This window comes from Jaculus jaculus, chromosome 5, assembly GCF_020740685.1.
Source record: "Jaculus jaculus isolate mJacJac1 chromosome 5, mJacJac1.mat.Y.cur, whole genome shotgun sequence".
In the NCBI taxonomy this organism is placed as follows: Eukaryota; Metazoa; Chordata; class Mammalia; order Rodentia; family Dipodidae; genus Jaculus; species Jaculus jaculus.
In genome coordinates this window covers 28,136,262-28,280,440 of record NC_059106.1, presented here as the reverse complement: position 1 = coordinate 28,280,440, position 144,179 = coordinate 28,136,262, and the positions used below count along the sequence as shown (strand labels likewise).

At 37.5% G+C, this 144,179-nt stretch overlaps 1 long non-coding RNA gene, 1 other non-coding gene and 1 pseudogene across 3 annotated transcripts; 1 reads left to right on the top strand and 2 right to left on the bottom strand.

Annotated features, from left to right (window-relative positions):
* Positions 1-35,459: 35,459 nt before the first annotated feature.
* On the bottom strand, positions 35,460-56,464 carry LOC123460646 (annotated as a pseudogene).
* Positions 56,465-60,049: 3,585 nt separating this feature from the next.
* LOC123460896 lies at positions 60,050-102,230 on the bottom strand. Of its 2 annotated transcripts, none has more exons than XR_006637271.1 (3): positions 102,056-102,230; positions 70,473-70,596; positions 60,050-60,677 (listed from the first exon to the last, which is right to left on the bottom strand). It is a non-coding gene; the product is annotated as an uncharacterized LOC123460896 (long non-coding RNA). The 2 variants fall into 2 exon arrangements; XR_006637272.1 differs by lacking the exon at positions 60,050-60,677 and adding an exon at positions 66,724-66,824.
* A 29,730-nt stretch (positions 102,231-131,960) lies between these two features.
* LOC123461190 lies at positions 131,961-132,062 on the top strand. Its single transcript, XR_006637498.1, has one exon. It is a non-coding gene; the product is annotated as a U6 spliceosomal RNA (small nuclear RNA).
* Positions 132,063-144,179: the final 12,117 nt, after the last annotated feature.

Below are 144,179 nucleotides of genomic sequence, written 5' to 3'. Positions count from 1 at the left end.
TTCTACTATCTGAGGAACATGCAGCCTGTGTTAGTCACAACAAAGCCATGGGGGGTAGGCCATAAATGGATCAACTTGGGTCACTTATTACATATACATGGCAGATCACTTAACAATCCAAACAAGATTCCATTGATAAAGTCCCATATTTTCTAATAACACATTGGCCACCGTCTTGCTGCAAGGATTTTCCTATCGTTTGATGCACTGGCTTGACAAACACAAACCTAATCCATCCTTTCTGCTTTTCCTGAGAGAAGACATGTCAAGAACCTGGGCAGACTAAAGGGACATACAAAAGAATTTGGAGAGCTGGAGAGATGGGTCAGCAGTTAAAGTGCTTGCCTGCAAGACGTAAGGACCCAGATTCAATTCCTCAGTACCCATGTAAAGCCTAATGCACAAAGTAGCACATGCATCCAGAGTTTGTTTACAGTGGCCAGAGGCCCTGGTATGCCCACTCTCTCACTCTCTCTTAACTTAATTAATCAATTAATTAATTAGATATATATATTTTTAAAGCATTATAAGAAAAATTCAGTTATTTTTGGTTTTTGGATTTCCATAGATGAATACTAGTTTCTATTTTTTTCATATCTTCTCAATACTTTGTATACATTATTCTTCAATTTCTATAACTGACCTACAATGCACACTTATATTTTCCCATGTAAATATTGTGGAATATGAGTTTAACTGGTTTATGCAGTATGGCTGACATGATGGAGTTAGTATTGTAACACATGCATTTTTAAAAAAAATATTAATCAATAATTTTTTATCACAGAGAGAGAATAAAAGATGATAGCTAGATTTACAGATAGATGATAGAAAGATTCTAGAGAATGGGTACACCAGGACTCTTGCCACTGGAAACAAACTCTATACACATGTGCCATTTTGTGCATCTGGCTTTATTTAAATGGGTACTGGGAAATGGAACCTGGGCCAGTAGGGTATGCAAGTAGGCACCTTTAGCTACTGAGGAATCTCTCCAGCTCACAACATTTCTTTATGGTTGCAAAATCCTTGTCTACTGTAGAGCACCAATGAGGAATTTTAAGAAAATATCTATTCCCCATAGAAAGTAGCATTTCTGCCGGGCGTGGTGGCACACGCCTTTAATCCCAGCACTCAGGAGGCAGAGGTAGGAGGATTGCTGTGAGTTCTAGGCCACCCTGAGACTACATAGTGAATTCCAGGTAGCCTGAGCTAGAGTGAGACCCTATCTTGAACCCCCCCCCCCAAAAAAAAAGTAGCATTCCTTACATCCTTATATTCTCTGTGGTTCACGAGATAATTGATGAGCTGGTTTCAAAAGTTCCCACACCCTTTATTTTTCACTCATTGCTGACATCACAGCTGAGACAACTAGTCATCCATTGCCATGAAATACAGAAGATTGCTTCTTTTTAGATCTTTTAACTATGCTTATAGACCTTCAATTTCATATACAACACAGATTTTAAAAAATAGGACTAATCATTATTTGCAAAAATGAATAGCCCCATTTTTAAGAGTACCATTATAAATGATAGAGCAGAATTGGCTAGGGAATGGGCTGTAATTTGCATGTAATAAAATAAGTAATTGACTTATTTTTTTTGAAAGAAAAAAATAATGTCTATCTCTATGAAAATTCTGCAAGGTGGAGTTTTCTTTAAGTTTCTTTGTAGTCACATGTTTCCCAGGCCTGCTTTCCCAGAACCAGTAACTCTGCTCTTGTTATATTAAATCGAGTCCTTTTCGGTTCTCTCTCTCAGTCAAGAACAAAGAATGATGTGCTGACACTTTGTCAACACTATCCTTACTTTGCAGTTGTTCAGGGCCTTGCCTCTGCATTAATAACCAAGACTATCTGAGCAGGATTGAGAGAGCAGCAGTGTGTCTGATGCATCCAAACAGTAACTAACTGGCATCTATAGAATGTCCACCATCTAAGCTTTGAAACCTGCCCACGAAAAGATCAGTGCAGATGAATCAACAGGATAGATCAGAAGAACTACCTGTGGTAATGTTTTCAGTACTGTTATTTGGGAGTTTTCAATGTTTATTGTTAGATACCATGTAGTCCAATCTAGTCAGAAAATCACAAACCTTATACCTTCCTGTTCTGAGTGGAGGGATTGTAGGTGGGTGCAGGCCTTATGGAATCTTCAATATATCCAAAAATCTCATGGTTTGAAGGCTTGTTACCCAATGTACAAGTACTCTGAATAGGGCATGGGAGAGGTGACTGGATCACAAAAGCATTGCTCTCATAAATGGATTGATCAGTTAATGAACTTGAATTCAATGCGGTATTGGGAGATAGTGCAAACTTTCCAAGTGGAGCTCAGTTAGTCAAAGTAGGTCACTGGCAACTTGTTGTTAATGAGTGCACTTGTCAATTGCCTCTTCCTTTCTCTTTGTACTTTTTGGCCATGTGGACTTGTTCCATTACATAACCCCAGCTGTAGGGTCTCAACTTAGACTCAAAGCCATGAGACAAGGTGATTATAAGATACAACCTGTGAAACTACCAGACAATACAAATCTTTCTTTGGGGGTGTTTATCACAGACACTCTGTCAGGGAGATTGAAAGGTGATTAACAAAAGTACCAACCCCAAACCACAGACTTTATATTTGTAAGGAAGGATCATTGAACTTTTCCCCCAAGGTCTACTGGTGCTGTTAAAGCTACGTATAAGTAGATGCTACTGTGATGGAGAGCAGTACATTCAGAGGACTTGGGTCTTCCGATGTGAAACCTTATTGACTAAAGGGAAATATTAAATTTCCCTGTAAATGCTAAAAGAAAAAGATTATAAAATTTTTATTAAGGAACCTTTGAAGATTGTCTAACAAATTGACCTATTTCTAAATAAATGTTTACAGGAAACAAAGGACACCTCTGTAAGACACATGCTGCCCTTGAAAATAATAGAATAAGCACTACTTGCATATACCTGCTTTACACATATGCTTTGGAATCTTGCATGGATAGATCTTTTTAAACCTTTTTCATTAAGAATTTCATGCATAAACATATTGCACTTTTTCAGTCTAAAACTTCTTTATTGTCAACAGTGTTATATACTGTGAAAGTAGTTACCCAATATATCATAAGCATACTTAGAATTCCAACAGAGACTTATGTTGAAAATTTACTTTCTGCAACTATCAACATGCTAAAGTCAGGCTTATATATTTGCCAATGACAATGGATTGTATTTTTTGCTTACCTGTCTCTGATTACCACTTAGGGAGAACAGTTTTCAATGGTTATGGCCATTTAGATTACCTTTTAGCCAACAGATTTTAATTAATTTACTATTTTATTTATTAAAGAGTGACAACAAGAGAATAAGTGCTCCAGGGCATCACACCACTGCAAAGAAACTCCAGACACATACATCACTTTGTGTATCTGGCTGTGTATGGATACCAGGGAATTGAACCCAGACTGGCAGCCTTTGTAAATAAGTATCTTTAGCCACAGAGCCATCTCCACAGCCTGAACACATTTTTATAGCCTTTTAACCATGTATTTTCCCTATTCACTTATAAAAATATTAAAATGTTAACAGCAGTCAACTTTTATTATATACATTGCAAATATCTTTCTTTCTATGTGGTTTTTCTTTAGTCTATTCACAAGTATTTTTGAACAGCATTGTGTCAAAGAATGTTTAAAACCCATTGAATTATTTTCTTTTTCCCTTCCTTACTCCCTCCCTCCCTCCCTCCCTCCCTCCCTCCCTTCCTTCCTTCCCTCCTTCCTTCCTTTCTTTTTTTCTTTTTCTGAAGTACTGTGTCACTCTAGCCTAGGCTGACCTGGATTTCACTATGTAGTCTCAGGGTGGCCTTGAACTCATAGCAATCTTCCTAACTCTGCCTCTTGTGTGCTGGGATTAAAGTATGCACCACCACACCTGGAAATTATTTTCTTTAGATATATGCATCTTATGTATTTTGCTTAATGAATACATCTAATTTCTACAGTAGAAATGGTTAATTTTTTACATATTTAAAAGGCTAAAATGATTTCTAATGTAGATATTTTACCTACCTAGAATTGAATTTTCATGATAGTGTGGGATAGAAATCTGACTTTAGATTTTATATGTTTACAACCAATTCATTAATTTTAATTTTAATTAAAACTTATTAATTTTAATAAATATCTGACCTATATTGCTATGTCAGTAGTATATCAAATCAATCCATGTGGATCAGTCTGAGCAGAGAGTGTTGAACTTTCTATTCCTACAATCCCTGCCCATTACCTCCCTGTGACACTATCATTATGTCTTAAAACCTATGAATTCTAAAGAAGTCCTAATGTCTCACCAAGCATGCGCTTCTGTCCTCTCATTCTTTCCCCCGGTGGAATTTTCACAATAACCTTTCAATTACTTTTACTTTTGGGTTGTGTGTGTGTCTGTGTGTGTACACATGCAGGGATGTACACGCCATGTTGGTGCACATATGGAAATCAGAAAGTAACTTTAGATGTTGCTTTTTACCTTCTACCTTGTGTAAGGCAGATTCTCTTGTCCACCACCACTCTCTCTAGGCCATCTGGCCTCTGAGCTGCTAGGATCATCTCCTTTCTCTTTCTTCCATATCACTGCAGGTGTGCCAGCATTACAGATGCTAGCTACACACAGCATCCAGCTGTTTACATGGGCATTCAGAATATGAACTTAGGTACTCATGCCACCTGGCCAGCCTGTTCTCCACTGAGCCATCTCTTCAGCCCTTTTGGCAATTGTTGACAATTTTTATTTTCATTCTTTATGTGCCAAATAATTTAGGTATCAAATATTATCTTGTTGCACAAATGAATTTATTTTTTTAATTATTCCCCCACTGACAGATTTTTTTGGTTGCTTCCAGTTTTGGGAAATTTTGATTAAGCCTATATAAAAATTTGTGTGCAAGTTTTGTGTACATAAATTTTAACTCTTTAGCAAATCCAAGGAGCATAGTTATTGAATAATTTCTACAAAAAATTGTCAGATTTCCTTCCTAATAACTATAAATTTTGCATTTCCATATGAAGTAACTTTCTGTTGCTCATATCCTAGCCAGCATGGGAAGGGTTGTTGCTTCTAGACGAGTCTGTTCTAATAGTCATGGGTGCTCTCTCTATTCAATAATGACAGGATGATTGTAGACCATCTTTCCTTTCAATTTTTTTTCACATTTGTCTGTCTGTTTAGAGACATATCTGTTCAGGTCTTTAGTCCATTTTGTTTTTAGGATGTTATTTTTCTAATTCTTCTCTTAAAAATAATTTACTGATGTATTATAAATTATCGTCCTTTTTAGATAATTTTTTTTGCAAATGTTTTCCCCAACCTTCAGCAATTCTTACATACATAGTTGTTCCAGCCTTTGGTTTTGGCATCCTGCATAGTGAATACAGGAGTGAGCTCCCTTGTCTTACTGTGTTGCTCCCCACCGCTCCACATAGCATATGCTCGCATGCATAGTAGGTGATCTCAGTGGGCCCTTCAGGCTGAGAGCAGATTGAGTTGGGAATTGGAAATTTGATGGCAGCCTGATGTTTTGAGCTTACTGCAGGTGGCTAACTTCTGTTGAAATTGTCTTATCAGTTTCTAGAATCTACTGGGGGATACAAGTAAGATCACCAGAAGGCAGAGTAGAGGCTATGTGCTGGGAATGAGAAAGGGGGCAGAAGGAAGCACGGTAGAGTCAGTGATCGCAACAGATGGTCACAGGACCTTCCTGCGCACCCCAGTGAAAACCTGACCCAAAGGGAAAGGCAGCAAAGAGGACGGACCCACGAGGAAGGTAGAGACCTCAGCCCCTCTATCCAGTTCCTGCCACCCATGAAACGCCTGCACAAGTCCAAGGGAAGAGCCAGTGCTTTTAACAGGAATGGTCATGAAGACCCCTGAGATGACAGAGTGAATTCCAGGTCAGCCTGGACCAGAGTGAGACCCTACCTTGAAAAAAAAAAAAAAAATCAAAACAAAACAACAACAACAACAAAAGGCTCTGAGCCACATGCGTGACACCCCTCTTGACCCCTTCCTGCTCTAGGAGCTCATTTGTTCTTTGTCTCCCCTCACACTTCCCATTACGACTATGAAGGGGGCTTATTTTCTGTGTGAGCGCTGCCCTGCTTTGTTGTGCATGTTTTCTAGCTTGCTTTCCTCCTGTGTGAGACCCCCAGAGGTTTTCCTGGTGATATACCTTACTTTCATGAGGGAGATTTTCCCAGCCAGCCTGAGAAGGTGGGGATTTCTCTGGTCTTGGGCTTTCCTCCTTAACTCTCCCTAAAAATAAATGTTATAATTCAGAATGTGCATTTCTCTGAGTCCACATATTTAATTATTTGATATCTTGAGCAAGAAACTGAGATTGGGGTTCACTAGCCTGGGATCTCTTGCATTTTTATCTAATCCCTCCCAGAACTCCAGCCCTGCCTCAATGCTTCACACATTTCTCCAGTGGCAAGAAACTTTCAACCAAGCCAGCATATTATAAAGGGAGAAAAATCCTGCAACATGACCAGAAAAGAAAGTGATTTCCCATTTCCTGGGAAAGTCCAGTAATGACTCATTATTTGTGAAACTATCATAGTGATCAGGAAGTGAACGAAAAAAAAAAATTAGGCTAGGCAAATAATGGGAGAGCATATTATTACAGAAACCTCAGTCATGATCAAAGCCAGAAAAGTCTTCTTCTTATGAAATATCACTAAAGCAAAAAAAGATGTTCTGATAGCATCTATTACTGTTTTTTATAAAAAATTATAAAAAATAACAATAACGTATATGCAAGGCATCATGTCTATTACCAGACTGTGCCTTTGGCTACCTGAGTAAGATCAGTTATGGCTTTGAATCTCAGTGTCTATTTCTACAATTTGGAAACATGAAGAGGTTAGAGTTATTGCCATTGTCAAAATACTATTTGTATTGTAACCTAGGAAGGTGACATATGGCCATGCAACATATATTCACCAGGTGGTTGGTAAAGGTCCAGGGTGGGAGATAAGGGATTAGAGACAACATCTTTGACTCACTATGTGCAAGACTGTGACTTCAACTTCACAAAATTAAAATGAATCTTGCCAAATTCTGTTAAGTTAATAGCACTCTGTTCATTCAGTGCAGAGGGTATTGCTGAAATATATGGTTCTGTTAGAATTTGACTTACTGTCATGTGAAGCAGAAGAAAACTACTAGAATAAAAGAAGAAAATAGGGACATTTTGAAGTGACAGAATGAGAACAATTAACTCAAATTGTGGAAGACTTCACTCTACACAAGAATGGCTCATTCTACATTCTGATACTGCTTTGATGTATTATTACTGAAAGTCAACCAAGAACTGAATACTGGTCCCTAGTTTCCCACAATGTCTGCTTTATCCCCAGTGTTTGTTTCTGAAATAAATAAGGCTTCCACTTTTGCTTTGACCATGCTGTGGACATCTCTCATTTGTCACAGAACAGAAACAGAAAGACCTATTTACTGTCATCTTACTGCCTAGGAAAAAACTACCATTAATTTGGGCACCATGTTCATTTATCTATACACTAGTTGCTCTTGTTTGGAGATTCAATTTTAATTCTTAAAAAGAAAATTATATATGATTATCAAGATAACAAAGACATCACTCAAAGCTATAGAATATATTAGTGTCCAGTTATTTCCATTACATGATGTACATTAACATAAAGTGTACTCTATAATTTAATGGAAAGATTACATTCTCTTTAATGTGAAGTGAAATTTAGACACCAATAGCAACTATAGCTCCTTTTTGAAAAAAAATAATTAGCTTCTTTATGTTTTATGGACTATAAAAGTGCTCACAGAGCATTCATTCTGATAAATTATATAGCATAGCTATTTATTTAAAAGGTTCCCAAAATGTCTGTTTAAAAGAGATCTATGATAAGAAAAGTACCACAAAAATACATTTGGAAATGACACTTATCAGCATTAAATCACAGAATTATTGTTTGATTCTATAATTTCAAATTGGAAGGCTTATGGGATAATATAGACCAAAGAAATGACAGTGTCATAGGCAAGAAGACATAAATGGCCAGCAGATCATGTAGAGACAACCTTTCTGTATCAACCAAACAGACCCATCCTCTTTATTCATATAAAGACACAAAGATGGTGGTGGTCTGGGATTCAAAAACCCTATCCCTGTCTCACACCAGTGAAGTAATACAACTTTGTAAAATGGTACCAGGGATAACATATGCACATGCAGTATGGTCCTTCTAAGACAAAGTATGTCACTTTCTGGTTTTGTCCTACAAGTAACCTTAGATTATATTTACTTTACACATTCACTAAACTTACACTCTCACTTAATTTGACAAATGATATATCCAGCATATTCCACAAATTTGTTATTTAAGCTATCCAGATCTTTTTAAATCTAGAATGCTGGATATATTGTTTATACATATTAATGTCTCATATGTGCCTTCCTAGAATTGTTTTGAAGACATCATGGTATTAAAGCAAAGTATTAAGTTCAAGAAATACCCATCAGTGGCTGGACAGGTGTCTCATCAGTTAAAGACACTTGCTTGCAATTCTTGAGGGCCTGGGTTTGATTACCCAGTACCCATGTAAAGCCAGTGTGGCATCTGTATCTGGAAATTGTTTGCAGTGGTAGGAGAGCCTGCTATGCACATTTTCTAACTCTCCTTTCAAATAAATAATAATAAATAATAACATCATAATAAGCAATATCAATCAAAGCAAGGAGATTGATAGATTACTCAATTAGTAAAGAGTTTACCATGAAAAAATAGGAAGCTGAGTTCAAATCTTCAGTCTCCACATCAAAGCTAGGTACAGAGGTTAATACCTATAATTGCAGTACTTGAGGTCAAAGCAGGGGAATCCCTGAGACTTAAGGGACAGTTAACCTGGCCAAAGTTGTGAGTTCTAGGTTCAGTAAGAATTCATCTTATAAAATGAGGTGGAAAATAATTCAAGAAAATACCCAGTATCATCATTTTTCCATTTAAACTACATGTATACATGCAAAACCCATACCCACATACATATTAACATGCACATACAAATTTATACACACCACTTGTACAAATTTGAAAAAATACATCAATCAAATCAATATCTAAGCATACCATGGATAGCTGTTCTGAATGGATGAGATTAAAGACAAATATTGTATATATTTCTTACTAAAACAGCCACAAATGGGGCTTCCCATCATTAATCACTGATCCAGCAGATCCATTTATCCTTTAATTATTTATTTTGAATTTTCCTTTTCACATCCCTCCAATACTTAGACTTCAGTCCCCCCAATTGAACTATTTCTGACTTCAGTTGTTTTTCTGTAAGGATTCCTAGTAAAGAGTCAATTGCAATTGCCACCATTTAGAAAAATTAGTCATATAACAATGTTTACATTGTTCCAGGAGGTTCATTGTTTCCTCCTAAGTTTACTGTACTCCATGCCTGACTTTCTTTAAGGCCTTTAAGGAAAACAATTATCTTTGACCCATTTTCTTGTTTTTCCAATTCTATGCCAGAGCCTCTTTCAGATACATTGACCAACACTTTACCAACACCAATTTTTACTGGAAAAGTAAACTTAAGAGTTTGGGACACCAAGTGAAAGACAGAAAAAGACAAACATTATACAGAAAATCACATATTTCTATAGCATAGAGAGCCAAAGATTTTTCTATAGAGGGGCCACATTGGACTTCAAGGAAGAGACAGCTGGGCTGGAACTATGTCAAGCAGCTCTTCAGCGCTCGATTCCTCGTGATCCTGAAATGGCATGCTTGCCGTCTCTGGCAAGCTACCATGCCCAGCTTTCTCTGTTACTTTTAATCTCCAAAGACATTGTCATTTGGATTCTAATGAAAAGAATTATGTAGAAAGGGTTCTCAAATATTGTTCATTCGGTGTTGAGGAAGCTCCTGCATCAGATTGGAAAAATTTAGGAAGCCATGCTCTCACAGATGCCAAGTTCTCTCAGCAGAGAAAGTGCTGTGATTAGTGGAGTGTAGACAATTATAAAGTCTACTGTTAAATCGAAACACATTCCAATCATTCCAGCATGCCAGTCATAATGGACAACATATTCCCTGAGGAGGAACGTTCTCAGAAAACAATATTGAATCAAATCATCAAAATTCAAAGACATGTTGGGAAAGCAGGATGTTCCATCAGCCTGGTGCATTGTGGGTAGTAGCATGTACATTAATGGGACAGCTGTCAAGTATGTTAATATAGGCTTCAATTGCTGAAACACATGTGATTCGTTAAGTGCTTTGCCTGAGCAGTGAAATATAAAAATAAAGCCACTATACCTTCTGAATTAATAGAGCATTTGGTCTATGTTGATGAATCAGATAAGCAGATTAAAGCAGCCATGACTGAATTCATATACTCCAGGTCTGCTGAGAACTGGCCTCCTCCCATGTCATCCTCCCAGTTGAAGATCTCTATGAAAACCCCACTCTTAAGTCTTGGAAAGAGCACAGCATATGAAAATTCATCACTGTTAAGCCCCGAATATAAACCAGTATGTGTAACTGGCATCACTCATATTACTTTTAAGTTCCAAATATGAGATTTCCCTTTCCTAAACTATTCAGAAATAATCTCATCTGAAAAGCCATCTTCAGTATTTTCTTTGAAGCATGTGGCTAGAAACACAGAAGCTGGGATGTGTACATGAGAACAGAGTGATGGAAGAGATAACCCACTTTCACTTTGGCTTCTAGCATATTGTCTAAGGGCTGGCAGAGGTGAAGGTTTATAGGCTTATTCAGGCAACTGTGTCAGAGTGGCCAGCTTAAGCAAGTCCAATGGTCACAGGAACTCAATTCATTCAGCTTCAGTGACAGGGAATCAGAGATGCCATGACAAATTAGTTAATTAATTAATCCAAAGCCAATTTTTACCAGTACAGACACTCTTGATTTGGAGAGGTGAAGAAAAATCTCTGGGGTTAGCGATTTCCAGGAAGAGAAAAAAGAACATTACTTTTACTGAAAAATTACATTTTATTCATGTTTAGCTTTTCAAGGTCTGTTATCTATTTCCAAGGTCCATTCAATCCAGCACCAAAAAGGACAATATGTGTGAAGTGTGAATATAAAAGTGAACACTTGAGTTTTACCCCTTGTGATTTCTCCTTTGACGACAACTATAAACCTACTTGGAAAATGCAATAGTGAGTCTGAGGAGAGCATGCAATTTGGGAGCATTATGTTGCATCTTTCCATATGCTTCTTGAATATCTATAAGGGATATTTTCCCCAGGTAATTTGTTCAAAGATCACATCTTGAACCTAGAGGTTGAAAAAGACCCTGAGAGATGGTATGGAATGAAGAAACCATTCTTCCTAGTGGAAGAACATGGGGAATTCCCAGGGTGACAACTGGGCAAGCTTTTCCAAAATATTTGCTTTTAATTATTGAAAGTTGGATTTGCATCTTCCCTATGGATTCAAAGATAAGAAAGCTCCCAAAAAATAAATATGATTCTTTCTATATAGTTTTCAATAAATAAACCCACATCTGAAGGCCATCACCATACCATCAGCAAAGTTGCTCAGATGTTGGATAGCAACTTGGGCTAACTGCTTTATCCTTGGCAATATATAGTACACAGACCTAGGAATTAGGAGATGCATCAAGATAAAACTGTTTCCAGAGAGATATCTTTACAGAAAGTAGAATATATAGCACAGGCACATGATTCAGCTTTATTTTAGAAGTTTTAGAATTCTTTACGATATATATGCAAGCAACTTATGTTATAGCTACACATGGTTCGTAATTATTTTATATAGGCTTAATATTACCTGATCTGAAATTGTTCAGCTGTCTTTTCATAAAACTCACTTATTATATTTTGTTTATATGTATGTGTATAACAGAGTACTTATAATTTTAATCATTCTAGTTTATAATTCAGTGTTAAATTGTGTAGCTATCACAGTTATTTGTACTTAAAACTGTGTCATTGGCTCAGCAGAAATTGTTATATCAAAAAACAACCCTGTTTTCCTTTGTTCTGATCTTTATTAGCTATTTCTATTTGTCTGTATTAGATGTCTCATGTAAGTGGGATCAATATAATACTTGTCCTTGAATGTCTGGTGTTTTTCAATTCACATAATGGTTTCACTTTATCTATGTTGTACTATACATCAAGACACCATTCGTTTTTATGACCAAATAAAATTAATTGGATTCTATCTATACTATTTAATTCATTAATTTATAACTACATTTTGCAATGTAACATATGCTACTATAAATATTTCTACAAAACATTGTAAGCTCTTTATTTCTATTTCACTTCCCTTAGATTTATAGACAAAAATAGGATTTCTGGATTATATAATAGTTACATTTCTATTATTTTTTGCTTTGCTTTTATTTATTTATCTGAGAGAGAGAGACAGACAGACAGAAGAGACAGACAGAGAGAGGGAAAGAGAGAATGGGCATGCCAGGGCCTGCGGCCACTGCAAATGAACTCCAGATGCATGTGCCCCTTGTGCATCTGGTTTACGTGGGTCCTGGGGAGTTGAAACAAGGTTCTTTTGTTTTTTAGGCAAACACCTTAATTGGTAAGCCATCTTTCCAGCCCATTTCTATTTTTTTTTAACTTGGAGTCTGCTGCTTCCTATGATTATAACTAACTTATACTCCCAAACAATATAAATGGTTACCATTTCTTGACAATTTAATGACCCTGTTAACTGTTGTCTTTTTGATTATAGCCATCTCACCAGGTGTGAGGGGATATTTCAAGGTGGCTTTGGTTTGTATTTTTCTAAGGGAGGTGATATTAAGTACCTCTCTTTAGCACGTTGCCCTTGTTTATTTTTAGAGATGTTTATTGAGATATTTTGCCTCCTCTTGAGTTGGGTTGCATTATTTGATTTTTGTTTATTGAACTAGAGTATTTCCATATGCATTTTGGTTATTAACTGATATATCATACTGTTTTCCATCCTGTAAAGGACATTTTAAAGTTTACTCTCTTTGTTGTACATGAGACATTAAGTTAGTTATGCAATCCCACTTGTTTAGTTTTGCATAAAGCTTCACTATCTGATCTTTAATACATTTTTTAAATTTTTATTTATTTATTTATTTGAGAGTGACAGACACACAGAGAAAGACAGGTAGAGGGAGAGAGAGAGAATGGGCGCGCCAGGGCTTCCAGCCTCTGCAAACGAACTCCAGACGAATGCGCCCCCTTGTGCATCTGGCTAACGTGGGACCTGGGGAACCGAGCCTTGAACCGGGGTCCTTAGGCTTCACAGGCAAGCGCTTAACCACTACATCATCTCTCCAGCCCGATCTTTAATACATTTTAAGTTGATACACACATATTTATGTATATATGTAGACACATATAAATAGATAGATAAATGTCTTATAGATCTAATGACTAACTCAAAATCAAGAATTAAAATTACAATTTACTGGAAGCTTAGTAAATTAGTAGAATGAGTAGAAAAATGACCATAAATCAGAAAATGGCATCTATAATAAATCAAGAAAAAATGATATGATATACCAAGGCATGAAAGGGTAAACTAGTGATATAAAATTAAAATAATAGAAAAATAGAGAATGAAAATAAACATGTGTAAATGGTTGAACAATTTTCTATAATATATATCAAACTTGAATCTATTATGTAGTCTCAGGGTGGCCTTAAACTCACTGCAGTCCTCCTACCTCTGCCTCCCAAGTGCTGGGATTAATGTAGGAGGAACATTCCATGATATAGGAATGGGGAAAGGCTGCCTGAACAAATCCCACTAGCACAGGATCTTAAACAATCACTCAACCAAGGAAATCACATGAAGCTGAAAAGTTTCTTCACAGACAAACAATCGATAAGCAAAGCCATTAGATTACCCACAGAATAGGAGAAAATATTTGATGAATAGACAACTGACAGAGGCCTAATCTCTAGAATGTACAAAGAACTCAAAAACCTAAACAATAAAAAGTCAAACAACCCACTCACAAAATGGGGCAAAGGACTGGACAAGCAGTTCTCAGAGTAAGAAATACAAATGGCAAATACACACTTAAGAAAATGCTCATCATCCCTAATCATCAGGGAAATTCAAATTAAAACAACTATGAGATTCCACCTGGCGAGAATGTGAAGAAATAGGAACCCTTATCCACTGTTGGTGGGAATGTAAGATTGTACAACCACTTTGGAAAGCAATATGGAGACTCCTAAAAAACCTGACTATAGAATTACCAAAAGCTCCACGCCTTATTCCAGAGGTATTTGCTCAACCATGCTTATAGCTGCTCAATTCATAATAACTAAGAGCTGGAATCAACCCAGATGTCCATCATTAGACAAATGGATAACTAAGATGTGGTATATCTACACTATGGAATTCTACACAGCTGTAATGAAAAACAACACAATGAAATTAGAAGAACAATGGTGGAACCTGGAACAGATCATTCTCAGTGAAATCACTTAATCACAGAAAGATAATCACTGCATAGTCTCACTCATCAACAGCTCTTAACCTGGATCTATCCAAGATGCCAACATACTTAGCCAGCATCTTGAATACTGGACAAGAGGGTGGGTAGGGAGGGAGGAGAGGGTAAGAAAGGGAATGGGGGATACAGATCTGGACCCAAATGGCAATGGCACCATAAAATTCTACATCCAAAAACAGATCAAATGGTTGAACCTTCACCAGGCCCTTAGAGGGAACACTTGAGTCATAAGGCCCTGGAGAGGGTACAAAGAAAATTGACCTTAATCTTCTCCTGTTTCTGTAAGGAAATGAGTGGAACTTTTGGTAATTCTATAGTCAGCTTTTTTAGGAGTCTCCATATTGCTTTCCAAAGTGGTTGTACTTTTTTAATAATAAGGACTTCATATCTAGTGAAGGTTGACATTGTACTACAGATTCTTCTTATTGGCATTAAACGCATGTCCCACCATACTTAGGTCTTTGGCATATTGTAGCTATGCAGTGTGTGTTTACAGCTTCAGTTAAGCAAATGCTTGGTTTTGGAAAGGTGCAAGTAAATAGCTTTTGTATTACAAGTTATAATAATCTGTTAGGCAAGCAGTGTTATTCTGTCTATGTTCAGTCCTGCATACCTGGAGTAAAGAGTGTACTTTTAAAACACTTCTTTAATGTTTTAACAGAAATTCCCATTTTGTATTCATTTGGTAGTGCTCATCATACAATATTTCAAATAAAAAATTATCATAACCACACATTTAGTCCCAGCACTCATAAGTCTGAGGTTGGAGGATCACAGTGAGATCCAGGCAAACCTGAAACTATAGTGAAGTTTAGGTCAGCTTGTGATAGAACAAGACCCAACATTTAAAAAACAAAAGCAAAATAATAATAATAATAATAATGATGATGAATTAAAACTTGAAATGCTAGACTTAAACTTTGTACTTTGTGAATTAGAACATATGACAAATATTCTTTTAAAAGTTATATATACATAAAAAGGAAAAGATCATTGCCTTAATTGTGAGAGAATAGAAAATCATTTTACTTAGACACAATTCCCAGTATTTACTGATGGATACAGAAGTAGCAAAAACATCTTTTTATAGATGGCTTGAATGGGAAAAAAAAAATCTTTGGACCTTTGTTACTGCCTTAGGGAGGTGATTTGAAATGCCCAGAGACAGTTTGGATTTCACAACACTAATATAATTTTGTTTCCTGGCTCTAAAGTACTTTGAGTCACTTGACCTTGTCCCCTGGCTCCCATCTCTGTATTGACAGACAGCTAATATGTCAATCATTGCTTTTGTCCCTAGAGGCCCAGAAATGAAGGGCAGTTTCACCTTAAATCCTCTCAGATTTTGTAAGGAAGACTATGGAATACTAGTCTAAGGTGTTTAAGAATGCTTACTGAAAGATGCATATTATGCCAGGGATGTTCTCTTAGTTTGGAAGGTTGACAAGGCTGTGGAACTGACTCAGTGCAAGCATTTCAACTCTCAAGTAAAACAGATTCATATCAATAGACATATTTTTTCAAAAATAAGCAAAAAAATCAACATTCTATGTCAGGCTTTGTTCTCATTGTTGTTCATATAGTGATTATTTTAATCTTAATAATAATTTTGTGAGACGGACACAATTCATTTTCAACAATAAGTGATAGTATAGCTAAGACAATTGCATTGAAGAGCCTGAATTCCATTAAATGGACTTCACAAATGAGGTCATGAATCCAATTCTGCACTCTAATACCACTGAGTAGCAAAAACTTTATGTATGACCATCCCTTTTTCATTCAAAGTGAATCAAGTCACAGGAAATCTCAGACCTGTATGTTTTCTAAAGTCAGTCAGAAAAGTTAGATGGGTGGAGGCGCCACTGTGAACTAGAAAGAATCTGCCTGGGGGATGCCATCTTTCTTTCCTAGCTTAGGCTTGGCGCATAAACTGTTCCTAGTTAACCCAGAGCTTGGTAGTTTTTGACGTTAAAATGAAATATAATGCTACATTTTTTAAAAAACTGAATTTTATATGTTGTTAGTCAGGAAAAATTTAGATGTTCATCATTATGCACTTATGGTAATCAAGTTTAGTAAGGTACATTGACTATTTCACAATGCCAGCAAATACACCAGGAAACTTTTATTTCGTAACTAAATTGATAAATGGAGATATTAAATGATGCCACCCAAACTGAAGAGAAAAAAAAAATATATATAGTACTCTGATCCTACAAATTACCATTCTGCTTTAGAGACAGATCTTAATGTAATGATGGTAACCTTTACTGCTAATACATTATCTAAAATTGCATCATTCTGCAATTTATAAAAATAAAGAAAAAAATTTAACTCTTATCCATCCTGAGGTCACCTTTTATGTTTGTCTAAGTTTCTATTTAGGCCTGAGACTCTTCATAAATTACTTATATCTACAGAGTCAGGTGATATGTCCATAGTGACATTTCTAAAAAGAAAAAGATGTTCTTGAACAAAGTCAATTTCAACTCATATGCATGAAAGTCCATTCTCTCTCTCTTTCTTTGTGTGTGTGTGTGTGTGTGTGTGTGTATTGAAGCTTATGTCAAAAATCCTACTGAATTGGATACCATTGGAATGACTTTGGACAAATGGAAGTTCATAACACACATATATAACTCAACATGGCATATAAATAACTTGGTGTGGGGATATATGTCTGTAATATCAGGACTCAAGATGCTGAGGCAAGCAGATTGTGAGTGCTAGGTCATCTTGGGTTATAAAGTAAAACAAAAAGAGAAAGAAGAGTAGGAGAGAAGGAGAGAAGATTGAAAAAGATTAAAGTGCTTTAATAGTCAAGTAAAAGGAAGAAATAAATGAGATACAAATAGAAAAAAAAGGAAGCCAGAACATCCTTATTTGAAGATCATGGATTCTTAGCTTAAAATCACTGAAGATTCCACAAAACACAATTAGGAATGATTACCAATTCAGCAAAGCTACAGGGTAGAAACTCAGTATGTAAAACTAATATATTTTCTATATATTAGCAATGAACTTGCTGTAAAAGAATTCTGGAAGGTCATGCTTCTCTCAATAACTTTAAACATCAAATTAAATGCTTAGGAATAAACCCAACCCAAGAGGTAAAAAGTCTTTACAAAGAAAAATATGAAACATTGAAGAAAGAAGTTGAAGACTAGATTAGAAGATAGAAAAATGATATTATTAAAATATTCATACTATACAAAGCAATGTGCATATTCTGTGCCATCTCCAAGAAAATGCCGATGGTATTATAATATTTTTACATAATTAAAAAAAACCCTAAACTTTATATGGAAGAACAAAACAGTCTGAATAGCTGAAACAAACTTAAGTCAAAAGAGTAGTGCTACATTAAAAAGAGACATTTATCATACCAATAACTGTGGGCTTACTACACAATACATGACCCATGTACCTCAACAAGGAGGGTCCAATTGGGAGAGGGTAGATCACAGATGAGCCTAATAATGGTACCAAACTGACTGTATATGTTGAATACAAAACTAATAAAAAATACTAATATGTATATATATATATTTCAGAGCCACAGAGTTTATTTCAGAACAATATGCTAGAATCAGACATATTTATTAATAGAATAGAAGTTTAAATGTATAGAACTTTTATTAGTTTTCCTGCTTCTGCATACTATGCTTTTTGCCATCAGATTTTGATTTCCTGTTGACTCTTGATGTTCGTAGGATCTGGTATATTAATTCTTTCACATTTGCTGCTAACACTCTCTTTCTCTTTATCTATCTATTTATCATCTATCTATCATATTCTCTCCACTTCTCTCCTTCTCCTCTTCTTTCCTTCATCTACACTAATATTTTAATGTCATAGGAATTCACCAATCTTTTGGATTTATTTATCTTGTTAGTGAACCACTTTTGATATCATCAAAATACCTTAACTTTTATTATTCATTAAATTGCTTCTATTCATTTCTTCTATTTAGTATCCATGTCCCTATTTTGATTCCTGTGATCTACCTTACAATTTTTAAAGCTGGAGGCTTGGGGCATTGGTATTTAACAGGCAGCATCTTTGTGGAGAAAGCAGATCAGCAGAGGCTCAGTGAGGGTGTTCCTGCATTTCGAAGTGTGTTCCCTCCCAAGTCCACCTGCCTCTGGGTGCTGTCCAACACACTCAAGTTATTCTTTATGTCTGGGCTATGCTTATAATACCTCTCAGCATAAAATGTTCTCAGTCATAACATCTTAATGTAGTGGGGGCAGGTCTGAGCGAAAAGGGGGTACCATCACATGAAGTATCCAAAGGAAACAGGTTATTATTATTAATCATAAAAACTTAATGATTAGTCACTATAACATGTAAATTTGCAAACTACTTCCTGACATTCACCAGAAAATTATTTTTTTTATTATTTTTATTTATTTGCAAGCAGAGACAGATAATGGGCACACCAGGGCCTGTAGTCACTGCAAACAGACTCCAAACACATGTACTCCTTGTGCACTGCTTAGTGGGAGCATTTTAGAATACAACTTATTTCCAGCCTGTATCTCCAGAATAGTTAAATTACAATGTAAGAATTATTTTCCAGGATGTCTTATAAAATGTACTATGAAATAATTTTGATTTTATTTGGGGTGGATGTGTGTAGTTAAGTATTTTTGATAGTGAATCATCATTTTTGATTCATGATGTTCCTCCTTAGCTCTTGGTACTGGCTATGTAATCCTATATGGCTGAACATACACCCCTTTCTGTTTATATAACATAAACTCCTCAGTATCCATATATTAATACTAAAGTCCATCAATGAGGCCTGGTAAATTGCTCAGTAGATAAAGTGTTTGTTTCTTGGCAAAAGGAGCACCTGAGTTTGATTTCCAGTACCATATAAATGCCAGGCATATTGTTGTATATCTGTAATCCCATTTATGAAGAAGCAAGATACACATATACTTAGAGATTTTTGCAATCAAGTCTAGCCTAATCAGTGAGTTTCAGGCAAATAAAAGGCCCTGCCTCAATAAAAAGATAGAATATCTAAGTATAACATCCCAGCTTGTCCTCTGGCCTTCACACATATGCACATGCATACATGCACATACATACATACACATACACAAATATCTGTGCACATAAGAACACACATGCACACCTACATTTATACACTGCTTATAAAAATTTGTGTAAATGCAGTTACCAATTACAAGTAGGATTTCACTCAAAAAAGTTGAATGCAGTATTAATCTATTATTAACAGACCTGAGCATCTATCAGAAGTCATTGTTTTGCTTTCAGAATTTTATGTGGATCTTCTGGTGTCTTACCTCCCATCAGTATATCATCTATGGTATACTTAAAGCAGTTAAATGTCTGGCACAATGTCAACAGTGAATGAAACTACATCTTGTTGAAGTACCACTGTTACCATCATTGATGATGAAAGAGAAGGAGCATTGTTTCATGCTATATAAAAATATGTATATAAAATACCTAAAAGATAGGAGTGAACTATTCATTATATCATGGATGCAAAGAAATGTTATTTTATTGAGGTCTTTGATTATGACACATCTAAAACTGTTGTTAGCCTTCTCATAAGAAAAGTGGGAAGAGGGAACAAATAAAGAAAATGCCTATCTTTGTGGCTCTCCCTACATAAACATCTCAGAACTATTCTCTTCCCCCCCCCCCTCTTTCTCTCTCTCTCTCTTTCTCCTCCCTCGCTCACTTCCTCTTTCTTTCATCTTTCTGTTTTCACCACACTAGCCTAGGAACACCAAGAATGAACTGCTGCCATTACATTGACCAAATTTTTAGCATGACTATACCTTCACATATCTTTCCAATGACCTAGATTCTAATAACAATCCATGTATGAGATAATTAATTTCTCGATTCCATGCTTTGTGTGGTCTCAGGCCTGCTTTCATAATTACATATTCTCTGCTGTCATTACACAGTATATTTATGAAAAATTCTACACCTATTTCATATTCAAAGTCTAGCAATAAATACCTTGGGAATTTTTGTACCTCTGTCTATATTTTTATGTTAAAAATCCTTTGTTCTATGATTTTAATGAATGTATAACTTTTTGTCTCCTCTGTCACTAACTTTTGAAGGAAGGCCCTGTTTTCTATATCCCCAGTGACCTAAACCAAGCTTCCACATACATTTTATGAGTGCTGAATAATTACTCCCATGATCAAATTTCTGGAACATTTTGAGTTCAGATATATTAAATATACAATGTTTTTGAAAGAAAGTAAATGATTCTCATAGTATTACTTAGAAAAATATACATGTTCACTATTAATTAATAGCACAGGTAAAGAAATAGGGTTTCTCAAGAATTAATCAAATAAACCCATTATGAAAGAAAAGTGGTTAGACTTTATTTCTTCTCCATAATAATTTGAAAGTTGCATGATATATAATTATCTAGTCTTAAACCATGCAGAATATCTGTAGCTGAACTTAAATTGAACTATTTCATCAGGCAATGTACATCTATGGCTTTTATTAATTAATGCTTTGAGGATATATGAGGGAATGAACTAGAGAATGAAATTATTTTATTAATGACACTCTATTCTCTTTAACACCTGTGCCTTCCTCTAATCTTCTAATTTATCACCCTGTCTCCAATGTAATCTGTAACTTAATTCATAACTAATGTCCTAAGGTGAGTGCCAAAGCCAAAACTAGAGTATTTGCATTTTAAATTCCAATCTTTTTCAAGTCAGATTATTAGATTATCATCCAGGAAATTTCTGTGCATAATGTTGACAAGAAGAGCTCCCTGTTAATCATGAAACATCCTCTCAAAATTCTCGAAAGACACCACCATATGGCATAGACAGGTGTGATCAAGGGCCAAGTTGAAATAACTGTGTGGAAGAATGCATATGCCTTTGTAAGATGTGATGTGTTATTTGTGAAATGACCTTATTGTCACTCTGAGTGCACCGTTGGCCCATTCAGCACCCCATATATTCTGGTTTGGGGCTATAGCATTATACCTCTCTTTCTCAGTCAATGCCCCGTGCCTACTTCCCTTAAATAGACTACCAAAAACTTTGAGTACTAATTTTATATTGCCATCACAATGGTGACTTTTTCTTCATCATTGTAAAATGGACATTATAAGCCCCATTTTATAAAAATCAATGGAGGTGAATAAACATCCCTGTTGTCAACTTTCTGGTTCTTATTACAACAGTTTGTTTCTTTGTTTTACTCAAATACTGGTACCTTTTCCACAAGAACAATGTCTCTATGTTTTGAGTTTCATCATGGGAACAGATTAAAGATTTGGATAAGCCAGAGCATTTGCATTTTACAAACCTGTGGGAAAACATATATCAGAGAATGTCTTTCACAGAAGTGAACACATTTTTGTAATATTTGTTTTTGACATTTCATATACCATATGCATCATATCATTGAATTATATGTACCTCACAGTCTCACTTTACTCCTTTAGCTTCTCATCACTTATCAGGTCTATGCCATGGAAGAGAATGGATTCTTCCTCTCCAGAAAGTTAAACATCATAGGCTCATTAGGAAGGGGAATGGCTTCCCAAGCTCCTCCCCCATCTATAACAGAATGTTGACTGGCTCTGTTATGTGCCAGTCCTATGTCATACATATATCTTGTGTGGTTTCATAAGCACAATGGCTTCATAATGTCCAGTTCCCACAGTTCTACAGAACTCATTGCCATCTTCTAGCTTTGCTGTTCTTTCCTCTCCATCTTCTAAAATGTTCCCTGAGCCCTGGAAGAGATGATGGCGACATTTCATTTAGGGCTCAGCTCTCACTAGTCACTTATTTTCATCACTATCCCAGTTATGATTCTCTGCATTGACTGCCTCTAACTGTCAAAACAAAGAAAAAAAAATCACAACGAACAACAACAAAGCAATGTAGAACTGAAATGTGACTATGAAGTAAAAATTTGGGAGACATTTTGACAATAGTATTGATTAATAATAATAGCTTATCCCCTAGGGCCTACATTCTCCCCCTTCACTAGCTTCTGCCCTTGTTCTCAGAACTAGACATATATTCTTTCCTGTGTAACAAGCCTCAACTCCAACAATGGAGCTGCTGTTTGATGCCACTACCTTTATACCACTATTGCACCTAGTGAGTCAGTATCGCAGGATTCACTACTGGCGGGTAATGATGACTTTCCTCTGCAAGCAGCTGGCACAGAACCTTCTAGCACTATGAAAACTAGTCAGCAGGAGAGACGCTTCAGCCTTAGCTCCAAAGTATAGGATATATTTAATGAAATTGTAGTCACATTTATCTAGCTACCTTACCTGTTCAGATAATAATGGGATACAGAGTTCATAGTTGTGTCCCTAAGTCTACATATGGCATTTGAAATTTATGTTTTTTCTTTATCATTTATATGGCTCTAGACCTCAGCTTACAGAATCCACCCAAACTTTTATAACCATTAACATCACTTTTTAATCTTAACACTACCTGCACAAAATTTATACCAACATCCTTGATCCTTTTTTTGTTGGTTTGTTTCCAGGTATTTGTGTGTGTGTGTGTGTGTGTGTGTGTGTGTGTGCATTTTTGTCCTACACATTTGCGTATAAGCATATTGGCACAATTGTGAGTGTAAGTGAGTATATATGTGTAGGCCAGATGTCAACATCATGTGTCTTCCTCAAAAACACTTCACTCTACTTTTTTTTTTTTTTTTTTTTTGAGACAGGGTCTGTCACTGGACATAGAACTCACTGATTCAGTTAGACTGACTAGCCAGTAATGCCCACCAGCCATCCTGGCTCTTTCTCCATAACACTAAGATTCCAGGTGTGTTTGACACTTCAGGATTTCCCCTGAAAGCTAGAGTTCTGAAATCAAGTCCTCATGCTTGCATTGGCAAGCACTTTGCCAAGTGATCTGTCTCCTTTGCATGGAGACAGATGTTGATTTCTGATCTTGTCAGTTACTAACCAGCCTGCTTCTGCCCACCATGTATTTTCTTCTTTTTTATAAGAATTTGGTGTCCAAAGATATGTTATTTACTCCTGGGATCCATGTCATAAACTCCTCCTGGATGTTTATGCAATCCAAGAAACAGAAATTCAATGGGTAAAAGCAAAGCATATCACTTATCACACTTGTAGTGATGGAGAGATAGTCAGTCAGTAAAACACTTGCTGTGCAAGCAGGAACACCTGAATTTCAATCTGCAGAACCCAGAGAAGTGTGTTACATGGTGGCAGGTGCCTGTAATCCTACTGTAAGGAGACTATCAGGTGGTTCAGTTGGGCAATTTGGCTAACTAGTCTGGCAAGATTGATTAGCTCCTTCCATTAGCTTCTGCTTCAAAAATAAGGTGGTCTAGAGAGATGGTTCAGTGGTTAAAGGCACTTGTTTGCAAAGCCTATTGGCTTGAGTTTGATTCCCCAGTATCCATGTAAAGCCAGATGCACAAAGTAGCACATATGTCTGGAGTTTATTTGAAGTGGTAGGAGTCACTGGCATGACTATTCTCTGTCTGCCTCTTTCTCTGTCTCTATCTCTCAAATAAAATATTTCAAAACATAAGGTGGAGAACCTACATGGGCCTTTGGCATCCACATTTACACACACATACACACATCTTTATAAACATACATATTCCCACAAACTTATGAACACACATATACATCCCATATACATGCAAATCATTATCATCATCATCATCATCTGAGGGATGAAATAGATGCTCCCAAAGTCACATACCTGGTAGTCAGTGAAGCTGAATGCCTCATGAGAAATTTTTATCTATGTGGTGGACAGAATTAGTTCATCTTCGCCTCTATTCTGCAGCTTAATAACCTTAGAAATCTTGAAAGAGGATATTGAAAATTTGTCGCCATAGAAAAAGGTCAGCACTTATTTTTTTGAAGATTTTATTTCATCGATATCCTGCTGGAATTCTGTCCTTTAGTTCTGCTGTTTCACCCATGTTTTCAAAGTCAGATCATAAAGCTGCATCTCACCTGCAGTAGGTGAGTAGTGTTACTTATGAAAAGCAATGTTTTCAGTATAGGGACAAAATTACAAAGTCAGACCTCAAATATTTAATTTAGTTGTTAAACACAGGCAATACTCATAGAACAGAACCAAAAACAATCACACAATGACAGAGGTATGATTTTAAGTGCCTAATAATTATCATACTTTTGAAATTCAAGAGAAGCCAGCATGAAAGCCTGATATATATATATATATATTTTTGAAGTAAGGTCTCACTCTAGCCCAGCTGACCTTGAATTCACTATGTAGTCTCAGAATGGCCTCAAACTTATGGTGCTCCTCCTTCCTCTGCCTTCTGAGTGCTGGGATGAAAGGCATGTGCCACCATGCCAGGCTATGCCCAATGGCTATCTCCTACTGGGACATATTCCACCCTTTATGCAGGAGTTATACTTCAATTGTAGAAATTTTATGTTTGTTTTTATTCCCCTTGCCAGTGTTTGGCACACTCTCCTGTTGTTATTGTCCACCTTATGTGGGCCAGGGGGTGATATCCACCCTCTACTCATGCCTTCATTTTCCCCTACCGTAATGGAGCTTCCCCTTGAGTCTGTAAACCAAATTAAACCCTTTTTTTCAAAAGTTATTCTTGGTCAGTTGATATCTGCCAGCAATGCAAACCTGACTGAAACAATATTCTTAAAGGGTAAGAACTCTTTAGAGGATCCAGTGATGTTTATTCCATTTGCATCACACAAAGGCATTCTATGGAAAGTGTGGAGAATGAACTAGAGGGAAGAGGCACTATGCGCAGAGGCCACGCAGGATCTAGTAAACATAAGAGAAAGGTGACAGAACCTGGCAGTAAATAGAAAGGAGGGCATTTGTTTGTGAAATTTTCAGAGAAAAAATCTCAGGAAGTATAAACTCAAAGGGAGAGCACAGAAGAGGCAAAAGTCAAGAAGGGAAAAATCACTGGACAAAGATGCTTATTTCAAACTGTTTCCTAGAATTTGAACCATACTTTACTAATACATTGAAAATCTAGGACTGGGGGAGGGGATCAGCAGCTAAAGACACTGGTTGCAAAGCCTGCAGACCTGGGTTCAATTCCCCAGTACACACATAAAACCAGATGCACAGCATGGCACACGTGTCTGGAAATCATTTGTAGGAGCAAGTCCCTGGGACACCCATTCTCTCTCTCTCAAATATTTTTTTAAAAAAACTATGCATTTTAAAATTATTAAAGATGATGTTAACATACAAAATTTCAAAGGATGGTTTGAATATGTGTGTGTGTGTGTGTGTGTGTGTGTGTGTGTGTGTGTGTGTGTATCATATAATAAACAACTTTAAGTAAAATTTAGTGATAATTATGAATGTTCTGAATGTCCTGAGGAGAAGGCATCAATAGGGTCACTCATGTTTGTCATAAGAACTAAAAAATTAAGTATTTCTGAAGCATTTAGTAATGGACATGTCAGCACAGAGAGTGAATTAGATAACTTTCTCCCGTAATTATGAACAAATGTGAGTGGTGATTTATTACATGGGAGATTCCCTATTATTTTCTTGCTTTGTTTTTTAAGATTCACTGTTCTGGCTCACCATGAAGTATTTTTCAGAACTACATGTTTCAAACTTTCAAATATCATAATGGTGAGGTTCACTCCATGGCCTTAGTTCAATTAAAGTAGAAAATGTTGTACAATGTCCAAATTACTGCTGTTAGCTGGGGTTGTACTGTGCCTTATGCTTCCTAATGACTGATGGAAAGAAAACTATGCCAGTTGTGTTAATTTTTGTTTTTGTATCTTATAACCACACCATTCCCCCTCTATCATACTCTTCTATAATTTGATTATTTTTATAGTACTATGATTTGATTCCTTCCTTATAATCTACTGAATTTGCTACTGGTATTTTCTTTGTAGCTATTGTAGGGACTGGCATAAAACATCTTCATACAAAAGTGTCTCTGTCCAAAGGTGAGAGTAGCTCAAATGTATGGGCACAAACAGATATAAATATGTAGAGAACAATTACATGGGCCCAGCCTATCAACTTTGTCAAACAACAGTAGTGGCTTCCCCTATAGGGGCCATGACCTTCCTGCCCATAGGATTTTGACTCCATTTTCAATTATAGGCATGAATTCTCTCCCATGGGGTGGGTTTTGTATCCAGTTTGAAAGCACTTGATTATGACTATAACAGTCATGAGACTATAGTACCTGTTGGTACCTCTTGCCTGGCTAGTTGCTTATGCAACATGAAGGGCAGATCCACATATGGGTAAGCATGTTGATGGCTTTTCTCCCTTCGTAGTCTCTATAGCACTTTGCAGTATTATGACAGCAAACCAGCAAGGATGATGCTTCCAATTCAGTTCCAGATTGATTTTTCTGTGTCTGCAACTGATGCATACTATGTCATCATCAATAGGATATTATCATCTAGTAATGGTGGGCAACCAAGAGACTTGGCCTGTATTGTTTCGAGGGGCTCAGTGGTCTTGTGAACCAGCTACTTTCTGGGAGGTGTCCACTATTAACACTTGGGTTGTCCAGTAACAATCCATAACTTCTAAAAGCAGCTCTACTTAACCACATAGGAAGGTTGTGCCCAAACTACAACCCTCTTTTTCTTTCCTTAGTTATATTTTTAAAAAGAAGTTCGTTTCCCGGAGACTTTCCTAACATTTTTAGTTTTCTTTAACACTCCATCTTTTCTATTTCACTTTTCTGATTCTCCTTTAACCTTTCCATCCTAGTATTTAAAAATATATAGGAAATGTAATCAGTGTATATCTCCATCAACTGTTGAATGGATAATAAATATGTGGCACATCTGCACAATGGAATTTTATTCAGCTGTAAAGAAAATTGAAATTAGGTAGTTTACAGGAAAATGAATGGGTCTAGAAAATTTTAGATTTACTAAGGTAAAAAAAGGGTCAGAAAGACAAATGCCCCAATATCATATGTGCATCCCACTTCTTTAGATTTGTATATGAGTTGGAGTAAGAGTCAGTAGTAAAGACTAGGAAGCTAAAAAGAGCTATTAGAGGTGTGAAAGAGTAGGGGATAATACACATGGAAGGAGAAATTTAGTTATCTTTGTGAATGAAAATGTTTGATTCTGGTGAGACTCTCATTGTAATAAAAGGAATTTTTGTTCATGTTGCTAATTTTATGACTTGTGAAATATTTCTGGTTTCATCGTGTGAGAAATACAGCGAGGTCTGCCATCATTTTGGTGTCTGGCACTACACTTTCACTGCATCCCAAAGGATGGGCTCCCTTGACATGCTGTGTTGCTTGTGCATCCTGAATGTCAGTTCAAAGTCAGAACTAAGTTCTAGATGAGTACTACGTGACTTGATGAGTGGGTCCCCTATTGATGGGCCTGCTTCCACACTGCTTTTCCAAAAGTATGGGCTGCACTCATTGAATCTGATTTTTTGTTTGATTCGATCATATAAATATTCCATCTATAAATTAAGAATACCATTCTTGAAGTGAAAACCTTTAGGCAGAGAATGCAAGCAAATATTTCACCATTTCCTTGATACTTTACAGAACACTTAAATATTATTCTGAGTGATGTTCTACTTGTTTAATTAATGAACTAATTTGGGAAGAGAGAGATTGTTAGGTTTGTGGCTATAAGGAGTAATTTCTTTTTTTCTTTATTTTTTTAGGAGTGATTTCTGTTAAGAGCCTTTAGACTAGCCCTAGAAAATGTTCAGCTAACAGTTGTTTCTTGAAGCAAAATACAAGAAATAATAGGTTAATTCCAGATATTTATGAAGCTGGGGGAATTTAGTTCAGTTCATAAAGGAGAAATAACACTTGAGTAGGATGAGATAAAATGAAAAGACTCAGATTACTAATGAAAGACAGTGAGATAGGTGTAAAGAAGAGTATTGCAATTTTAAAAGTGGCTTATGTAAAAACAAAATAAATGAATTACAAAAAAAAAAAAAAACAGCATGTAGGTCAACTCTGGTGGCATGCATCTGTAATCCTACCTAATTAGGATGCAATGCTGAGCCATGAGAATTGTGAGATTGAGGCTACCCTGAGAATAAACTAAAAAATAAGTAGAAATATCTGGAGTTGCAGCTCAGTGACAGCATATGCAAGGCCTTGGGTTCATTGTAAAAGAATGTAAACAAGTAACGTAACAACAACAAAGAAAACATCAAATCATTTTGGATCTTATTCCCAGTGTCCTGTGAATAGCATATATCTCACCCTATCAAGATCCTCATATTGAATAGGTCTTAAATAATGAACGCCTCAGGAAGCTCTTGAATCTGGTTAGTCTTTCTGACTGATCTTGTAGAGAGTATAGATACTGGAATTTAACAGGTTATATCTCACACTAAGTGAGTGCCAAAGTAAAGGAATCTTACTTTGAAGGTGTTAGAACATTATAGAAACTGATGTCTAGAGCTTGTGTTAGTCCATTCTGCAAGTACCAGAGCCTATTTCACTTCTATCCATCACACTTTCAACCATCACTTTGTTCCACTTACCTCCATGGAGATGACCTTTTCTACTCATGAAAGTTGTTCTGAGGAGATCCATTTTTTTCTAAGACCTCTGCATGACATTGGAGTAGTTCCTTTAACAAATAGCTCAGGCTTATGAAATATACTAGTCCATGAAAACAAAGGGTTTTAGAAATTTGTAGAATTTCTTTTAAAACAACACAAACTTCAATTTTTTTTTCTTATTGTTTTGTTATGACAAGGAAATGGCCAATAGGTCCTTACTGACTGTGGGTAATTCTTTGGTGCTAAAACAAATAAGAGTCTATACTTTATCTTTAAAAATATTACCAGTAGGTGAGATAGCATCCTTTTAAGACTGAATAAGTTCATGCTCTTTTTAAGAGATTATCTTTATAAAATATCTGTTTCATTATTAAATATGTCAGTTGAGAATTTTATGTAATATATTGTATAATCAGCCTTCAAGATTTCAGAGACATAAAGGTCAACAGGAATCTGTACAGTATACCTCTGTGAATGCCTTGCCAATAACGCCAGCACAAAATAACATGTATAGAAAATGTTGGGGTATCTTAAAATTAATTTTATAAAATTTTTAAATGTTATGTGAGAAAGCAAGAGAGGGAAATAGAGAGAGAGAGAGAGAGAGAGAGAATAGGCACCCCAGGGCCTCCAGCCACTGCAAGCAAACTCCAGATGATTTCGCCACATTGTGCATTTGGCTTACATGGGTCCTGGGGAATCAAACAGAGGTACTTTGGTTTGCAGGCAAATGCCTTGACTACTAAGACACCTCTCCAGCCCTTAAAATGAATATTTTAATTAAAGGGCATTTGCCTAAATTGTTATTGAAAAACATTTCTAATACTTGCATCTTATTCCTGGAACAGTTCATTTTTTTATTTCTAGTATTCACATGAAATGTACTGTAATATGAATGGATTTCATGAAAGTTGCCAGCTCTCTGATACCTGCTGTGTGCTGACAGCAGTAGATATCCAACTGCAGCATCCACTGTCAGATCCACAAATAGTCTTTGGAGATTATGTGGTTTGCTAGCATAAGGCTCTCTTTACTAGTTCTCTTCTGCTATGTCTCGGCCCTTGCAGTATTGCTCATATTAGGACAAGTTTCTTAGAAGACTTGACTTTGCTACAGTTCTATAGGGAACAACTTCTGGAAAGCATAAGGCTCAGTGTACTTGCAGAGGGAAATAGACTAAACAGCAGGAATCTTGGGGTGAGAGGAAGATCTCACCTGCCAGCTGTATCCACATCATTTCAACAGGAAAGTTTTCCTGCAGTTACTGAAAGACTATTTATATATATACATACATTGACGAAATAGGGTGACAGGCCCAAGGCTGTTCAGTTGTGAATAAGTACCTGTGTAGGTAACAGAAATGTTCTTCATGTGTTGACAAATCCTGCTGTGAATTAGAACAAATACATAACAAAACAATAAGAAATGGCTTATTTTCTTCAATATGAGTACTAGACTACCAATCTTTCATTGTTGTGAAAAACAGAAGTGATAACATTCTATGCTTGAAGGGTACAGAAGCCAATAAAACCAGATAAGCAATTTAAGTAGTTGTGCATAGGTATATGCTGAAATGACAGTTACTATCACCTAATCTCTCCTGGCCCTTATTGTATGACAAAGCTGCTTCTTAGATCCCTGTTTTCATTGCTGCCTTAGAATTCAAACTCACTCTTGTTTTGGTAAAGAAAAAAGTTAGATTTGGGGGCTGGAAAGATGGGTTAGCAGTGAAGATGCTTTACTGTGAAGCCTAAGCATCAGGTTTGATTCCCCAGAACCCATGTAAGCCAGATTCACAGATTCACATGCATCTGGGGTTTGTTTGCAGTGGCTGGAGGCCCTTGTACTCCCATCTCTCTCTCTCTCTCTCTCATTCTATCATAAATAAGTAAACTAATAAAATATTTTACTAAATATATTTTAAAGATTTCATGTGAAATTTCCACAATGCCAAGTCAGAGGACACCCTGCCTGTGTGATACAGCATGTTAGACATGCTGCATGGACCCATGGCATAGCAGAGAACAGCAGAGAATATAGATGGGTTGGAACTGCAGGACTGTGACAAGAAATGAAATAAATACACAGACTGCTTTTCTATCCCTTCAGATGATACTTTTTACAAAAAAGCTTCACATTATGAGATTCCATGTCTAATTCTCAATCCTTACCATGTTTACTCAGGTGTCAGCTTTCTTCCTCTATGACATGAATTTCACTTAGATATGGGATGTCACCTTCTCATACCTATCTTCCACGCCCTCCTACAAAGTGCAGTCTTGACCATATCCATCTGACTTTACTCTTCATACCTCCATTTATGAATTGCACCTCAAACACAGGATCAGTTCTTTATGGAGTTACTGTGGTTATCCTCTTGGGGCTGGGACAAAGCACCTGACCCAAAGAAGCTGATGTTATTTTGACTTAAATTCTCAAGAAGAAGCTTCATGATGACAGGGGAAAGCATAGTATGAAAAGAGGCTAGATATCACTTCTGCTACAGCAGATAGAAAACAGCAGCAGGAGAGTGAGCTAACAGAGTCAAGGTAGATAAAAATAAAACATAAGGTCCAACCCTAGCAACATACCTCTTCCAGCAAGACTCTATCTCTCAAGTTGCCATCAGCTAGGGACCAAGCATTTAGAACACATAAATTTATGGGAGACTAACTCAAGCCCTCTGAATTACTCTACTGATTATTACTAATGACTTCCTCAAAGTCAGCATACTGAAAAACAAACTTTTATTTCTTATCTTGGATTGGATCATTCTAACCTAACTACAATGATTGTATAAAACATTAATACTAACAGGTAAATTACATGTGCATGTTCAAACACAATATATATATTTCCCCACCAGCAAATGAGATTCATATTGACAGGCCATTTTGCAAGCACAAATTCCTAGTTTCTACATAGTATCTCACACTAAATTATTCCAATTTATCTATTTAAGTTTTGCTGATTGTCTTCCATTGTTTAAGATTCAACTTGTTTAACACATGTTGTTGTATAGATAGTTATATTTAAAGAAAAGTAAGACTTTGTTTCTATATTAAATACATTTTTACCTCTTAATGCCTAACATGTTCATATTGGTCTATGTACCTATCCCTTTCATGTGTAATATCCCCACAGGGTCAGGCCTATTTAGGCTATTAGTAAATCTTCAAAAATTAGTGAATTTATGGTTGCATTGTTTACTTTCTGTCAGTCACTTTCATGTTTCTGGGATGAACTTCCAAACCAGTCACAGTCTATGGAAGGAACAGGATTTATTGAAGCTTACAGGTCCAGAGCAAGTTCCATAATGGTAGGAGAAGCTGGCTCCCTTTCACAGGTTCATGCAGAGAGAAACAGCAAACACCTGAATATATTGGGGGAACATCCATTCAAACTAACACAAGTCCCATTTATTGTGATCAAATATCTGACAAGCAGCAACTTAAAAGAAGAATAGGTTTATTTTGGCTCATAGCATGAAGGCACAGTCCATCAGGAAGTCGTGGTGGCAGGAATGAACGTAAAGCAGCTGGTCACAATCTATCTACAGCCAGGAAGCAGAGAAAAATGGATAGAGGTGTCCAAATTTCTTTCTTTTTTTGGATCAGTCTATGATCCCCATCCCATGAAATAGCAATGCCACCCACATTTAAAGTGAGTCTTCCCTCATCAGTTAACCTAATCTATAAAAGAGCTCACAGACACACACATAGATTTGTCTCCTAGGTGTTTCTAGATCCTGTTAAGTTGGCAACATAAACCATCACAATGATTCAGCCACCTACATGCCTAAGCTACTTACTAGTATTACAAGTGAATATAAGCAGCTTATAAATCCAGCTTAGTTAGCAAGACAATCCTGATTAACAGGAGATAGGTATATACTGGGTTTTGTCTAGGAAGGAAAAGTACTTAGGAAAAAGTAAAGGAGATCTTAGCTCTGTGTGTTGAGCACCAGCCTGGAAGTAAAGAGAAACCCTGAGTCTGGGAACCATTCAGATAGAATAAACCTCAGCACCAGACTCAGATGTGTAAGGGAGGAGCAGGATTGGTTTGTGGGCCCAAGGAAAACACTGATTGAGGAAGGGCCCACTGCATGTGGGGAAGGCAAATGGAAAGTTTCGGAAGAAGCAGGATGCTAACACTGCAACTGATGCTCATAGACATCTTGAATGAAAGTGAATCAAATGCAGGCCCTAGTTTTGCCAGAGCAGGCAAGACGGTATCCATGTTCCATGGGCCAGTCCCTAGCTAAGTACCCACTAGGAAAATAGGACACCTTGTTCCTAATCTGTATCATTAGCTGAAGTATTCTTAGATATAGCTGCTGTTATAATGCTGTGATCATTTCCTCCTCTCCTTGTGTTATCAAATTTATTTTGAAGATTGAATTTTGTTGAATTTTTAAACAGTGACAACTGTGATAATCATATACTGTTGTTTTCATTCTATTTGCATATTATTATTTTGCCTTTTAACAGGTAAGATTGGTGTCTAGGATACCAACTATCTGGTTACTTTTATTTTAGTCACATGTAATATTTTAATGCAGCTTAAATTAATTCCATATCAACTAGCTTAGAGATCATTTTAAAATCAACTTCTATAAGTTATTTTTGTGCCATGAAATTAATCTTGTTTCTTTGTTGAAAAGTAAGTATTTTTTTGAGTTTCTCATACATTTTGAGATCTTCCTACCAGCTGGAGAAAACCTCTAACAATCAATCAGATTAAGGATTTTTTTCCTCTAAGATTTCTTTTTATTGCATGTGAATGCATGCTACTAATGTTACAAGTTTTATTATTATATATGTGTGCCTACTATTGTAGCTATATAACACATTTCTCTTACCTTTTCATGCCTACAGATTTAAAGTGGAATTATAAACCCTAATTACAATAATCCTGCTTCAATATTGGTCATTCAATAAACTTGCCTGATATAAAAAAATAAAGGGCTGGATAGATTGGTAAATGGTTAGGGTAGTTGCCTATGAAGCCTAAAGACTGGATTCAATTCCCCAGTTCTCATATAAAGCCAGATGCACAGGTGGCACATGCATCTAGAGTTTGTTTGCTATGGCTAGAGGCATTGGTTCACCTATTCTCTCTTTCTGTCTCTTACTATTGCTCTCTTTCTCTACTTCTTCTCTCTTAAATAAAAAATTAAATGAAAATTAAAAAATGAAAAATAAAGTTGAATGGAAGTCTTCGTATCTTCACACAGCTATGAGTTACATTCTAGCATCTTATTCTAACATGAAGTCCTCCCTAAGTATTTGGTGGAGGGCATATTTGTTGGTAATAAACTTTTTCAGCCTTTTTTTAATGTTACATTGCCTTAGGTTGTTCCTCTTCCTGTTCCAGAATCATACACAGCAAAAAGGTGCTTTTTTTGCCACCCTGGGATTTTTATTCTGTATATCATATATAAAATACACAAGGCCAGCAATTGCAGCAGCCACCAGCCTCCAACATCTGAAACAGCAAGACAATCAGAGCCATAGTTAGAGGTAAGGCACTGATATGCACACAAAATAAAACAGAATTGCACAGTTTATCCTTCACTTCTTTTCTCTTAAACCAATTCTTGACACAGAAGCTCATTGCTGAAGGATGGAAACCCTTTTCTTCACCATGCCTCAAAAGAAACATTAACCTTACCTGACAGGGTGAACAAGGTCTCTTCAATATTTAATGGTAAATAAATAAAAAAATCCTATATGATCCATAAATGTTTTGTTACATGAGGTACGATTTTTTTTTTTTTTTTTTTTTTTTTTTGCATTTTGGGTGGATTTGAAGAAGCAGGAGTTATGGCAGGGTGGGTTGCACTGCTGAGAGGTAAACAATATGGGCAGAAGAAGAAGTCTGGCTTCTCTGGGAGGAGACAATAGTGGACTCAAACTTAAAGTGAAAGGCACACACAGCAGACCGCCCCTGTGGGTGAAGATGTAGCCTGGAATAAGTGTGTTGTAGAGAGGAGAGGATATCATGGCAGAAGTGGCCACAGGACTGAGCTCTCTCTGAAGCAGTGGGGGGTGGAAGGCAGGACCAGCCATGATGCTGCACTGAGAACCACAACCTGTGACTATGGTGACATGGTGTGGGAACAAACTGTTCTCACGCAAGCCTAAGTGCCAAAATCCATGCCAAGGAATATGTAAAATTAAATGTCTCTTTTCTTTGAGAAGGAATTAGGCAAGTTTGAATCAGGCTACACTGGATCCCAGTGAGGCCCTACGAGTTGGGTCTGAGAGTCCCAGAAAGAAGTTCTGTCCGTCCTCCTGGGAGGACATGGGGCCGGCCTGAGAAATAATGGGACACTGAGTCCCACTAAGGAGTCATTGTGTATGGAGGGGAGCGGCAACGCGTAACAAGCTGGCCCCCAAAACATCTCCCTGAAGACTGAGAAACTCACAGAACTGACAATACTTTCATCCTGCTGAGTGGAGTCTGAGGAGGGCTCCCTGTGCACCTGAGCATGTAGGGCAGCAGCAGGGGTGGTGGCTGGGTAGGGGAACACAGCTGTGACATGGCCGGGGCCAGGGCGGTGGCATAGGGCGGGTAAGAGCTACCCAGGCCTTTGGGGATGCAGGTATCTGAGCAGCCGCTATCAGGGTATAATGGTGCTCATGTGATGAAATGTGCTCCTAGGGCAAGGTGGACATGGGTGGGATTTAGTGTCTCTTTAGCTCCCTTTTAGCCTTTTTTTTTTTTTTTAAGCTTTGACAAACTCCAGCTTCAAGATTTGTGTGTCAATATCAAAACAAAGACTGTTCAATGCATTTTTGCTGCTGCTGCCAAGTTGCCAAAGATCACAGAACTAACAGACTGTTTTGAGGTGAGATTGATCGGGACTCTTCATAGCCTTTGAACCTCTGAAGAAGCAAGTAGAGTTCTGAGGCTTTAATGTCCACGGGAGACTGCAGAGGAGCGGTGTCCAACTTCTTCCTCTAGGGGGCGGATGGAGCTGCTGCAGTGCGTGCCATCCAGCTTTGGAAGGCTCAGGGGGCGGGGGAGCCAGCACAGCCTCAGGCCACAGCAAGAAAGCAGACAAGGTGCTAGATGGGTAGCATGGGAGTGCCTTGAGAGGGGAAATTGTGGAATATGGCTGGGATCATATTAAATCTGGTGGATTTCAGTGGCTGGAAGGGATAGGACATGGGGGAAGATAGTTGGAAACCCAGCAAAGCTGGAGATTTTAAATGTAATACACAGATTATAGTATCAACATTGCAATGATATGTCTTTCAAAAGATTTATTTTAAATATTATTTATTTATTTTAGACATGGGAGAAAGAGATAGAATATGGCTCCACCTGTGCCTTTAGCCACTGCAAACAAAGTCCAGATGCATAGGCCTCCTTGTGCATCTGGCTTATCTGGGTACTGAGGACTCCAACCTGAGTCCTTAGGCTTTGCAAGCAAGCACCTTAATCATTGAGACATCTCTCCAGCTCCTGCAGTTATATTTCTATGTGCACTTAAGTTTGTGAACTATTGGGCATAAAAATTCTTCTAAGAGAAGATACCTAGGGCAATGTTCTATTGCTTAGAACAAAAGCAGGTCTTAGGAGAATAAGTGTCAGTGGCAGCCTTGAGTAGCTCACTTCTAAAATCTTTCAAAAGGAGAATTAACAGGCAGATAAGAAAAGTTAAGAGAAGCCTATTAGCTGAAAAGTGCCCTACACTGTAAGTAATAGGACACCTTTGCTCTCTTGTTAAATTTTGCAAAATACTCTTGACTCAATGGAAGTACAATAACCTTCAAGAACTTTTCTACTGAATTCCTCATATGCCACAATTAGTAGACATTCATTCCTTCTGTATTATTCTCTAGAATTACTCATCTTAATACAAGAAGATATACAAAGCAACTTTAACTAATGTCTGCATTTGAGGAAGCAGTTTACCCTTAAAATTGAAAATAATAATAGCATCATTCCAAAGCTCATCTTTTCCCCTTTACAATTGGCTGGTCAAGTCTCTGAATATCCTGCATTGAATATAACACATCTAGGATTCTTAATGCAAATTGATGGCCATTTACACAATAAACTCATCAATATCTGCTTCTGGAGTAGATTTCACTCATACAAAGAGAAATAACAAACTCATTTTGTGGTTGTATTAAATAAAACATTTTTAACTACTGGGAAATACCTGAGTGTTGTGACAGTGGGTACTTTAGGTGATTGTATTCCATGCTGTGGGTCTTTAATTGTGTTCTCCCTGTCACTATAAATTAGCTTTGGTAGAAAACAAAGGCTATGCTTCTGTTTTAATCATGGTGATTCCTACAGTATGAAGTACTCAATTTAAAGAACACAAAGTGCTGAACAAATTATTATACACTAAATCACTTAATTGTTGCCCCTATGCCTATGTAATTGCTAATGATGAAAGTAGGTGAAATCACTCACAGGTCATAATAGCAATTCTATCTAGAATGAAAATAAATCAGAAAATACATACAGGGCCTAGAATTAAGAAATTTCCCACTAGGTGTATTAATTATTCTCAATAAATAGCATCTCCTTGGAGCTAATTTATGTATTAAAAGAACATAGAAGGTGGAGGACCTCGGTAGAAAGCTCAATTAGAAAACTGCTTACCATGCGTGGTGGTTTGATTCAGGTGTCTCCCATACACTTAGATGGCTTGAATGCTAGGTCACCAGCTGATGGCAATTTGGGAACTGGATTCTCTCAGAGAGGATGTATTGTTGTGTGTGGGATTATGGGTGCTGTAGCCAGTTTCCCTTTGCAAGTGGTTGGCACACTATCCTGTTACTGTTATCCATCTTATGTTGGCGAGGAAGTGATGTATATCCTTTGCTCATGCCACTTTTTTACCCCCTTGTCATCATGGAGAAGCTTCCTCTCAAGTCTGTAAGCCAAAACGAACCCTTTTCTCCCACATGCTACTCTTGGTCTAGTGTTTTCTGACAGCAGTGAGAACCTGACTGCAACAGTAAGATTGGTAGTGAGAAGTGGGATCATTACTAATAGACAACTGACTGTGGCTTTGGACTTTTGGAACTACTTTTTAGGAGGAATGTGAATTAAGTTGGAATCTTATCCTACAAGACACCTTGCAGTGCTGTAAGTATAGTTTGATGGACTATTCTTGTCAGAGTTGAAATACCTGAATGCAGTAAGAACTATCGACTGTGAGGTTTGGCTGATGATGGTGAGAAAGAACTTTGTAGCAACTGGACCAAAAGCAGTTTATGTGAGAGACTTGCTATTATACCCATGTCTTGAGAACTTGTGCAGGGTTGCACTGAATAGAAATGCACTCATGTGAGCAGAGGGATATGACACAGAAAAAAAAAATCTTTGGGCTGAAACTTCTGCCTATTTAGCTGCAATTGTTTGAGATGCTACAACTATTACCATTGGGCCAGCTGACCTGGATTGGGACAACAAGATGAAGAGTGTTTTGACAGTGTCTGAATTCAGACCACATGGAGCCATTAGGATGAACTCTGGGTTATAGTAGTGATCCAATGGAGATGCCAGGACTATGGGATGGCTGCCAAGGAGAGTTGAGAGCACCAGATGAAGTTTTCTGGGATTGTGATTAGCCTAACTGGAGGGGTTGAATTGGAACACCAGAGTCTCATCACTGGCTAGAACTGACTTAGAGACATGTTATTGGTTAGAGATGTTGGACTTGAAGATACAGAGTTTGATGTTTTCCCTGTATAAATCTTGTATTGGTTGAATATTTCTTTACTATGTCCAATGGCATTGTTTGAAGTGTAGAATTTTACTCAGTCATTATGTTTTTTTTTTCTTGTTTCTGTTGTTATGACTGAGTTAAAAGACCTTGGATAATAGAGATGTTTGAACATCATTGGGATTGATAAAAACTATGGGAACATTCAAAGTCGGGCTGCAAACATTGCATTTCACATCATGGTTGGTTCAGTTTTGGGGGGCTAGGGGATGAATGTGGTGTCATCCATAAACTTATGTATTCTTAATGCTAGGTTCCCAGCTGATGGTAATTTGGGAATTCGATCCTCCTGGAGGCAGTGTATGTTTGGGGTAGACTTATGGGTATTATACCCAGCTTCCCCTTGCCAGGGTTTGGCGTATGCTCCTGTTGCTGTTTGTCTAACTGATGTGAAGTGAAATATTTATACAGTGAAAACATATAAACACTCAAAAAAAGACATTGAGGAGGACTTGAGGAAATGGAAAGACCTCCCATGCTCCTGGATAGGCAGAATTAACATTGTGAAGATGGCAATCCTACCAAAGGCAATATACAGATTTCATGTAATTACAATTAAAATCCCAACAGTGTTCTTCACAGTGATAGAAAAAATGATCTCAAATTTCATATGGAAAGGCAGAGGCCTTGCATATCCAAACATATCCTCAGCAAAAAAAAAATACCTTTGGAGGCATCACTATACCTGATCTAAAGCTATATTACAAAGCCATACTAATGAAAACAGCATGGTGCTGGAATAAAAACAGGAGTATAGACCAATGGAATAGACTTGAGGACCCAGACTTTGGGTCAAGCAATTATAGCTACTTGATACTTGACAAAGGCCCTAACAATATAGGCTGGAAAAAAGACAGCATCTTCAACAAATGGTGCTGGACAAACTGGAGAACCATATGCAAGAAATTGAAACTTGATCCACCCATTTCACCATGTACTACACTCAAGTCCAAATGGATCAAAGACCTCAACATAAGACCAGAAACTCGACTACTACTGAAAGAAAATATAGAAAGTACTTTCCATGATATAGGGATGGAAAAAGGCTTCCTGAGCAAAACCCCTGTAGCTCACGAGCTTAAACAGTCACTCTACCAATGGGATCACATGAAGCTGAAGAGTTTCTTTACAGACAAGCATACAATAAGCAAAGCCAATAGATTACCCACAGAATGGGAGAAAAAAATTGCTGGTTATCTAACTGACAGGGGCCTAATCTCTAGAATCTATAAAGAACCCAAAAATCTAAACAGTAAAAAGTCAAATATCCCACTCACAAAATGGGGCAAAGAGCTGAACAGGCAGTTCACGAGGAAGAAATGCAAATGACACCTCCCCCAGCAGGCTGCTAGAGACTTAAGTTGTAAACTTGATTTTAATTTAAAAAAAGTCCTAGAGGGCATGGAGGACATACATTTACATGTAAACCACCACAACCTCCTTTGAAAGCAATAAGTTCTCTTTTTAAATTTTTATTTATTTATTTATTTATTTATTTGCAAGCAGAGAGAAATGGAGAGAAGAAAGACAGACAGGGAGAAAAATGGGCATTCCAGGACTTCCAGCTGCTACAATTGAATTCCAGATGCATGTACCAATTGTGCATCTGGCTTTATGTCTGTACTGGGGTATCAAGCCCAGGATATTCAGTTTTGCAAGCAAATGCCTTAACCACTGAGCAATTTCTCCAGCCCAACATTTATTTCTTAAATAATACACTACTTGATATCAGAAACCCTGCTTACTCAGCAAAATAACAATAAGCACTGTTTTGAATCATATCTAGGTACTGATCCTGTATAAAATGGTTTTAAACAGTTAATGGATCTCTTGTCACCTATAGAATATATTCTGAACTAGAGTGACAAACCATGTGTCATTCCAGATGGAAGAAGACTCTTGAGTTTAATATATTTTGTTGACTCTGTTTGTCTGGGAACGTCAGTTATCATACACACACATACCAAATTTTGTTGAGTGATGTAACATTGCCTTGATAATGAAAAATCAATTGCAATATTCTCATCTTAAAACATAAGTTGGGCTGGAGAGGTGGCTTAGTGGTTAAGGAGCTTGCCTGCTAAGCCTAAGGACCCAGGATTGATTCTCCAGGTCTCACTTAAACCAGATGCACATGGAAGCACATGTGTCTGGAGTTCATTTGCAGTAGCTAGAGGCCCTGGCATTCCCATTCTCTCTCAGTCCCTCACTCTCTCTTAGTTTCGAATAAATAAATTAAAATATTTTTTTAAATGCATAAGTCAGGTAGCTTCTAGGTTCTGTGTACCACTAGATGTAATTTTGGATTAAAATGAAATATTCTAAGTCTTGTTGTGACAGGAGTAGTTTGTCAAAGCCTGGGGTTTAGCAGTCCTAATACCACAGTTGCCTTGGTATAGGGACAAAATATCTGACCAGAAGCAGCTTATGGGAGGAAAGGGTTTATTTCAGACTTACGGTTCAAAGGTGGAGTTTCATAACACTGGAACCAGCATAGGAGAACAGGTAACCAGCTCTTATCTTCATGAATCAGCAGCATGGATAGGAGCAGTCTATGTGAGCTAGCTCTGAAAGCATAATGCGCTGGACTAGTAAACGTCAAGGCCTTCAGAGACACACCCCATCCAGCAAAGCTGCACCTCTCAAATGCTCTGCCAGCTGGGGGCTAAGTAGCAAGCTTAATCATAAACAGCTGAGGTTAGTGGTACATTTTATATTCAAACCACCACACCTAATAAGCTAGGATCCCAATGCAAGAGAAGAGCAGGTTATAGGTGGTCCATACTTGGTCTTTTCATTTTCTTGATATCTTCTGAATTAAGCTCATATTTTAATTTGCCTCTACATTTGAAATTAAGGTCTGGGAAATTAGAATACCATCCTGAATATGAATCCCTTAATTGCCCATGTTTAATTGGTCATGCTTGATAGGTCAATTAAAGAGGCAAGTGAAAAGTAGAGAAGGGACATTTGTTCGATGTGGCCATACTGGTAAGACAAAGTAGCACAGTTGTTGCCATTCCATCTTCAGGGTCCTGTCATGAGGTTTAGGTTTAACTAGAAGGCAAGAGTTCTGCATAGCTAAGCAGTGTTAGTCAAAGTGTGGTCCCACGCACCATAATTGGCTGGGCTCTCTAGTCTCTCTGGGAAGGTTGTCTTCCAAATTGTCAGAGCTCTTGCTGAGAGTCAAGCTCATCCTCTGTCAGGCAACAGGCTTTAGCCTTTCCTTCCTTTATCATGATGTTTCTGGGGAAACTACAATTTCTTGCGGGTCTATTGTCTCAACAGTATGGTCCAAAGAGGGGAATATATGTGTCTCTTGTAGAATATCTTTGCTTAAATGTCTAAATAGCTTTATGTGACAAGCTATTAAGTTTACATCTGTATTATGACTGCACCGTAGCAAATGCAACCCCAGTACATGACAAAATTTTAAATTAACACTCAGAGAGAAAAATGGAAATCAACAAGGAGATAAAAGTTACCTGACTAAAAGCACATTATCTTGACAAATGGACAAGTACAAAATCCAGTAATCACAAGCATAATGGACATATTGAAGTTAACGTAAGAGCAGGAAATAGGACTTGCATAGTCTTTTCCATGTAATCCAAATGGAAGCCTTCTGATTGGTTTAATTGGAACTTAACTAGCTAAAAACAGAATAAAATAAGCATGTCCATTTATAAGTACAATTCAAAACTCTTCCTCTGACTACAAATTTATGTCTTACTTAAATGACACAAAAGTATACTGGTTTCATTATTTCATTACACAAACAGCTTCCTGGGGCAGGAATGGATGGTGCAAATTCATGTAAGCTGTTATGCTGTAAGTTCTTATCCCAAGGTATTAATAATAAATTAGAACACAAAGAATGCTCCAAGCAAGAAACTAAAATCTCAGATCATTGTGCAATGCCACTCTTCTTCCTTCCAGATCATATGATACCATAATTCCCTAATTCATAGGGAGCTCCTTTTGCCATGACCACACTTTTCTCAAGAGTCTGTATTAAGTTATCAGCTAGCATTGTTTAAAAACTTGAATATTCTTGATATGAATACCTTGGGAGTACTCAGCTTAGTATCCTGAACACACTAACTGCTGCCATTACTACTGCTACACACAGACCTGAGAGTGGATAATGTTCACATGACCCACACTGGTTTTGTCTGTTCTCATGAATTTTAGGTCTTTAGGACATTGACTTGTTAGCCAAAGAAAATTTAGAATTATAGGAAAGAGAAATGAGAAGAGATCCACAGCTAGGTCTGAAATGATCTTTTGGAATAAGTATTTGGGGGAAGCAATAGGGTATTATGTAGGTAGATGAATGTTCTATTTATAAGTGCATTTTTTAAACAGAGCTGATCTGTTGATAATAAACATGAATACATGGTTACGTGACCTAAAATTCCTAGTGAAGAAGCCACATCTGTGTGAAGCTTTCAAGGCTATTTGACTGGTTAGAATTTCAGTGATGGTTGAGAGGTTGGAATGATGCATTTATAGCCAGATTGTCTTGGGCTACCTGAGTTAAGCTCCTTTGACAGCCATTTGACATCCTCCTCTGTGACCTAACATCCTGTGATAAAAAGAAAAATATTTTCATAATATGGGAACAGAAACCCTAGTTTCCAAAAATCTGAAGGATGAAAATGTCATCAGATAGCATCTGCTGCTTATGGCACAGATTCTCCCTTGATGGTAACCCACCTACCTGATGTGTCCACCAATTAATTTGAAGAGTGGGTTTGATTTATGGCTTTATTTTGTTCTCTAACTATAAAATCTCATGAAATAATTAGCAAATTGGAACATGGAATTTGGAGTAACCTAAATCTGTGTTCCCAGGCCATGGGCAATAATATATAAATTTTTTTAATCTCTTTGAAGTAAGTGTTGTGGTTTTTCTGTTGTCAGTAAGTAGCTCTAAAAGTTTGTAGAGCTTAATTTGTGATTAACAATATGAGTTCTGGCATGAAGAATATAATTTTTAAATCACAGCTTTTCTTTATAACTTCCTCATCTGTAGGAAAAAATTCTAATAATTTTACTTGACCTGGAAATGCATGTGTTCAATAAATATTGGATATAGTTTTTTCTTGAGTGTTAATTTTTTGAGGATTTTGGGGGTTTGGTTGGAGTGCCAGTAAAGTCTTATGCAGTCCATATCTAAAAGAATGCCATCAGGAAAAACAGGACCCTGTGATTATTGTGGGTTCTGCAAAATCTTTATACCTGGAAGAGTAATGAAAGAACTTTAAGGAAATAAGAATTTGAAATCCATATCTCCACTGATGAATTCTGTGACATCTGAAATGTTGCACTTCTTCCTGGGTTAATATACAAAGGTCTGAATCACAGGGTATCAATGTAACCAGCAAATTATTGTATGCTGAGCCATAGGTATCTTTGCAATGTTTTCTTACAGTGAGATTAAATGAGATTGAAAATTACTTTCAAGTGTGGTGCCTTGGAAAATTGTAGCTCTGAAAGAACTGTCCAGCAGCCTCAGTAATTCCTTGCTATTAGTCCTCCTTCCCTACCAATATGATAGTGTAATCCTCATGGTTTCCTGCTTCTGCCATGTCTTCCCCACCATGATGAAGCATTCCCTTTGTACTCTAAGCTGAAGATAAATTCTTTCTTTGATTAATCTACTACTGGTTAGATATTTTGTCAAAGTGATAAGAAAATAACTCATAAATTTTCTTCCTGTCCCTTCTCTCCTCATTCTACAAATACTGTTGTTTATTTATCTTTCACCTAACTCTTTGTAGTATAAGACTAATTCTAAATTTGTATACTTCCTTAACATGAATTTTTCCCAGTTCCATGATGATCTTTCATTTTATAATAAATCATATATACATACATTTTATAGTTTCAGAAAAATATTAAACATGGTTTTCCTGCATACAATCTATCACAGTAATACAGTGACAGACACATAAATTTCCACGCATATTTTTTTTTTAAATCAGGATTCGGTTCTGATGAAGTCTGAAATAAATCACAAAGTAAAGCAAAATAAAAATCCATAGTTATTACTTGTCATATGTTGAATAACTAACAGACATACTAACTCAAACTAATGGTGTAAGTGGCTTGATAACCAGACCTATCCCATACACAGTTGTCAACTATATTTAAGATATCTAAGTTCTGAATTCTTTGGTAAACTTAGAATCCAAAATAACCTTTGTACCAAATAAGCATGTGGCTATATTTGATAGAAGGGTGTGGTGATTTGAACATAATATGTTCTCCATAGGCTCAGGTGTTTGAGATTAAGCCTTCTTCTTAGTCCCTAGATAGTGGATCCTTTGGGTGAAAGAGCTTGTATGTTACCATGGTGGGCTTTGGGACTTTATAGTCCAGCCAAATTGCTAGCATGAGACAGACCTAGTTTTCTCTCATGGCTCCATCCTTACTTTCAATGTGTGTTAGTTCATTGCTCTACCAAGCTTTTCTTGTCATGATGAAGCTTCTTATTAAACCAGAAGCCAAACAAAATCTTTCCTCCCATAAGTTACTTTTGGTTGGGTTTTTTGTCCTAGTAACTTGAAGGTAACTGCTACAAAGGGGGATCTAACCCTCCTATATTGCACTGCTTAAAGTAGAAATAAAAGAAAATTGTTAAAATTACCCTCCTAAAAACTCAGGGATCAAAACAATTAAAAAGTCTATGAAAGTAACTTTATTTTCCTGTTTATATTAAAAACTTGAATGAAATGGTTACCATGTGAAGTGTTCATGAGTTTCTTGCATTATTAAAACAAACAAAAGAAACAGCTTTTTCAGGCTTTTAAATGCTCTCATGAATAAACCCACTAATGATCTTTGGCACTGGGAGCCCAATTATTTCTTTTCCTTGGTGTTTTTTTTTTTTAATTTTCTTTCTTCATAAGACTATTACTCAGTAGGGAAATAAAAGGGTGTGTTTGGGAAGTAATTTTCATTAACTTGTAAGATGATTCTTGACTACAAAAGAAAACTTAAATAATTAACCCCTTGTAAGGGTAACATGGTTATTAATTTCATATTAAATTGGTGTTCAATGCAGATTTTACTACTTCTTAGCTGACAGAATGTGTACAAATTAAATAGCACATGTTAATAACTTCATTCAGCTCAAATTTGATAGAGAGGTGTATGAAATGGCTTAACATGGGGGTCATGGTAAACCCTTTGTGAGCCACTGTTTTAATCAAGGAAATGCACAGCACTAACATGAAACATGAAATTGGACCTTTATTATTGTTCTGAACAGTACTCAGCACAAAGATGCTCATAGAGTGACCTCAGTCATTACTCCATATGCTCATCTCACTGCCTTACATCGTAGTGACTTTCCTCTTTATTGAATACTCATCCTTACAATGTGTTGTCCAAATTTGGAGTGCTCTGTCCAAAGAATGCCAAAAGATATATTAAAAACACCAAGACCATGAATTCCTCAGCAATAGCTTCCAGAAAAGACCTCTGGTAGTCAATTGCTATATTTGTATCTGGACCCATATGAGATTACCAGCTTTTCATCAAGGAAGATGTTACCGTGAAAAGAAATGCTGAAATAAGAATGTGGCAGACTCTAAGGAGACATTCGTGCTTACAACTCAAGCCATACAAACATTTGAACAGCCTTTAAGCAGTATACAATTCAACTAACACACATACACACACAAGAAAAGAAAACCAGGGTGGATAGCAAGGATTCACAGTTGAAAAAAAAAAAATTAAAAAGAGAGACAAGAGGAAAAAGATGATTAATGAAGTGGAAAACCTGCATTCCTTAAACATAATTTACTGTCTCATCCATACCCTCCCTCCACCTCTTCCCAGATATCTATGGGGCTTAAGTTTTTTTGTCAACTCGATCAGATTTGGAATCCATAGGCATTCCCCTTGGTTAGGTCTCTCAGGTTGCTTTCAGGAAGGATTAACTGAAGGAGGAGGACCTTTTGCCTTAGTGAGGACTTCCTCCACAGTGGGTAGCTCTGGGGGAAGAGAATTACTTCATCTAACCTCTCTGCTGGTTCTGCTTGTGAGTGAGTGCTTCCCTTACAAATGCATCTTTCCTGTCATCTATAATTCTTTGGTATTGTGGTCAAGTTTCCTCAGCCTTTCTGTGTGGACTAAAGACCAGTGGCTGTCCAGGACACTTCAGGTCTCAGTGCTGGATTGGGACTGCTAAAACATCCAGCCACATGGACTGAGAAACTACTGAGCCCCTTGACTCTTGGGCATGCATACTGCTACTGTTGGCCTTCCATAATCTAGAGAACCCTGACTGATATACCACCAAGAATGTTCACATGAAAGCCTTTAGCTTCAACTATGCACATGAAAAGTACATCCATTAGCCCTCCAGCAAACTATTCTATATTTAATTGTGTGATCTTCATATGTATGATATTTTTCTGGAAATTCCTTTATTTTAGTTTTTCTGCCTTATTTTTACTATAATAAAATAACTCACACAAGAGTAAGAATGCTAAAGATAATATCCTCTTACTCAACAAGAAAGCTAAACTCTGAAATAAACTACATGCATATATTTATGTGGGTATAAATAAATATACACATACATATGCATGCATATATTATTGGCTCAATGAAAAATTGACATAAAATTATCTATTTGATGATAATTCCACACATTCTACAGAATCTAGATACACACCTACAAGAAAACAGTTTATAATAACAGATGTACTGAGAAGTAGCCCAAGAGGATCCATAATTAACTATTATATAAATATCATATACAATGTGCTTGCTCTTTGAGTTTATAAGACAAAGAAGTTGTCATGAAAGAATGGTTTAAATAGGTATAATCTGGAAATTTTTTGAATAATCCATGTGTTAGCTACAAGAGCAAAGATAGAGCATCCAAAAGGGCTACTGTTTGTGTAACAATAAATAAGCAAGCTTGTCGTTGAAAGAAGTAGATCTGAGAAATTAATCCTCTGGAAAAATGGAGAGTTTGGTGTAACATCTTAGATGGATTTATATGCCAAGCAATATCAACTCAAAATATGTTACCAACCTAACTATAAGAAGATAAGTCATTAAATTCTTAATATAAATCACATAAGGTAATAATCATGATCTTTGAATCTTAATTATAAGATGAAAAGCACAACTGGTAAAACAAGTAATACAAAAATTTACCTTATCAAAGTTAAACATGTAATGCATCAAAGAATCTTAGAATGTAAAAAGACTACCTATAAGATAAGAGGAATATTCACAGTTCACTGTCTTACAGAGATATAGCTAACAGAAACTACAAAGAATTCTTATAACTAAAAAATGACAAAAAATACAGACTTGTTTTTTCTAAATGGAGAAACAATTTTGTAGACATAACTCCAAAGAAAATATGGTAACATCCAAACAGCATACGTTTTCAAAGCAGCATATTAATATAAACTTATCATTAGTCATTAAGGACAAGAAAACAAATTTCATAGTGAATTATCATTCCACAATAGAGGAATATCAATTGTAAAACAAAAACAGCATGTGTTTATGAGGATGTGAAGATTTTTTGAACCATCACATATTGCTGGTGGGAATGAAAAAGTGGTTCAGCCCCTGAGGAAAGTAGTTTGGTGGTTCCTCAAAAATATAAATACAAGTTACCACATGGTAGAACATATGTACTATAATATATGTACTATAAGAATTGATGTAGACAGAGCAAGTTCTAGTATACATGTGTTTATCACAGCATAATTCACAAAAGTCAGTGGTGGAAGAGGCCTAAAGACCAATGAGGTAAATAGATGTAAAAAGTGGACAAACATAGCTTAGAATGAAAGGATAATGCAACAGTAGAAAGCCTTTAAAGGGGTGAAGCTCCAGGCTTACAACAACAAACCTCAACATAGGATATTTGTGAAAGTATGACAAAGGGTACTCATATCATGTGATTCAACCTGGAAAAATGGATGCAGAACATTCATCTGTGTAATTGTTACCAATGCATGGAAAAAGTAGGAATGAGGAATAACATTAAAATGGGTTAGCAGTTACTATTTTTGATTGCTAACAGTATTTTAGAGAAAGGCTTGTATGCTTGATACATGAAGAAGATGAATGCCTGTGATCAGAAAGATGTATAATTACAGATTTTATTATAAACTCCTGGCACACTTTACTTATAAATGAGAATTTTAGCTTGCTAATCTATTAGCATCAGTTTTGGCCATGTGGGTTTCTTTGGGCTCATGCATTATTGTTTAAAATGTCACATCCACTTTCAGGCAGACGTTTGATATTTTGTACTCTCATAACTTCCTGACATTTGAAAATCAATGAAATTTGAAGATCTGTTGTGATCAATATAACATCTCAAAGCTACTTGGTATAATAAGAACAATAGATTCTAACTGATTCTTTCCATCCCAAGAAACAAAGTAAATCATAAGGAAATATATTTGTGATTTCTAAACAAAGATTGTTAATTCAAAGCATGTATATTTTTACTCTATCTCTTGAATTATTCTACTAAAGAAGAATTAAAGGAAAAATGATGAATAAACCATTATGTCTATACTCTCAACTATTTAATTGTAAATAAATTTTACGTTCCAAAGTTAACTCAGTGTCTGCTTAACTGGTAGAGCAAATCTGAGCAGGTTCATGAGCAAGGAGAAATGTGATTACCCTTACTGGATGTCATGGGAATAATCAGGAGACATGGATTAGAGAAATCCTGTGATGATGTTATATTAAACCTCACTTCTCAGTTGACAGACCATAACTGGGGCAAAGGATATTATCTCACAGTACAGTACAGATATTATTAATTTTTTGACCAAGTAACAATAGAACTGACAAAATGCATGAAATGTGGAAAAAAAAAAGAAATTCAGAAATAGTAATGTAGATGACGTTTTATTTCCTTCACCTTTATATATGACTTTTCTGTAATGATGGCATTTCCCATTGTGTTTGTTTCATAATGGATATATATCATTTAAAAATGTTATTATCAGAGCTGGAGGGATGGTTCTGTTGGGAAAGTAGTTGTTTCATAAGCATGAGGACTTGAGTTCAGATCACTCTCACCCATGTAAATGCCAGGAGTGGTGTTTCACGCCTGTAATCCAAACCCCAGGGCAAGCTGACCATCATGGCTAGCTGAACTCGTGAGCTAGAGGTTCATGAAAAGACCCTGGCTCAAAAAATGAGGTAGAAAGCAACAAAGGAAGATACACATTGCAGACTGAAGCCTACACACACACACACACACACACACACACACACACACACACACACACACATGCTCACACACACATTAGTACTTGCACACATGCAATTTTACATATACACATGCATGCACACTCCACACATGAAACAAAGGATACAAAAAGATAAACCTTATTTTTAAAATGAATGGAATTTTTCTGTAAGATCTAAGGGAGCAAGATCGCAGAAACATGTCTTGAGATCTCAGAAATATCTGGCTAACCTTCCTCTTTCTGGAAGTTATTAGAGATAACTGTGGGCTTCAGATGCATCTGCATAATGAATGATGCAACAAGGCTGATGCCTGAGCTTCCTTAGGGCTCAGAACTCTGCAGTTCTAACTAGATTCCTGGAGGCATTTATAGACAATTTATCAAACAATGCAGAATCTGCCCTGGGAATTATGGAAGACAAATATTTTAAAACTCCTGATCACATTCTAGTATTTATATTATTATATAGACTTAAAGAAAACATATGGGTGGTACTTTAATCAGCACCCAGAGAACATTCAGTGGACCTTGATTCATGGGCTATGTTGGAGAACAGCTCTCCATCAATATGACTCAGTAGCAGCGAAGAGCAAGGGGAGAGATGATTGTGCCTGGAGGCTGGAATGTATTATATTTTCAGTAGAAAACAATTTTTGAAGTAAGAAGATGGTTTTTCTCTGAATTGTTTCATTAGAATTTGATCAGGGAGAAGAATGTTTCTATTTAACTCCAGAAAATGTAATTTTGGCTTCCACCCACACATAGAAGTTCTCTACAGGCTGTTCACAAATACAGAGAAAGCCGGTGTGAATTATATTTCCTTGTGAAGGGCTCTTCCAAATGCACGGATACCAGAAACACAACACTGTACTCCTCATGAGTATCTATCTTACAGCAACTACCCACTTGTGGCAAATTACAGCCCACTCATAACATCTGTTTGCATGCCACTTCTGATGGATCTTATCTAGTAATTTTGTTAAGAAATGCCACTTCAAAAATCTTTCTCATCCACTAATTACATAGGTTTTCCCTACTGTGGGGATGGCAGTATCATAAATGCACAGGTCCCCAGTTTACCTCTATGTGGGAGAGAGGACTTGATTGAGTCCAGTGGTCAATCCTACTGCAAGAACAATAGTCCAGCCTACTTAACATCATTATGTTTTATATTTGGAAAGTAGTTTTTCTTTTAAAGTCTGAGTGGATCTCCAGTCTAATTTTGTGTGATATCATGTATAGAACAAACTGTCAGGAGTAATATGAATAATTTTTTTTAAATAAATAACAGGACAAGTGTTCTTTAAACCATTGTCAGTAAAAGGGTATATTTCTTCCTATCCTATTAGGCAGTTCCTAATCTCTTTCTCTTGCTCCATAACTCTCCATTCTCTCTCCTGGCATTAAGATATAACAATGGGCTCAAGAAGTTGACTTCTGACTGTCTGAGAGCTTTCTCTCTCTCTCGCTCTTGTTCCCTCTCTCTCTCTCTCTTTTTCCCCTCCCCTCTCTTTCTCTCTTCTTTTAGGGAAGGATTTTCACTTTATCCCAGGCTGCTCTCAAATTCATAACAATCCTCCCACCTCAATTTCTTGAGACCTGGAATTATAGACATGAGCCACCATATCTGGTTATTAAAATCCTTTAAATCTGAACTCACAGTTATTGAATCTGACATGGAATATTAGGGCTAGGAGTCTCACTGAAATTTAAAATTTGTGGATGCCAATAGCCTCCCCATCATGGAATCCAACTACTTTGACCCTAGGAAGATCCAGTTGCCAGAGGATGACTGAGCAGTTGCTGAGTGGGGCTCAAGAAATGCCATCTTCCTTAACTCCGGCCTGCCATTCTTTCTGTTCCTCAGATTACCTGATTAAAGAGATTGAAAATAAAAAAAAAAAAAACACACATCAATAATCAAAACAAATTGACTTCCTCGTCCCTTGTATTACTCTTACTAGTCTGTTATAGTAAATAGCAATAAAGATTATCTGAGCTGAACATGGTTGCAAACTGTTATAGTTAAATTCTATGATCAGTTTGATCATATTAGTAGTCAGGTAAGAAAAAGGCCTCTAGGGTGAGCTTGTAGGTTTTCAAGAAGAATTGATGGAGGGAGGAAGGGAATAAGAACTTCCCATAAAGTGGGTAGCTCCTCTGAAAGAGGACTATATAGTATAAGGATGTTTCCAGAGAACTCAGAGCCTTTTCCTAACTGCCACACTACCTGTTGGGGTTTACCTCTACCCTGTTGCAGCTATCATTTGCAACACTGAAATCGAGGGTCTATGACATTTTCCTTAGGGTGTAACATGATGCCATCATTTTATAGTTTATTTATTTATTTGAGAGAGAGAAAGAGGGAGATTGAGAGAAAGAGAGAGAGAGAAAGTGGGCATGACAGGGCCTCCAGCCACTGAAAATAAACTCCAGATGCATGTGCCCCCTTGTGCATCTGGCTTATGTGGGTCCCAAAGAGTCAAACCAGGATCCTTTGGCTATGCAGGAAAATGCCTTAACCACTAAGCCATCTCTCCAGCCCCATGATTCCTGGCATCTTTAGCTTGGCAGCTATGTCAACTTTGCATCAGAATAATACTATAGGGTTGTCAGGCATAAGACGAGGGTGATGAAGCTATTGACACTATTGAACAAAGGACCACCAGAACCTCACCTAAAATTTGAGCATGTGTTCCCTCCTCTCCTTTCTCCAGCTACAACAGATCTTGGGGAAAGCTAGATTATAGAGGATGTAGAAGGTTAACTCGAAGAGAAACTCTAGGATGTAGCTTCCATGAGTTCTATCCAGAATATGAGACTTTATGGTGATGTGGCTGACTTTGGGTTATCCATGCTCCTCTACATAACCTTTCATCCCCTGGCTCTAAAAATAAACACATTAAACTCATCATATGCTGTTGGTACAGAACATGAAAAGACAAGCCTGGAATTTGGAAGACATTCAGTCCCCAGACAGTATTGGGCTTGGAGTTGGGCTAATAAGCCTAAGGGTATAATTCCAGAAATGCACCTCCTCCAACTCCAAGCCCAATACTTACTACTTCCATCCAGATATGTGACAGATCCCTACTGGTGCCATACTTTCCTCACCATGATGAAAATTCACCTTTAAACTATAAGCTTATAATAAACTCTTTCCTCCCATAGTCTGCTTTTGGTTGGTAGTATTGTCCTAACAATAATAAGGTAACTGGAACTTGCTTCAAGTAAGACACCCTGCACCAGTTAAGTAAAAAGAAAAATGATCAAGGAAGATTCCTCAAACCCAACTATATCTTCCATATCCACAAACGTGGATGCAAAAATATGGATGCCTTATATACATGGGTGCATATCCCATATATACAGAAATTACTATTACTGTTAACTTCTTATTGGAAGTACTCCTTGTTTTCATTTTCCTGTAAATAAGCAAATGCTTTGGGTATTGGGGAATTAATTGATCACTGGTGGAGTCTTTCTTGCTGCTCTAACTGCCTTGAGCAAAAGGACTGTCAGTGAAATGATGTTCAGGTTGACCTTTATACCCTAACAGTCATTGGCAGCACTTCGCAGACACCCTGGAAGAACTCCATGATCACTGACCCCACTCCCGACAGTGCAGCTTCATGCAGAGCTTTTTAAAACCATTTGTGCCAAATGTTTTGCTGTTACAAGATTCGGTGAACTTCAGATGACCCCTCTCTCGATATCCAGAGAGTGTTATCAATATGTTCAGATGGCAGACAGGGTACTTGATCACCAGAGAAGTGGAAGACATGTCCAGGATCACAGGTTTACCTTGAACCTAAGGCAAAGGGGAGAGAATCGTCCTTTCAAAATCATTACTGTTTCTGAAAAGAACAGAGACAAGCTATGAATGAGCGAGTAAGACCAGAGTCTCTGAATTTCACAGCTGATGTTTATAGATAGTTCATTTTGCATCAATCTCTTCTTGAGTAGAAAAAAAGAAATCAGGGACTGGTAGGGAAGTCCATTGTCCTTCCATGCATCTCTTAAATGGTGGGGCTTATGAGAATACCATTTGGCCTGATAGTAAAATATTACATTTATTCATAAACATCAAAACTAGCAAGAAGTAGTCTTTTTACATGTTGTCTGTTAGTTAGTATTCTCACTGCTGCAACAAAATACCTGATAAGAAGCAGCTTAAGGAAGGAAGTGTTTACTTGGGCATACAGCTCAAGTGGATACAGCTCATCACAGTAGGGAGGGCATGACAGCTTTCATAGGATTTAAACATTGTCCTTAGTCAAGTTCTGCCCCTGGAAGTTGGTTCCAGGGCTAAGTCAAGTTCTGCCCCTGGAAGTTGGTTCCAGGGCTAACCTCTTCCTGAGCAAGGCCCTAGCCCTAACCAACAAGCTGTCCCTCTGGTTCACCTGAGCCAGAATACAGCCCACCTCCACTGAAAGGTTATAAGTACCTTTGTAAGGGAAGGGCAGGCTCTCTGATCACTTGGCAACTTCCATCTATGGGTGAGTTTTCCCCTCTGCTGGGCCTGGGCTAGCTCGGCTCAGGCTTAGTTGGGAGTGACCCTAGCCCTTCTCAACATGGACTCCTTTGTCTTCTTCAGCTCCCCACATGGCAGGAGCTCCTGAATTTTCTCTTTTCTTTCAATGCTTCTTTCCAGGCACTCTATGTGGGATCTCTATCCATGTGGGTGCCTTTCCTTCACTCTGTACTCCCCTCAATAAATATAATAATTTAATAATTAAAAATAAAACAGCATATCAAGAGAAAGAGAAAGGACCTAGGCCAATTAAGGTTGTTGAAAGGAAATGCCAGACTTGGGAGATGGCATAGCAGTCAAAGATGTTTCCTTGTAAAGCCACACCCAAAAGTAGTATGAACATATCTGGTATCCTTTTTGCAGTTGCAAGAGGATCACATAAATGCAAATAACACATAAGTGAAAGTAAATAAATAATTAAAAATGTTGAAGGTAATACTTAACTGTTGCATAAAGAGAAATACATCTTTCAGAATGAGCTGATCAAAATAAAGAATAAAGGATAAAATTTAGAGCTCTTATGTTTGAAATTTGTTATTTCTAAACATGCTACTTATATGTAAGCATGTTTTGATTTTGGACAACTTAATAGATGATGTTACATGATGTATTATTAGAGAAGGAAAATGGATTCTGGAGTGAAGTCCCTCACCTTTGAATTTGCTATGCACCTTATGTCAGTTAAAACAACCTCTCCAAAGATGCCTCTTTTGGTTGAAGCAGGGTTGCTGAATTCTTGATATATAGACAGTGCCACCAGCCCTACCTATCATGAAGACTGATAAACCTTAATTAGATGACTTTACTGTAAGAGGCTCAGAGCTCCCATTAATGTGAGAGGGCATGGCACAAAAGAAATTGTGGTACCAAACAAGGGTGAGGATAACAACTCCAGAAGCTTAGTAGATTGCTCAATGGGTAAATTGTGTACTATATGAGCAGGAAGACATGAGGTTGGATCCCCAGCACCTAAGCAAAGTGCTAGGCATGGTGCATGTACCTGTAATCATAGTGCTGGGGAGGTAGACTTAAGGAATCCCTGGGGCTCACTGGCTGGTTCTTCTACCCAAATGGGTGGGCTCATTGTAGATAATATCCTATTTTGGACTCTGGTCTCCACATGCAAGTATGCACACACATACACATGTACACACACACATACATCATGCAACATATGCACATGCAAAAAAAAAAAAAACCTGAAAGATGGACAGCTACATATGTACAAGGTGACTCCAGAAGAGCCTCTCCAGCTTTCTGGTCCACACATTTCTGGCATTGCTCTGCTAGGCCACTGGACATTAGGGCTACAGGGAGGAGTGTTTGAGGATGTTGTTAGACATCAGTTCAAATTGTAATGTTAAAGAATTGTGAAGAAGCAAGAATTCCTGACTATCAATAATTGGGCACTTCTCCTGGTTCAAGTGATCATGTAAAGCAGGTAATGAAACAAAACCAGGAGAGTACATTCCTGGTGGGTAGTGGTTTATTAAAAATAATTTGGAGTTGGGCGTGGTGGCGCACGCCTTTAATCCCAGCACTGGGGAGGCAGAGGTAGGAGGATTGCCATGAGTTTGAGGCCACCCTGAGACTACATAGTGAATTCCAGGTCAGCCTGGACAAGAGTAAAACCCTACCTCGAAAAACCAAAAAAAAAAAAAAAAAAAAAAAAAAAAAAAAAAAAAAAAAAAAAAAGTAATTTGGGACATTGTTATAAACTGTAAACAAAAATAGTTTGAAATGCAACTTCTCTAATTCCATATAAAAAATTTATCTTCTAAAATCCACTGTTGTAGTTACCTTCATGTTGTTGATACTGGGATGAAACACTGGTAAGCTAGTTAGTAAGCCTCAAGGTCCATCACCAAGTGACGTACCTCCTCTAGGAATGCTTCTCCACTGGCTAAGGACAAAGTATTTAAATGTGGGGGACATCTCTTTTAAACCCACAACCACTTTTTTGGTGCAGAACTGCAAAAGCACATCAAGGATGGTGGGTCCTAATGTTCTCCCAGGAATCATTGCATCATTCTCCAGTCTTCATGAACATCTTTACCTTCTGATGCCCAATTTCCTTTCACTAATTTACTCCATCACTCCCACTCATAACCCATTTTATGTGAATATACATGCAGCATTCTTTATGAGTACTTTATCAGAGTATTTAATAATGTTTGATTGTAACACAAGAAGCAAAGACTTCATTCTCATATCCATGTGGCAGTCTCACATTCATATTTAATGCCTATTTATCATAAAACCTCCTACTTTTACTATGAAAAGCTTTAATTATTAATTAATATTTCAGTCGCATATATCTTGGAAAACTGAAATTCAAGAGGCCTGATGAAATGCAAGTGATTTGTTGTAAATGCTAAATTGGAACGAAGGGTCAGACAACTGCAACTCCAATCGTGAGGATTGTTAAACAAATAAATTAGGGTCAATTTATTTGTATAGAGCAAAATAATAGTAATGTTGATAGGCACAGACTTGTTTTTATTGCCTCTGCCTTAAAAATATTATGTGTTTACCTCATTATATTCAACTACCAGTTAATTTCTCTTCCTCCCTGTCAGAAGAATTATTTCAAGGACATGCCCTTCTTCTTCTCTCTCTCTCTCTTTTGTATTATTAGTTATATACAGAGTATGTATACAGCCATGTTGGTACCATCAAAGCTCATTCTCATGTGCATGAGCTTCTTCTGTTAACTAACTCCACACGTTCACTTCCAGAACTTTACCCAAACAAATCCTGTCAAGATGACCATCCTTCTATACTGTTAGGTACAGTACCTACCTCCATCCACTACATGGTCCACTTTCTCTCATCCTTATCACTGTTGAAACATGTTCTTCATGTGATTTCAGGATGCCTTTATGCTATCTTCTGATACACATCCCTCATAGTTGTCTGTCTACCTCATAGCAGTTTCTTCTTCATATGGGAACTCATGATTATCTCCTGATACATTTATACTCTTCTATCTGCATTCATTTCTTGTTGATGTTATAACTTTCAAGGCAATCTTTACATGAATTCATCCAGATTTGTATCCTGTTTCACAATTTTTTTGGTCCTCATGCCTAAATATCCACATTCCTTATTAATATAATGCCTCAGCATAGCTGAAAATGCTGTTCTGTTTTGATCCCTTCCAATTCTCTTCTTATATAGTTTTACAAGTTATTTAATGGCAATTTGATTTCATGTCAAGACAAAAGATCCCCCTCACCTTCTCCTGTTCTCCTCTTCCTTCTTCCCTCTCTTTCTCTTTCTCTCTCTCTCCCCCTCTCTTTTGTGAATTGAATCCAAGCTTTACTCATGAGTATTATACCACTAAGACACATTCCCCCTAGTCCTAGGGATCAAGCTTGACTCTGTTCTCTCACAGACTCTGGTTTCCAAACCACAGTGAACTCTATGTTTACCTTTAAAATATGTATATATTATACTGACTTCTCATGGTTCCATGCCTGTCTGTGCGGGCCAACCATTGCCCATGCCTGATGTAATGATGAATGTCAACTTTATGACATCAGTAATTAACTAACACACTAAAAGATAGGTTTGCGAGGGCATTTCCAGAAAGGATTAACTGAGAAGAGAAGAACTCTTCCCCATAATGGGGAGTCATAGCAAGTGCCAGCCCAGATAGATGAAGGCTATAGGAAGCCCAGAAATAGCAAGGAAATTCTTGCCTGCCTTTGCTCATTGCTTGTGAGTGTGTTTATCTCTGCTGCAGCTGACACCTTTTGCTGCCATTTCCATCTTCATGAGAATAGGCATTCCTTTTCACTGAAACAATATTCAGTGGAAGGTTTAGCACATAATAGGAATCAGAGAAAAATATTGGACAATTGTGAATTAATTGATATAGTTCATTATCATCATATTATTATCATTATGATGACAGAGTTACTTGTTTCAGTGTCATTCAGAAGATGCATTTGTACATCATTTGGCATTAACAAATTGCATATGACTTTTCAATATCATCACTGAGCCTAAATTTAAAGCCACAGTAAAAGATACTGGTAACAACCACCATGTAGATGTGATCTGTTTCTTTATCTCTGTTGCTATCATTAGTAGTATCTCTAATAATCATTTCTGTTGTAAACCCTCAAATTCCAATACTATATTGAAAATAATTTTAATAACCAGAAATATTGTTGAAGGTAATTTCTTTTTTAATTAAAAAAGCTTGCATGGACTTTTTATAAAATCTGCCCCTAGTCCTTTCACTCTCCTCTGTAAGAGAATGGGGTCAGATATTCTTATAATACCTTGTTCATCTTTATTTAACAAGATTATTTCTCAATAAGAAATGTTATGAAAATTTCTTAGAATTATTGGCTTCTTCTACTAGTTGTTTTCATTATTCACTTATCTCTAAAGCTTTTCTGGTGTTCCTACTTAATTCTTTCTGAAGTACTTTGGTAAATATAATATGCACCTTTCCTTATTTTGTGAATCTATAAAGATATTTGGATTATGCCAAGAAAGAAAAAGAACAAATTAGCAATCAAGCAAGCAAGGAAAACGGCAAGAAAGGAGAAAAATAAAAAGGGAGGGAGTGAAGATAACTTAAATAAAAGAAAATACAACCTGTAAAAATTATTCTTTTTAATCTTATAGTAGATTACAGGTTCAAATCAAATAAATATAGAAAAACAGAAGTTAAATTTCCCACAGTAAAACATTGGAAATATTGTTTGCCTACATAATTACAGGAATCATTTTAATTATTATAGATCTCTAATCTATTTTTGCATTTTTCTTCAATTCTGTGGCATTGATATCCAACACTGAATTTCATCTTTCTTTTGAGTTTTATCTTCAGGATCCTCTTCACGGATAGATCCTAAATTAAAAAAAAAAAAAAAAAAGCTCCTCCTCACTCAAAAAAATATCAAAATGTCTTTGTGCTACTGCATAATATCCTCAACTGTTTCTGCTTTCTAATTCCCAGTTCACCTTTTAAGACTTATATTGATACCTATCAAAATGTTCAGAAATATGGGCTGGGGAGATGGCTCAGTTGGTAAAGTACTTGCCACACAAGCATGAGGACCTGAGTTTGAATCTCCAGCACACATGTGTAGCTGGGACATGGTGGTGTGAACTTATAATCACACCACTGGGGAAACAGAGACAGGTGGCCCCCTGGAGCTTGCTGTGTACTTAGTCTAGCCAAATTATCTGGGTTCAGTGAGAGATCTTATCTCAAATATTAAGGTGTAATTAAGGATACTAAAAATCAATATCTGGACTCCACATATACCTACATAAATACATGTGCCCACACCTGCATACATGAGCATACATATGCAGGAATATAGATTAGTTATAATTATGTCTTGGCAGTTGCTCTGATTGGCCATTATCTTAACAATTTTATTACATTTTAAAATCAAAAACTAAGTTCTTAATAAGTGATTATTACAATTATTCATGAAATACCCAGGAGCAGATATAAGCTTACTGAATTTTCCAACTTACACTATGTTTTTAATATTTCATTTTAAATATATCATCAATTATTTAGTCAGCATTCATTGCCTAAGCTGAACCCATTGGAAGAGTTTGATTAACATAGAGAAGCATAGCTTTGGGAAAAACAATTCTAGGTTTATTGGCTATTGCTAGTTTTCCAAATGTTCTGTTGTGAATGAGCCAATTTCTGTTTAGATGAAACTTATTTTTTTTCCATGTAGCAGTAGAATTCATATGGTATTTACATAAGCAAGATGAATGAAGATGTGTTGGTTAGGGGGCCCTCAGGACACTTGCAGTGAGAAGAAACAATGAAAGAAATAAAGATATTCATAAGGTTTTCTTCTATGTGCTGTAATCAATAGTCTCACCAAGTAGCAGGACACACATCTGAATGGACCAGTCTTCTTTGATTTAGCACAGAGCTGATCCCCCAGGGCAGCCTCAGCTGTTCACATTCACTTTGGAGCCACAATGCTGACATGTGGAGTTTTCATTAACCATTTTGGTTTTAAATCTGAAACAAAATAGACATTTTCTAAGTATTGCTAATTAATGCTCTCTGACAAAGTCATGACAGGCCAAAGTTGGCATTTTGATTTTATCCCCCTGAAACCTCAATTATCAGTATTATCATACTGTGTTTTCCTGGCTTCTCCTTAATTGTATGTTGGGTCTGGTGGCAAATATAGTTTTCTATTTCTATGTCTTTCTATTCCAAGAAATTAATTCCAACCCTAAATCCAGGAGGAAGCAGTGTCTGAAATTTTAAGATTCAGCAAAATTTAGAGGTGAGTGACAACTTTAATTCTTTCCAATATTTCAGGATATACAACTTCACTTCTTTAACATAACAAAAAGGGGAATGAAAATGAAAATTTAGCTTCAAGAGCCGGGCATGGTGGCACACACCTTTAGTCCCAGCACTCGGGAGGCAGAGGTAGGAGGATTGTCATGAGTTTGAGGCTATTTTGAGATTACATGATTACATAGTGAATTCCAGGTCAGCTTGGACTAAAGTGAAACCCCACCTTGAGGAGGATATATATATCTACACACGTATGTATGTATGTATGTATGTATGTATGTATGTATGTATGTATATAAATATATACATGGTCTCAAATACTTTGTCTATTTAAGCCACTTACCTTACAAACTTGAATGATGATACATACAGTAAATATGAGGATCTCACAAAGTTAGTGTGTTTTTTTCTGTTGTTATGATAATGTTGACACATAATTGTATATCTTTACAGGATGAAAAGCTGTGTTTCCATTAATGTATACATCATTCATTCATCAAATAAGAATAAACCACATCCCTATGATTTTAGCTAGTTATCATGTCTTTGTAGTGAGAACTTCCAACATCCTGTCTGTCAGCTAGTGTGAGGGATATTATTCTTTGTAGTAGTATCTAGGCAGCAGAATGTCATCTCATGCAACAGAACTTCTAGCACCTCTTTAATTGCCACATTGTACTTACTGGCCCACTAATGGGTGCTTCTTATCTCATTTATCCATCACATGGCCCATGAGATCATGTACCATGTAGCTGTGCTCACAGTTTTATCTTTAGAAGTTTCCTACAAACATGTATGGTTAGAAACAATGTAATTGATGAAACTGCTGTGGTTTTCATCATCATTATTATTATGATACAAAGAACCAAAGAAAACTGATGAAAAACTTAGACAATACTTTGTGTCCCAGAGTAGAGTGCTAGCTATAGGGATACCATGAGGAAAAGAGACATATGATACCAAGGAACGTATTATCCAATAAAAGAAAATGAAAAAGTAAAAATATCTATAGTTAAAAATACATATCAGGGCTGGAGAGATGGCTTAGCAGTTAAGCGCTTGCCTGTGAAGCCTAAGGACCCCGGTTCGAGGCTCAGTTCTCCAGGTCCCACGTTAGCCAGATGCACAAGGGGGCACACGCGTCTGGAGTTCGTTTGCAGAGGCTGGAAGCCCTGGCGCGCCCATTCTCTCTCTCTCCCTCTATCTGTCTTTCTCTCTGTGTCTGTCACTCTCAAATAAATAAATAAATAATTAAAAAAAATACATATCAAATGTCAGCAGTCTATGAATCAAACCTCCAGCATCCCTTCCATTAGTTGTGTAATGGCTCTGTGCAACAGAATAAGAACAGAATTGATTGTGGCACTTCTGAGACTTAACCAAAGGACACTGTGCATATGAACTAAGATATTCTCTGCCTTCTCTATCCTTGGAAAACTTGTGCTGAAGGCAAATGTGCAGCCATTTGAGGAGATCAATTCCATTAACCAGTAATTGGGACAGAGCCACCTAGCTATCAGAATGCTCATTTTGAAATTTATTTTGAAGAGAAAAACAACTTTCATTGTCACCATATATTTAGGTATATATTTTAGCAGCGATTGTCATGATAACTAACATACGATGGTCTCAAGTCCCTCTTAATCCATGCTTCACATACATCTTTTCGCTGAACTTATTCCTGTCAGACATTTTGTTACAATGTTAAGAAAAGTACCTAAAAGATATTGAGACTCACTTATAGAATTCTCAGAAAGCTCATTCTGGTCAGCAGAACTTTAGACAGCAAGCAAGGGCATACTGAGTGTGAGGATGAGCAATGGAAAGCAAACATTTAGCAGCTGCTGAAAGGAAAGGGTTTATTCTGACACACAGTCTTGAGGGGAGGATTTGTCATGGCAGGGAAAGCTTAGTGCAGCAGAGGCTAGGCAACACATCTTGCCACAGCAGCTGGCAGGAAGCAGAAGGATTATGCTATTTCCTGTTGGCAAATGAAACAGGGCTATACCACCCCACTGTGCCCCTACAGCACACATCTTCCAGCAAGGCTACACCTCCTAAATTTCTACCAGCTGAGTGAGTACCAAGTATTCAGAATACAACAGGCTATGTAGGATGCCTCACTTTCATATTACAACACTGGCCATGACTGACTATGGGACAGAAGTGAAAAAGGTATTGGATCTCAGGATAAGGGAGTGGATGTGGGCTGTGGGATGTAGTGATGGTGCCTCACCTTGCCTGAAACAATATGAATGCAGTCAGTCCAGCCCTCTGATTGCATCTTTAGAGTGACAGTTTTCCTTTGAGTTTCTGTGACCATCACATTTAGATGTGATTGTGCTTTCTTCTGCCTTGAGATTTAAGCTCATTTCCCCTTAGAAATTAGTTGATAGCAAATGTTTTATAGAATCTTTGAATTATAGACTCAGAATTTTAGTTCTTACTTATATATATGTGGGTAGTTGTCAGAATCACACAGGGATATTTAAATTCAAAATTGTATCCTTTAGAATTTCTGATTAATCAGGTGTGCCACTGTGCCAAATAATGATCTTTCAATAGCATGAGACATTTTAATAACTTTACAATTTAGGTAACTATCAATCAAGTAAATACTATTTATTTATCAAATGAGAACAGTAAGGACTAGAGGTTAAAACAAGATTGCACTCGTGTTTGCAGGAGAATATGTAAGGGCCTCTAGACCACAGAAAGTCACGTGCCAAAGCAATGCAGTGATGGCACAGGTATGTGCATTGATTATTTTTCTCACGGTTGTGACAGAATACCCAGCACGTGCAACTTTAGAGAAGAAGGGTTTACTGTTGTCCATGGTTAGTGGGGTTACAGTCCACGGTGGCAGGGGAGCCATTGAGGTAGGAGCAAGATGAAATGGGCCACATTTCTGTATCCATAGTAAGAAAGAAATGAGACATGAATACTGGTGCTCAGCTAGTTTTCTCCTGTTCATTCAGTACGGAACCCCAGCCTGTGGAAAAGTGCCACCACATCTACTATGTCTTCTCCACTCATTTCACCTCATGTAAAAACTCCCTCAGACATCACAGGAGCACGTCGCATAAGTGGTTCTATGTCCTTGTCAGATTGACAGTCAGTATTAGGCCTCGTAGCATACATGTAAGCATGTAGGTCAGAAGGATATGATGTGTGAAGCACATATTCATCTTGTCATGTTATCTATCCTAAAGTTTAGTAAATGGAAAGAAGACCCACTTGAAACACAAAGCCAAGAGTACAATGATACAAAAGGCAACAATTTTAGTGCTAACAAGAGGTTTCCACTGTCCTTTGTCCTCTTTTAATCATTTTTTAATGTGTGTATGTGGTATATATGTATGCATGCATGTTTGTTATTATGTGGACATGTATGTGCACCTGTGCCTATGTGTGTGCATACATGTGGCATTTGGTGTCCTCCCTCCATTGATTTCAACTTATTTGTTTTGAGACAGGCTCTGACACTGAACCTTGAGTTCACCAATTCCACTTGACTAGCTGTTCAGGAAGCTCCAGACATCTCCTGTCTTTGTCTTCTCACTGCTGGAACTAAAAATGCACACTGTGCCTGGCATCCACATGGGTTCTGGTGATCTGAACTCAGGTCCTTATGCATGCTCAGCAATACTTAATTCACACATTGCTTTCTCCAGCCCTCTGATGATTTTCGGTGTTCTCTCTTCAACATGCCCGGCAACTAGAATATTGTCTGACATTTATTTGTCCTCAGCATCTAGGAGATGATTTGTCAATTTATTAAGTGAGCTCTTAATATTTGTTTAATGAATGAATAAATAGTGAAGGATTAAGGAATGAATCAAGTGTCTTTATTTTTTATTTCTTTGGAGACTAGGAGATATATTTGCCTTCCTCTTACTCTCCTCAAGTTGCTTGTGACTGCTGAAACTTCCACTGTTTTATTTGTATCTTACTGGCAATTTTTCTTCATGTTAATAAAACATAAATATAAGGCAATGATGACTTACAAAAATGGCTCTCCTTGAAATCTGAATAAAAGATGTGACTAAGTAAAAACATATATCTGGAAGCACTGATTAGTTAGCTTTAAATGCCACTTTTGAAACCTTTTTTTTTATTTATGGGGGGGGGTAGGGAGGGAGAAGGGTGTGTCAGTGTTTCCTGTCTGACTTTACATAATTATTAGGGAATCAAACCTGGACCATCAGGCTTTGCAAACAAGCACCTTTAACTGCTGAGCAATTTCTCCAGCCCCTTAAATGACTTTTTTATTTAGTTCATTTATTTTCTAAATATTTATTCCTATATATAATTCTTGTCACAGTTTTAATGTAAAGTGCTCCTCATAAGCACATGTAGTTATGATTAAGCCTCATATTCAATCTCCAGTTATTAGAGCCTTTGGGGAGGTAAAACCTTGCTGAGGGAGGTTTTAATGTTCCTTTTAATGAAAGTGATATTGTTTGCCCTCACAGACCAAGTGTTGTAAGTTTGGATAAGAGAAAATGTTAGTTTAGATAGGAAAAAAGAAAAAAAAAAAAACAACACAATCCTCATTTTCTCATGTTAATTATCACCGGCAATGGTCTTAGATTAAAAAGTTCTCTTCTTGGGCTTGTGCCTGGTACAATGCCGACATAATATACTGGAGTATTTACTACGTTATTTAAGCCTGGTGGCTGAACTCGATGTGATGGTTCATACTATTAATCCCAAACTTGTGATGGGAAGCAAAGAGATTAGAAATTCAAGAATATTTCCCTGTATATAGAGAGATCAAGGCCTCTCTAGCATACCCATCCTGTCTCATAAAGGGGAGTAGGAATTAAAATTTCTCCATTTAGTTCATTTTATAATTTTTACTTTGATTAGTTTCCTCTATTATTTTCAATATTTCTCTATTTATTTAGTGTGTGTGTTGTCTTTGTGGAGGTTATGGTGGTGGTGGTGGTGGCGGTGGTATGTATGTGTGTGTGTGTGTGTGTGTGTGTGTGTGTGTGTGTGTGTGTGTAAGCAGATGCTCGTGCCCTGTGTACACACCCTTAAGGACAGAGGATTACAACAGGTGCCCTCCTTTGTTGCATATGCATGTGCTTTCTTGAGATAGAATCTCTCTAGGAACCTGGAGCTGCTATTGTTGGTCAGAATCATTGACCAGCAAGTCTCAGAGATTCTTCTTTTCCCTATGACTGGAGTTACAGGTGTGTGCAGCCATGCTTATCTATTTACATGGCTAATGGGGATCAAACTTAGAACCTACTGTTTACATGACAAGTGGTTTTTGTATATGCTAAACCATCTCCCAGCCCCCCCTTTTATTTTTGCTTTGTTAAAATCATTTATTGATTATTTTGTTTTAAAAAGTTATACTCTTAGACCACATCACCCCATCCCAATTCTTCTGAGGGTCTTCTTCAGTGGGGGTTATTAGTATTGATTGTGGGGACAAGAGGCCTCAGTCAATCTCTTTGGGCAGCTAGGGTATGGGGGAAAGGGAACAGTGCCTCAGTCTATCCCACCCACTCTGAGGCTCTTACAATCATTCATCCCCCTCTTCAGCAATGTTCCCTGAGCCATGGCAGGCAAGAAAGGGATTTGATTTAGTATTGTTTTCTCTGTAGACTCTTGATCTTTGTTTTGATGAAGTTTAATTGATCATAGTGCCTGTTGCCATGTCCCAGGATCTGGTCTTTAAGCTAGCCATGAGAGCAATATCTGTGTCACTGCTTGCCCTGTAAAGATTTCTGGGCCTTGCCTGAGCAGATGAGGTGGAGGTGACCCATATTATGGTAGGCAGTCTGCTCTCTCTTCTTGATGTATTGCTGTATCCTGTTTTGCCTCACTATTCTCCACCATCTGTAAGATAGAACAAATTCTTCAGCCAAAAGTGAAATCAATATGAATTAAAGGGGCTAAGCGTCATTATTAGAGAGACTTATCGATGTGTGTGTCCATTCCTCTTAAGGAGCAGTGGAGTTTCTCTCTCTAGAGCCTATTGGTTTCCTGTTTAGGGAATTCTGATTGATTCCTGGAGCCAAATATGAGTTATCTGCTGGTGAGCAGGTCCCATGCCCATGCCCAATCTCTGAGTTGTTGGTTATCCAGCTCCTTATTTTTAAGACAGTATCATTTTATAACATAAAATGGCTTCTCTATCTTATATCTTCTTATCTAGGTCTTACCAATATTGGTATCATAGGCCTGAGCTTCTATGCCTGGCTGCTTCACTTTTGTTTTGATATTGAGATGGAGCCCAGCCTGTCCACAAACTTATAATGAAGCAAAGTCTAGTCTTTGATCTTCTTCTCTTTAGCACTTGAGCGACAGAGGTGCAGACCTGTGCCAACATGCTTAGCTGTAGTTTCTTGTTTCATAACTTGTCCACTAGATGAAATCATCTAAAAATTGGTTTCCAAGTTCACCAAATTATGTTTGCTTCTTCTGAGACTCCTACAGGTTTAGTGTTCACAGATAAACTTTTGATTGATGTTCATCTTTTTATTTCATTTTTTTTCATAATTCTATGGATGAAAATAGTCCTTAAGTTTGCTAGGCAAGTTTTTTTTTTTTTTTTACCACTAAATCATACCCTACCTATTCCCTTGATTTAAGCCATAAATATAGTATGAGGGAATAGTGCAGAAGAATTCTTTTTCACATGGACACCCAGTTGCTCAACTGTTTTATTTCAAGACCATCTTTTGCCTTAAATTACTTGGTTTACAAGATTGCTGTATGGGCCTGCATTCTAAAACTTAACCAGGTGTAATCTTTACCAAGGTTATTCCACTTTTTTCTTTCTTCACCCTTGAATTCCATGTATGTGTGTGTGTGTATGTGTGTTCATGTACATGTTGGTGGGTCTTGTGCATGTCTATGTATATGTCAGGCCAAAGGTCAATATGAGGTGTCTTTCTCAATTGCTCTATGCTTTATTTATTGAAACAAGATCTCGCATTGAACCTGGAACTCACTGAATTGACTAGCCTGCCACATCAGCATTCCTGAGACACCTCATCTCTGTCTTCTGAGTCCTGGGATTATCACAACTGACCAGAATTTACATGAGATCTCAGGATCTGAACTTAGGTCCTTCAGCTTGCAAAGTAAGCATTTTGTCAACAGAGTTATCACCCCAAACTCTTCATTTTCAAGCAGGATCTCCCTTTCTTGCCGAGGTTGGTTTCAGACATCCAGACTCAAATAATTTTCTCACCTGAACCTCCTGAGTAGGTGGGACTACAGGGACACACACACACACACACACACACACACACACACACACACACACAAACACCTCTTCTGTTTACTAGAAGAGAGATTTTTTTTTTCAGGTCAGTTTCATTGACAAATTCTGGTATCATCTTATTATTTGTTATGTGTTTTTACTTTTAATTTATTTTTTTTTAATATTTGAGATGAGGTCTAATACAACCCAGGCTGACCTTAATCTTACGATGTAGCTGTAGATAACTTTGATTTCTGATTATACTGCTGCCATGTCCAGTGTTCTTGAATGACAAGCATGTGCCACCTTGTCTGTTTTATGTTGTGCTAGAGATTAACCCCAATGTTTTGTACGTGCTAGGCAAACACTCTACTAATGGGAATGAATCTCAAATCCCTAACCTGTTTATTTTTGGGGGGTGTGGGTGTTGAGATACTATAGTGTCACACTCTAATCCAAACTGACTTAAAATTTACTATGTAGTCTCAGAGTGGCCTTGAATTCACAGCAATCCTCCTACCTATACTTCCTGAGTGCTGAGATTAAAGGTGTGCACTACCATGCCCAGCTCCTGTTTGTTTTTGAGCCAGGGATGCAGTATATCTTGCTTTGAATTTACTATGCAACCTCCTAAATTCTGAAATCCTAGGTTGATAGGCAGGTGCCATAATGTCTGGAATTGCAGCTCTTTCAATTAAAGCAAATTAAAATGTAATGTTGGTTAAGTAAAATGCATACAAAAAATGTTTTATGAAATAATTTTCCCATCTACTCTCCCTGATTTTTTTGAGACAAGTTGGCCTCATACTCAGGATTTTCCTGTCTTAGCCATCGGAGGGGTGAGATTGCAGATATTCACCACAACAGCTGGCTCAATGCCATGATTTTGGTTTTGTCAAAACCAAGATGTCTAGGATCTTTGGAGGTTATTTTGGAGGCAGTGTATCCTCTGATTTCATTCCTGTTTTTGTAATGTTATGCTGAACAAACATCTGTCCTGGAGTTTCTTCATCTCTAATCAATTCAACTAAACATTCCTCAGCATCAAGCAATGGTCCCTTCCTTCACAGTGTCTTTGTCTGACCACTCATGTGTCAACACTCATGGCTATCTCAGCATCTACCTTGTCTTGTCAATGACCCTCTTTGTCCTCCCACAGTATACTGTACAAATTTCTGTCACTACATTTGAAAGTATACTGACATTTTTGGTGCCAAGGCTGTTTGTTTTTCTTTTAGCATTCAACTTAATTTAGGGTAGGGGCATATATCTTTGGCAATCTCCATGTTCTTAGCATCCTCTGCAGTGCCTGGCACATGGTAGCAAACACTATCTTGAAAGAACTATACCAACTCCTTGAGACTTTCTCAAAGTGAATCTATCTTAGTCATGACCTACAAAATGCACAGGAGATGGAATTTACAAGTAAAATCACAATGTGCATTCCAAAGCTAAAGGGTATTCTGCTTAATTATGTGTTATCTTCCTGATGCTCCCATTAGTTGAACTAATTAAGAGGCATAAATAAAACAAATTAGATTCTCAACTTGAAGGGACTAGGCTTTCAGGGAGCTCGTCTTTGAAGACATGGAAAGGAAGCAAAGTGATTTCATTATTTAGGTCTGTGTTAATGCCAACCACAAACAAACAATAGCACAGAGAAAGTCATATCAGTGTCAATAGGGAATGAGCTCGTGATTCTAGAGGCATGCATTGTGGAAAGACAGTGTGATCCTGTAGTAAGGAGTGAGGGCTGTGCTGTTTCAACTCATGTAGTCTAAATGTTGATGCTTCCCTAATGTAGTCACTAATTAATCTTTCACAAGTGATGTGACCTCCTAGAGTTCCTCTTGTTTAAAATGTACCTAGAAGGCTGTGGAAATGGATCAGCAGTTAAAAGTGCTTGCTTACAATGTCTGCTGCCCTTGGTTCAGTTCTTGGCCACCATGTAAAATGTCAGGCCAGATACAAAATTTGGGGCATTCTTCTGGATTCATTTGCAGGGAAAAGAGCCCCTGTCATGTCCATTCTGTCTTTTTCTCTTTCTCTCTCTCTCTCGTTCAAATAAATAATCTTTACCAAGGGTATACACACAGTGTAACATGCAAGGTTTCAGTGGAAACTATTTGAATGTTTTGGCGATGGCAGTTGGTCATTAAGACTCCCAATAATTTCCTTTCAGTATAGAGACTTCTTGATGGGAAGAAGCAATCAATTAAGTACTGACAAACCAACACCATCATTCAGGTAAGAACACAAGGCAGAATCTTACTTACATAAGGCAACAGAAGTGCTGGTACAGAGGCATGTATGAACATCAGGCTTGGGATGCTTTACATTGTCCCGTCTCTCAGTTGGTATTTAAGTGATTACGGAGTAGGACAATAGCAGTGGAGTTATCTGAGGAACAAAGAGCATAATTGAATCACTTCTTTGATTATTGCAATTTTATTGATCTAAATTGTCATATAGGTTCTAATTAACAAGGAAATATTACTAATATAGAGCATGATGGATACTAGTATTGACTCACAAACACGTAACTGAATTGTAATCATAGTACTGTGTAAATTATCCCATGTGGCTTTAGATAAGACAGTTATGCTTTGTGCATTATTTCTTTCACTTTGTGAGTGTTCGATTAAAAGAGTTCTATGATCTTTCCTCAATATTATGTTTTCTTCTATTGAAATTACTAAGAGACATATGCTTATTGTGACATATGCTGCAAACTAAACTCATGGGGTACAAATTGTGATATATCCCTGCCTTCACTGGGCATATGAAATGAATACATATATTAATATTAGATGTAAATTAAAGGACTCAAGCTAGAATAGTTTAAATTATTATGACAAAAGATTGAAAATGAGACATTTTGTGTACCTTTGTGGATCATAAAGCAATGAACATTCACTGAAGTTACCCAAATGTTCCAGGATCCAAATCAGGGTAATATAAATGACATGTTAGTACTAAATCACATCCACACATTTTCAACCAAGTAGTAATGATAAAAACTCAAGAGATTTAGGATATCAATTGAGAAAATGGTTCAGGTGTCACAGCGAACATAAGGTTGAAGTTAGTTAACAAAGGAAGTAACATCTGGAGAAGCATTGCTGAAGAATGTGAAGAATATCAGAGAGTGTCTGCGCACACACATCAACATTTGCATGGAATGGAAGTAAGAGTATCCATGACTAACTCTTCTCATTCCTGTGACCTAATACCTAACAAGAGCAGATTAAGGAAGAAAGGGTTTGTTCTGGCTTCTAGGTACAGAGGCCAGGCCTGGGGAATATAGCAGAAGAAGACTGGGACATGAAATGCAGCCAGGAAACAGAGCAAGAGGAAAGAGAAAGTGAAGCTGGGTTATTAAACTGCAAGGCCCACCAATTTTTGCAATCAAATCCCAGTAGAGCTTGAGATGGATATATACTTAAGCATGGGCATATACATGAAAATGGTTCATAGTATATGTATGACCATTTACCTAAGGCTCAGTTTCACCATTGTTTTGATAAATTGAAGTGTTTGTTCTTGAAAATAATGAAGGTTTCCTTAATTTTAATATTTTAAATTCTTTGATTCTCAAAGACAGACAAGTTGTTTTTCCTTTACCCTGAATGTATAAGGCCAATAATGAGGTACAGACTGTCAGTGTGGTACTTGATTTCTCATGAAGTAATCTCATCAATATATTCTTGATGGAAATTTATTAGGAGCAAGGGTCAAACAGTGTGCTTATAGATGGAGATGCATTGTCAAAAGCAATCAATAAGAAAAGATAGTGGCTGTCTCCTTTCTGGCTGAGGAAACCTAATGGAAGCCTTGCATCCCATGGTCATCATATCTGAATCAGAGTCTTCTAAGGAGTCCTAAATAAACAGCTGCAAAGTCTTTTCTTCAGAGGACTGAACTTCAAAACAAAGAATAAGATTCTAAGGAGCCTTGCTTTTGTTTGTTTGTTTGTTTTCTTTCTCAAGGTAGGGTTGCACTCTGTTTCAGGTGGATCTGGAACTCCCTATGTAGTCTCAGGGTGGCCTCAGACTCATTGCGATCCTCCTACCTCTGCCTCCAAGTACTGGGATTAAAGGCATGTACCACACACCCAGCCCCGAGGAGCCATTTTGAACAATGGAGTGTACATACCCACTGTGTGTTCATGTTATATGCAAATACCATGTACTCCAAGGGCGATAGTTTATGGGTTAACGGTATTAAGCTTACAAAGCCTGTGGGCATGATTTCAAATCCTCAGTATCCACATAAACCCAGATGCACAAAGTGATTCATGTGTCTGAAGTTCATTTGCAGTGGCAAGAGACCCTGACACAACCATTTTTCCTCTCTCTCATAAATAAAGAAGTCATGGAGGCAATTTTGGAGGTGGTGGAAGCTACAATGATTTTAGCAATTACAACAACCAAACTTCACATTTTTGGACACATAAAGGGATAAAAATTTGGAAGCAGAAGCTCTGGTCTCTATGTGGGTGAGGTCAATAGTTTGCTACATCATGAAAACATGGACGTTCCAGCAGCAGCAGGAGCTGTGGCAGTGGCAGAAAGTTTAACGACTGCCAAGAAACTAGGTTTAGTGAGAGGAAAGAGGCAGAGAAGTGACAGGGAAGCTACAGGTTACAACAAATTGGTGACTCAGCCAAACACAGTGGTGGCAGGTGCTAACTTCTGCAAAGCTATGTTTTAGAGAATACTCACATGTATGAGAAAAAAAAAATCCATAAGGGCTAAAAAAAATAATAAAACAGAAAAATATATAGCAGATTATGGACAACTCAGTAAGTTGTTTGATTCAATTAAATGCAAAATTTTCCATTCCCTTAGAATCCTTTTCTCACATCATCATATGATTTTTATAATGTGTGATTGCAATGCTTAGTACATTTTCTTGGTGCATTGAATTCTCAGTAACATGAGCCCTCACTATAGCCATCTTATATTAGTTGTATTACAAGGGGAAAGATCTCTATAGGTGCACTGCAAGTAGACTACATTTCAGTTTGTGAGACTATGAAATTGTCAAATCTGAAACTTGGAATATAGTATAACATCAAACCTGTCTTGGAAAAAAGGACAGTCAAATCAATTGTTCCACACATTGAATAAAGAACTGGCAGGTTAGTATGTACCCTGATCAAAGTTAGAATTACATTATAAAATGAATCATTATGTAAATTACTCTATCAATGACTATCCATATGATATAATAAGCTATTACACATTCAATCATTGAGGTGGCTTTATGATCATGAAATTGCTAGCTTAGAATAATTAATTCCTAGACATGTAATTTGAAGATAATGAAAAATTTTCATTGATAAGTTTATATATATATATATATATATATATATATATATAGAGAGAGAGAGAGAGAGAGAGAGAGAGAGAGAGAGAGACTTATTTTTCAAGAAATGATGTGCACCCAACTAATAATTTTCCTCTAAGATGGCAGCATGATTTTTGAGTTTGAAATTTCTTCAGTTTTGATCCTATATGTTTGAGACACTTTGTAAAAATAGTTATAATTTCATATATCTTATGTTATAGGAAAAATTTTAAAAGTGAAATGTAACTATTCTGTTGTGGGAAAAGTAACCTATACATGTACTTAAATGAAAGCATTAAGAAGCAAAATATTTTGTACCATAATCTGACATTTCCATGTGTAAACCTGTGTGTGTGTGTGTGTGTGTGTGTGTGTGTGTGTGTGTGTGTTTGGTGCCATAATCAATTTTATTTTTTCCACTTTTCCTTTCCCACAATCACATGGTATGAACAATTGATCATAATATTCTTTGATAAAAGTTTCCTCAGAGTCATGACTTTTTGGGTTTTCTTTATTCTTGGACAAGTAAAAATCAGACTCAAGATTGCACACGGATAGTTCTCCCAAGATCTACATCTTGGCACACAAGAACTCAGGTTTTGTAAATGTTCACAGAATTTCACAACATTACCATTTCCATTCCAGAAGTGCTCTGTATTTTTCAGGTTGGCTCTGGTAAGAAGAAGGCAGAAACATTCTTTTATCTCAAAACTGCAGGGGGCCTGATTGCATCTGGCCTAGGGGGAAGTTAAGGGGAATAGTTCCTTCCAGAAAAACCAACTCCTACCAAATCAGAGATCCAGAGACCCAGAGGCCCCCAACACCTCATCACTGAAGCAGACAAAAAATGAACCCAACCTGGCTCAGGGAAATTTTGCGGAAGAGGGGGCAGAAAGTATGTCAGAGCCACATGTTGGGTCATGATATGCAGAGACATTTATCCTACCCATAACTGAGGGCTAACTCCACAATGCATGGCCCATATACCTCAACAAAGAGGGGCCAAGGGGAGGGGGTAAGTCATGGATGAGTCTAATAATGGTACCAAACTGACTGCATTTGCTGGATACAAAACTAATTAATAAAAATAAAAATAAAAAAAGAAAAGACCCACATGCAGATTTGCTCAGATTACCTGTTGTATTGCCATTGTAAACTGTCTGAGGAGAGGAGAAAAAGGCATTTGCCCATATGCATACCCAGTACCTAGCTTGTATCTCTTGTAAGACTTTTCTTTTTTTTCCCTCTCTTCTTTTTACTAACTTTCTCACTTTCTTTTTAGGTGTATTGATTTTGCTTTTGCAATCCTTTTGTTCATTTTTATTACTGATATTGTTTAAGATCTCATTTGCTGTTTATGGTTGCCAATTCATTAGTAGTCCAATCACTCTAATGGTATGTTGCATCAGTACCTGAATTGTCATGCATTAATTATTAAACTGCTGTCTAAAACTTCTGTCCCATCAAAACAATCTTCATCACTTCCCTTATTCTTCCACACTCACAAACATCTACTGCTGTGCATTAGGATAGAAATTACAGTCTTCACTCTTCCTTGCATGTCTTTAGCCCATATAATTATCCCCTTATCCAAACTTCACTTCCCATTTACTCCTTCTATTCCTCCCTCACTTTGCCACTCAAATCTTCTATACTTTTCTCTTAAAAACAAAACCTCTATAAACCACTCCCTAGCGAACCAATTCCATAATAATAGATTCTTTGTAGGTAAGAGAACAGAATGGTAATGCAGAAGGATATTCTATAACTGATCAAACTGAGAAGCTCAACACAGGCCATTAAAAATAATGAATGAATTAATTAATTAAAATTAAATTTTAATTTAATTTAATTTAATTACAATTTAAAAACTGGGTATGTTGGCATCTTGGGTAGATTTAGGTTAGGTGTTGTAGATGAGTGAGAGTATGCAGCAATTATCTTTCACTGAGAACTATCTGTTCCAGGTTCAACCATTTTTCTTCAAATTTCATTGTGTCATTTTTTTTCTTACTGCTGTGTAGAATTTCATTGTGTAGATATACCACATCTTTTTTATTCATTCTTATAGTGATGGAAACCTGGTTCGATTCCAGCTCTTAGCTATTACAAACTGAGCCACTATAAACATGGTTGAGCAAATCTCTCCGGACTGAGGCTTAAAGGTTTTAGGGTATATGCCCAGTAAGGGAATAACTGGGTCTGGTGGTAACTCTATAGTTAGCTGTTTTAGGAGTCTCCATATTGCTTTCCAAAGTAGTTGTACCATCTTATATTCCCACCAACAGTGGATGAGGGTTCCTATTTCTCCACATCCTTGCCAGCACTTATTTTCATTTGATTTTTTGATGCTTGTTGTTCTTACTGGGATAAGGTGGAATCTCAGTTGATTTAATTTGCATTTTACTGATGATTAGGGGTGATGAACATTTTTGTAAGCGTGTGTTTGCCATTTGAATTTTTTCCTCTGTGAACTTCCTGTCCATCTCTTTGCCCCATTTTGTGGGTGGGTTGTTTTTATTGTTTTAAGTTTTTTTCAAGATGCCAACATACCCAGCAAGCATGTCAAGGACCAGACAATAAGGTGGGTGGGGAAGGAGGGGATGTCCAGGCAGGCAGTATGGGACACAAATCTAGAGCCAAACAGCAAAGGGACCATAAAATTCTACATCCTAAATGGTAGAACAAATGGTTGAACCTTCATCAGGTCCTTAGAGGGAACACCTGAGTCACAAGGTATTAGAGAGGATACGATGAAGACTAACCTTAATCTTCTACAGCTTCTCTCTCTGTCTGTCTCTCTTCTCTCTGTCTCTTTTATATTACTTATCTTTTTCTTCCTTCTCTTTATGAACACTGACCTGTAACTCCCAGTACCAGCATGGGGCTATCATCCACAATGAGCTTTTGATCAGAGAGACCTACAAGGTTTCCTAAAAGAATGACAGATTTCTGTCAGAATACTTGATGACCCACCAAAGGTTATTGGAAAGACCCTACTGCTGAAGGCACCATATGCAGTTGATATGTAACATGGAATGACATGGCTGGAAGCTGGAAGAGAGTCAGTCACCAGACAGTCAGTGCGTCCAGTGTCAGAAGGTGCTACATGGGCGTCTGGGTGAAAATAACCAATATCTGTCCAAGCAACTCATGGTCTAACCTACTTAACAGCAAATAGCCTGTTGTGATGCTCACACAAGTGCAATAGTGGTGCACAGCGATGGTGGGAAACAAATTGCTCTTGATTTAGGTAACTGTTCCCCTCAGTGGAATGGAACATATAGCTGGAGCTGGAAAGCAAGTCAGAACCATATCCATTATCAAGCTACCACCAATCATGGGCTACAAGAGGGCCTACACCTATTAAATTCTCACTCTATAAAAAAATGGGGGTTATCCCATTTGTCTGGTGTTAACTTTACTCCCTCTTGGAGAATCTGCTTCTCTTTTTATTCAGATAGATGAAAATCCTAAGGAGAGAACCACCCCATCATACTTCAAATGGGCCCCAGCTGAAACTAAGAATAATTGGTGAAACAAGCAAGGATGCTGTTTTCCTGGTGAACATCATACCAGCACAAGGGGGAAGGAGATCAACAATCAACTCCTACCAAATCATATATCCAGAGACACAGAGGCTCCCAAGACCTCATCACTGAAGCAGACCTAAAATGAACCCAACGTGGCTCAGGGAAATTTGGCGGAAGAGGGGGTGGAAAGAATGTCAGAGCCACGTGTTGGGTCATCATATGCAGAGACATTTCCTCCTACCCATAATCCCATAATTGAGGGCTGACTCCACAATGCATGACCCATATACCTCAACAAAGAGGGGCCGGGGAGCAGGAGACACAGAGGAGGCTAACAATGGTACCAACTTGACTGGATTCACTGAGTACAAAACTCATTAAAAAAAAAAAAAAAAGAAAGAAAATTGCTTTCTTGTGAAACTAAAAGAACAAACCAACAAACCAAAGTCAAAACAATCTACTGGCGATGGGAAAAAGTGAACAAGAAAAATAAAATATAGTCTACTACAATAAATACCCAAGAGAAAACAAAGAACTAGAAAGAGTAAGAGACAATAAACCACCACAACCCACTCCCATTCTTTCAATTCCACCTGCCATGCGTGCTGCAAACAATAAGAGAGCTAAACTATCAGAGAAAGAATTTAGAGCACTACTTCTAAACAAATAATTAACAATCATTTAGACATATCAGGTAAAGAGATGTGTGATGTAAGTAAAGTACAATGTATTCAAGACCTAACCACTGAATACTAAACTTGAAGAAAAATCATAAAAATGGACAAAAATGTCAGGAAGGAAATAGCAAGGCTAAAAAACAAACAAATTTTGCAAAAGAAAGTAATGATCAATCAAAGAAAAACTACATCAGAATGCAATGGTAGCAGATAATATGATGCAGAATGAGTTTCAGGGATTAAAGGACAAAGTTAAGGCAATAACACTCAAAGACACAGGAAAACAAACAAACAAAAAACTAAAGAATAAGAGCAATATTTCTAAGAACACTGGAGTAAATGCAAGAGACTGAACCTCAGCTAAGATGAATGCAAAAGGAATCTATGAGGTATTTAACTAAATTATAAGAGTTTTCCAAAACTGGATAAATAACTTGATATCTAAACATGAGTAATATAGAACTCCAAATAGAAATGACCAAAGAAGGATCTTTGCATGACAAATCATACTAAGACTGTTAATTTAAAGTTAATGAATAAGCAAGGGATTGGAGAGATTGCTTTGTGATAAAAGTGCTTCCCTGCGAAGCCAAAGGACCCAAGTTCAATTTCCCAGGGTCCATGTAAGCCAGATGCACAAAGTGGCACATGCATCTGGAGTTTGTACATTCTCAGTCTCTCTCTCTCTCTCTCTCTTTCTCTCTCTCTCTCTCTCTCTCTCTCTCTCTCTCTCTCACACACACACACACACACACACACACACAAAATCTCCCTCAAATAAAGGAATAAAAATAAAATATTAAAAAATAAATGCAGAACTAAGCCAAACCAAAATCCATGAGGGCAATAAAACCAACACATATGCAAAGGCAAGAATATCAAAATCACATCAGGACAATCACCAACAACTATAAAAGCCAGGAAATAGGATAGTATATTCCAAACTCTGAAAATCAATAACTAACAATCAAAAATACTAAACTTCAAAAAGCAAAGTTATTTTTTAATTGATGCAGAAATAAGGATATTTAAATACAAATGCTAAGGCAATTCATGTCAACCAAACAGCTATACAAAAAATTCTAAAAGAAACACTTCATAGAGATGAAGAAGAAGAGGAGGAGGAAGGAGAGGGACAGGGGGAGGAATCACCTCCATTGGTGATAACACATGATAGGGTACATCTCATGAAAGAAGCAAGTGAGCAAAGAAAAACTAGAGAAAGGAATCAATTATGCCTAGCAAAGAAAATAAATAAACGGGTGAAAAGCATATCAAATGATAATAAGGAAATAAGAATATCACTCGATAAAACATTAGGAAGATCCTTTGCATAAGAACCCTAAATGTCAGGCTGAGGGATGGCTTAGCAGTTCCTGGAAAGCCAAAGGACCCAGGTTTGAATACCCAGGACCCACGTTAGCTAGCTGCACAAGGGGGCACATACATCTGGAGTTCATTTGCAGTGGCTGCAGGCCCTGACATGCCCATTGTATCTTTTTCTCTATATGTCTCCCTCTTTCTCTGTCAAATAAATAAATAATAATAAAAATTATAAAAAATAAAAAAGAACCCTAAACGTCAACCTCCTTAGCTCACTAATAAAAAGGTGCAGAATAAATGCTTAGATTTAAACAAAAAATGTAACTATCTGCTTTATCTGAGAAACATATTTTCCCAAAGAACTGACTATTTTCACAGTAAACACATGGGATGCTTTTAGTGACTTTATTTACATGTGTGTATATGTGTGTGGTATATGTGTTTGGGCACACTTGTGCATATGTTTGAAGAAGCCAAAGGTCAGCAATGAGCATCTCCCTCAGTCCCTGCCTACCTTTTCCAATTTTTTTTTTTGTTTATTCTTATTCATTTGTTTGAAAGCAACAGACAGAGAAAGAGGAAGAGAGAGAGAGAGAGAGAGAGGGAGGGAGGGAGGGAGGGAGGGGGGGAGGGAGGGAGGGGGGAGAGAGGAGAGAGAGAATGGATGCACCAGGGCTTCCAGGCACTGCAAACAAACTCTAGACGCGTGTGCTCCCTTGTGCATCTGGCTAACGTGGGTCCTGGGAAATTGAGCCTCGAACCTGGGTCCTTCAGCTTCCCAGGCAAGCGCTTAACCGCTAAGCCATCTCTCCAGCCCCTTGCCTACCTTTTATTCAAACAAGGTCTCCCACTGAACCCAATGATTTGAGTGTCCAAAATAGCTTTCGGTGGGACTCCATCTGCTTCTGTAACACTACTTCGCATCAGGAAGATAGGTTCCAAAGGATTCCTCCGCATACTTTGTTCATCACATTCTTTCCACCACATGTTCAGCTCTGCTCCCTGAGCCTTGGATGCTGTGACAGAGATGCCGCATTTAGTGCTAGACACTCAACTCTTACTTCTGAGCACTTTGATTAGTTGTAGTTCCCCCCAGCAATTATCGGCATCTAAAAATAGAAGCTTCTCTAACTAACAGTGTGAGAAGCTTGAATATATGGCCATCAACATAAATATTTGAAGGGCGATTTAGTGGACATAGGGTATCAATTTCGCCAAACAACAGTAGTACTTCCTTGTTAGGAGTCATGACCTTCCCACTTATAGGCTTTTGACTAGACTTTAGTTACTAGGTGGGGCTTCCCTCCTATTGAGTGGGACTCAAATCCAGTCAGAGAACAATTGATTACCCATGTAGTAAACATATTATTGAACTAGTGGCACGTCTTGCCTGGCTCTAGTACTCTTGAATTAGCACGTTCTCTACATGTGTTGTGTTTATCAAGTTGCCTTATATAGGAGTTTGAGTCAGATGTCCCCCATAAACTCATGCTTGGTCCGCAGCTGTTGGTACTTTGAGAGCTTGAGCCTTGATAGAAGTTTGGTAGTGCTGCAGGCTTCGGGATGTTGTAGCCAGCCACCCCCACTGTTATGAGAGTGTGGCTCATTCCACTGCTTCTGTTTCCCTCCTGCTTTGGCAGAAGTGATGTCCAGCCACTGCTTATGGCATGCTTTACCCTGCCATCATGAACCTTCCCCTCAGGAATGACAATCAAAAACATCCTTTCATCCTATCAACTTCTTCTAGTCAGAAGTTTTGTCACAGTGACATGAAGGGAACTGCAAAATCTTAGTTTGTTCCCTTGTTTATATATTTCAATTTTATATGCTGATACATTGATATAGTTTAAATTATCATGTGAACCAATTGACATTATGGTGAATTATGTCTTCTTTATACTAACAGTTGTATGTTTAACAAATAATGAAAGGAAAATATGCATTGGAGAAGATTGTGATGTACAATCATCTGTTTGTACCTAGTTTTAAAAGGATTTTATTTTTTTGAGAGAGAGAGAATGGACATATCAAGGCCCTTAGCCATTGTGCCTTTGGCTGATGTGGGTACTGGGGAATTGAATCTGATCTTAGACTTCCCAGACAAGTCTCTTAACAGATAAGCCAATCATCACTACAGCCCTTTGTACATAGGTTTGAAAATATAAAATGATATTCTAATTTGTGCAGGTCTTATCTAGGATGGCTTGATACTGATTGATATAGCATCAGCTGGGAGGTATTAACAGCAGGGAATGTAGCACCTTCAAGATGGCTCATGAACATGGGTGACCAGCCAGGAGTTCAGCTATTGCTGTCTTCCTGGGTTAGTCTCCATAAAAATTTTTCCTTGGTCTGTTAGAATTCCTTCATAGCAAGTTGCCTTTATTTAAAGTGAATAGGAGGGATGCAGAGATGGCTCAACATTCAATATGCTTGTCACAAAAGCACGGGGACCTGGGATTGATCCCAAGCTCCCACAGAAAATACCAGGATTGGCGGCATACATCTATAATATCAGTGCTGGGAAGGTAGGTAGGAATGCCTTGGTCTTGCTGCTGAGCCAGTCAAGCCAAGTTGGTGAACTCCAAGTTCACTGAAAAACTTTGTCTCAAGGAAATAATAAAAATAATGATAATAAGATGAAAAGCAATCAAGGAAAACATCTGATATCTACCTCTAGCCTCCACATGCATGTGCATAGCACACACACACACATACACAGCCCACACACATATTCTTGAAAAAATAATATTGTCACCCTAATTTATCATTTACTTGATATTAGTTAAAGGAAAATGTCCCTTGGGATCCACATGGGCAGTTCTCATCACTGAACCCTCTTGTTACCTTTTGTATTTCCTTATCCAAAGCATGTACCTGGATCCCAACCCTGGTAAGACATGTCTACAGGGTTCAAGCTGCCCTTTGAATGACTTTAATGCTCTGTGTTTCTCTAAGTCTCATCTAGTTCTCTAATGCAAACCTCCTGCAAACTTATTCAAGAGTCATAACTCTTTATTCTGTGGCTTTTAAAGGCATCTTAAAAGGGAGTCTCTGAATGGAAGGCATTTTCTTCATCCTTTCAGCTTAAATTAAAAGGAGCATCTCCTTGAGTGAAATGTGAATAACGTGAAAGTTTCCAAGGTTCTCCATTTAACACGCCTCCTGAAGCAATGCCTCTGGACAATTCTGTTCAATTTCTTCCATTTCCATATATCTCTGCTAGAAAATGGCAAGATGGACTATTAGTAATGCAGTGTATTCTCCACTACATTCTCCTAAGTCATGGGGGGAGTAATATATATACTCCCTTATTGTACAAATGCCTAACCATGTTTTTTTTTTTTCTAAAGGTAGTTACTCTAAGAGTCAGAATACATTTATTTTTTTAACAAAATACTATTTGCCTACAATTCAACACTATGTTTCCTGATCTTAGATGTGAAGACATTCTGAGAACACATTAGTGTGTTGGTACTTGTCAGTATGATGTTTTGTGGTTGTTGTCTTGGTAGCACTTTGTTTTTAGATAAATATTAGGAATATTGATCAAAGTGGTAGCACTAATTTGGGAGGTGTGGAAATTCTGGGAGGAAGGGTCTAATGGGAGGAACATCACTACAAGCACAATGTCAAGTGTGTCTTTCCCCTGGCACCTTCATGTCTGACTGTTTTCTAACTGTCATGTGAACAGTCTCTAAAGCACACTTCCACTGTTTCTAAACTCATAGGTTGATTCTTATGACACACTTTTCTATTTGTTGAAAGACTTATAGGCCAAATAGAATTAAATACCTTATATAAAGTCATATTTAAAGATTACTTTCTCTGATTCCATAAACACTGGATAATATACAGTTTAACTCTACTCCAAATATAAGTAGAGTAAACCAAATTTCCATTCTTTGTCTTGGATTGTTTTATTTTATATTTTCCTCAAAGGTTGCATATTGGCTATTTCAATGTGAACAATCTTGTCGAGTTAGGTTAATATCTCATTGTGTCACTATGCATTGGTCAGCATGGGATGCCATGATAACATTATATATCTTGTGACTTGAAGAAAGGTGCATTAATTATTGCACAGTTCTAGGTCCAGAAATCAGGGAAATTTTCCTTTTGGAGCCTTGGGGAGAAACCACTAGTGACTTCCAGAGCTTCTCTTGTTATTGTCAATCCTTGACTATATTTGTCAATAGAGGGTTACAATGGACAGGTGCTGGACCACACAGATAGCCCAGAGCAATAAGCCTCCAATCTGAGCTTTTAGAGGCATAATTTTTTTGCAATTTCCTGTAGCTTTAAGTTACAACTCTCATGACTTGGATCTATAAGCCTCTATTATCTATGCCCACAAGTCCTTATCATTCAGGGTCCCAAATATTCCAGCAGGAGGAGGGACTTCTCATCTAATCCCAATTTCTAACTAAAGGAAAAGACAGAAGCCAGCTTACTAAGAACAGTTGAAGACTATTCAGTTGTAATTTCTGGAAGTTTTAAAACATATTTTTATTTTCAGGCAAAAAGAGACAGACAAAAATAGAAAGACAGAAAGAGAATGGCATGCCAGGGCCTCTAACCACTGCAAATAAACCTGAGATACATGTGCACTTTGTAAATCTGGCTTTATATTTGTACTGGTAAATTGAACTCACATCACTAGGTATTGCAGGCAAGCACCAAATACACTGAGAAATCTCTCCAGCAACCCCCTCCACTTTTTATGTGGTACTTTATAGCCAAAGGGAATTTTTTCCTCAAGATCCAATGGTAAGTTCCTGATTTCCTTGTGAATCATCAGTCAGACCACCTTTAATGCTCACATTTCCACATCATATCCATGATAGTGTATTTACTCCCTAAATTCCTCTTGTCTTTCTTCTAAGCCCTCTGCCTCACCACCTTTAGTGTTTACATTCTGCCAGCAGTCTCATTGTAAGGCAATCTCTCATGATTTTATCATGATTCTAAATAGTTTCCAAGTCTCTGAAATGTCCACACAGTCTTTCTCTATTTGTCAGAGAAGCAGCCCAACTAGGAGTATGAGAATACATTTGCACATGCCAGGGCTTCAAAATACGTTACTACAAGCTTGATGGTTTCAGGGAACACACGTTAATTTTTCTGACAGTTCTAGAATGCAGAAGATCATAATCAAGCCATCAGCATGATTTTTTTGTTTGTTCGTGTTTTGTGTTCTAGAGTCTCTATAAGGAAGATTCTCTTTCTGTCTCCTAAGATTTGTGGGTGATAGCAGTCAGCTTCCCTTGCTTTAAGGACATGTTCTGATCTCTTTACCCATTTCTTTCTTTAAAACACTTCACTTATTCTTTGGCAACCAGAGAGAGAGAGAGTGGTCATGCCAGGGCCACAAGCCACAGGAAATGAACTCCAGATGCATGTGCCACTTTGTGCATCTGGCATTACATGCATACTAAGGAATTCAACCCATGCTGTTATTCTTTGCAAACAAGTGCCTTAACTATTGAGCCATTTCTCTACCCTTCTATATCCATTACTCTTCTCTGTGTTGCTGTATGTGTTCTTCTGTTTTCAAAAACGTTGTCTTTTGATTGGAATTCACTGTAACCAAACATGAGCTAGATACTTAATTTAATTACATTTCCAGAGGCCTGTTTCCCAAATACAATCATAATCTGCAGTTCTAGATGGAAATGAACTGGTCAGGATGGCACTGTTCAACCTACAGCACACAAAAAACGAGCATCCACAAGCAGCTTTAGAAATGATACTGGAATGTGGGGTGTCTTTGAGAGCGACAAAGCACTTTTAAGCTCTTGGTTGGACTATAACTCAGGTGTTAGGGTGTCAGACACTCATAGTTACACAAAAGTTTCTATTGAGTCTGTGGCCTCTAGGTTCTTGTCTTATGAATTTCAATGGATGAAAACCACAGAACATAGAAGGTGAAGTTTAGGAAAATACAACCCTGGTACTGCAAACCTACAACAGGGATAGTCATGAGCCCTAGGGTTTTAACGGCTGCTGGGGCCTGGAAAAATTTATATCCTATGTTCACCAAGTTGCCCAGTAAGCATTCTCTTAATGTTCATACCTATATATTAATGCTACTCTCACTTTTGGTTAAAGAACCTTCTCTTTTCAGATGGCAATGACCTTGGGATGATTCAGAAGGCACCATGGTGCTGAGAAGAAGTGATAGAGGAGTGCTCAGTACTGAAATATCTCTATCACACCTTCCAAGGCTCAGGGCCCATTGTTGAAGAGGTGGCAGAACGATTGTAAGAGCCAAAGGAAGGGTAGGACTCCTTACAACATGCTCCTCCAGACACAAAATAGCCTGGATATCTATGACCTCACAGTGCCTGACACTACCTATACAAGACTATCATAATAGGAGGAAAAGATCATGACATCAAAGTAAAAGAGACACTGATAGAGAGGGGGAGGGGATATGATGGAGAGTGGAATTTCAAAGGGGAAAGTAGGCAGAAGGAGAGAAATATCATGGGATATTGTTTATAATTATGGAAGTTGTCAATAAAAAATAAAAGGAAAAATAGTAACAGCAAAAAAATAATATATAGTGACTGAAATTTACTTTATCCTTCCCTTCTTTCCTCCCTCCCTTCCTTCCCTTTTTCCTTTTAGGTTTTTAGTTTTCTGAGATAGGGTTTCACTTATCTGAGGCTGGATATGAAGTCCTGATTCTTTTCCTCCATGTCTCAAGTGCACCATCACACCTGGCAAATATATGTGGGTCTTTGTCAAAAGAGAGCAAACAACAGTATCTTATATTTTTTTCATGGTAAATGAAGCATTCACATCTTCATATAATAAAAATAGTATAACATTTGATAATGTTAGATTCCATTTTTGTTATTCCCTGGCAGTTGTTTTCAATTTTTGAATAAAACCTCACAAGTGATGGCTTTTGTTATTGAGTTTCATCATCTACTCTCCATTTCCTTCAGTGATTGCAAATTCATGCAAGCACATTGCTGTGTCTCTGTCCCTCTTCTCCAGTGATCCCAGCTTGTTTTCACACCTGGCTTTTAGCACTTATTCCCTCCTTAATACCCCTTGAGTTTTCCATGTATTTATAGAAATGCAAATCACTTCCATCCAGAACTCATAGGCATTTGGAGTCATTATTCACTTCTTCTTTTCAGTTCCTAATGTTCTTATGTTTCTGCATTCCAATCCACCTGTGCCACTTTCCTATCTATGATTTACTTGTTTATACTGCAGAAAGATCATTCTTCATTCACTATAGAGCTTAGGTACAGTAACCCCAGAAAAAGAGATGAGAAGTTGTATATTTTAAATGAGTTATTCCACAAGAATATAATATTCCTGTAGGAAAGAAAGATATTGCAGTAAGAAATGATGTTTTCTTTAAATATGTGAAAATGCTCTCAAAGACAAAGAAACTGAATAGCATACTGACTCCCAGGGATAAGATACTATGGTAAAACAAAACCTTAGATATATCTTGGTGAAGTTGCTACAAAAATAAAAGTAAAAATAATCAGAAAACAAATAGTAGATAATTGTTAGTACAACATTTTCAGTAATATACAAAACCACAAATTTTTATTTAAAAAATGAAAAAGTAGGTTTTACTAAAAGAGATAGAATATTTCAAAAATTAAAAGTCACATCAAAGTGTTGATAGGACAATGATTAAAGAAATTTTAGATTGTGTATGGAAGAGATGATGGTAATGTTAATTATAACACATAACCTGAAAGCTGTTAGTCAATGAGACATTTAAAGGTAGAAAATACAGGAGAAAGACAAAACTGAAAGAAGAAGCCAGACATATTTACATACTTTCCATTTTAAGATTGAAAAAAGGTACCTTGAGGAATCGTTATCTGCAAATATATCTTATATTTGAATAAAGGCCAACTTATGCTGGCTTTCCTTCTTATTATAGTAGCAAAAGGACTTTAACATAATGAAATGATAAGAAAATAAACCAGAAAATTAATTAGAAACAGATTTGATGCTGAAAATGTATTATCCAGGCAATTGCACGTGCCAGAAAGATCCAGGAAGAAAGTTTACAAGGCAAATGTGATGTGTGAAAGGTAACAAGAGATCATGGAGGGAAGAAGTGGAATTGGGTGGTGGTGTCCAAATGGCAGCAACAGTCACCTCTGGAGTGTGACGCTGAAGGGAAGCTGTTTAGCAGGGCTGTGGCATCTGAGAGGTTCTTTGTCAGGGCCAACAAGTCTTCCAGCCACCTCCTAGAGTGCCTGTTGTCTGACATCTTGTGGTATTGCTATCTTTTCCTTGAAATTTTTGGGCATATTATAAGTTTATTACTGCTCATTTTTGCTTTCATTTTTCCCCTTCTCAGTAGTAATAGAGAAATCCAATTCACATGTATGTATGTAGTCACCAATGATTAACCAGGAATTGGATGTTTCTACAGAAACTCCTGAGGCTGCAATGTTTAAACAGGTAAATAAATTATGGATCCTGAAACTATGAGTAGGTTGGATATACAAAGTTTCTCAACACCACAAATGTATATTTCAACTAATGAGACATGATCCTCTCAATGCTATGCTATATGTCCTACCAATTGTTCCCAAGAAACATTCTTTACAAGAAAATTCTTGTTGTCCAGATGATTCCAGGAATTAATGGGCACATTTTTGAACCTACAGATGACTTGCTAGACAAGGACCCTGAAATGCTAGGGAGCAAATGTAAACATCTTTCAAATAATAGGGGTGGGCCCACACAGGAAGTGAAACAGAATATGTAACTTTCAGAATTAACAATAGAATTTGGTGGGCTCATAAAGGAAAGACATCAATGCAAAACACTGGTTGGATAGATCAAACTTTACCATAGATAGGGGCATACATTAATGAAGTAAAGATTATCTGGAAAGATGGAAAAAGACTTAGATATCAAAATCTTCCTTTTATGGAGATGCTTGTAAAGTCAGGACCAAACTGTAAAATGGAGCAACAAAGAAAGGTCATAGAGAAACAGTTAAATCAGTACTGGATTAGAAATAGAGAAACATACCGTTATTCAGGCCACAAGATCATATTATGTAGAGAGTGGCTAGCACAGCCCTTCGTGGGGTAAAAAGAGTCAATCACCTTATGACCACAAGAGATACCTGCCAGGGCTCTTGGCTACTTTCCATGAGCCTGGGTAAGATGTTAAGCAGCTTGCAATCTTTGACTTTCTTTGTAAGATGTTACCAGAATGTCTATGGGCAAGAGGTTCATGAGTTAGGCAGAAGCAAGGGAAACCAAGGAAAATATTGTACAAGATTTCTTAGAGAATAGAAGCCACATGAATAACTTACTATGTCTTTCTTGCAAAAAAATATTATGTATAAATAAAGAAGCAGAGTTTTGCTCTGCCTAGAGTGTGCTTCACCTGGACCACCGGTCCACATCATTTCTTCACAATGCTGATTCTGCACATCCCCTACAACCACACTGAGGCTGGACCTTGGCAATTGGGGACAAAGGTGGTGAGGTGATTGGATAGACTAGGACCATGCTATTTTGTCTAAGGTTCATTTTATAGCAAGTGAAAATGATTTTGTATTGTATTGGTAATACCTAAGCCATCAAATTATATCATCATATTGCATCATCACATTTTGTATTCAGTCTGCACTGTTGTCTGGGGGTATTTATGGCTGAAATGTATGGTGCTGTCCTTTACTTCTACAAAAAATATTAGTTATTTTTAAGGCTGATGGTAATATCAATTCAATGTCCTTTACAATCAAGTTTCAGGGATGAACTTGATAAAAGAAGATGAACTGTAGCATCCAGACCCTAGGCAAAACTTAGTAAAATATAAACTTTATAATTCATCTAGTTACAAAATCCATTATATGATAACATCTTTAAACTAATTTAAGACCATCAGCAATTATGCTGAGATATTTCATGTTGGATAAAATAAAATGTAAAAATGTATGTAGAGTTGAAGAAGATCTTTACTAGTCTTAGCTAGAAAGACCAATTTAATTCAATTGATAGGTACCACAATTATTCCAAAATTACTTTGGGAGTTCCATGAGATATAAAAAAAGTGATTTAACATGATTGATCAAAAATAAGGGAATAATTGTCAAGCACACTTAAAAAGTTCTATGAAAAAAATAAACATTCAATACAAGCGAGAATATGTTTGAATAATTACAAGAGAAATCAACATTTCAGATTTATTTTTAAAGTGTGGGATTTCAAATTCTAATCTCATCAAAAGTAATTACAGCAGAATCAGTTATTTAAGATTTCAAACATAATTATGAAGACACTAAAATTTAATATGGAGAAATCTATATGAAGATTAATTGTAATATTTTCAACTCTGGATAACAAAGAGTTCACAGACGGAAGATATACATCTGACAGCGTAAAATTGTAACATTTCTGTATGAAGAAGTTATACAATAAAATAAAAGCAATTTACAAAGTAGTGGCAACTTATAGTATGTATGATAAGAATGCATGATTTGGTTTAAGATTCAAGGAAGCTAATTAGAGAACTAAGTCATTCATGACAAATGAATTTATGCAAATATCCCATTAATCTAAGACTGGGTACAGAACTAAATGCATAGCAAAAATATTGAAATAATGTGAAATGCAAAAAGATATAATATTTTGTTACTTAACAGAATAGTGAAATGGCAGATATTTTAAAATACTATGTTTTGCTTTAGAAAATGGAGTACTTCATACATTGCAACTGAACAAGTTATCACAATCTATTTCGAGAACAGTGTAGAACTATCTTCTGGGAATAAAGTACAGGTCCAGAAATTTAACCTACAATGTTTCACCCACTTATAAGTATAATATGAAGGACTTTAAACACACAGCTGTAAAAGCAATAGTGCAATAATGTTATTTTCCAGATGTAGGAAAGAGATAAAAATATGTACAAAAAGGGGTCACGCATACATATCTAGAAAGAGTAGAGTGCTTGTATGGCATCAAAATTCTATTAAATGCCCTCTTATGAAATACAGAACTCATACGTCTATTTACTTTCTCTCTCTCTCTCTCTCTCTCTCTCTCTCTCTCTCTCTCTCTCTCTCTCTCTCTCTGTGTGTGTGTGTGTGTGTGTGTGTTCATATGCATGTTAAAATGACACCGACTAAAATATTTAAAGTCCTGTTAGCTGATTCTAAATGGGAGGCCTAGAGAATCAGGGTTGGAGAAACACATTGTATCACTCTTCTGTTTGTCCCAGTTTCTTTTAAGCATTTGCATATTACATTGTTAATTTTAAAATTATTAAAACTATTACTACAATATAGTCAGTATTCAAATATAAGACTGTTGATGGAGAAAGGATAACTGTAAATTAAACTCAGAATACCAAATGACAGCACACTGGGAAGTCTGGGGGTCCTGGATAAGATGGGGGCTTAGGAGACTGATAATGACAAATGATAGACTAAGAAACAGAAAGGCACAAAATAATAAAATCAAAGGTGAAAAAAACAGAAATACTTTATAATGAAGCTAAACATCTGTTCATTTTCATAATGTGCCAATCACAGATTTAATTATATTTTATGTATTATCTCAAATAATCCCAATAATCTAATGAAGACCCATTGAATTAAAAATAAACAAACTTCTCAAAAATTTTGGCATGCAAATATTTGATCATGGCATACTCATATCAAAACCTGGAAGAGTCCCTTGATAATGCTATTGTTTGTAGAAATACATATGAGAAAATGAGTGAAAAATATCCCATAATAAGGAAACTCAGCCTTTCCTGATTTGAAGCTCTTTTCATGACACACAGGGAAAGATATGTAAACATAAACAAAATCCACCAAAAAAAAATAATAATAAAGAGGATTGTGACTATGTTTAGGAACGTTGATGTGCACCATGAGATGGGAAGATCCTGCTATGGACCATCAGGTGTAGCCTCAAATATTCAGCCTGGAGAAAAAGAACCACAGTAGTTCAGACCCATGGAGCATTTCTGGGCCAGGATAATTTTATTCCCATTGACCATATTAGTTCTGTGTGTTTGTGTGTGTGTGTGTGTGTGTGTGTGTGTGTATGTGTATGTGTGTGTGTATGTTACATGTACAGGACAGGAAGCAATCTCAGGTATTGTTTTTTGGACACTATTCATCTTTTCTTTTTTTTAATTTTTTATTTATTTATTTGAGAGCGACAGACACAGAGAGAAAGACAGATAGAGGGAGAGAGAGAGAATGGGCACGCCAGGGCTTCCAGCCTCTGCAAACGAACTCCAGAGGCGTGCGCCCTCTTGTGCATCTGGCTAACGTGGGACGTGGGACCTGGGGAACTGAGCCTCGAACCGGGGTCCTTAGGCTCCACAGGCAAGCGCTTAACTGCTAAGCCATCTCTCCAGCCCCCCATCTTTTCTTTTTTTTAAAAAAATATTTTTTTATTCATTTGAGAGAGAGAGAATGGGTGTCCCAGGACCATCTGAAGCTGCAATTGAACTTTAGACACATGCATCACTTTGTGTATCTGGACTTATGTGAGCACTGGGGAATAAAGCTGGACCATCAGGCTTTACATGAAAGTTCCTTTAACCACTGAGCAATCTCCCTAGCCCCATCTTTTCTTTTATTTTTTTCATTTTGGTGACAGAGTCCTTCATTGGTTCTAGAGCTCACCAAGTAGGCTAGACTGGCTGGTCATCTTTTCCTAGGAATTATTCTGCCTCTGCCTTCCCAGTGTTGGGGTTATAAGAATAATTCACCATGCTTGGCTTTTAAAAACAATGTGGACTCTAGGGCTTCACTCAGGTCCTTATACATAAAAGCAAGCACTTCCTGAATGAGCTTCCCCAAGCCCCAAAGTTTTGTGCTTGCTTTTCAAGTACAAATGTTTTATGTGCACATCATGTGTTGGTATCGTCACTTCCCTCCTCCCTGCCTCCATTCCACTAGGTTCCCTTCTTAGTGGAATTACTGTTATTCCCCATGGGGTTGTGGGTTTTGAGTTGTGAGAGCAGCAGTCAGTCTATCAGTCATTGTGTTTGGGGGCAGGGAACAATACCTCTGGATATTTCTTTCCATCCTGTGGCTCCTACATTCTTTCTGGACCCTCTTCCACAAAATTCTCTGAGCCTTAGTGGGTATGTTTTAAGTCAACTTTAATGTTGAGCTCTCAGCTCCTTCTGAATTCCTGCTTTGGTGTGTCTTTCTTCATCACCCTGGTGCAGGTTGTCCTTTGTGGTTTCACGTGGGCCCTGAAATGTGAGGGATGGTTTATGTCCTTTGGATAGAGTTTGGTAGTCCTTGATTCAAACTGCCTTCTAAAAAAGAAAAAACAAAAGAAGAAAAAAAAAAAAAAAACAGATTTTCCAACAAAGAGTGAGATCAGCATAGGTTAAAAAAATATATGCACTATTGATTTTGAGATTTTGGTAGATTTAGCGCTAAAGACTAGTGAGAGCTTCTCACTGGAGTCCATAATTTTGATTTCCGTAGGATTCTAACTTGGTTTCTGCTACGTCCACGGCGACCTCGCCTGTGTAGCAAGCAGAGATGCTTCTGTACTGGAAGAGAGCTGAGGACAGAGGGCCAGCACTCCTCGGAGGGATGCCCCCGGTGACCCCTTGGCAGTCGGTTACTGTAAAGGTTCCTGCTGCCCATGAAGTTACGACGACCTAATTGCTGGCGCCAATGTGCTGTTTTCTGCACTCTGTTTCTTTCCTGCTTTCTTCTAGCTGTTTGTCTAAGAACAGCTAATTCAACACTTATTAGTAATCATACACGCAGAGTACAAGAAACAATCTAAGCATTGAATGTGCCCCTCCTATGATTAGGGCAATGGAGGGAATGTATAACTCTACTAAGAATAAAAAATTAACTCTAGAACAGTTTTTAGATGGTGTAGAGTAAAAACAGCTTATGATGTTTGAGAACGATACTGAGCCTGAGAATATGAAAGTAGAAATGTTGATCGGTAGTGTTCATAAGAAGCATGACAGTTCTGCAGAAAAGGAGTTACAAAACTTAGGCATTCCCACTAGGAAACTTCCTGGGGGATATGTTCAGTACTTGATCAAGGGCAGATGGTGGACTCCTAGAGCTGGAATCTACTTAGTTCCACTCCCCTATGAGGGAGGATATGATGAATTCGGTAATAGATGGATAAATTATGAAGAAAAAAGGAGGCTATGGCATTCTCTTCCATTTATGGGAACGCTTAGCAAGGAAATGTAAGCCTTGGTGTTTATACAGTCCTTGGGGTATAAGAAATAAGTAACCTGTTATTCACCTTACACCTTTTACCCTAGTTTCTGTTCATATAATGTTGTGGTCAATGGTGCGAGACATGCTTCTCAGAAAATGGGTACATTTCCTGCCTGATAAACACTACACGTATGCTTAGAGTAGAACAATACTTAAGATTGTTTAGATTAATGATTTCTGAGATCACTTGTTGGCTTGCTAAGTTTCCCTGTTCAATCTGTATAAAACCTTCATAAAACCTTCAGTAAATTGCAGCAGCATATTCTACCTAGAGTGTGTCTGTCTGTCATTTCCTCGCCGAATCCCGAGTTCTCCTTGAGCCTTCGCCCTTGTTCTCCCTCGGTCCTGATCTCCCCGAGAGTCAGTCCGCGGCAGGTTTCCAATTCCAGCTATGAATTTCTTTCCACTGAGCAGATCTCTTAGCCTATCAGAGAGCCATTGGTTACCCACCTAGACTGTGTGCCACTGTTGTACAGGTGTGTATATCTTTTCGGGATGGTTGCTTTCATCTAACAGTGTCTCTTACTTGCTCAAAACATTGTTGGCCATTTTCTCTGAGCAGCACATGTTGCATTTTCCAACAGTGTATGGGGCTAACCATCTGGGAACTATCTTCCTTCTCTAACAGGGTGCTAGGGGCTCAGGAAAGTCCTTGAACACCAAACCCTAGGTTTATTAGGTTCATTTCTATTTTTAGTCAAATAATTGAATAAAAAAATACTGAGAAGGATAATTATTAAATTATTATATTTGTTGAGGGAAGGAAAGGCAACCATGTGTCCAAAGATGCCACTTGGAGTACCTTGGTGGGGGGCGGGGAGGAAGCATGAAAAGAGGAGGGAAAAGAAAGTTCAAGGAACTCCTGCCATGTGGGGAGCTGATGGGGATAAAGAATCCATGTAGATTAGGGCGAGGGTCCTTACGGGCTGTGCCAAGCCAGCTCTGACCTGGCAGAGGGAAAAAATCATCCACAGCTAGAAGTTCCCAAGCAATAAGTGCACCTGCTTTTCCCCTTGCAGAGGTATTTATAACCTTTTAATGGTAAGGGATCTACTGGCTCAGAGGAAACAGAGAGAAAGCTGGTTGGTTAGGGCAAGGGGCTATCTCAAGAAGAGCTTAGCCCTGGCACCAAATTCCAGGGGCTGTACTTGACAAACCACAATATTTAAATCCTATGGAAGACCTACCTCCCAAGAGGGGTCCTGGATGTTTGGGGAAAAAGAGGTCTGAACTAGGCAAGAGAAAAAAAGTCAGATCATCTAGCAAGTGCAAACTGTCCTGCACTTTTCAGGGGTCCAATCAACCTAACTCTAACCCCACCCCTCACTTCCAGATTCCAGCTGGGTCTCACAAAGTTCTGAGTTAGCAGAATATGGTTTCTTCAGCAATAGAGTCTTGTATTTTAATTCAGGCTGGTAATTAAGTTCTTTGACAGAAGCCTGTCTTGTTTTGGTGACATCATAAGTCTCTCCAATCAATAGACCCAAGTGTTTTAGAATTAGGCTTCATATCACCTTCTCTAGCACCCTTTTTACCAGACAATTCCTCTATATCCCTATTAAGGGTTATAACTTTTTGTTTGATATCTAGGAGGAAGGTTTCTATGGTATGAATTAATTTTGGATTTAGATTTATGTTTATCTCTCCCACCCTCTCACTCCCCTCACCCTAAACCCTTCCATCCCTGTTATCTGTCCCTCAAGTGGCTTGTGAGGTAGGAGAGGTAAGAACGGCCAGAGCCATCATGTATATATGGTATATATGAGCATGAAAAAGCCCCTTCCCCATGGCAGAAGAAAAGTCTGGATGTGTGTCAAGTGACCAAATGTAAGGGCTAAAGAGATGGCTTAGCAGTTAAGACACTTGGCTGCATAGCCAAAGGACCCAATTTTGATTTCCCAGGATCTATCTAAACCAGATGCACAAGGTGATACACACATATGGAGTTTGTTTGCAGTGACTGAAGGCCCTAGTGCACCCATTCTGTCTCTTTTCCTCTCTCACTTTGTCTCCTCTATCTCCCTCTTTCTCTTAAATAAATAAACTAAAATTAAAAAAAAAAAGTACATCTTTACCCCTTTAGTCAAATGTCACTATACATTGTAAGTGACACCATATATAACAAAAGACAAGCTCCTATGGAGCATAGAAGATGTAAATCCCTGTTTCCCACCACACTTTCTATTGTCACTGCAGTACCACTGGAGGTGAGAGGGACTCTACCTGGCCAAAAATAGGCTGTTATTTATATAGGCAAGCAAGAAGAAAAGAGAGAAATGAGGGCTTGATAGGGCGAGAATTGCTGATTAACCCAGAAACAATAAGGAAAGAATGGATTTAGCATGTCTATACCTTTACACTTTATGGGGGAAAAAGCTTGTATTTCTTTTCTTTATTTTCCCTTCTTTCTTACAGGAACTAGGGCACCAGTATTTCCTTAGGGCAAAGGCATGTTCTCCTAAGCACATAAAGACTTTATGAGATACAAAGTTTTCTTAAGAAAATGAGATTTTTCCAATTCAATTTACCCTGAAAATGCAATTAGTTTGGTGTAAATGTGAATTGTGCCACTTTTCTTCCCTTTATTTGTATATTCAGCAATTTGAACATAAGAGTGGAGACTAAGAGAATATTTGGGAAATGTAAGTAGATTGTCAAAGCAATTCCTATTCACTGAGAGAATAAAAAAGCTACAAGCAAATAAATAAATAAATAATAAACAAAGTTTCTTTTGTATAGGATGAGCTGTTACACTGCATTTGAAGACTGTGTCCAGGATAATCCCAGGGGCTACTGACCAACTAATTTAATGGAAGCAGTAAACTCTAGGTTCAGTGTGAGACCTTATTTTGAAAACTAAGATGGAAAGCCACTGAGGAAGAAAGCCAAATTCAACTTCTGACCTGTACATGTGTGCACACTACCCATGCACACATAAGCACACATCTGTGCACAATAAAAGCTGTCACTTCAAGCCTGGACCAAGATGCACAGTTTCTTGGGTCCAGGGACTAATATAGCTTCAGATGGACTGGCACAATCCAAAGAATGGAGGGAAGCTCCAGAGTAAAGGACTCAGACATTTTCTTGAATTCACGACTCTATTGTAATGAGAGAGAAGGAGAAGGGAGAACAGCGAGAGAGAGAGAGGGAAACAGAGAGTAAGAAACAGATGGACGAAAAGATGACAACAGGGGTATGTCTACATATGGAACAGGATAGGTAGAAAAGAAAGCAAACGGGGACCAGAGATGGGTTTTTATAGACAGAAGAGAGAGGCTTCTCACATGTCTTAAATGTGTGTACAGGTCAGAGTTGGTAGCCTGAGGGATGGTGACCATCTTTACCCTTATCCCAGAGATATCATAATTTACCACACCAAAAGACAGGGCCAGAGTGAGCATGGCTGGGTGGTAGGGAAGAGAGTGGGGATGAGTACAGAGATCTGGAACTCTAAAACTGTAAAGTTGAATTTGACAAATGTGTGTCACATGGCATACTATTAGATGCTGAATAGTTCTGTTTATCAGTGTGCTGGTAGGAGAAGGAGCTGTGGAGAAAGACACATCTACATATGAAAGAAACCAGTTAGGAGAGGCTATGTGTGAGGAACAGAGTGTGTCAAGAGACCAAAAAATCTGGTCCTTGGCAAGTAGCAGTCTAAGCTACTCCTCATAAAAATCAATAGCCTGAGACTTGAGGTGGGTTACTTAAACCCAATCTTGCCTCCCTGGGCAAGAGCTCCGCCTCGCTTCCTTCTCTCATGTTCTGGGATCAAGCCAGCCTCCTTTCTCCTCCTCCTCTTAAAACTTTAAGTTATAATAACATTTTTATGAATCTTATTCTCTGGTCTGTGGATTTCCTTCCTCGAATTAAAAAATATCTCACAATATCAGTGTGTTGATGTACAAAGAACACAAAATTTCCTGTATCATTGTGGTAAATCCTTGTAGTCTTCAAAGTTATAAAACCAGCAAAGCAAAAGAGATGAAATTTATTCTACTGTAAATGTTCAAGAATTATAAAGTTATAAAAGGCACACTGTTTTTCTAGTTGATGCAGGATTTTGGGTCCAGGAATTAACTAGATTCCATAAAGATGCAGGAGATCCTAGGTCCATTGATTCCAATTTGGGGTCCTTATCCAAGTAAACACAAATTTAAAGTGCTGATTCAGAGAGGATATATTATGAACTATTTATTTATTTACTTATTTATTTATTTAATGTTTATTTTAGGGCAGATTGTGATCCAGAGGAAGCCCAACCCACACACGTACAGTAAAGTAGGAAAACACCCAAAACAAGACAGGGAATTGTCTGGAGAAAAAGAACTCCCCCGCCCCACCCAAGGGAAAAGGAAACCAAGAGATCCCATTCATACTTAAGGACCAGGAAATCATGGCTGAGACAGAAAACTTTACACATGTTCTAGGCCCACTTATGGATTCAAAATCCAACTAGGATAAGCCTTAGCATCAGACTCAGCTATACCTAAGGAAGAGACTTGATTGGCTGGTGTGCTTAAGGAGCTGACTCAAATGTGTACTAAACCCAGGAAATCTTGAGGAAGCAGGAAGCACTCCTGAGTCTTTGTAGCCATCTTGGATGAGAATTCATCAGGTATACCCAGCCAGGCAAGGTGGCATCTCCTTAGGCCTCTATCTAATTGATCACCTATTAAAACAAAACAAAACAAACAAAACCACAAAAGCTACCTAGTTCCTATTCTCTATCACTGTGAACATTTGAAACATCAGTGTATTTTACCATAACTACTGCAGCTCTCCTTTATGATTTAGAGGATATACTTGGTAATAAACACTGAATGGAGGATAAAAACACTCTGAGGGTTGATTATATATTGTGCTAATGATCATTAAGTCATAACGTGAATGTAAAGAGACTAAATTAACACTTTATTTTTATTTATTTACTTGAGAGAAAGAGAGGAGTTGTGGGTGGGGGAGGGAGAGAATAGACATGCCAGGGCCTGTAGCCACTGAAATTGAACTCTAGATGCATGTGTGACCTGTGCATCTGGCTTATGTGAGTACTGAGAAACTAAACCAGGGGCCTTAGACTTTGTGGGCAAACACCTTAACTACTAAGTCATCTCTCCAGTGCCATTTATGAAATTTATGTTTTAAACATTAGTAAGGATTATGGCTGTGTGTTGAGACATGAATAACTATTTGATACTTTCACATTGAATTTATTGATTCTACTTTCTAAGTTTAAGTGACTAGATTTAGTTATAACAGATAAAATCTATACACTCTAGAGTATATTTTTTAAACATTTTATTTTTATGTATCTATTTGAAAGAGAGAGAGACACAGAAATAGACAAGGACAAAAAGGGGATTTGGAAATGGGCATGCCAGGGCCCCAGCCACTGCAAATGATTTCCAGATGCATTCCCCCTTGTGCATCTGGTTTACATGGGTTCTGGGGAGTTAAACCTGGGCCTTTTGGCTTTGCAGACAAGTGCCTTCACCACTAAGCCATCTCTCTAGCCCTCTAAAATATAATTTAGATGACATATTGTTATACCTTATTAGATTTCTATCTTTGTACATACAATTAACATTCTTCTTAGTCAGCAAAAAAATACATCTGAATTGTACCTTTGGGTATGGATAGAGCTATGAAATCTAAAACTGTCCCAAAGACAACAGAAATACAAAAACTTACTATTTCTCCCCTCTTCAACAGCCTAACCCAATGGCGCTATCAACCAACACCCCTCAGGAAAACTGTCTGTTCCAGAAAACGAAACATGGTGCATCTGAAAACACTTACTGTTAGAAATAACTGTTCTCACAATGAGATGTGTCCTTATAAAGCCAGAAGTACCTCCGTGGACAGTGCTGCTTATAGACCCTCGCTGTTAAGCCTACCTGCTTTTTGACTCTAATTCAGAAAGCACAATATCACTTCCACCTCTATCTATCTCCTGTCTATGGCTACTAGCTAAAATCCCAAGGTTGTGTGACCTAAAACCCTGGAAATTTCTTGTCATGTCTGTCTGTTTGTCTCTCTCTCTCTCTCTCTCTCTCTCTCTCTCTCTCTCTTTCTCTCTGTCTTTTCACATCTTCACCCCCTGCAGCTGCTTGCAGTCTTCCACTGCTGACCCATAACTCAAGAAACACGAAAGTTCCTTTCATCCATCTCCTTAATCCCGGTAGCTGCCGAGATCTCCAGTTTGCGGCTTTATGTTTTCTCCTCTCAAGTGCTAATAAAATGTTCCTCTAGTTTCCTTCTGAATCTGTTTTAAATTCTTTTATATGCATAACTAAGAACATGAAAAATGGACAGTGTTGTCTGGTAACATTTCCTAGATAAACTAAATTGAAAATTTTCTATGGTAAATACTGGCTACATGATTTATTGAATACCTATCCATTCATTTATTTATCCAGTAAAATTTCTGAGTGTTTGCAAAATGTCAGGCAGGTTACTATGCATATCATAGGTATTTGACAAATATTTATTACCTTTTCTTTTTGAACAAGGGATAGCTGGTGCTCTCTGAAGAGATGGTATTACTCACATGATCAGGACAGATCCCTAGCTTCTCCCTCTGGACTTTCAACTTGGGAAGAAAAAAATAAAAGTGCCTAGCAGGTTAGACAAGTAAAAGTCCAACTATCAACTGCTGACATTGCATAGTCTCATAACACATCTCTTTATATAAAAATAATAAAAAAGGAAAAATATCACTCAGTCTCACAGATAAGCGAATTCTAAGTGTTGTAGGCAGACAGACATTAAACTTTTAAGGTCAATAAAGGACAAATCTTGCCTCCTGTTTCCTGGTAACATTAAAATTGTTAACATCTCAATTGCTCACTCCATAAGGGGGAGCCACTTTCTCCAGATAAGAAGAGAAAACGCTCCTGGATGGAGCTCATCAATCGCCACCTGGTCAAGGAACCACCCCTTACAGACTGCTGTAAAGAGGCAGGAAGTAGATTTATCTCCTTAATGAGACAATGTACTATGCTGCTAAAAAGCCCCTCCTTCAATACAGTTGTCCATAAACCTTGTCAGAGCCTGCCTGCTTTCCTCATTCTAACTCAAAAAGTGAAACCTTCCCATTTTTCCTCTTTTCTTTGGATGTGGGCCAAAATTGTAAGCATACTTTTACGTATTTTCCACCTTTGTCTCAATAAATCTCCTTTCGTTACTCATGCCTCATCCAGGTACTTAGTTTTTGGTGGTCATATGACACGACTCGACAGTATGAAAAATGTGCAAGATTCTGTAGGTACCACAGGTATTGTGAGGTGAGGTGAGGCGAATGAACAGCAAACCCAATCTGTCTAAACGTCTGTCACTCTGCCTCGCCCTTCTGCTTCAAAATGGCCCCAATCACACCTTCAACATTTTCACTTGCCTCTGCTCTGTCTGCCCGAAGTTCAGCTCAGCTTTCTAAACAAATCTTTTCTGCTTTTGTCAGGGTGCACATGAAATGCCTTTCTTTCTTAGGTTGCTTCAACTTCAAATTCCTTCTATTCCTTGGTGCCAGAAAGTTTCTTTTCCTCACAACCTTCATCCCTCAGAGTCAAAAAGACTTCAACAAAAATTTAGGAGAAGAAAGTTGTATAAAACCTGATCCCATATTGGTCCTAGCGAGTTGGTGCAGAGACCTCTGAACCAAATGGCTGCCTAGAAGCCCATGTGCTGTCCTACAGCCGGGGTCATGATCCAAAGCTCCTAGTGCATGCATTTCTAACTGTAAATATGCCACAAAATGCCCTATTGACACTAAATCGGGCTTAATTAATTTTTAACAGCTTTCGCGCACCTGTTATTGTTAGGAAGAGCCCAAATACACCATCAAAACTGGCAGCCATCATGTAGACTGGTATGCGTGACGCCGGGGCAAGGAAGGGGAATGCCCGCCCAGCAACTCTGCCACTGAAAGGCAAATTGTGCAGGGCTATCTGCGCATGCGGGGTGATGCGAGGTAGCACACATGGCTATGTTACTCCTCCTCAGGCTTCACTAGTCAGGCTGTGCCCCTCCCATAGAGCTCTGGGGCCCCTCCAGCATCACATCCTTCCACATCGCTGCCAATCGGAGGCCTTCTCCTTCAGAAACATGGGGCTGCTTTATGGGGCTCGCTCTGTGCACCTGAGTCAGGTAAAACAATAAGGAGACATCTTTCCTCTTGCTCTCCTCCTCTGCCTCTATTTTTGAGGGCTCTGGGTGTTTGCGTCGATTGTACATGAAATTTGCCTTAGCTTGTTTTTCAGTATTTTGGGGATCTCCATGTTTCCTCCCATCTCCATCACTCCTCACTGCCTTCAGACCAGAGGAACCAAGTCCTCTCTGATCCAGAGTGGAGCTTGTCAAAGGCTCGCCTGGTCAGCAGACCACCCCTCATCTCCAGATGCACTAAAGGAGTGGGAAGGAGAGCTTGTCACCTTGGTGAGCACTGCAGTTGCTTTCTCACTGCTGGGACAAAGCACCTCACCGCATACAGCGGGCAGGAAAGGGCTTATTCCGGCTTACAGTCCCTGGGAGAAGTTTCACCATAGCACGGAAAAGGGATGAGCTTATCGGGCTTCTTTACAGAGCATGGCTGACAGAAACTTGGAGATCCCAAAGCAGCTGCACCACCAGTGGATGATGAAATCGTCGCCCTCCCCCACCTTTCCCTGGCCAATGCTGCTTGGCGGGAGCCCTCATGTCTTGATCTCCCACCCTCTACCCAGTCTTACCTCGCTGTGAGGCCGTACTGGTTGTGCAGTGAGTGCTGTGTCCCACCCGTCCTCCAAGAAAGATGACAATTAGCATCTTTGTCAGAGAAATACTTCTACTCACGTGCCTCCTGAGATTGGGCAAGTTGATGTTGCATCTTGAAATGCCTAAAAGAAATCACAGGCTCGAGATGAATTTTCCGTCGTGTTGGTGAGCTTGTGTGCACCCACTGCAACCTGTGACTCATCATTAATTAACTAATCTAGTTCTTGAAATAGTTCACCTATTTGTTTCTTTAAAACTTACAAAAAATTATTTATTAATTTAAGAGGAATAAAAGAGAAAGAAAGAGAGAAAGAAAGAAAGAAAAAAAGAAAGAAAGAAGGAAAGAAAAAAGAGAGGATGAATGTGGGTGAGCCAGGGTCTCCTACCATTGCAAATGAACTCTAGGCCCGTGCAACACATTGTGTATCTGGCTTTAGGTAGGTACTGGGGACTTAAACCTATTTCAGCTCACTTTACAAGCAAGCACCTTTAACCACTGAGCAATTCCTCCAGGCCTCTTGTTTAAATGAGTTTGGCTTCGTAGCTGTACACACAGTACTGTGCTCTCAGTGCTAGCCTTCTTTTTGTACAAGTCTAATATCCCTTATTAATGGCCTGGGAACTTCATAAGTACAGAAACGCTAGAGAACAGTGAAGGGATTTTCTTTTTTGGTTGGGGAGACTCAAATGAAGCTATAGACTCCAAGAGATGCCTTTTGGAGCCTCAGAAGTTTTTCTCTCCTATTCATTTTCCAAATTCTATTCTGTGTAGTTTTCTGACAAATGAAGTGTACTTTGATGGGTGTTTAAATTATTGACCTCTAGACAAACATTAACCTTTAGATGTTGTAGGAGATAGAAAATGTTAAAAGCCATGGCCATGCAATATTCTCTTTGAGGTAGAAGTTCTTAGCTTTTAACCATGCGTAGCTATGGCTAAGGGTAGGAAACATGAACATGTAGGAAAAGACCAGCAGAAAAAAGTGCTGTGAGGTGATTACTCAGTTTGAACTCATGTGGAGGACAAGGAGTTCACAAAAAGTGCTGTGAGGGAGGACTCAGTTTGTACTCAACAGGACCAGGAGTGCAGGAAAAGTGCTCTGAGGGAGGACTCAATTTGTTCTCACTCAGAGGACAAGGAGTGCAGGAAAAGTGCAAACCAGTGTGAAGTTACCTTCAGACACTAAATCAAACCTTTATAGAAATTATAAATGCACAGATGTTTCATTGTAAATACACAGATGTGTCATCACTTCCCACATCTTATCATTCTTTCAACTCACAATTAACATTTTGGGGTACACTCTAAGAGTCTGATCAAGCTTATCAAATTGTACAAAAATATGAACAAGGTGGTTGCTATTTGTTATTAATTTTAGAGTAAAGTAATATGCTACTAAATAATCTTCATTGTTTTGCCTAACAGTTTTCCTTTCCACAAGAGTGGATAAGAGCAATGGTAACAAATTTAGAGGGTATCTATACTTTTGCCAATTGGATAAATAAAAATGTTATTAAGTTATCACTTTAATTTGATTTCTAGTTAGTAGTACTAAGAATAAATATCTATATTGGTTGTTGTAATATCTTCAATAATCAATAATCATATATATATATATATATATATATATATATATATATACACACACACACACACACACACACTTAAATGAAGAAAGTCCTATTTTATGCTTCTCTTTTTCAGACAGATGCAGATCTTAAGGAGAGAACCACCCCATCATACCTAAAAGGGCCCCAACTGAAACTAAGAATAACTGGGAAAACATGCAAGAATGTTGTTTTCTTGGCGAACCAGGAACCAGCACAACGGTGAAGAAGGTAGACACAGAGAACTACCAACTCCTACCAAGCCAGATATCCAGAGACACAGAGGCTCCCAAGATCTCAACATGGAAGCAGACCTAATATGAACCCAACATGGCTCAGGGAAATTTACAGAAGACAGGGTGGAAAGAATGTCAGAGCCACACGTTGGGATATGACACACAGAGACATTTCCTGCTACCTAAAACTAAAGGCTAACCACACAATGCACGACCCATATACCTCAGCAAGGAGGGTCCCTGTGGAGAGGAGAGGACAGGGAAGAAGCTAACAACGGTACCAACTTGACTGTATTAACTGATTACAAAAAAAAAATAATAAAATATAAAAAAAAACTGTAAAAAAAAAAAAGATGTGCACGGCCACAAAAATAACTTGCTTTTATTTCTTTATTTGAGAGAGAGGGAGTGAGAGAAACTGATAAATAGAAAGAGAATAGGTGTGCCAGGGAGTCCAGCCACTAAAAGCGAACTCCAGACACATTTCCCACCTTATGCATCTGGCTTACATGGGTCTTGGGGCATTGAACATGGACCTTTTGGCTTTGCAGGCAAGCACCTCAACCATCCTGACAGACAGACAGACAGGCAGACAGACAGACAGATGCATACATATATACTTACATACATACATACATGCATATATACATAGATATTACTTTTATTGGACATGTATAAGATCAACTTTGACATTATAAACATTTTACAAATAAGAATTATTTTCATTAAAAATGAAAACATTTCCTGGATTGGTCATTGTATAGTGGAAACAAAGGACACTTAATATATAAATATAAGGTCATACTCCAAGTATTAGAACAGAATACTGATAGAGTCACTTCAATAACTTTTTTTTTTTTTTTTTTTTGCAGTACTGGGGATCAAACTTAAGGTCTTGTGCATGCAAGGCAAGTGCTCTACAACTGAGCTACTCTTCCAGCTATCAGTAATTTTTTTAAACAATTTTATGGTTACCCACATACTATATTGACTTCCAAATGATGAAATAAGCATAAAGAGGAGGATGATCCTCAAAATATGACATATTTCCAACAAATATTCATATTCATATACAGTCTCATTCCTTTTATGGATTTGGTCAATGGATATCAGCAAAAGAATTGTATACATAAGATAAAACATTTGAAAATGCAGAACTCGTTGTCTTTAATTAAATTTTTATCAGTTTTGTCATATGAGGAGTAGCTAACTAGACCACCCACATGATCACTTGAAATACACTGTGTATGCATTATCTTACGATGAAGCAACATATGAGGGAATGAGTCTTATTTCTAGGACAATCTTAAAACGGACTTAATACAGAAATGTTTCACCCTTATTTTTTAGACTTCATATTTGTAACATCTCAACTATTAACAGCATGCATAGTGCTTAACTCAGCTGACATATAACGACCTGACACGGTTTTAACTACCTACATGATTTCTAGTCACGTGACGGACCATATTGTTGTGAAATGACTTTTTGCTAACAAGAATTTTTTTTTATTATGTGTGGTATTGTTTTTTACAATGTTGCATAAAATGTTTTCCATGTTATTCTTCTTAAAATAGAACATTATGGTTTGATTTTTGTCCAAATTTATTTTAATGAAAGAAGTTAGTTCATTTACACTTTCTTTTACTACAGATATGACTTGAGTTTTTCATTGTTGTTCTTCTTAATGGTTCTATAACTTCTTGGAATTTTTTTTTTATTTACCTTTTCATGATTTTCTTCTACTGTAGGATTTTAGCATATATGATAAATTTCCAAATATGGACTTGGTATAGTAAAGTTGGATTTTGGTGTATATGTCAAGCATCACAGAAAATATAGACTCTTGGATTGTTCTAATTTCGATTCTACACAACTTATTGGGGTGGCCAAATTTGATTCCTTTTCAACTAACTTTTAAAGCCAAAGGTATAAATAATGTTATCACATGTCAAAGTTTACTTAGGTCTATCTAACCACATAGTTTCTTGTTTTCAATTTCCTGCTGAAATATTGCTCTTCTTGGCACAGTTTCCAGTTCAACTGCTATTTGCTTCCTGAACAGCCTTTGAGGTTCTGCTTCCAGCTGTACTGCTTCTAGTGAGATCTTTGTTTCAGCTTATTAAATATTTTAACTTAAATTTATGAAGCTTTTAAATTTTATTTGTTTTTTTATTCGATTTTTGGAGGTGTTGTGATTTGATTGAATGTCCCCCAATTGATTCAATTGATTATTAATAGCTTGTAACTTAGATCCCTAGCCTGGAGGAGGTGTCACTGTAGACAGATCTAAGGGTACAGCTCGAAGGTGTTGGGGTGGATTTGAAATCCCAGTGTAAAGATACATAAAGTGCTTGAGTTTTGCCTTGAGTAACTGAAATGTATTTGCTTGCTTTTGGGTAGTGGCTTTTCTCTTTGCTTGGACCTGTGAAAGTGGGCCAGCTTCTTCTGCCATTATGGAACTTCCACTGGATCTGTAAGCTTCAAATAAATTTCCTTCCTCCCATAACTGTGTCTGGTCTGGATGTTCACCCAAGAAAGGTGAAGTTGACTACTACAGGAGGTTTTACTCTGCTTTAATATTTAATATTTATAAATATTTAATATTTAATATTTATTTAATATTTAATATTTATAAATTAGGTGTCTTTCTTATGTGTATCTTTTAACAGTTAACAGTTAAGCTGATACTTAAAACTAAGGAAGAAAAAGTTGTTCTACCCTTGAATATGAAAACACCATTTTCCTTAAGCTGTATTTCTTATACTCTGAGGCTAACGTAAATGCAACTCAGCATGGTGGAAGATTCCTGTAAAATCTGAGGGCAGAGGTGGAAAAATCATGATTTTAAGGCATTTCTGGGCTCTATAGAAAGCCTCTACCCTTACAAATAATTATATGTTCAGAAGAGGTGTTTAGAGATATCAGAATTTAGAGTAAGGTTGATGGAGAGAGAGAGAGACAGTGAGATATATCATGGAGTCTGAAGTTAGGAACATGGGTAGCTCTAGAATATAAATATCATATAAAACTGTTCTGTCAGGCTTGCAATCAAACACTTTCATTCTCCTTTTGACCACTAGTGTATTTCGTGTATGGTATGACTAACTTCATAGATTATTATAAACAAGGCCAGAAATGAAATAGATATCAGTTACTACATAAAGGAATGTTTTGATTAAATACTCATAAGCTATGCATTTTTCTCTGGCACAATTTCTGTGGGATTCAAATTTACTTTCTGTAGTAAGATATCGTTAGCTGAACATTCTTTCCACTTTATGTAGACTAAAACTCAAGTTTATATATTGTGGGATTGAAGTATAAATATATTTTATTGTTGTTTATTAAATGTCTATATATGCATATTCAAAAGCTCATGATTCAATTACATATGCTAGCTTTCAATCTGGTTTAACAATAGAGTTTCTGACAAATGCCTTAAGAAGAATTGTATTTATACATAAGCATACATGGCCAGGAATCCTACTTCATTCAAGTGGATGTGTTTTCTTTTTAAAAATTAGCACTCAAAGATTTGTCATGTTTTATCTATATAAGACAAATACTTAAAGTGAGTTTTATGAACGTGTGACTTTCCACCTACCAAGTCTCAGAGAAGAAATTAAAATTGATAGAGATTTCTTTGGGTATCAGTAATTTGAAAGTTATATACTTGAAGGAATTCTTTTGAAAAAGGTGGATTTTTCCTCATAGAACATAACAATTTGACACTCAATGAGCTTCTCCTACATTTAAATCAAGTACTTTTATAATGGCATGACTAGAATTTCCATTTATTTCCAATATCAATCATATGAATTCAGACATGTGTAAACACAGGTTCATTATCCATGAAGCAGTACACTTTAGGCCATACTAAGTCTATAGTTGGATAAAATGGGTCAATACCTAAAGCCTTTGTCTGTTACAACATAGACATTGCTTTGTGTAATTGATACAGTTAAGCTACCAAAATAAAAACCCTAAGTAACCTATAAAAACAGCTCATTTGTGTCATTGTTTTTCTGTGGGACAGAAATTTAAGGGGGCTCAGCACAAAGGTGTATGGATAGGTCAACTGAACAAATGGATTTTAGCTGATAGCTGGGGTATGCATTGATACTTTTCCATAAGGTGCATATAACTTCACTGGCTGAAGGCAGAACTGTAGGACACATTGTGTTTATTTGTTATCTTTTAGTGAAGAGCTTTACTACACAGAGAAACAGCCAGATTGCCCTTTAGGTAAAAAAGGAAGAAAACCTGAGTGGATAGAGTCTGAAACCACTTATAATGTGACATGAAATCAGCAGTGGCAAGGGTTAAGAGGAGCCTCACACGATGATACACCCTGGCAATTTCTCCTTCCTGTGTTTCAGCACCAAATGTTAGATTTTAGGGAAGAACAAACACCACAACCAAGACCATGCAGTTTACCACTTCATAGAATATTAAAAAAAAAAAAAGACCACTTCTCTATAAGCCAACTTGGGGCTCTTTCTCTTTTAGCCAGTTTCATGTCTTTTTCTTCAGAAAATAAGTGTTGATCTGAGTAGATTAGCAGAATGTTTTTCTGGCTTAGAGAGATAGGTACAAAGACAAAACTAGTCTTTTAAAAATGCAAAGGGTCATTTAAAAGGTTTCAAAATTAATTTGAATTGACATACTGAGAAACAACCATGGGTGAACTCTGTTTCAATGTAAATACAATCTCCTTTTCTGAAAAGTTTTCACTGTACCTACCAGTGTGTGTTAACTTCTAGTGTTTCCTGACTCCCTATTATTTACCTTGCCAAAATATTTATGACTCATTTTCATCTCTTGCAGACCCAGAATTCAGTCATAGTATTGAACAGACACTTAAGTTCTATGACTCTGATGCATGGAAGAAGCAGGAATTCATAGTAACCAAGGAAACACAAGGCAAATATAAGTTATGATTAAATTCCCATCCATTTCTCATACAAAATCACAATGTAAAACTAAATTTCATTGAACATCATTATGTATCTCTAAAACATATCAATTACTGAAATGGAAGCTCCTTTTAGATTTTTTAGCTTGTTTATATTTTTTCTCTAATACATAAAAATTTAAAGTTAGTCTGAAAATGTTTTTGTTCAAGGGCCAAACATCAAGCAGTTTAAGCTTCTTCACTTCATATTGTTGTTGTCACAAGTACTAAAAGCTGTAATTTTAGCCTAAAGTGTTGCTAGAAACAATGAATAAATGAGAATTTATAGGTGACTTTCCATAAAAGTTTACTGAAAGACAATATTTCTGTGGACCAGATTAAGCACATAAGTAATACTTTGCAACTTTCCTGATTAAAAATATTTTCACACACACACACACACACACAATGGTTGGTGGTTAAGTATCTAAAAGGCTTAATTAAAGAAAGTAATGAATATATACATATGGAAATTCTGTGGTGATAATGCAGACTTCATATACTGAGAATGGTTGTGAGTCATCAAAGCATTTCTACCAAATAAGAGCTGTCATTCTTGGGGTTGTATTCATACCATAAAGGACACTGATTGAGAATGTCCACCTGTGTGAGGTAAATGTTCCAAGATGAATTAAACCAATGAATGGTCAAAAACATACAGAGTGGTGCTGTCCTTGAGTTTTCAAAGCTAGAGGGCAATGGTGGTATGTTTGATGGAAACATCTTTGAAGGCAACAGAAATTGAACACCTTTAGGGAGAACCTTGATGAGGACCATCCAAGGAAGAGCAGAAGGGTGAGGAATCCCTGCAAGGACCATTTCATGTGCTAGACACTGAGCTCTGTTCATACACAGGAAATAGGAGGCTAAGGCAGTGGGATGCAGTCTTCCTGTTTGCAGGAGCCTTTTCAAGGGTCCTGAGTTGACTGCTAAATACATAAACTTGAGACAAAGTGGAGCATCTCACAGACAGGCAAGCACAAAGCTCTGTAGAGAGCCTGAGGAGGAGGGACAGAGCATCAGCTGAGCCCACAAAGGGAGGCACATTGTGAAACTTGAGTTCTGCCAGGTTTACTTCCAAATAAAGTTCAACTCATTATAGTACCAAGTAATCAAACAGAATGCAGAATATCTAAACATATCATTCATAAGTTTTACATTTACACAATACACAACTCATACTTTGCATTTATATTTACTTGTGTAGGAATTTAGGTATTTATAATTTTGTGCTGCATTTTTGTTTCTATTTTTAATATATGTGTATATTTATAATATTTTTAATATAAGTATATAAATTATCCATGAAAACTGCCCTCTAAATACTGTTTAAACCCACACTTTAATACTATCTTCAACTTTGGTTACAGAAGCTTCTCTTTTTTTTTTTTTTAATTTATTTATTTGAGAGTGACAGAGAGGGAGAGAGAGAGAGAGAAAGAGAGAGAATGGGCACGCCGGGGCCTTCAGCCACTGCAAACGAACTCCAGACGCATGTGCCTCCTTGTGCATCTGGCTAACATGGGTCCTGGGGAATCAAGCCTTGAACCAGGGACCTTAGGCTTCACAGGCAAGTGCTTAACCGCTAAGCCATCTCTCCAGCCCCAGAAGCTTCTCTTTTCAGATGGCAGTGACCTCTGGGGAGGCTTAGAATTCGTCAGAGTGCTTAGAAGTTGCAGAGGAGTGTTCAGCAGTAAGTGAGACAGAAGATAGCAAGAACCAAGAACAACCAAAATCTATCAACAAAACAAGAAAAGATAGCTGACTCTCTGGCAGGAGCAAAACCACCCCTCACACATTAGCTAGGGATAAGTTGAAACCCCAGGGCAATTGAGGAGACAAGTAAGAGTGCTGCTTCCATGGTGAACCTGACAACTTCCACCCGGTGAGGACAATCAACACTGGGGGCACTCAAAACATACCAAAGCAGAAGTCCAGTAGTTGCTGAGAGCCCAACACAGAAAAAGAGAAAATAAACACCTGTCGAAGCTCTGGAAATTGTGTGGAAGAGGGTGTGGAAAGATTGTAAGAGCCAAAGGGTCAGAGGAATATCCAAAGACATTGCTCCCCATCCCTTGACGGACTAGTGCTGTAATAACTCAGAACCTATAACTCCACGATGAATGCCAGCAACCCCACTGAGGAGAGTCCTCGTTGCAGTGAGAGCAGGGAGGAGGGGAATGATACCACCACATGTGTTCATTAAAAAAATTACACTTAATAAGCTAAAAATAAATGTAAGTTTTGTTACATGGAGACATGACATGTGCCTCCATTTGGTTATAATATTTAATTCCTTTCAGCAGTTTTGCAGTATTTCTAAGTCATTCTTTTGCTATTTTGGTTAAACATGTCCCTATGGCTTATTTTTTGTTAGTATTGTAATTAATCTTTTTTTAATTTCATTTTCAGGCTGTTTACTTATACTAAAGGAAAACTGATTTTTGGTGTGCTGAACAAGTATCTGAAAACTCAGGGAATTGGATTAGTAGCCCAAGCAGTTTGATTTTTGAATCTACAGGGTTTTCTACTCATAGAAATAATGACACCTGGGAAAAAAGGAGATTTTTATGAAGTCATTTTCAATTAAGATGGCTTTACTTCTTTACCTTTGAATAGAAACATTCATAATTTGATGCTGACTGTGGGGAGCTCTTTTTCATTATTGAGTATGAATTTAGCAAGTTGGCTAGTTTTTAAAGAAACCCATAGCATTTTTCATGTATGATATAACCTTCTGTTCTTAGTATGAATACCCCTGTAGCATTTACCAAAAATATTTTAAAAAATACTTCCATATCAGTTAAGATGATAAGGTGGTCTCCCCCATTTTATTAATATAGTATGTTACAGGATTGACTTTTGAAGTCCAATATAATTTCTTTATGCCATGAGTCCATCAAAAACACATAATCTCTTGGGCTGCAGAGATGGCTTAGTGGTTAAGACACTTGACTGTGAAACGTACTGACCCATGTTCAACTCTGCAGATCCCACATAATTCATATGCGCAAAGCTGAGGCAAGTGCAAGGTAGCACAATCCCATTAGGAAGTTCAGGCATTTGGAATTCAATTGCAATGGCTGAGGCCCTGGTGTGCCAATTCTCTCTCTCTCTCTCTCTCTCTCTCACACACACAAAATGCTAAATGGAAAAGGAAAAGAATATAATCTCAAAGAAGCAGTGAAGGAATTATTTTAAGAATAAAATACTCAATATTGAGACTACATATTCCAAAAGGTGATTTCTGAATACTCACAATTTGGGTTTCCCCATTAATGTTGACCTCTTTCTCTTTCCATTACAGAAATAAAACTCAGTTAGTTGTTATATGTTGCACTTAACTATGTTGCTGCAATTTCTTTGCTAGTATTTTTATGGGAATTATAAATATACATGATATATTCAGTGAAGAATCAGATCTTGGGGTTAACTGTAAAATGTCCTACATAGAATCATGTGTTTGAATCTTTTGTCCTCAAGTGGTGATGCTGTTTGTGAAGGTGGTAGGTTTTGTTACATGGAGACATCTCTTTGTGAGATGCAGCTTTGTTGAAGGAAGGGTGTCATTGGTGTCAGGCCTTGGGGTTTAATAGTTCTGCCCTGCTTGCTGTTTTCTCTTTTTCTCCTTTCCCTCGGCTGTTGTTATGGTGTGACTATAGATGTGATTTTGGCTTCTTGTTGTTTTCATGATTTTAAATTTATTTTTTACCATGATGGTATCTACCCTCTGTAACTGTAAACCAAAACAAACTCTTTCCTTCACCAAATTGTTTCTAGTCAGGTAGGTATTTTGTCCTAACAACAAGACAAAGATGAATACAACTGTCTTTTGGATATATATTGTTGACTCAAGGTAAACAAATTTCAATGAGTCTCAAATTTCATACAAAACCGTGCACAAAATTAAGCTAAAAAATGAGTTAATCCAACCCATTCATTATAATGATCCTAATAAAGTCTAAGCTATAGAAGTCTAGAGTAAGACTGTGGTTACTAAAAGCTGGAAACAATAATAAGAAGGGATCCAGTTTTGTAGGTTGAGGAAAACTGATTTGCAGTTAGAAATGAGAAATGAGAAGTTCTAGTGTATAATTGCAATGTAGAGTGGTTATAGGGAATTGTAGTATACTGAATGTCTCAAAACAGTAGAAAAATACTCTGAATGCTTTCTTTAAAAAGTCATGATAATTGGGCTAGAGAGATGCTCATTATTGGTAGGAAAAAGCTGAAACATAAAAAATCAATAGTTACATTTGTATAATTTTCAAAGAGACAAAAAAGATACATGTGAAGAAATGGGACATTTAAAATCCTTGATTTTATGATATTAGATGGGGCTTGGAAAGGAAAGTAAAACAGTCTTGGGTGATAGCTCTACTATAAAATATTCAGTGAGTTACTGAGAGCATAACCTATGTATTTTTAAACAAAAATAATAAAAATTTATATATTTCACAATGCATAAGTTTTTACTAAAGTTAATGTAGACAAATATTTGTTTCTTCTGTCATGGTATGAATTCTATGATTGAATGCCTAAATAAATCCACTAAAAATAAAGGAGAAATGAGTTTCAAATATAACAATATTCAAAGTAGTTTTCAATCTAAGTAGTTGGGCTAGAACCCATTTTTAACATAAAATAAAATGTACATATTAGTATGGAAACTGACTTGATATATGTATAGATGTCTTTGTATGTACACAGATATACACCTATGCACATTATGCATTACTTGGATGAATTTCCTAAAAAGACATTGATCTAGCTTGCTCAAGGCAAAGAGTCCAAATGATCCCTATCACAAATTGAAGACAAGAACTGAAGTGACTATAGTCATACACCTTTTCATTAAAATTAAACACTTTATTAAACATACATACCTTAACATCAGGGTTCAGGCTTCATTCCCAGCTCCCCTATACATCATCTGTATAACCTGGGGCAAGATGCTTCCCCTTCCACATCCCTATTTCTTTGTCTGTATACTGCAGAGAATGAAGATCACTGTTTCCTTGGATGCTGTGTGAATCACACATGCATGTTCAAATCTCATTATTCAGAGCATCATAAGTTTCCTATAAATGTAAAATATTTACTCACCAACTTCAGCAATCTGTACAAGGCTTGGGAGAGTTAGCTGATAATATGTTACTAGATTTACAATAGTAATTTAAAACTACCACAGATATGGTACCCATATGAAATTTTAACACATATCTGGTCTGGGACTGAATAAATTCCAGCATCCAGATCTCCTTTTTTTTATTTTTTATTTTTATTTTTTGGTTTTTCGACATAGGGTCTCACTCTAGCTCAGGCTGACTTGAAATTCACTAGGTAATCTCATGGTGGCCTCAAACTCATGGCGATTCTCCTACCTCTGCCTCCCAAGTGCTGGGATTAAAGGCCTGTGCCACCACACCCACCTAGCCAGATCTCTTTAGAAAGCCTCTTCTCTTCACCTGTGAGACACACCAGTCCCAACCTCTTGATCAGAATACAAGTAGACCCTTGATGGAGTACTTAAATTCTAGAAACTGGATTCTCTTTAGGAATCCTCTCACCTTTACCTGGTGGGCACATTTTAACTACCGTGGGACTGCATCTCCAGCTGAGTCCTAGCATTCAGATTGCACTCAGCAACCCTCTTGCCTGTACCACAGGAAATATCAAAGATCTCCCATTTGGACTGAGAGTCTAGTAAGTCCCAGCCCAGCTGCAAGTGACTTGATGCTACCACATCCATAAAGCCAAGTATGTCCAACACAGAGCCCAAGGCACCACAAAGCAGAGCAAAGATGTGCCAACACAAGGAAACTTTAGGTAGCAAGTATTCAATTGACACAGGTGTGTGCCAAAAAGATGTGATCATAAAGCTACCTCCAAACAGATTAATTTCTCTCTCCCTCCCTCCCTCCCTTTCTCTCTCTCTTTCTCTCTCTCTCTCTCTCTCTCTCTCTCTCTCTCTCTCTCTCTCTCTCGCTTCCTCTTCATAGATGACAGTACCTGCGAGGAGAACCAAGACTCATCAAATCACTGAGAAGTGACAGGAGTTCATCATTAGGAGGCTGGAGAGATGCCTCAATGATTAAAAACACTTATTACAAAGCCAGATGGTCTAAGTTCAATTCTCTAGTACCCAGGTAAAGCCAGATGTAGCACATGAGTCTGGAGTTCCTTCACAGCAGAAGGAGATGTGCCCATTTTCTCTCTCTCTCCTTTCTTTCTATGTTAAGTAAATAAATATTGCAAGGTTGAGTAAATGGCTTAGCAGTTAAGGTGCATACCTAAGAAGCCTAAGGACTAATGTTTGACTCTCCAGGTCTAATGTAAACCAGATGCTCAAAGTGACACAAGCACACAAAGTCGCATATATGCACAAAGGGATACACATGTCTGGGGTCCAATTGCACTGGCTGGAGGCCCTGGAGCACCAATTCTTTCTTTCTATGTCTCCTGCTCACTGACATAAGAAAAGGTCAGTCTGTTGGGCTTGCCATGAATAAATAAACACTTATTTATTAAAAGAGTTTATCACCAAATGAGACATGTTTATCATACCCACCAAGGTTCAGGGGATATTGCAAAAGAGATGGTGGAAAGAAGATAAGAGTGAAAAGGTGGGGAAAGAACGCTTTGGAATGCTGTATTGTGAACTCAAAGTGGCCTTTGAACTCACGGTCACATAGCAATTGTTGTTACCTGCTAAATATTGGATCTCTCATGGATAATGGAGGAAGGCAAATACTAGAACATACCTATGTGTATATCTGTGTGTGGCATGTATGCGGTTTACACGTATGTGCATGTGCATGTGGGGGTTAGAGGTTGACATCAGTTATGTTCCTTGATCACTCTGCATCTAGTGTCTCTTACTTGAACCCCAAATTCACTAATTTGGCTTGTCTAGATAGCCAACTTGATGTAGGGATTCTTAGTCTCTGCCTCCTGGGCACTGGGAATATGCAGTACGTTAGTCCTGCTCAGCACTTATACACTCATATGGGTGCTGGGATCTGCACTCAGGTCTTAATGCTTGCATGGCAAGCACATTGTCCACTGAGCCATCACCTTAGTCCCCTTTCATGAAATTGTAAAGTTTACTTTGTTTGTTTTTTATGCATAGTAAGAAAGAAGGTTGTGTATCTGTATTAATCCCTAATAAACATTAAATTGGCCTTATTGGACAACTATAAGCAAATAAGAAAACACCACTAATGAATCAAAACCTAGAACTGTACTCCTGTTAAGGAACAAGCAGCTGTAAAAGACAAATTCCAACTGAACTCTTTTATTTATTTATTTGAGAGAGAGAGTGAGAGAGAGATTGAGAATGGGTGCATTAGGGCCTCCAGCCACTGAAAACGAACTCCAGATTCAGGTGCCACCTTGGGTATCTGGCTTACTTGGGTTCTGGGGAATCGAACCTAGGTTCTTTAGCTTTGCAGGCAAGCTCCTTAACTGCTGAGCCATTTCCCCAGTCCCCAACTGAGCTCTTTCATGTTATATATTTGTTTTCTTTTTGCTCATGTGGAACAGAGCTACTGCAGGAGTCTTCAAAAGGCTAGCAGGCATCTGACTTTTGTTTTTCACGTAAAAAAAAAAACACAAAAAAAAAACACTCAACTCACTCTCATAGAAAGGAGTTGAGGTAGAGGAGAATGAATACTGTTATGAGACTTTGTGACTACACTTAAATGCATAACTGGTCAGAATTTGTATAAATAATTTAAATAAAGGAGAAAGAAATGCTACATTAAATGGCTGATATGCAAACACCATGGATCAGCAGCCCAAGGGGATTAACATTACTACCTCCAGCACAGAGATGAAGAAACTTAGGATCAGGGAGGTTAATTAATTTTCCTGACAGAATACAGGTAGAAAGCAATAAACTCAATTTATAATCAAGGTTTTAATACAAAAATTCTATTTGCTCCTTTTGCATAATGTGTTTCCATGCAAGTGTGTGTGTGTGTGTGTGTGTGTGTGTGTGTGTGTGTGTGGTATGTGCTTGTATGTATGCACCTTTGTATGTATATACACACATGTACACATACATGTGCATACATGTGTACACATGTGTGTGTGGAGGCCATAAGTATATGTCAAGTGCCTTTTACAATCTTAACTTTAATACTTGAGATAGGGTATTGCACTACACAAAAAGATCACCATTTCAACCAGACTATCTATTCAGTCAGCCCTAGGGATCCTGCTGTCTACTTCCTAAATAATATCTGGATGAAAGCATAATTCTCAAGAGATACAAAAAGTTCAATCATTAATAAAAATTAAAATCAAACATACCAAGTTATATGGTATTCAAATAAGCAGTGATTAGAAGAAATGTATATGTATAGTCAGAAATTGTGCTGGGTGTGGTGGCACACGCCTTTAATCCCAGCACTCGGGAGGCAGAGGTAGGAGGATTGTTGTAAGTTTGAGGCCATCCTGAGACTCCATAATGAATTCCAGGTCAACCTGGGCTAGAGTGAGACCCTGTTGCAGTCTGGTTCACATTGCTGGTAGAAATCACCTAACCAAGAGCAGCTTGTGGGAAAAAGTTTTATTTTGGCTTACAGGCTCAACGGGAAGCTTGACGATGGCAGGGGAAAACAATGGCATGAGCAGAAGGTGGATATCATCCCCTGGCCAACATAAGATGGACCACAGCAACAGGAGGGTGTGCCAAACACTGGCATGGGGAAACTGGCTATAAAGCCCATAAGCCCGCCCCCAACAATACACTCCCTCCAGGAGGCATTAATTCCCAAATATCCATCAGCTGGGAACCTAGCATTCAGAACACCTAAGTTTATGGGGGACACCTGAATCAAACCACCACAGACCCTATCTCAAAAAAAAAAAAAAGAAAAAAAAAAGCAGAAATTGTAGCAGGTGGGCTTCAGTGCAACAAATCTCCTCCAGTATGCTTTCATCTAACAAACTGCCATCACCTAACTAAGCATTCAGAACACATGAGTTTATGGTGAACATCTGACTCAAAACACCACAACCAGTATAAATGGTTTCTTGATGAGTTTCATCAAGTTTGAGAGAACAATGTCTAATTTTTAGTTCTTCAATCTGTTTAAAGCTATAGAATCCATAGAAATAACCCTTAGGTGTATCTGTAAGACCACCAACACTCTGACACAAGATCTATAGAAAGACATTAAATGGGGATTTAGAACAGTATGTCTTAGGAATATTGTTTCAAAGATCTTCAACACAAATTAGCAAAGTCAATTCAAGAAAAATAAAAGGAAAATTACACTCTATAGTAAAGTGGGTTTAATCTAGTTGTATGAAATTGATTCTACATTTGAAAATCAATATTATATATATCACACTAAAAGTCAAGAAGAAAAAATATTGTGACATATACATTTGATGGAAAAAAAGAGTTGAAAAAGATCTAATGCTTATTTATATTTTTTTAAAAAATTCATCAAACTAAGATTCAAGGAACAGTATATTTAACTTGACAAATGATATTTCACAAAGCCAATAGCTACACAATATGTAGTGGTGAGAAAATAAGCCAATTTTGTCCACAAACACTGACTTACATTGCCCAAAAGGGTGGGATACAAGCTCACAAATAGACACTTAACCCTTTTTCTATCCTGCAAGTTTTATACCATTTGACATCTGCTAAAATGCAACAAGTCCCAAGTGATGCTCAAGGCACTCACCCACCATTCTCTCTTCTCACCATCCATCAACACAGAGCAAGAGGGTGGTACATGCATAACAGTATGTTTAGCCAGGACACTGATGCAGAGTTTATGATCTTGACTACAAGATACCAAGGAAGTAGTGCATCCTGGGTCAATTTAAGAACAATAGTCCCAAGATAGCTTCCACTGGAATGAGATAGAGAACCTTTAATTCTACCATTTGTTGTTATTTTGAGTTTCTTTACATCATTTTTATAGTTTTGTGTTATTTCATCATATTTTTAAATGGTAAATATTTTCCATAAACTGGCAATATATTTTTTACTGTACTTTGTTACTTCTTACATTGAATGATTAGTAGAAATAGTATATTTTACATGTTTAGTACCCTTAATATATATAAGACTGAGTTTCCTTTGGTTTGGAATATGAATGATAAAAAGTGCAATGAGGGTGAAGATATGAACACCTTAAGTTCCAGTTCTATGTAGAATCCCTAGGCTTTATCCCTTCTTATTACTACAGTAAGAAACAGTTTCCATGAAGATCATGCATTTAGTGGCTGTGTTTTGTCTCCCACTATAGTTTGTAATCTTATTTAGGGCAGACATAAATTCTTATTCAATATTTTCAATGATGAGAATATTTCCTGAGCACAAGTTAGGTACCTAATATGTATGTATTAAAATATTCTTACTATTTTTAAAGGAAAATAGCAGTTATAAAGCATGCCATCATTCTTCATTCCATTTCCCTCCTAGGCAGCACATGGAGGGGTTGGAAGTCACATAATTAAACAAACATAAAACAAGACAAAAAACTCAAACAGCTTGTTTACTGATAAAGAACACAGAAGATCTTAACAAGTTCACTTATGAAAAGTGTTCAGCAGAAACAGGAGAAAGTAAGAAAGGATGATTGGACTAAGGATGACCAAAATATATTATTTACATGTATAAAATTGTCAGTTAAACATAGAAAAAATGTTTCACTTTTGGAAAGACATAAATAATGCATTAAAAATCCAAGGGCCTCTTGCTGTGTGTACTGTGCTGTTTGTTGAAGATGCCAAGAGATTAAGGGATATGTTGGCGGGCCATTCTGTAAGCCTCAAATACCAAAAGATCTTGACATTTCTTCACCTCACATGACATGGCTTATGCTTCAGCACTTACAAGACTGCTATGAAATTCAGGTTTTTCTCTTCTCAGAAAAACGCAGGCACTAAACAAAACCATGTTATTAGAGATAGTCAATGTTTCTAGTCCATAGGAAAGTTGAACTTTACTTTTATATATGTATTGCCTAAAACTACATAATTTACTTGAGCCAATAAAATGATCTATGTTACTTTACCAGTTTAGTGGACATATATAAGAAAAAGAGTCATAGAAACTACAGATTTTTCTATTTGGGATGAAAATAACACTTATAAACAATGTTTATTGCTGCTCTATTCACAATAGATAGGAAATGGAACCAGCCTAGATGTCCCTCAACAGATGAATGAATAACAAAGATTTGGTACATTTACACAATGGATTTTCAACTATTTCAGAATCATCAAATATTTTAAAAAATGTTCCTCAAATTCTGAAGTTTCATTAAGTATTATTTGAGGTTTGAACTATACATGTGTGGTGGTTTGAATAGATGGCATGTTCAGTGTTTTATTAGTTTGTAGTTTGCATCTTCAGCGACCTGGCTGGAGGCAGTGTCACTGGGTGGATCTTAAGGGGTGGTGGTGGGTTGAGATTTCAATCTAAAGATATGCAGAGTGTGCCTAGCTGGAGTTCCTAAAGTGTTCTGTGCTGTGTGGCTTTCTGTTTTAGGCTTGTGCTTCTCTGTGTGTGTTTGGTCCTGTGAAAGCAGGCCAGCTTCTTCTTCCATTATGGAACTTCCCCTAGATCTGTAAACTTCAATAAAAATACCTTTATCCATATCTGTGCCTGGTCTGTAACTTCATCTCAGTGAACCTGAAGCTGTCTGCTACAACATGTAAGAGAGAACACCTTTGTATAGGTGTTCAAATAACACGTAAGAACTCAGTAAACCAGATGATGGTCACATATTATTAGTTCAGTGCACAGTATGGTTAAGACACATGTAGCAAAAGTAATGCTGTTTAAAATGCTGCACTTTGAAAGTCATCTCTTCAGATTAAGGAAAATCCCATTGATGACAATTGCTTCAACAAGATGTATGCAATATATTCTGCCTAATGAAATGAAGAAAATGCTGCTACAAAACTTGTGGAAAAACAAACACATTTTAGAATCACCAGAGAAATATTGAATGATCCCAGGTTTAAGACATTAATTAAGATCCAACAGCTTTAATTGAGGGGATTTTTGTTGTCACTTAAGTGAGAGAAAGAGGAAGAACCTTTCAAACTATCAAAACAATGTAGACTGCAGAAGGCGGAAATAGAAAAAATTGGCCCTGGGTGGATTCTGAATATCTGTCTGCTCCATGACTACTCTTTTATGTATCAATGGATTTTTTTATATGTTAAAAAAATTGGGATAGGCTATCTGCTATTTAAGGTAAACCATTTAAGCCACTTGAGAGAATTCTGGAAATCACCACTAAAGCTGTTTTCTGATAGCCAGCCACAACCTTCTCTCAGGAGCTCTCCTCATGGACAATGGTTGATTAGAGTGTTTGACAAAAATCTGGTTTTCCATCTTCACAGCTGCCCCTGTCTTTGTCTCTGTAGAGACATCTCACATCCTTGTACACTTTCATCACTTTCTAGAAGTGAAGGGCTGTAAAAATTAGAAGGCTGATTATATCTTTTCTCTTCCAATTACTTAGATAAAAGGGAAGATGAATGAGATGTGGCAAAGTGAAGAGGGCAGAATCATGCTTTCTGAGGGGAACTGTCAAGAGTAGAGCAGGAAGCAGATCCTCTGACTAGGACCTGTCACTGCCAAATGTTTTCAGCATGTATTGTGCCTTTTTAGAACAGGAACTTTCTGGAGGATGCACTGACTCAACTCATCCTTTTAACAGGAGCACTACATAAGATACTTCAGACTCCTATAAAAAGTAATGGGAAGTGTAGTGCCCGTAATGGATCCATGTTGAGTTGGTCATATGCACAAGAATGGGAAACAGGAGGGTGGGAAATTGACATTCATAGAATTCTATGTTTATACAAAAGGCAGTATCCAGTTATTTTCATAAAGCAAATATAGTATAGCATGCTTTCCAACTCTCTAAGTTTTGTGGTACCATGCACATTTCTAAGTACATTGTAAAGTTTCTAATAGAGTTTGTAGCATTCTAGCAGTTAATTTCTCATTGCTGGGACAAAACACCTGAACAGAAGTAGCTTATGGAAGGAAAGGGTTTATTTCAACTTATAGTTTTGAGGGGAAGTTTCATCATTGTGGGGGTGGGGAAACCATGTCACAACCAAATACGTGGGTCATCACATCTTGTTTTGTCAGCTAGGAGGAAACAACAAGTGTGGGCTACTGCTGAACACCCACTGGAGTAAAGAAATAAACCTCAAGGCCCACACCCAGTACTGTACCTCCTCCAGCAAGGCTCCAACTCCCAAAGGCATCTCCAGCTAGGGATCAAGGAAGAGGGATCCTCCCCATTCAAAGTACCACAGGCATTGACAATTTATGAAAAATCACATACTAGAAGTCACTCTTGGAGGAGAAAAAAGATAAAGTCCTTTAGTTAACACATAAAATACACCTAAAAGAAAAAAACACATAAATGCAAAAAAGTAGTTCAATCAGAAATGTAGTTTAAATATATAATTCTATATTTTTTACTGTTTTTTTAAGTACTTGCCCAAATTAAAAAAAAAAATCAGTGACATGTTATAGAAACAAAAGGGTATCATTGAAAAAGCAAAATGATGATTCACCTCCAAATCATCCAATCCTGTTGGAAGTGAAGTAAACAACATAAAGTATCTAGTACTTATTGAGGATAAATGCATTTTTCTGTGGATTCAGGCTCTCAGTAGATTTGGAAGCTGAGTATCCTTGAACAATGGGCAGAAGTGGAATATGCAGTAAGGAGACCATATATACTGCAGAAAGTCAGAGTTCTGTCTCGATGACATAGCCAGGTCTGTGAGGGTACCCACTGAAGTGCCAAAGAGCTGGTCTAACCCACTTCTCAGTAGAGTTCTTTACCAGTAGCAGAGACATCAAGTACAACTGCAGCATGTACCTAATGTGATCATAAAGAAACCTTGTAGAACACAAAGTGGAACTAAAATTCCCCAACAAACATTTGAACCATGACAAAAGAAGAACCAGCCAAAAATATAGCATGTGAGAACAATAAATCAGGTGGCTATACAAGTTTTTCTAGAGTAAAGATGATTTCTATCTTCACAGAGATTAAGCAGGACATTGTAACACATGCATACATGCAATTCTGGTGCTGGTATTCAGAGTGGGGGTCAGCATAGTTGGCTAATAACATTTTATGTTCTATAGACATAATGGCTACAGTTAAATCCCCAGTGCCTTTGAAAAAAGCCAGACATGAACATTTATACCTGAAATTCCAACAGCTACGAAGGGAGGAGACTAGAGGATTACTGAGCTAGGTGTCTAGGCACTCTAGTCAAAAACTGTTGAATTCCAGGTTCAGTGAGACATTCTGCATCATGGAAGTACAGTGGAAGAAGGACAGAGAACACCTGATGTCCTCCTCTGGCATCCACAGAAATGCACATGGGTACTCACACACATCTCCACACATGTACAGACATCACACATAAACCCAAGAAATACATTCAAATACTAATCATGCAAATGAAATAGATAAACAAAAGGAAATAGCTAAAAGTATTCATGCTTAAATTTGCCTTAAATAGATTTTTTGAAAAAAATATCAAAAATTTGATGTGTCTGGAAAATTTCAAGAGAGAAGGATATAATCATAACTGCTACTCCAAACATCCTATAAGTTGCTTTCATCAGATTATAAAAGTTTTCATTTGAAAGTGTAGAATAATATTAAACTAAAATATGCTTATCAGAGTGAAAGTTTGAAAATTGGGAAAGAAAAGAAAAACATGAAGGATCCCTAAAGAAAAAAATGCATACTAACAGACACATAAACATACACACACACACACACACACACACACACACACACACATATATATCTCAGATTCACTGTGAAAGCAGCTCTCTAGTTCATTTCTCAATTCCTCTGTGGTTTCAGCTGGGGCCTGGGTGGAGTACACTGGGTCAGTTATATTCATTAGGTCCAGCTCTTGTCTGAAAAAGAGAAGCAGATTCTCCAAAAGAGAATGAAGTCAGCATCGGTTAAATGGGATAACCATTACTGATTTAGAGAGACATAAAAGGGTATAGACCCTCTTATACTCTAAGGTTGGTGAGAGCTGACAATAGAAAGCAGAAACACTATCTGTATATGATTCTGACTTATTTCCCAGTGGCAGGTATGGGTTCCTTTACACTGAGAGGATCTGTTAGCCAATCCAAGAGCAATTGGTTACCCACCATGGCTGTGTGTCACTATGCACTTGGGTGAGCATCACATCAGGTTGTTTGCTTCTGAGTCACATAGAGTTTCGTGGACAGATTGGTTTGTTTTAATGCAGGACATCACAGGCAATTAGATCACAAGAAGTATCTAATGGAAAATAACATCATTAGCATTTCTAAAGCAGACTGGTCTGTGGAATTCTAACATTATATTATTCTCTTTTTAAAACTTATATCATACTTGGTCTTTTGTTTTACTAATAAAGAGATTGCTAGAAGATTAAATAAAAGCTTTGATTGAAGATAGTTTCCAAATTCAGTTGGCATCATGATTATTAAGAATCAACTCAAGGGCAGGAGAGATGGCTTAGTGGTCAAGGTGCATGCCTGAAAGGCCTAAGGACCCAGGTTTGATTCTCCAGGTCCCACATAATCCAGATGCATGGAGGTGGCACATGTGACTGGAGTTCATTTGCAGTGGCTGGAGGCCCTGGGGCACTCATTCTCTCCCCCCCCTCCTTCTCTCTGTCTCTAATAAATAAATACAATTTTCAAAAATAAGTAAATAAAAGAATCAACTCATTTTTTTCTCTTTTATTCTAACTTCTGGTTTCTGTAACTCTAAATCCTAGGCCACATATGTCATATGGGTTAGCTGAGGACAAGGAGAATGCTTCTCTGTGTTTTGATCACTAAAGGTCTGTGAGTCACTCACAAGACTTCAAAAATAAATGGCTAAGCACCTGCCTCTAAAGATGCTTGCTTTGGAGATGACAGTAACGTTCTTGGAAAACAAAGGAGCAGAAAATCTGGTTTTCAGAGCTAGTGATTATCAGAGATTTATAATTCTACCATCTTAAGTGCCCAGCACAATTCCTCTGATTCTATTTGAACATCCACTGATTAAAAATTTCTGAGTATTTCAAAGTGTGCTCTATGATTTTTGTCTAGATGTATAGGTTGCTTTCTGGAGAAATGATGGGGTTTTTATGAGACTGATGCTAAACTTCAAAGGATAAAAACCTTAGTAGATGATTTATATTCCCAGGATTTAGGAGAAAAGTTGGTTCTTTGAAAGGATAAATATGATTGATAAACTGTTAGCAAATCTGACCAAAAGAAAGAGACAAGAGACACTAATTAATAAAATTAGAGATGAAAAAGGCACTATTACAACAGACACCAATAAAACCCAGAAAATCGTAAGGACATACTTTAAGAACATGTCATTAACTAAGTTTGAAGATTGGAAATAAATGGCTGATTTCCTATTTATGACCTACCAAAAGCAAATCAAGACCTGTAACAAGCATGGAGATCAAAATGTTATTTAAAAATAAAAAAAGAACTCTGAACTGAAAGAAATTAATTCCAGGGTGGATTCACTAGTGAATTTTACCAGACCTTCATGGGGGAACTAAAACCAATGTTTCTCAAACTTTTACATACAATTGAAAAAGAAGGAATACTACTAAACTCCTTCTATGAAGCCAGCATCACCCTGATAACAAAACCAGACAAAGACAAAACAAAAAGGAAAGAATATATGAATATAGCTGCAAAGTTTTCAACAAAATACTGACAAACATAATACAAGAATAAACAAAAAAAGATCATTTATGCAACCAAGTAGGTCCTTGCCCAAAGATGCAGAGATGGTTCAACATATGGAAATCAGTAAATGTTATACACTATATAAATGGACTGAAAGACAAAAATCACATGATCATCTCAATAGATGCAGAAATGCATTTGAAAATATCTGGCATCCATTCATGATAAAATTCATAAAGAAACTGGGAGTAGAAGAAACATATCACAACATAACAAAGGCCATTTATAACAAACCTATAGCAAATGTAATGCTAAGTGGGGAATACTTGAAGCTTTTCCACTAAAATCAGGAACAAAAAAGAGTGTCCACAGTCCCCACATTTATTTTAATATGTTACTGGAAGTCTTAGCTATAGCAATAAGGCAAGAGACACACATAAAAGTGATGTGAATTGGAAAGGAAGAGATCAAATTTACATTATATGCCGATTATATAATTCTATACATAAAGGACCCTAAAGGCTCTGTAAGAAAACTTGTAAAAAATTTTAAAAAAAAGAAAAGTTGTAGAACTTATAAATACTTTTAGCAGTGTAGCAGGATAAAAAAGTAACAGAGAAATCAGTAGCCTTCTTATATATTAACAAGAAACATGCTGAGGGTAAAATTGGGAAAATACTCCCACTCACAATTGCCTCACAAAAACAGTGCCTTGAGGGGCTGGGGAGATGGCTTAGCAGTTAAGGCATTTTCCTGCAAAGCAAAAGGACCTCTGTTCAATTCCCCAGAACCCATGTAAGCCAGGTGCACAAGATAGCACATGTGTCTGGAGTGTTTACATTGGATGGAGACCCTGGTTTGCCCATTCTCTCTCTCTCTCTCTGTCTCTCTCTCTCTGTCTCTCTCTCTCTGTCTCTCTCTCTCTCTCCCTCTCTCTCCCTCCCTCCCTTCCTCCCTCCCTCCTTTCCTCTGCCTCTTCCTCCTTCACACTCTCTCAGATAAATAAAGAAATATTTTTTTAAAAAAATGTACTTTGGAATAAACTAAATCAAGGAAGTGAAGGACCTCCACAGTGAAAACTTTAAAACACTCAATACTTATTCAATAAATTGCAGAATATACTAGGAAATGGAAGGACATCCCATGATATTGGATTGAAAAAATCAATATTGTGAAAATGTCAATCTTACAAAGAACAATCTACAAATTTAATGCAATCCCTATAAAATTTTTGATTGCATTCTTCATGGAAATAGAAATATAAAACACAATTCTAAACATCATTTGGAAGTATAGAAAACCTCAAATAGCTCAAAGAATTTTGAGCAACAAAAATAAGGGTGGCAGTATCACATACCTGATTTTAAGGTATATTATCAAGTCATAGTAAAAAAAAAAAAAAAAAAAAAAAAAAAAAGAAAGAAAAACAAACATGCTACTGGCACAAAAACAAACATAGATCAATGGAACAGAACAGAAGACCCAGATGTAAATCCAGTCAGTTAAACCCATCTGCCATTTTCAATTAAAATGCCAAAAATATTCACTGGAGAAAAACAGCCTTTTTATCAGATGGTACTGGGAAAACTGGGTTTCTATATTTAGAAGGATGAAAATAGATCCTTATCTCTCTCCATGTACAAGAATCAAGTCCAAAAGGATCAAAGTCCTTAATATGAGACCTGAAACTCTAAGACTGCTAAAGGAAAAACATTTCAACAGGAAACATTTCAACACATTGGCATAGGAAACTACTTTTGTGATATAATTCTAGTTGCTCAGGAAATAAAACCACTAATCAACTACTGGGACCTTATGAAATTAAAATGATTTTGTACATCAAAGGACAATGAATAGAGAAAGGAGGCAACCTACAGAATAGGAGAAAATCTTTGCCAGCTCTATATCTGACAGAGGATTAATATACAGGATATGCAAAAAACTGAAAAACCTAAATAATAATAAATCATATAACCCAATTAAAAATGGACTATGAAACTGAGTAGAGACTTCTCAAAACAAGAAATAAAGATGGAATGTAAACATCATAAAAAATCTTCTACATTCTTAGCCCTTAGCCATCAGGAAAATATAAATTGAAATTACTTTGAGATTCCATCTCACTCCTGTCAGAATAACTAACATCAAGAAATCAAATGATAATAAATGCTAGTAAGGTTATGGAAAAAGGGGAACCCATTTATACTGTTGGTGGGAATGTAAACTGGTGCTACTATTGTGGAAATCAGAATGGCAGTTCCTGAGATAGCTAAAAGTAGATTTACCATTTGGCACAGCTATACCACTCCTAGGCTTATATTCTAAAGACTCTTCTAACTACCCTAGAGATACTTGCTCATCCATGCTTACTGCCACTATATTCACAACAGTTAGGAAGTGGAACCAGCCTAGATGTCCCTCAACTGATTAATGGATAATAAAGATGTGACACATTTGTACAATGGGGTTCTATTCAGCTGTAAAGAAAAATGAAATTATGAAATTTGCATGGAAATTGATGGATCTGGAAAGGATTATACTAAACAAGCTCAAAAAGCCAAACATCTCATGTTTTCTGTCATTTGTGGATCCTAGCTACAGATGTTTAGACTTGTATGTAAATTGGAGTAAAAATTTCTCAGAGGCCAGTAAGCTAAAAAGGGGCTAACTGGATGAGGAGAGGGGAGAACTTGAGGAGATGGTAATGTACATTAGTAAGTAGATGAACATATTACTGGGGGTATAATAGCCTAAGTGAGGTCAGGGGGAAGAGATTGAGTAAAGGAAGAGTAGAGGAAATGGTTAATCAAAATTTAAGATGTTATGAATAAACCATATAGAGACTGACATTTTTGGATAATGTACCCAGGAAACATAGATTGTAACTATAAAAATTTCAGTGGCCAGCGATGGGATACCTTCCAGTGAATATTTTTGCCAGGGCGGTTCCCAATACCCCGGAACATTACAGGTGATTGCCAAGGCCCTTGATTTCCCACAAGAAATAGATTCTAATACCCTACTGATGAAGACTTCACATGCTTTGACTGCAAGGTCACTAAGAAATCAAGCAGGAGCTGAGATGAAAACATCCTCCCTGCAGACCAGCTGACAGAAAGCTGGATAAAAACTATGCTGTATTCCACCCTATGGGAGACAGAAGTCATCAGCAATGATAAACAACAGTGGACAGTGCAAGCCTTAAGTTGGGCCAGCCATGCCAAATGGCCTAATGAGAGCAATACTGGCATGTCTGTTATAGGGGAAGCAAACTACTCTCTATTTGGACTGGAGGCCAACTATATGGGAGAGGAATACATGTCTGGTACTAAAAATCTAGTCAAAAGCCTATGGTGGGTTAGGTTATGAGCCCTAGGGTTGTAATGGCTTCTGTTGTCTGGAAAAAAATGCTTATATTGTGCTCGCCAAACTGTCTAGTACTACCCACACAAGGCCCTCAAAATAGGAGGAAAAGGAGAAAATAGAGGAGGGGATGGAATTATCATGATTTATTATATATAATTATGGGAGTTGTCAATGAAAAAAGGTTTCAAAAATAAAACAATATTATCATTTTATGTTGGTGAAGACACTTAGAATATTTTTTTTAACATTCAAAGGCAGAGAAAGGAGCTTCTGAGTAGTCACAGAGAACAAATTGTTTTAGTCATGTTGCAGGGATAATAAGAAATAATGCAGCGACACAATCATATACTATTGTGTAGTATAGTATATAACAGTATAATATGCTACATGTATACTTTTGAAGCTTGGCACTGCTGGTATCTTTTTTCCAGATCCATGTTTGCTATAGTGTGCTGCTTTGTGTGTTACTCCCAGTCCCAGGTGTGATTACTAAAATTGCCTCCATACATTGTCAAATGCCTACACAGAGAGGAACCGACATCTCTCTCTGGATAAAAACCAATAGACTAAGCATTATGAAATTTCTTTTTTTTTTTAATCAGGTAATAAACTGCAGCTTCTTGAGTTGGGAAAACTGAGCTGTTCATCAGCTCTGGTGACACATGGCCTAGGACCAGCTGGTTGTTTTATACTCTGAGTCATGATAATTCAGGTAATGTGAACTCAGTTGAGGAGCTGGAAGAAATGTGACTCAGCTAATGAAGAGAAGCACAGTGGAGATGTCAAACTTAGCCCAGCCATGGCTGTGCCTAGTGAAGAATGAAGAATTGACATTTTAGGAAATAAGAAGTGTTTTATTTACTGCCACTCAGTCCCTTCAGTTTTTGAGCCAGATTTCATTATGATTTCTTCCCTTTCATCTCCATACAAGGACAAGCTGGATATTTCCCCTCCCTATAATCACAGAGCAGAAACAGGAGACAAAGTGATGGTGTTATGGTTAATCTCTGGTACTCAGTTTGACAGGATTTAAAATCACTATTGAAACAAATTTCCAAGAATATCTGTGAGGAAATTTCTAGGGTACATTAATTAAATTAGAAAGATCAAACCTAACTGTGGATGGCACCATACCATGGGCTGGGATCCCAGACTGAATGAAATGGAGAAGAGAAAGCTGAGCAGTGGCATTCACTGCTCTTTGCTTATGATGAGGCAACTTGGGGTGTCTTAAAGAGTTGCCAAGCCTTTATTGGTTCTTGGTTAGGTTTTAACCTAGGAGTAAGGGTGCTGGATGGCAATGGTCACACTAAACTTCTAGTCAGTGGCCTCTAGGTTCTTGTTTTATAAATTCAATGAATAATATCTACAGACATAGAGGATGTGACATGGAAAGATTTTACTATAGAATTTAAAAGAAGGAAAGAATTCAGAACTACTATAGGCCAGGAGGGGCTTTCTAGAGATGGGAAGAAGAATCCACTTGATGACTCTAATTAAAATTTCTAATGCGAAGAAGAACCAATTTAGGGAACATTGATAAGGAAAAGTCAGATCCCAAACTATGCGTTCAAGTATCCTGTACTCTCACTCACATGCTCATGTCTGTTTCTAGTGAAGGAGGTTTTCTTTAGGGAAGAAATGAAATAAAGAGAAACCAGGTCCTATGTCATATGTTCAGGCATTGTCTCAGGGTTCCTCGTGATGATGGGCTGTAATGCTGAGCTGTTAGCTGAAATAAACCCTTCCTTCCTCATGTTGCTTCATGTTAGGTATGTGATAACAACAATGAGAAAGTACCCAATGCAGACAGATGGGAACAGGGAAATAGAGCTGTAGAAGCATGGAGGATGTCTCAGAAAGACTTTATACACAGAGAAACCTGTTGAATGATACCATAGCCTATGAAGACAATGTCAGATGGAAAAGCCAGTGATGATCATAGAATATCATAGATGAAGGCTATTGGGAAGAGACAAGAGAAAGAGTGAAGAAAATGTCATGAAGGTAAACAAAGACTTTGTGTAAAGGACAAAAGGAGAAAGGTTTCTAGAAGGGTGAAATATACTTGAACAATTCAGGAGGATAAAGGTCATAAGGTTTGAGAAGAGATAAATAGAGGGTTGGTGTGTAAATAATAAATGCAGTTCAATCATTGAATAATAGTCAGAGTATTATTCAAATGAATGTGATGGGATTATGTGAAAATATAACAAGGGTCCTGTTGGCATTTTCCTACAATAAGAATTGTACAGAAATTGAATGTCATTCCTGAGAAGAAAGTCAGGTGTAGTGAACATTTATTTTCATGAAGGAAGAGAAATTAATGTCCATAAGCTGAATGTGTAAACAAGAAAGATAAGCAACAATAAAAACTTGAGAAATAAATGTCTGATATTCTATTTATTGATTAGAATGTAGACAGATCCCTGTGTTTGGGTAGACATTTATAAATACACTACTTTCCTCTACATCAATGGCCTTGAGCTGTGTTGAATATTTTAAAAGAATCAAAGATTGGCAAAATTTAATATGCATCTATTTGTGCCAAAAAAGTTCAAGTCATTTTATATGCCAATGTTTGAAACATAAAAAAATAACATAAATACTTACATAAGCAGAGAAGTGAACAGTATTTTGTAAATGCCAAAACTATGCACAGGAATGCAGCTATGAGGATCAATAATATTGCTTGTATTTATTTCCAAAGTCCTGTAATGTTGAAACAGGTGATGAATTTTCAGTGGATTTTATACTCTATCTACCTAATAATGTTCAGACATGTGGCATATTTGTGTGAGAGTTACAAAACTTTTCCAGCCATCATAGTTCACTGTTGTGGTTACCCCATTAAAATCCTGCTTCCTAGTCTCACATGGAAACACAGATAGATCTGTACAGATGCTCACAGTGGGGCACAGAGAGGAGGAATCAGGGAACCCTTTAGCAGAAGACCAAAAAAAGGTAGATTGGTGCTCACTTGGGCAGCACATATGCTAAAATTAATGATACAGAGATTAGCATGGCCCCAGTGCAAGGATGGCATGCAAATTCATGAAGTGTTCCATAATTATAAGAAATGTTATATTGCCATTCTAGAATAAGGAATGTGCAGAAACTGAATGCTATCCCTGAGAGGGAAGTCAGATGTAGTAAACATTTTCATGCGGGAAGAGAGGTTAATGTCTAGAAGATGAATGTGTAAAGCAAAGATAACCAACAATAAAATCTTGAGAAATATATGTTAGATATTCTAGTTATTGGTTAGGTGGGAAGGTAATTTCACATGTAAGAAAGTGAAACAGCTATCACGAAAGGTTCAGACTCATTGCCAGCCAGGATGTACTTGGAAGCAAAAACATTTCAGAATATTCAAAACTTGAGAACACAGCTCCATTACTTAGCACAGGAAAGTTTAATACCAAATCAGAGAGCCAGAGCCTCAGAGGCCCCCAACACCTCAGCACTGAAGCAGACCAAAAATGAACCCAACATGGCTCAGGGAAATTTTGCGGAAGAGGGGTGGAAAGAATGTCAGAGTCACATGTTGGGTCATGATTTGCAGAGACATTTATCATACCAATAACTGGGGGCTAACTCCACAATGCACGACCCATTTTCATTAACAAGGAGGGTCTAATGGGAGGGGGTAGATCACAGATGAGCCTAAATAATGGTACCAAACTGCCTGTATTTACTGAAAAGAAAACTAATAAATTAAATTTAAAAAACTCACCTATTAGTGAAAGAATAAAATACCAATAAAATCTCTATGTAAATTTTCTGAAAAAAAAAAAGAAAGATGTGATGTCAAAATGCTTGGAAAGTGCACTGATTTCCTCAAAAATACATTGTTGAAAATTATTAGTGTGTGCAAAACATAAAAATAGAAAAGGAAATATGAAAGTGATGGGGAAGAGAAAGCATGAAATACATGTAACATGAAGTCAGAAGGATGGACTGTTTGGGAAGAACGAGTTGATGAGAAAGAGGGGGGCAGGTAGAGTTTGGGAGGGCAGTTTAGCAGGAAGACAATAAAATCAAAGTACAACGACATATATGTAAGAAAAAGCAAAAAATGTAAATCATTATCTTTTATGCAAGTAAAAAAATTAAAAAAAGGATAAAGTAGTTTGGGTTATGATGGAGAATATAGGACAAAGTATTAAAATATAATCTTCATTCAGAGCTTCTTCAAAGGGTGTGGAGTATGAAAGTTTGAGAAGTAATTAGGCTAGGGAACATGGGTTAAATTCATGACATCTCCTGACCTATGTGAGACCAGTAAGCATAGGGAATAGTTTAGTCCCCTTGTGATGGAAGAGACTTGACAGAGAAATCTGACCCAGTTGATACTCTAGAACAGTTTCAATTGTACAAGCCTTTACTGGGGAGAAAATATGACACTGAGTCTCCTCCCTATGCAAGTGCACCCTGTTTGTACGTTATTTGGGTAGTGCAGCCTTAAGGAAACTACCCTAAACTCTAGCAATTTTCCACTTTTAGCCCCCAGTGACATAGCCCAAGAGATTGACCCCACCAACAGTGTAAAGCTTTCGAGAGAATGTCGAATTGCTGCCATATTGTCTATAAAACTCTGAGCTACTAGAGCCACTCAGGCTTTGGAAGTAATTCCTCTGAGTCTATGTCACCATAAAAATAATTCTGATTCTCCACTCTATTTCTCGTGTCAATTCTGTGTAACTCAGCTTTCCATAACTCCCTGGGACACTCTTTGGCTTGAAAAGTAAACACATCCTCCTCCTAAGCAATGCACTTAGCAACCTGTTGGGAACCTAGGGCCCTCACCTGAACCAAACAGCACATGTACCCCACTTCATACCAGGAACTAATTTTTTCTCCTCCCCTTAGCAACCATTCTCATTATCTGTACACATTAAAATATATTCTTAAACAGATATAAGATTGGAAAATCAGGAGGCTATCCAGTCTGGAATGGTTTGGGGCACATACACAGTAAGGCAAACTGTGTCTTCCAAGTAAAATTTGAGGAGAAATCCCCATTTACTATCATATGACTATATATCAACAGGGTATACATATAATTAGAATTGGAAAGAATGGGAACAGTAGAGAAACCTTTATATAATATAAACCTGTCAATCAAATGAGAGCATTACCCAAACTGTTCACCTAGCAGCCAGTCCCTCCTCCTTTGAAAATGCTCCAAAAATAAGTTCCAATTCACTTGGTGGTGTTCTTGAGAAATCTCCACTTGAGTGGCCCACTACCTCTTTGACAGTATTTTCAAACCTTTATTATCACTTTGCTCTTAATACAGCTCCTCAATGAGCAACTACTTGTGTGTGAGGAAAATGTTCAGAGAAGTTTGGAAGCAAGAAATTGATAAGAATCTTAGTGACAGAGAGCAGGCTTTATTTAGAGTATAGGGCCTGAGAGGCTGATGCCTCTGATTCCAGCAGCACTATAACTCTGGAAATCAGAGTGTGTGCTGGGTGGCATATGGGGGGGGGGGGGTATTGGCCTTGAGGTCGGGGGTAGGGATGTTCTAGCGACAAAATGAGGAAAGGAAAAGTGAGTATGTGGAGCTGCAAGTTGTCTGAACTGCAAGCATCCTGGAGTTATTTTCGTTTTCCAGGATGGCATGTCAGCAATGTTTTCTTGTAGCCTAAGATAGAGGAAACGGGTGGCTATCTCTGGGCAGAGTGTGGCTCAAATTTGTCTGCAAGTCTGCAATCTCTGGGAAAATCATCTGGCACTGTCTAGGGTCTGTTTGCTAACTCCTTCAGTGGGCAGCTTTCTTTAATTCTTTGAGTAATATGTCAAGATGCTAGAATGCTAGAAATACTGGGGACCACCACAAGTGCTTTCTGAGGAGAGAAAGTCAGCATAGTCAGCAGTGAGGGGCACTAGCCTAGCCAGGCAGGAGAAGCACTTGAGAATTTGGCAGAGGCTGGATTAGATTGGGCCCAGATTCAGTCAGAGCCCAGATGTTTAGGACTCTTCCTAGAATTAAAAAAGTAAAATAAAATAGAGATAATGCATAGTTTTGTTTTTTTTCATAATACTAACTTCATAGTAAAGCTAACCAGCTCATTGGATTTGGGTGACTGAAATGTCCTCATCTTGAAAAGAATAATTAAAAAAAAAAAAAGTTAGTCAAAATACACATGGTATACTGGGGATTTGTCTCAGTGGCTAAGAGTGATTTCATTTAAATATGAGGGCCTCTCAGGCTGCAGACTACCAAGTTCAAAATCCCAAAACTCATGTAAAAAGAGAGCAGCACATACATGTCTATAACCTCAATCTGTGCAGAGGATGCAGTATAGACCAGTTTATCACTGGGGCTTGCTGACTGACAGCAGCTTCCAGTTGAGGAAGAGAACGTGGTTAAGGAAATAAACACATGAGCAACGAGAAGGATACCTAATGTTGTATAGCAAATTTCTCCAGATTGAAAAAATTTTCTATAGGGAGTCAAGGTCATACACCCACTCCCCAAAGTCAGAAGAGCAGTAAACAACTGTTGTCGGAAGAATCTGAGCAGCATTGTGTAGCTTTTTTTCTCTGAATGGTAACATTTCCTCCTGCTTAATGAAGAGATGTTCAAGAGACTGCAGCTAGCCAAGCTACCTGAAAGTTTTGCATTTTGCCCCAAAGATGCATCTTCTGAGTCATCACTGATGCTGTGGTGGGCTTTTCTGCACTGCAACTGCATTTGTGTCATCCGTGCTCCTATAAGCAACCCCTTACCTTGCTCTGTAAGTAACCCCAATAAGCTCATTCGTCCACAAACCCACAAGCTTGATCTGGTCATGATTTGGTCTGTCATGTGCACTCTGTCTGAAGTGAATAGATGTGTGTTTGCCTCTCTCCAAGGAAAGTGTTTCTCATAATACCTGGTATTCTCTTCTGTCCTCTGCATGCACAATGAATGGGTGCACACATATGTGCACACATACATGTATATGCCACAGATCTCTCTCCCTCTCTTGTGGGTACATGCATGCAAACATCGGCAGGGGAGATAGCTCAGTGTGTAAAGGGCTTTTCACAATCTTGAGGAAATGACTTTAGTCCCTAATACTCACATAAAATAGCAGACATGGTGATATGAGCTCCCTGTAATCTCAGCTCTGAGAAGGTGGAGATAGGCCAGGCCAGTCCCTGTATATCAATGGCTAGCCATTCTAGCTTAATTAGCTAGCTCCATGCTAATGAGAGTCTCCATCTCAAAAGGAGGAAGGCAACATACCTGAAAATGACTCTTGAGGTTGTCCTCTACTCTCTACATATGTATGAATGCACACACTCACTCCTGCACATGTATGTCCAAATACACATGAATGTGCATATGTACATTCACATAAAACACATGCTTACAAACACAAAGCTCAAACTAACGGGACACAAAAACATGGCGAAGACAGGCTCTGTTGCTCCTGCTGATGCCGGTGTGGCAAGTTGGCATGCAGTCTCCCTACCACTGGCCATACTTTCATTCCTTCTGCACCAGACAGCATCACATGAGAAGTGCTGAACACTGGCTTCAGATTCCATTTCAGCCCAATCGATAGACATGTGACATCATGTGGATTCTGGAATCTAGTTCTCTCCTTTTCACTCTTTCTTTTTTCATATTTGAGATTTCTATTTTCTGGCATATGTTTATATAATTTAGTATTTTCTATGTGTGCATGTGGATTAAGGAATCAGTTCTACAAATACTGCCATAAGCACTACCTACTCCCACTTTCTGTAACTTAATTCCTATTTCCCTAGGCAACACATTAATTTTCCTCTTGTCTTAACTGACTTTTGGCATTTATCTCTAAACATTATGCTGATATTTATTGTTCTTAATTTTCATCTAAAATATTTTAGTGAATTCCTTCAGTGTATCTGTCTTTTGATGCTCACTCTACACCTGTCCATCTTCTATTCTACCTGTGCTGCCAGAACAGCGGTTAGGTTTCTATGCTCCTAGAACTGCACAGATGACACAAGATCAGCTTTTCCTTTCTTTTACAATTCATACAGCTTTGCCCAAGTTAGGGTTTCTCATTTTCTATTTTTCATTTGCCTGGTTTTCAGGAATCTCATGATTAGTTCAACCCTAAACATCTCCCTCTGGTGTCATTCTGTTGTCAGTACATTCTATTGTATTTAATGATATATTATGTCTATTCTCTTCACTCCAGGAGCCTTTATAGGCAAAATGCAGCCATCACCTTATAGAATTGTCAAACAGAAATGAAATGGGAGCCATTTACATTAGCTAAAAGTTCAAGTAACAACATTTACAAAGTATATATCCTATTTAACACAATATAACTAAATATATTATCATTTCAGCATATAATCAATATTATGTTTTCTAAATTTAAAATATTTTTGTCTATTTGTTTGAGGAGGGACAGTTCTGCCAGTGAAGGAGGACTTTAGATGCATGTGCCTCTTTGTGCATCTGGCTTTACCTGAGTACTGGGGAACTGAACCTGGGCTGGTAGGCTTTGCAAACTAGTGCCTTTAACTGCTGAACCATTTCCATATCCTGCAGTATTTTTTTTTAACTAGATATGTTACTTTTTCTAGTTTTTGATGTCTGCAGAAATTTCATAATGGGAGAAATGACCAGAAAACACAGAACAAACCCTGCCTGCTAGGAGTCCTATTCAGTGTGCAGCCCCTGCCATTGCTGGCTTGCCATCAATGGTTGCTTTGTGTGCCCCAACAGCTTTCTTTCCCATAAAAACTAAAGTAGTTGCTAGATGGCTTTGTAGAGGAAATTTGCAAAACCTGACTTAGCCACACCCTAATTGGGACCAATCACAATCCAAATGTTCGCTGGCTAGATTTGGTTCAGGTCCAATGTCCTGCACACCTTCCCCAGAAAACTGGAATTTCCTTTTCCTCATGCTTATGTGTATCTTGTATGTTAGTCTTTTCTTCCTTCCATTTTTACCTCACATTTTTTCATAAGACAGCCTCTACTATCTACCAGAGTAGAGCTTCATGGACAGTAATATGGTGTAATTCTTCGTGCTCATTATGTCTGAAAAATATACTAGGGAAGTATAGGATCTGAGATGGGGAGGCACTGAGCCCCCATCTTGAAAGTTAGTGTCATTTCTTTAAAGATGATACTGAGAATGTGAAGATTTTCCTGTTTTCAGGCCTTTTCTATGAGACTGGTTGTTTTGTTCAGCAAGCTTATTGAGTCTTCTTTTGTTCAGAGCATGCACTATTCACACTATTTTTTTATTCATAAAGCTCTATATTCCTTTCATTAACTTCACTGCATTCTACATTCATGAGTATCTCCTTCCTCCCTTCCTTCCCTCTTTCATTTTCCCTTTTCTTATTTGTTTCCTTTCTTCCTTCCTTCTTTCCTTCCTCCCTCTTTTCTTCTTTCCCTTCTTTCCTTTTCTTGTTCTCTTTGGGACAGGGTCTTGTGTACTCTGCTAAAGTCCTGGGCTGAATAAAAATGAGAAAAAGAGAAAGCAAACTCAACACCAGCATTCATCTCTCTGTAACTCCTGACTGTGGATGATATGTGACCAGCAACCTCATACTGCTACCAATAAGCTTTCCCTGCCATGATGGACGGCATCCTTTCAAACTATGGTAAAAACCGACTTCTCACTTAAGTTAAATTTTTTTCAGATTTTAAGTTTCAAAAATGAGAAAAGTAATGAATACTTATTGAAAAAATAAGAGTTTGTGTTGGTCAAGGCACTGACTCAATTAGCTGTCATCTCCCAGCCTCCTGGTCCACAGCCTCATGTCTCTTACAGGTTTTGCCAGGGGGAACAGTTTTCCAGTTAGACCGTCACTCACGCTCTTTGCATAGAAGTCATTAGTTTGATTATCTCCCTTATACATTGCATGCATTCTAATGAAGATCTTTCATTTTCAGATCAGGGTAATTGAACGCAGTATTTGTTTATGCTCTCTGTTCCTACTTTCTAAATAAAGGCAATGTCAGTATCCTTTTGCCCATCATCCTCTTATTCATTCCTCTACCAACAAAGGTGTATCTGGGCAGGTTGTTTATGTCCCATTTGTATATTATATTGTGATGAAAATTGAGAGAATATTTAGCAGAGACCATTAACTTTATAGTTTGTGTTTCCCAGACTAGTTCCTGAGCTATTTATACCAGTTCATTAACACCTGAGGAAAGGAACCTGCTGAAGAAATGCCATTCCAAAGCAAAGCCTGTTTTGTGATCCCTCTCAACATAACCCTTGGCCCAGAACATGTCTTTATGACTCATGATCAGATGGTTTCCTATGGTTGAGTTTATGCATGCTACAATGACATGATCTATTAAACTTTTCCTGGGAATACATGAACAAATGCCTATTCACCCCTAAATAGGATACTGATAATGACAGGTGAAATGATTTCAATCAAGAGTTAGTGAACCAGGAAATTGATTAGGGTTACATATAGGAGTATGAGTGAGGAATCACTTATAGGAACATGGATGACTCAAAAAAAAAAAAAATTCCTGGGCTGGAGAGATGGCTTAGTGGTTAAGCGCTTGCCTGTGAAGCCTAAGGACCCCGGTTCGGTTAGCCAGATGCACAAGGGGGCGCACGCATCTGGAGTTCATTTGCAGAGGCTGGAAGCCCTGGCGCGCCCATTCTCTCTCTCTCCCTCTATCTGTGTCTGTCGCTCTCAAATAAATAAATAATTTTGAAAAAAAAAAAACATCTACTCTTTTAACATTCTTTTTCTCTTTATTGTTCTCTTCTTTAAAGCATCTGTTAATTGTCATCCACTGGGAAACCAATTAGAAATAGATGTAAACAGAGGTTGAGCTCCTATTCAGAGGTGCTGTAACAGTGGACAGGCTTTAAGTCAACACTTGGGCCAGACCCACCTAATATGCATCTTCTTAAATGCTGAACATAGATCTAGACCTCATTAGTCTCATCATATCCTTTGCAGAACTTCATATAAAAGTAATTTCTTTTTTGTAATATCTATATTTTATTGGCAACTTCTACACTTACAGACAACAAACCATGGCATTTCCCTCCCCCACTTTCCCCTTCATAACTGCTTTCTGTCATATCCTCTCCCTCTCTCCATTAGTCTCTCTTTTAATTTGATGTCATCATCCTGTAAAAGTAATTTCTGTCATCATTATTATATCTTCTATTCAGAAAGACCAGTGCAAAATTTAGAAATATACATTTTCATATATTCTCTGGGCATTTTGCTCAAGATGTAAATTGACTTACCACCTTCCCTGAAATTTAGTGAAATAAAGATAAGACACAAAAGGTAGACATCACATGAATGAGGAGACAAGGCCATTTCAATGGCATTCAGGAAGACAGAAAGTCAATAGGGCCTTTCAAGTGTGATAAGGACTCAGCTCAGAGATGCTAAAAGGCAGAAGCTGAGGCTGGCCTTCTCACAAATGAGAGGCTGTACAAAGAATGTCACAGTGGGAAGGGAGCAAAAGATGAGAAGGGTTAGTGCATCAGAAACATCAAGTGGTCCCTTTCCCATATCACCCCAATTTGAACTAAAGGCACTAAAGTTTATTCCAATCCACAGTGAAAAGATTTTCATCCAATGTATGTTACTATCAGCTTGGAGACAGTCAGCCTTCTTAGCCTGTGCCTTGAATAAAGACTTAGGCTTTGGATTATAGGGTGCATCAGCCCAGTCATTGCAATGGTCATCAGACTTTGATCTGTTTGATCCCAAGCAGATCATGCCTATATACAGGCTTACAATGAGCCGTCTATCCTCTTCATAAACTTAACTGTAGAAGATAATAGGCTTCCTCAACAGCAAAGGGAGCCCATGTCAACTTTGGATATGAATCAACCTTTCCTGTCATCTTTGACTACCAATGAATACCTAAAAGACTATCAGACATTTGAAAAAATAAGATGTGATAACAAAACAACTACTTAAAAATATTCATGAACTCATAATAAAAAATAAACAAGTGTAAAGGGGAGGAGGGGAACTTAAGGGGCAATACCTTCTAGAAGAAAAGGGGTTTTTATTTATTATAATAAGTATTTTCTTCGCACCTGGTGTGATCTAGGCACTATAGTAACAGAAAAGAAAGAAGAAACATGTGCCGTATTCTCATGGCACTCACAGTTAAGGAGGGTAGTATACATTAAACAAAATCTGCAGATAAAATTTCAGGTCACTATAAATGTCAATGTTCTTTGAATACATTAGAAAATAAATGATAGTAATAGGATTTCAGGAAATGTCTGATGAATCGCATTATCAAAATGATCCACATTAGGGCTGGAGAGATGGCTTAGCGGTTAAGCGCTTGCCTGTGAAGCCTAAGGACCCTGGTTCGAGGCTTCATTCCCCAGGACACACATTAGCCACATGCAGAAGGGGGCGCACATATCTGGAATTCGTTTGCAGTGGCTGGAGGCCCTGTCGCAGCCATTCTCTTTCTCTCTCCCTCTCTGCCTCTTTCTGGCTCTTTCTGTTGCACCTTACCCTCCCAACCTTAGATCTTTCTATCCCCAAGATTTTTTTCTCTCTCTCCCTCCCTCTTTCACTCTCTCTTTATACGTCTGCCACCCCCTCTCTTTACGACCCTATAGCCTCCTCCATACCACATTTATAGCTTCTTGACCTTTACTACTGAATCTTTCTCCAAATTACATACAAATTAAAAAAGTTAACATTAGGATCTGCAGGTGACAGAGAACATATAATGTTTGTCTTTCTGTACCTGGGTTACCTAGGTAAGTATAATATTTTCCAAATCCATCCACATCTTCATTGTCTACATCTTTCTTATTCATCACTTGATGGGCATCTAGGTTGCTTCCATTTCCTGGCTATTATGAATAGAGCAGCAGTGAACATGGGTGAGAATGTATTTCTAGAGTAAAGTGTAGAGCCTTTGCTGCTAGTCCTAAGCTCTTCTTGGATGCTCGTAATTTGAACATTTGGTCTCTTCAAAGTGTCAAACATTTCTATCATGCTTAGGTCATACTTTTTTTTGAACTTCTCATTGGTTCTGAATAATTTATGTGGTTCTTTTTATATTCAAGGCCTTATATTCTGTATTCCCTTTGATCCATTCCATTGGTGAAGCGTCCCATGGAGCTTTTTTGTACTTATATCATTTCTTATTTCCAGCTTTATTTCAGTTTGGTTGTTCATCAGGATTTATAAATTTTTATTGTGTTCCATTTTCATAGCCTGTTTAGAATTCCTCCTTTTATCTAGCTGTTAGTTTGTGTCCTCTGAATTTATTCAAGACTGTCTATGCATTTATCAGTGTTTTCTTTGAGGTATTTATACATACTTATAATCTTTCTGTTGAGCTGTTTGGAGTTGTTTTCTCCATTAGCTTAATGAAGGCACTCTGCTATGAGATTAGTGATTCTTGAGGGATAAGTACTGGCATGTTTTATGTCACGTCAAGACTCACCTATCTGGAAATAGTGCTGCAGCTGTGCTCAAGATTACATGTAAATCTCAGCCCTAGTGGAAGATTGCATGTGCCCTACCCAGTGTGTGAAGAAGGGTGGGCGGTTGACTAGAATCTAAGTGCTCAATCTCATGATAAGACATACCCACAAGAGTAAGCCACGTATACTCCTGTGGTAGAGGAAAGAGGATTCCTGAGGATTCTGAGTTCTGAAAATTGAATGCTGGACCAAATAACAGTGTTCAGTTCTGTGTTCTATGCCCATGTGGCATGAAGAGAAGACAATTCCAGTCCAAATGAGAATGATAGGTAGTATATATGAGCACTGGATGAAGACAGGAGGATTTAATTCATTCCCAAACCTATCCTGATCACAATGATGGAGGGGAAGGGTACTTGGAAGGTGTATGTATAGAGGGTTTAGTATTTGTGCCCATCCCAAAACCTGTCCAGATCACTGTAGCAGGTGTGTGGTCCATACTGGGATGAGAATTAGATGGAAGAGGATCTTTGGAGTTCTGAAACATTTCCTGATTACAATGGAAGGTGGTATGGGTGCTTGCAGGTTGAAGGTAGGGTATTAAGGCCATTCTATAACCAATCCCAATTACAATGGTTCTTTACATATTTTGTAATTGAAAAATTGATGACACAAATAGAAAATGAAGTTTTAATATGTTCAGCAAGTAGATGGACAGATAAAAAGAAAAAATGGGGGAAAATTTATGAGTCAAACTAGAAATTCAGTATTATTTTCTTTCCTTTGGAGAACGATAAAATGTAGAGAGAGAGAGACAAACAAAAATAGGAGGGGGTGTAGAGTATTCTAAGTATTCTGAAAGGATGTGGCTAATGCATTCTTCAAACCACTGTAGTTACTGAAAAGTCTAGAGCATGAAAAGCAATAAAAAAATATCCTAAGAGAAATATATAATGTAGGCCTTCAAGCATGTAGAAATAACATCTGGTCCTTATTTGCAATTTCTCTAATGTTTAAGGTCAACCATTAGAGCTACTTTTGTCCAATTAACTTTAGCATTCAATGCAAACAATTGCATACAGAACTTGTAAGAAATTATTCAAATAACACTTGAATTTTTTAGGCAAACACTTCATTTCAAAGAATGCATATTCTATAGCCTATACTTTACTGGGAAAGCTAATTCACTAGTTTTTTACTGATACAGATGACAAGTTCTATTTGATTAACTGGAAAACTTGATTGTAGTGTGAATAGAAGCAGGGCCACAAATTGAAGATTCATCAACAGTCTCTATCTCAAGTCAGATGACAGAGAGAAGCCAATTCAACCAAAAGTGTTCTCTGGGTATTGCAGTAAAGATGTGAGTTGGATTACATTTAATGTGTCACTGTTACTAATGATATGGAAGAGGATGAACAACAGATGAGTGTGCAGTGACAGATTGAAAAGAGTGACATGTCAAGGCAAGACAAAGATGGGATCAGAAAAGCTAGGAATCTACAATATACCCAGTGGGTAACAAAACACTCTTCAAATCAGAAAATAACTTTTACCCACAAATCCCAATAAAATAAAAAATAGGGAAATAAAAAAAATCATGGCAAAATAATTGAGACTTAAATGATTCAGTGAAGACTGTACGTGGGAATTTAATATGGTCAATAGCCAAGACAGCTTAATACTCACTTGTTTCTCTTGTGTTATACTTACAGACTTGGAATGTCACTGTTCATTGTAAATCTATATTTAAATGGATTTACATAGATATAGTGCAAT